The 144,179-nt window shown below is 41.3% G+C and overlaps 1 protein-coding gene across 1 annotated transcript; it reads right to left on the bottom strand.

The window, feature by feature from the left end:
- Window positions 1-27,117: 27,117 nt before the first annotated feature.
- Window positions 27,118-127,952, bottom strand: RNF150 (ring finger protein 150). The gene is made up of 7 exons (XM_062493934.1): window positions 127,487-127,952; window positions 65,764-66,014; window positions 59,737-59,808; window positions 59,238-59,320; window positions 52,956-53,052; window positions 47,453-47,663; window positions 27,118-27,236 (listed from the first exon to the last, which is right to left on the bottom strand). Exons 1-7 carry the CDS (start codon window positions 127,950-127,952, stop codon window positions 27,118-27,120), a joined length of 1,299 nt encoding a protein of 432 aa, XP_062349918.1.
- Window positions 127,953-144,179: the final 16,227 nt, after the last annotated feature.

Here is a 144,179-nt window from a genome sequence, read left to right as displayed (position 1 = left end):
CATCTGCCCATTACAGAGAAAAGGATAAGAGACATGCTATTCACTGAGGGAAAAGCAAACCAACCCACCAACAGCAGCAAAACCAATGTGACCTGGAGAGCATAAATAATGCAGAAATCGAAAGAGTCATTCAATAATAGTGGGAAAGTGTCTTGGTTTAGAAATAAGTTTAGGAGAAAAAGACTCTGGAATGAGTGTTTCTTCTAAAAACAAAAAAGGGGTTCCAACAGTGCCTTTCCTCCAATAAGAAATGAATAGTAGTGGATGAAAGTGAAAAAAGACCAAAACAAACAACAATTTTTGACCAACAGAGTGTCCACATGGCACAGTTAAAGGTCAATGAATGCTAGATACTGAACTATCAGACATTCCCCCCTCAAGCACGCACACACATAGCAGAACAAAACCCCAAAATTCCAGGGGAAGAATAGAAAACAGCTATGGTTTACCATGGGGTGGGGAGCAAATAGCAGTGTCTTGATTTGAAAGACAGGTGTCCACCAAAGAAGGCAGAATGAAAAATATGACCCTCTTCCCTCCAAATTGTTATAACTGAAACTGTGGGACTTGCAGGTGAAGATATGGGAACAGGAGCATGAAAAACTAGGTTCACTTTCCTGTAAATTTTAAAAGGTTTCATAAAAGACAGTAAGAGACAAACAATAAAGCAAAAGGTTATAACAGCTGGATGCTTGACATTCAGCTAAGGGCACTAACTCAGAAAACACTTTGTTAAATGCATTAGCATGTTGTGTATTCATAGAACTTCATTTATTATTCAAAATCATCCCACCCCCAACATGTAAATCAACTTTTTTTGTGGCTCCATCCGGTTGCCCATTCCCCGATCAATAAATTGCTTCCCTGGAGTTCTGGTGTTTGCCACCCCTGTCTTCATCCAGACAGGATAATCCAAGAATGTGAAGAATTTCCTGATTATCCTTTTACCATTCTCTGAGTTAGTTACATGAACAAAAGCTTTTTACATCACCATGTTATAGTCCAAGAAAAATAGATATATTTATCACCCTACAATTTCTAAGTTTTGTTAATAGCAGAACTAAAAGAAACTATAATCACACAGCAAAGTTTACCAAGATGATACATACAGCATTCATTTTAATATTTGCAAGAAGCCAATAATATAATATGTACTTATAACACTGAGAGGTGGGGCTGCAAGAGAACATCCCCTTGCCTTTCCCTCCAGTCTGATCTCAGACCAAAACCAAACTGCCCAGTTCACTTCAAAAATCCACTGAAGGATTGCTACTGCAGAGTCTCCAAATCCAGGGAAGGGGGAAAAAAAAAACCTTCTTGCTTAAGCTAACAAAAAAACAAACTAACCAAACAAAGAGGGAACCCCAGACTGCACACCATGCTGGACACCTGGAAAAGTGAGTCTTTGGAAAAGCCTCAAGGCTCCCCCCAGACCCACCTAGAAGCTACAACAACCATTTTTGGGCATAAGGCAGATAATCAGGGAATAAACTAATCATCATAAAGTCACCCCAGGACACAAAGGAATATGGATTGGGTGAGGGTTTAAGTATGACTGAACATGGTGGTGAGACACAAGAAGAACAAAGAATTAAAGGAATCATTCCAGAAAGGGTTTTGTATCAGAAGGGTCAAAAATACCTTTGGAAAGAAAAAACAGTTAAGGATTACAGAATAAATGAAAGATGACAGCAATGACAAATCAGAAAGGGAATAAAACATGCCTGTACCTATGATCAAAAGTGGAAGAATTTACTTAATTAATAAAGTCATTATCTCACAGCTAGTAAGTATATCAATGTGCACACCATGGCTGCCTTACTGGAATTAATTATTCTTGAAATCTCTATTTTGTCCTATAAAGAAAAAAGTAGGATGGATTGAGTGAGTCTGTCAAGAAATAGACATTTCAAGTAGTATTATATGCCCCACTAAAATACAAAAAAAAAAGCTGCTCTGTGGTTTGGGTTTTTTTTTTCCTGTACAGCATCCAGAAGCAGAGCTGTTAGTGGCACATAACCACAACAGGAAACCACTTTCAGCACTTTCATTAGTTTTTCTAGATATGACTAACTGTGAAATGGTTTCACAACAGGTAGGGCACCAGAGGAACTACTTAGTCTTTATCTATGCTGGGTAGTTAAGCATGCTTTTGAAAATGTAACACTATGCCATAAAATATTAGCTATGAATTATAGTCCATAAACACAGCAACATAAAAAAAACCCCCAAAAACAACAACAACAAAAAAAACCAAAAACAAACAAACAAAAACAAACAAACAAACAAAAACAAACAAAAACCCCTCTTTTCTACGTAACTTGTAGGATATCCTAAACTGATTCCAGGGTTGAAACAAGTTTAAGTACAAAACACTGAAATTTTCTATTAACAACAGCCAGTCTCTTAACAAGTGAACATTTTTACCAGTTGCAAACTCATTTCTGCTGGTTGGAAGCTCTGAAATTATTTTCAGTACTCTTCTAAAGGTTCCCCATGGATAAAACTCCATTAGTTTCTCTGTAGAATTCATTTATGATATATTCTTATATTGTATGCACATGCATTATCAGCAGCTTTGTAAACCCATACTAATGACTTTGGTTTGCCCCCTTCTAGAAGCTGACAAATGCCAAAGAAAAACCTGATGACCTGTGGGTTTTTTCTTCCCCATTCCGAAGCATTCATGGGCAGCAGCTATCTCAAAAGCCCACAGCTCATAGCTCTTTGCAAATCAGCTACTGCAGACAAGAGAAAATTAAGACTGAAAATAATGACCATAAAATATTGTACTTTGGGGCTTTTCCCCCCTATAGAAGCACAGATGGCTTTCACATAAAAACCAAAGTCTGTGTCACTGCATATTTTGTGGTGTGGGATGGAGGCTTAAGCATTCAATCTCTAACATTTTACAAGTAATTTAGGAGAAATAGCTATTTTATATCTCACAATTCAGCTTTTCTGGCAGCCTATCTATGCACAGAAGTGATATTTCTGTAGCCATGAAAACAAATTGTGGAAATTCAAGGTAGTTAATCAGGAAAGTTTAGGTTGAAAAGTTTTGAAGGCAATCTGGTACAATAATATTAGAAAAGAGTGGTTCAATTTTACATAAAATAATCACTAGCCCAAACATATTTCAAAATGCATGTACATGCACACACACACACATATATATAATGGAAAATATCAGAAATCAATTTGTTGACATCTGAGAGAAAAGCAGCCAGAAATATTTTTCATTCTCTGCACAGCTTCCTGACTTATTTCATTTGTGGCTTGCTCTGAAAAGATGAAGTGTAATTGCTCTCAAGGCAAGAAGAGACACAGAGCTTTTCAGAGATTGGAAAGTCATGTGTGTCTGGATCAGACTGAATTTTTTTTCATTTCCTAAAAAAAGCAAGGAGGGGGAAGGAAGCCAGCTCTCAATACAGAAAGAAATTGCTACAGAAATGAAGACAATCTCACACAAACACAAAGCCAGATATTAGAACTAGGTGATGTTTAAGCTCAGTTTCAACACAAACTGTTCCACAATTCTATTATTTTGGGTAAGACAATGCCCTGCTGTTGCTTGCATGTTTCAGCAAAGCAGTCACAGGTCTTCATGCCTATCTATGATTTTTAGTGCTTTCTTGCCATTCTAGTTGATTTCTGGTGTGTGTAAATATCTCAAAAGCGGGCGCCAAGTGGATGGTGCCAGACCCTTCAGTGGTGCCCAGTGACAGGACCAGAAGCAATGGCCATAAACTAAAACACAACAGGTTCCACCTCAAGATGAGGGTGGCAGAACACTGAAACAGGCTGCCCAGGGAGGTGCTGGAATCTCCCTCTCTGGGGACATTCCAAGCCCACCTGGACACATTCCTGTTTAACCTGCTGGGGAGGACCCTGCCTTGGCAGGGGGTTTGGATTAAGTGATGTCCAGAGGTCCCTACCAACCCAAAAGTCTTATGGAAGATGTAACCAGAAGTACGTATTCTATTATCACCTACCAAAACTGATAGAGGGACAACGTTCTTATCTTCTCTGTGTGTCAGCCCTGATAATTCCCTCTGCCACTTTAGCTAATTTATCTTGGCTAAAAGGGGCCATCAAGGTCTGGATATAATCTGAGACTTGGAACACCACGGGCAGCCTTATCCACTGAATCCCCAGAGGACAAGAGCTCCATAACCACCCCTGGACCTTCAGAGGAAGACCAGATCCTTCTACAGGATCACTGCTTCAACAGAACCACATCTCTCACTCCAGGAGGACTGCAGCCACCATTTAATCAAACTGCTACCACCACCCTGGCCAGCAGGGTGTCAGGCTGTATTCTGACTCTCTTAGGTTATGTATGTACTATTGCCTTAATTTTAATTTCCCTATTAAACTGTAGTTCTGATTTGGAATCTCCTACTGATTTGCTTTCAAACTAGTACACCTAGCAATTCTTTGATTCTGTGATTGTATTTGTAAAAAATGATCATGTAGTTGAAAATGTCTCTTGGAGCCAAACCTTCAAGTTTCAGCAGTTGCCTCTAAGATTTAGACCCCCATCCTCTGATTATGCCTGCAAAAGTATCTAACACCCTCTGCTCAAATCTGTGAGAGGCCTCAGTGTCCCCAGAAATACAAAGGAAACTTCTGACATCTTCAGACATCAAACACAACTTGGGGTAAGAACAGCACTGAAGGGATCCCTGAATCAGAGCCAGCCTTGGTAATCACCTGTAGTAGAGGACCATCAACAAGGTAAATTCTGTTTAAGCTTAGAGTTGTGTCTCACTTGGATAAAAATGAGGGAATGATGCCTTTCTACTGCAGAAGGACCTCTAGAGAGCGTTTCTCTGCAGACCGACATCAGAATATTGAGACAGTGATGTAGTCAGTCCATTACACTTAACATGTACAAAAAAATAGGAGGCCCAGTCACAGGTGGGTAATGTGCAAAAGAGTTACACATCTGTTTCCACCACAGTTCCTATTGAAAACCAAATAAAACCCCAACACAGACAATTTGTAGAGAGGAATTTACCTTCTGATCATTTTGCCAGTACTAGCTCCAGAAAGCAGGAAAAAGGAGTGCTATGGAAGCATTGTTCTGAGCTTGTAAGGATTTTATAGGCTAGCTGCCAGCTCTAGGTCAATCTCCCAGCATTTCCTGCCTGCTTCTTAGTAGCTGAGTATCAAAGTAATTGGAAAAGGAAGTGGAGAAAAAAGGTAGGAGGAAAAATGAATCAGTGGCATCTAAACATGTTCAAAGAAGAAAACTCCAGCATAATGGATTACCTGTGTAATCATTCCAAAATAACTCCTCAGACACGTTTAAGAACAAATGCAACTTCTTCAGCCTTAAGTCTGAAAGTGAATTATATTGATCTGGATTAAGTGGCTACTTTTTTCCTCTCAGAATAAGATTAGGAACCCTTCAGACACAAATATTGCATGCCTCCCATGACCTATGTTAATTTTCATGTGTAGACCTGTGTTTTGAAGACCTGTGTTTAAAATTATTGCTATTAAAACTATTTTCAAACTATACTTTAGCAGCTGCATCTTAGTTCATGAACATGGGAGCAGGAATAATTTCCAAGTTTAGGGATTTTCCTTTGATTACCAATCAGCAGACCCCAGACCAGGGTGAAAAGAGAGTGACACCACAGGGAAGAAGACACTGGCTTCCACCTTTTTTGGAGCAAATCAGCACACCAACAGATTCATGCTGGGGTATTTCAGATGTATCTCTGGACTACCATGATCTATATTTGAAATGTGGTATTTTGTGTCCACATGTGCCAATATGGACAATCTCCCTTTCTGCTAATGGCCATTGTAACCAGGGATGCCCACAGGTTTGTTTCCAGATATTTACCCACATGTTCACATGGAAGGTGGTCTGATAATGGCCAGAATAGTATAAAATATCTGTAGGATATTTTCATGGGGGAGATTTTCACCTGTGCCTCACTTTGCTTTATTGTCTGTGACCCTGAAATATTTATTCAATAAAGCTGCACTGCCTGCTTAACAAATTACATCTTTAAAACTTATTTATGAGTGTTGACAGATAAGACTACTGTGCAGGGGGACACTGATGGATGGTGGGAGCATATTATGACCCCAACATGGCATGAAAAATTATTCTTTGATTATTGAGAAGGAAGAAGCCTCTCCTAGCACAGATAAACTGAGATAAACTGGTGCACTCCCCTTTATCTGCTGCACCTCCATTGTCCTCAGTGCAAGAGGAAGGACTGACAAATCAGGGAAATATTATTGCTAATTTGCATTTAACCAGCTTCTAAAAATGCATGTACTAAAGCTCAGAGGTCATGAAAGAATACTTATTTACAAGGCACTTGGCAGAAATATTTTCTTTGTCATAGTGTACATTTCAGTGGCAAGCAGCATCAGAGAAAGATTGAAACACTTCATCCCTTGGAATCCTTAAACCTCTTTTTAAAAATTGCATTAGTTCAAAACAGCCAGATCACTTCCATGGGCTTTGCTGTGCTGCTTGTTCCACAGCCTTACCCTTGCTCCTTTAGATCTGGATTTCAGCGTGCATTAAGCCATCTCTACCCACCCCCACCTTTGTGAAGCACATTGCAGTTCTCCAACAGCACCTAGGCTTGGGTAGGAACTGGAAAAGGGGTGGGGGGGCACTCGACTTAGTATGAAAATATGCCTTTCTATAGGTATATAGAACCAGGGATACCCAAAGACAGGGTCAACCAAGCTGTGCCCTCTCCCCTCACTGAGGCACATAAAGCTTTTTTCACTGCACAGAGGAGGGGGGGGGTGCATTTGGAGAGGAGTTATCCTTCCTCTGCAAGAAACAGAAACCTTTGCCTGGCAAGGGAGGGATCCAGGAGAGCACATTGCACATCCTGGCTGTTCTGCATGCCAGCAGCTGAGCACCAGCCCCGGAGGCAGCGCTCACTCATCCGTGAGGCTCCGCAAGCTGACAGGAAGGGAGCTCCTCCATGGGTCAGTGACCTTAAATTTCAGAGGAGTGAGGCAGTGAGCTCACGAGGAGCAAGAACCTGTTCCTCCAAAGGCATCAGCCATTGGTCAGGACACCCCTGCAGCACCACTGTGTGTCAATGTGACCCCTTTTCTGCTGGGTGCCCCCCAGCCCTTCCAGCCACTGGCTCAGGCAATGCCATGGGTCAGTCTTTAAAGGATGAGCACAGGGAATGATGCCAGGATGTCGCAGCATCCCCATGAACATCTACTCAGCTGGATGTGGAGACACATCCAAGCCACGGATGCATCAGGACCTGTCACAGGGGGACCCCACTCCAGCACTGTTTCTTTTGTGTGATTTCACCTTGTGATGTGCAGGGAGAAGGTGATTACTTTTGAGGTGGAAAAGCTATTTGGAGGATGTACCTGCAGAGAGCATCCTGCTGTGCTGCATCAAGCATGATGAGGTCTGTCAAAGAACCACATTTCCTTCCTCTTTTAAAAGGAAAGCACCTCAGCAATATCATGCTAAAAGCTTTTCCCCTCTCTTCCTTGTCATTAATAGTAACTTTGTTTAGCTGCTAGCCCTAGCAAGACAGCCTTTCATACACACTGCCTGAAAGCATGCCTAGAAAAGCTTATTGGGTGACTCGAGGACTGTGTGCAGGAGCAGTGTGCTCATCCATACTTTTGCTGTTTTGGTTCTGACTCCCAGTATCCTGGGCACTGGTGAGGAGCTCACAAGGGGATGTGAAGAGACTGCCAAAGCTGCAGCAAAGCAGTGCTGCCTGCCTGGCACACAAAGCAGACCAATTTACTGGACAGGGTGTTGGCATGCCCACCCTTGTCCTTGCTGCTTCCAAGAGCTTGGCCACATTTGAGCATGCCCTTTCTTTTCCCTTGACCATACGAGTCGCAGCCTTTGGCTGAGTCCCATGTAAGAAATCAGAAACAAGGAGCAAAGACTTTTCCAGAATTAATTAATGGGAACAGGTAACTCTGCCAGCAAAGCATTATCTGGCAGTAGCTGCCAGGCAGCAGTGCCCAGTCTGCTCAGCATCTATTCATTCCCTTGCCTCTCCAGATGAGGTATTTCAGATCTGCCTCTACCATGCTTGGACCACAAATCATTTGGTGTGCCTGGCCCAAGGGACACGTGGCCACCACAGGCTGCTGCAGCAGTGGTTCAACACCTGCTCTGGCACCACATCTTTTAGAGAAATAAGATTAATTTTATTTATTTTCTGAGGCTCTTGATGGAGCTGTTGCCAGATGCTCTTCCAGGTACACCCTCAGCAGGTGCAGCAGACAGATGTTTGTGGCACTGGGGTGTTCTCCCCTGCCTCCATCAGCACCTCTGCCCCAGCTCCCCTGCCTAGCCACAGCTCAGAGATCAGCTGCTCATCCATTGCTTTGGATGACGCTGCACAAGTGGTGCTGGAGGGAGATTTTTAACAGCATCAGTCCTGGAAAAGCAGATCTGTCCTTCTGAGCAAGTGAAACTCCTCCCAGCAAGGGGCTTGCCATACTCCTCTGCCTGATAGGCTCCCACAGCCGGGCACAGGCACCATGGCTGATCCTCCCCCATGCCCCTGGGTTGTGGTTGTCCCCAGATCATTCCTACTTCCACACAGACCAGAGTCACAATACCACATCACCCTCAAGGACAAAACATTTGCTACATCCTTAGCCCTGACCAGTTTTTAATTTCTCATTCCTTTTGCATGGGGACGCACTGCATTTCCAGCCAGACAGTCCCTCTAGCCCTTTGCTAATTATATACTCTCCTGGGGAGGATAAAGAAATCTGTTTCTGCATTGCCTCTAAGAGTTTGAGTTCTTTTTTTTTTTTTAACTCACTACCTGTAATTTATTATATATTTATTTATTAAAAGCCCAGCTCCATAGTTAAGATCAGGAGCATATCTGGTAGAAATGTGGAACTTCCTTTTTAATCAGCCAATGACTTTGGCTGGGCTGACATTTATTTTCCTGGCTATTTTTAGAGTATGACTCAGACACTGCACTATGGAGCCGGCAGAAATCCCTGTGGGCTGATACCAGAGCCTCATTCAAAGCTGTGCTGAAGCATCACACAAGAGGGAAAGTGAGTCAAAATGGGCAAAGGATTTTTGTTCACCTTTGCCTTTGGGGCTCCCTTTCAAAAGGAGAGTAAATATGGGAAACAAGGTATTATGGCAACATAAGGGGTTATTAGGAACTGAAAGGGAAATTGTCTTACCTGGCCCTGGCAGGAATATTTCCATCACACATTTTTGGGCTGGTGGATAAAAACACAGAGCCTTAGGAGTACCTGCTCTTAGATGTGCAGCTGAAAATCCAGAAGGCAAATTTTAATGGGTTTTTTTTCCACAGCCAGTCCTATGAGTATTTAAATGAAGCCTGTTTCCCTGCCTGTGTGGAAATCTGTAGCACAAGTCTCAGCTCCCACCTGGCCTCCTGACCATTTGCTACTGGGAAGAGAAGACCCACAGAGCTGATTAATGACTGTTTGGTAAGAGCCAAGGGTACAGATGGATACTGGTGTTGGTGGAAGAAAGGCATCAGACTTTTGTGGACTGCCTTGTTCTCATTAATAACTGTTAGACATCACTTCACAGAAGGCTGATGGAATAACCTGGGGGCTTGTTTTTAAGTCCCTGTGTGGTCTCCAAGACCTGCCTGTTGAAGTGGCATATCACTGGAGAAGGAGCTATTCCTGTGAGCCAGGTATCTCTCATGAAGGATGATGCAACCTGAGTCCTCATCAATCAGCTTTAATGCAAGCTAAAGCAGTCAAACCTACCCATGAAAAGAATACCCTGGTTCCTCCAGTCACCAGATTTTATTTTTAATTTTTTTTCTAATAGCAGAAAATATATTTGGCCTGAAGTGTGAAGAACCTGACCCTCTCTTTCCACTGAAAAAGGAAGAAATAAAAGCTATTTTAGCAGAATCCTCAAAATAAGCTGTTCTAGTGCACAAAGCAATGGTGCTGAGAGAAAGGTCGAGCTGTTTCCTTACTATCACCTATCCCCCAGCTCTTACACAGAATCCATGTGTCACCTGGGTTTGCTGGGCCAGTGATTACAGCCATGTATTAACTTGGAATTCAGAAAAATGGTTTCCACTACAGGTCTGTAACAGACCATAATTAAAACAAATTATTTACTTATTGTCATGGTACTACTGATCACACCACACCTTCCCTGCTACCTTGTGCTATCCAAGTCTCAGCACCTTGTTCCCTGGCTTGCTTTGGGATGCCAGGCTGTTTTTCCCCCTAGCAGAAACAGGTTTTTTCTTAATTTCTCTCCCCCTTCTCTGGACATATTCTGATTTTATTTCATGTGTGACCTGCCTACTGGTGCTGGGGTGGGAAGGAGCTGGCTGAGCCCATGGCAGGGGCAGGTGGTTTTCAGAGTCAGCAGTACTACATCAGTTTCTGTCAGCCAAGGACCTGGCACTCAGCCTGCCCAGGGAAATGTTACCAGTGGCTCCAGAGTGAGACACAAAGCACTCATAGCACATATAACTGGGCATTGCAGTAATATACAGCAATAGCAGGAGCCCCTGGACCCCATCAGCCAACAAGTGAGAAGCAGAAAGCTGTAAGCCCTAAGGAGTTTTAGTCATGGCTTGTTTCCATCCTATAATTATTTTAATTCTGGTTAGTACAACTACAAACATTACTTGTGGCGCCATCATCTTAAGCAGTAGAAAATCCCACAGATCAATACGATATTGCATTAAGTTATTTCCTTTCACTGCTTTTAGGTCTCACAGCTTCCATGCCTTTATCTCAGGCAGAAGTAAATAACTACATGACTGTTTTCTGCAAGGGCATTTTTCACATGCCTTAAGCTTTCTCTACAAAACAAGCACCCATTTTCTTATCCATCTTTAATGGGGGTAGAACGTCTTAGTATCCTACAGTATTTATGACTCTCCAGGTGCTTCCTATAGGAGATACTGGTTTTCTGAGGACTGACTAGAAGTGCTCAAAGCAGACAGAACACTAGCTAACATGAAACACAGTGTGATTTCCAGCTCCATCCCAGAAACCAGCTCTGAAGGCAGTCATGGCTTCTCTGCACGAGGCAACTCTCCAAGATGAGCTGCAAAAAAATTCCCAGTCAAAAACCCCACCATACTTCCAATTCATTCATATACATCCTAGAGAACCATCTTTTTCTCCACCTTTTTTTTTTTTTTGTGATAGTCAAATACCAGGCCAGAGTTACCTGAGCACAGCCAGCACAAAAAGTTGTAGAAAATAGCTGCAGAAAATAGCTCTTCCTGTGTGATCAAAATATGAACAGCTGAGAACTTGCACTTCAAAGGAGAGAAGGAAAAATGCTCTGCAAAATACAGCAAAGCAGCCAGGCTGCCTTTGACCACCAATGTGCTGCCAGCTCGTGGCTAGGGTACCTCAGAGGGACACTGCAGGGAGGACTCCTGCTCTTATCCTTCATGGTCTAATTAAATGCTTTCATGAGACTGCTCCCTGAAAAAGAAAAAGGGACTGGAAAAGGCACTGGGAGCCCACACAGTGCCTGACACTCCCTTGTTGGCTTGGTTTAGATGATACTCATATTTACCTGATTTCTCAGAGGTGTGCAGCAGCAGGTCTGGCTGAAGGCTAGGAATTCTGTGCCAGGACAGCAGGAGGAAGATGAACATAACCTCAGGACCTGCATGGAGGTGTTGCACTTCTCTTCCAGCTTCAGTGGTTGCATCAGCAGCACCAACCCTGGGGCAAGTGGCACCCCTCCTCTGCAGTACAAGGAACAAGCCGGGCAACATCCTGGGATTGCTAGCACTGGCACAATAAAGCTGCAGCCATTCAGGCACATTTCCTACACTCCTTTCCCAGTTTTCTTTTCACGCCTGTTTTGTGAACACATGCACCCAGAATCACCCTGGAGTTCCTTGCATACACAAAGCCAAACACTTGTGATGAGCACAAGATGTGCTACTGCAGGCTGAGCCATCAGTGCCTGGCCCTCCTGCACTTCCCCCATCCAAGCCACTGCTCCTGACATATAGGATGCTCCTGACATCCTCTGCAGCCTCTTCTCCATGCCCTGTCTGTTCTTCTGCAACAACTTCATCTCACTGCCCATGCATGTCCTGCCCCTTCTTTCCTCCTCCTTGCCTCTGCTTTGCAGCTGGACTACATTGTGCCAGGTATCTTACACATATCAGGTTTTTCCAAATATCCTGCACCACTGTAGCTATTTTTAAGGGGCAATTCTTCAAAGCACATCTTCTGTTTTCATGTGATGATTTACCACATGACAAGCCAAAGTCAGGTAGGCACAAGGAAACACACCAGTAACTCAGAAAAGACAAGGAAGGAGGGAAAATACTCCTGAGCATCAAGGCTTCTGCAGAAGTGAACAATGAAAGAAATATAAGCATCACCCAAGGAACAGATTACCTGAGTGAGAGTGAGGAATAATTCCCATGGAATTAGAACAGCAAACTGGGACTGACGAAGAGGCTGCAGGCTGAAAACTCATAGAAAGGATTAGAAATTCAGAGGACGCCATCTATTATCATGTCCTACATATGTGGGAAACAAAGGTACCCAGCTGGTCTGCAGGCAGCTCACAGATCTAGCTCCTGCTCCTCATCCTTCACTGATCTTGAAATAACCTGTCCTGGGCAGTCTCTCCTGCCGAGATGCTGCCCCAGCCTGAGCTGCTGGTCTTCTCCTTTGACCACCAGCATCCCTTCAGCAAGAAAGTCCCAAACAGCCCCTCCCACACAGCCCTGCTCAGATTGTGCTCCCACAGCTCATAGCTGTGGTCCAGGACAATCAATTCCAAGTTCCAATGGTTTTCATTAAACCCCCCCCTCAAACACCTCTTCCTTAACTCACCCACCCACCGTGCTCAACATTGAATCCTCCCATCACCCAGCTTATCCCCTGAAATCCTCATTAAAAAAAAAGGGAAAGTATTTCAAGTTGTTGCTTTCAAAAGGTTTTTCTTCCTTCTTTCTTTCCTTTTTTTTTTTTTTTAAGAGGTCAGCAGTGTCACCTCATTCTGAACAGTAAAAATGGAAACATGGACTCTGTTTGAGCCTTAAACTTTAACACAAGCTCTACATCAAGTTCTGCAGCTCAATACCTGCACCTTCTGTACCCCCTGTTCAGTGTCAGAGAACAGTCCCAGTCCTTAAAAAGCGGGTAACAAATGCAGTAAGAAAGGAGAAACAGGGGTGACAACATTTACAGTAAAGTATTAAAAGTAAAGATTTAAAAAAAAAGAAAAAAGAAAGAAAAAGCTTTTAACTCTCTGGCTATCAGCAAGCACTATAAAAAAAAGGCAGAAGCAATCTCTGTTTCCATCCAAGTTCAAGGATAAACAAGACAGATAATGCTTCCTAACACCAGCAAGCATAGCCATATTTGGGAAAGTTTCTGCCATTACAATGAAGGGCAAACCAAAATGAGCTGACAATTCTTCTGCTGGAAAGTCAAAATCACATTTATGCTTTGCATGCAGTTTGTATTTAATGTGACACTTGTGTGGAGTCAGACTTCACATCCCTGAGAGGGTCAAATGCATTTCTGAACTGCTCTGATGAATATCTCCAAAGCCTGAGGAGTGAGACTAACTGCCATTGATTTGCCTTGCTCCTTCACTGGTGACGTTTCATCTCAAGGGACATGATCTCACTGCTGCACACAATTAACATCTTTAACAGAGGAGAGAGATAGAGAGAGAGAAATTCTCGTGGTCAGAATGAAGCTACTTTGCCACTGATGGAGCTTGGTGCTCAACAAAACACATGTACAGCACTCAGAAAATAACCATCACCCCCCCCAGCCATTCCTGTTTCCACACCCTTGGTTGGTACATTGGACACTGGCAGCAATTTGCCCACACTAAGCAGGACCCCAGCTCAGAGTAATGCTCCCCCTTCACCTTGACAAGGAGCCAAACTCAAGAGAATGCCTCACCCCAAGTTACCTTGGGTGAAAGATATATATATATATATATATATACACACACAGGTAAATAAAACTCCTTTTATTAAATAATAAGGAATGCAAAACAAACCCCAGGAAAGTGAAGAGTCCAGGTGGACTCAGGGTGCATTTAAAACCATGAGCTGGTGACATAGTTTAGTCCCAGCTCTCAATTAAGTATCACAAAACTGCTTGCTCACTCCTCCTCATACCCAGTGGGTAGGGGAACAGAATCAAGGAATAAAACAAAACAAAAAAACAAACAAACAAAAAACCAAACAAACAAAACCTTGCCCAAACCTTAGCGGATTAAGATAAGAACAGTTTAATAACAGAAACTAATTAAAATAATAATGAAAATACATTTTAAAAATTAAGAACAAATTTCTGATGCCTGATACAATTGCTCACGACCTACTGATCAATACTCATCTGATCCCTAAAGAGTGATTGACCCATTCCTGGGTAAATCCTCACAGTTTATATCCTGGGATGATTTCCTGTAGTAAGAACATCCTTTTGACCAGTTTGGCTCCCTCCAGGCTTTCTGTGCATCCCCTCACTGGCAGGGCATGGGATACTGCAGAGTCCTTTATTTAGGGTAAGCAGCACTGAACAAAAGCCAACGCACCAGTGTGGTACCAGTGTTATTCTCACACTAAATCCAGAACACAACATTGACCAGATGCTTGAAGGAAATTCGACTCCATCCCAGCTGAAACAAGTGCAGCTGGGCAGACTACTCCAATAAAGGACAACCAGCTTCAGGGAAAAAAAATACATTTTTCCTTACCAGTCAAAACACAGGCAAGTCCTTAACACTCTGAAGAACTGGCCCCAGCACTGCTCTGAGTCTTTTTCTTCTGTCAAAAAGAAGGTGAACAAAGCCGAAGAACAGCAGACAAAAGGCAAACAAGCAAGCAGCCCTCCCCTTTTACAGGTTCAGTGTGTCCATCCCACCAGCCCCAGAGGTCCTGCACAGGGCAGTGCCTTCCAGCCTGCAGAGCATCTCCTTCCCAGCACCAGGCTCGGCAGGAATAGCCCCAGCTGGTCACTGCCAACCTGCACCTGGGCAATTTGGGCAGCTGCTTGGATTTAAGACTTTGTTAAGCATGAGCAAAGAGAGAAGTAGTTGTTTTTTCTTTTTTCTTTTTTTTCCCCCCTCGACACTAATGATCCTTTTCAAAGCAATTTCACAGCTGAAAGCCAGTCAGAGTCAATTTTTGGTAGGAAAATCCCCTGCTCTATTGTCCTTTAGGACAATTAATTTTAAGCCACCACCCTCATTAAAGCAGCACTATAGCTAGCACACCTCGTGCAATTCTTCTCACCTGCTTTTTGGTATTTTCTGACTCTCACACTCAAGTCAGGCTAAAACCAAATCTCATCTCCTGCCTGCCTGGGTGTGAACAACCTCCCCTGCTCCCACGCAGCGGTGCTGACAGGAGGGAGCTGGTGCCAAGCACCTCTCTGCTGGTGAATGGATACACCCCAGGGCAGGGGGATGAAGTAATTCACACCCTGCAGCTGTACCACCAGCCTGTGTTGTACCTCGGGGACATGGGACAGCCTGGAGAGGAGGGGGTGATGGCTGAGCTGATGAATGGCACTGAATTGGTGGAATTGTGTCCACTACAGGTGTGTGTGTGCAGATGGAGGCCTCTCATGGCTGGGCTGAAATAGGACGTGGGATCCTACTGGGCATCATGTTCTAGTTTGGGATTTTACCTGCCCCAAACCCCCACTCCCATCTGAGTGCAATTCCCAACGCAGGGTGACTTTGGCAATTCACGTCTGAGCCTGTTCCTGCACAGTCTAATCCATAGTCCAAGACATGCAAAAATAACCTGCTTTTAAATGGTTTGAGTACATGCACAAACAGAAGTTTAACCAATTTACTTTAACGACACCTTTTAGTCAAACTATAGATGAAATGTGCCAGTTTCCTTCCCCCAGGGGATCAGGCAGTGGTGGGGACTGCAGTGCTGGTCCCCAGTCCCACTTTTGTCCCTTTCCTGCTGAAAGCCACTGTCACCACATAGCCTAGCTGGGTTTTGCTTGGTTTTCTCTGGCTATGACCCGGGGTAGCAGTTCTCCTCCCCTCCATCAAATCTGCTGGCTACTGACACAGCTTTCCTGGGCTTCCCTTCCAAAACATTTTGGGTGACCCGGGGGAATCTCACCGAGTGGCTGACAAGGGGTAACTGTATCCTGATAATTCAGTGACCTGCAGCCCACGCCCTAGGTGCTGCGCTGCTCTGGAATATGCAGCTACTCACGTCCCAAACCTGGATGCTTGGGTGGCTCCCTGCCCTTCCCCGCCGTGCGATGGGCACGGAGGGAGAGCAAGGGGGAAAGCTCCAGGGACAGCAGAGAAACCCCCCACAGCGGGATTTTTTCACTTGTTTAACGCGGTAAATAGCCACTGATTTGGCTCCATAAATAAAGCCAGACGCGGGTGGGACGCCCGAGATTGGCGAGGCGGGAGAGCCTCCTGCTGGAGAGACTGGGAGCGGGATGCGGGCAGCTGCCTCTGCCCGCTGTCCCCGCGAAGTGACAATCACCCTTCACCGCTCATTTTTGGAACCACTTTCTTCAGTCCTTGAGGCTGCAACCCTGTCTCCCTTCCATCTACTCCAGCGTTATTCCTTTGCCTCCAGGAGCTGAGGCTCTGCAACGCTGGAGGAGCCCCGGGATGTCCAGGTAGAGGGCACAGCTGATGCTCGGGGCTGGGGCATGAAGTGACATCCGAAACCCACGGGAGTGGGAAGTGTTTCCTGGTGTGATGCCGGGCAATAATCTTGGCTGTGCTACTGCCACGGGGTTTGTCTCCATCCTTCGTTCCTGACTTTGGGACTCAGTGCCATGCAGTTAAGGAAAGGGCTGTGGGGTCTGGAGAAAGGCAATAAGGACATAGAATCGTAGAGCTATGGAATTGTTAAGGCTGGAAGAGATCCCCAAGTCATTAAGTCCAACCATTAACCAGCATTGCCAATCCCACTGCTAAACCGTGTCCCTGACTGCCACATCTACATTTTTTGGAACCCTTCCAGGAATGATAATTCCACTGCTAACCTGGGCAGTCTATTCCAACACCTGACCACCCCTACAGCAAGGAATTTTCTCCTAAAGTCCAATCTAAATCCCTGCTGCAACTTGAGGCCATTTCCTCTGTCTTGTCACTTGTTGCCTGGGAGAAAAGACCAGATCCCACCGGGATACACCCTCCTTTCAAGGAGTTGTAGTGTGTGATAAGGTCTTCCCTGGGCCTCCTTTTCTCCATGATAACACCCCCCAGCTCCCTCAGCTGCTCCTCACAGGACTTGTGTTCCAGACCCTTCCCCAGCTTTGTTGCCCTTCTCTGGTCACATTCCAGCACCTGAGTGTCTTTCCTGCAGTGAGGAGCCCAAAACTAAACACATGTTGAAACCTAGAACAGCATCCCACAAAGTAAGGCTCTGAGCTCAGCCCCTGCAGCCAGGCAGCATTTAAATCTGTTTTAGCAGTTTAACTTGATGATCTTAGAGGTGTTTTTGAGCCTCAAGAATTCTGTCATTCCATAATACAGTAGACCTTTTTGAAACCAGGTGGAGTGTGAAGGCAGGTGACTTGTCCTGGTGTTACTCCTTTGCAGGTGTCTGCACCCAGCCCTGGTTGACCCAGACTAAATGGGCTGCTGGTTGGAGCCAGCATGGCTGCCCCAAGCAGGGGCAGAGGAACAATTTTATCTGAGCTCTGGGTTCCAAAAGATGAAAGCTGGGGCTCTGCCAACACATCTAAGGCATTACTGCTCCCAGATGGCTGCTGTACCCCTCTGCCAGGAGGGACATGCTTCCTAGCTGGAGCAGGAGGAGGGATGTCTTCCTGGGCTTCAGTCGCCAGGAACTGCTGCTGGCCTCCCTGTGCAAGCCTGCCTTTGCTCTCAGGTGAGAGGATGGACTGTAAACCCAAGCTGCAGATGTCCAGGAGGATGTCCAGAGGAGCCATGCAGCAGGGAGTGGCCCAGGCACGTGAAGGTGGCGACACTTTGCCCACTTCCACTGCTGCCAGGACTTGCCAGCAGCCAGTTTGCACAGAGATTGAAGCTGAGGAATGAGTGTTTTGCAAAATTATAGCCTCACCTATTAAGCTCTGATTTCCTACAGCTGAATTCTGATAAATGCAATGTCTCATTAGATTTCTTTCGGGCCATGAAATCCTATTCCCTCAGGGGTGTCCCCAAACCTGATCTCCCTGTGTTAGAGAATTGCATCCTCAGTGTTTTTTTCCAGAGTGGCTTCCAGTGCAGGTAAATGCATCTTCTTTTTGGGCAGCCTAAAAGTGCATTTTCTTTCTTAGCATGGTTTGGATATCCTGGGACCCTGCTTTGTACATACTGCTGTGCAGTGCAAACCTGGATAAACTCCCTTTGACTCTCACATCCTCTCCGTTGACTGTGATGCGTCTCAGCGTCACCTCCTTGAATCAGAGAAGCGACTACAATTTGCCTTATTCCTTCTGGAAAAACAAACCAAACCAAAACAAAAACCAAAACCAAGGAACCACAGAACAACAGAGCACAGAACAGCACAGCTTTATTTCCACATTTTGACCAGAAATTAATTCCGTGTCGAGCAGGGAGCCATGTAACATGAGCCCCGAGTAGGTGCTTACACCCTGGCCGCGCTGCCTCCAGCTGTGCTGTGTGTGCATCTCCCGCGGCAGCTGTGCACATCTGCCTGCCAAGGAAAGGAAACCCACCCCGCTCCCTCCCTCCCAGACAGCCGGGAAATGCACACAGGGAACAAAGCAGCTGGCAGGCAGGGAGATGCGTGGGGAAGAGCGAGAGGTAAATCTGTTGATGTGTGTTTCTGCTGTTGCCCAAGCTAATGGTTCGGTCCAAAACGATACCTTCCCACCCACCTCATCAATCTATCCTAAACTGTCAATCCTGCTTTGTGCCACCTTCCTGCTTGGAATTCCTCTTTGGAAATCCCCTAAAACTCCATGTCTCCTTAGTCCGTGTGACCCAGTTTTCCTCCCTAACTCTCCCATCGGACAATGCCTTTGTGAACCCCTACCCTTTACCCTTCTCCAGAATTTCTCCAGTTTGCTAAGAATTTCTACCTTCCCCTTGAACCTCCCCCATATATAAGTTGTTGCACCTTCGCCATTTTTGTCTTTTGCCCCCCAGATTCCCCAAAGTAATAAATCTTTTTTATCCCATGCAAAAGACCTCCCCCTCCTCCTTGCCTCCTTCGAACACAATTTGTCAGCCAAAAGGCCATGGAGCCATAGCTCCAGCCACACCTAAGGGCTCCTGTTCCCAGGCTGGAACTCACTCCCTGCACGGGACTGTAGGAGCAAAGCAAGCGCAGCTCTGGCCGATGTGACAGAAATAATGCTCCTTGCAAAAACAAGCTGGGGTTTGTTTTGGTGTGGAGAGCTTCAGCCCTTGGAGCAGGGCTGGTGGGGTGGGAGCTCCAGGCCGTGCTGCTGACAGGAGCAGAGAGAAAAGTCATTCCTGGCCTTGCTGATCAAGGCACGTTGAATCACACACGGTTCTCCTGCTCTGAGCCAGCTGCTGCCCCTCTGCCACTGACACAGCAAAGATGATCGGGGTGGGTGCCCAGGAGCAAGGAGGCACCAGGGTCTGAGCACCTGAGAGGGAACTGGAGCATAGCTGCTGCCTTCCCAGCTCCTGGGTGGAATCCAACCCAGGGCTCCAGCTGATCGGGCCTTCTGTCACCTCAAAGGCTGGGGCTGGAGAAGATGGAGAAGGTGCGTGTGCTGGCTGCAGCTGCCAGGAAGGAAAAAAGGTGGGACAGCACAGGGCAGGCTGGGAACCATGGCAGGACTGTGGCTTGAGCCAGGAGTTGGCTCCTTCAGGGATTGCTCTCTGCCTTCTTTTGCATCTACTGGAAAGCTTTTCTGTAAATATCTTAAATTACATTTAGGCAGGATTCTTACTGCGCCCCAAACCCCTTGCAAGCAGCATACTGATGCTGGGTGACACAACCACCCCTGGGCTCTCCTCCTCCACCTGCTCCCAGGGACGCTCAGTGATGTCTGATAAGGCAAGGGAAGAGCAGCTGGATGACCCCTCACAACAGTGGTGCAATTCTCACTGAGGCATGGCAGAGCAGTCATCTTTTAAAGCTGCTTTAAAACAGTGTCTGAGGCTGCAGCTCTCCCTTGAGGTAGCAGAAGCATTCACCTCTCACACTAGTGCTGCTTTGTTTAGAAGCAACTGAAGGGCAGGGGGGGACCAGAGCAATAAGGAGGTGAGATGTGTCACAAAGACCAGACTGTCACTTGGGTCCCTTCCCACTGTACCTTCTGCCTCCTATCAATGCCAAAGTTTGCAGTGGCTGAGTTCAGGAAGAAACAACTCACAAATTTCACACATCAGGAAATTCCAGGTTTACGTAGGCTGTCAGAAAATACATACAACACAATAATCAGATTTGTTTTATTAAAAAACTTGCAATAAAATTCCTTGGAATTCACCATCTTAACTTTGAGAGTTGCAATATTTTACTAGTACGTAATAACACAGTCTCACATATTTACATTATAATCCTCTATATAACAAAAATAGCCATGTTGGACTACTGAATAATGCTTCCAAGTATTAGCCTCAACATTTTGGTATTTCCCCCAGCTGAGTCACTGTCTATGCTCTTTAGCATTTACAGTATCTAACAAAAACAAAAAACACAAAATAATAAAAAGTATGTCTCATGATTTCAGGCAAATCCCTTTAAGATGGTAGTTCTCCGACTCCCACATTTTTCAAGAGAGATAAAGTGCATTGGAGAGGAAGATGTATACATTATAAAATGTCAGCAAAGAGTTAAAAGTTTATTTGCAAGACTGTACAGAAGGGAAAAAAGGCAAAAATAAAATTCTTCACAAACTGCTACTGCACGGTTTTGGCAGCACGTCACAGGTAGCAGGGAAAGGGAGGGAATGAAAAAGCCAGCTACAAGGAAAAGGATAGCCCACGCAAATGCCAGAGTGTGACTTTGCCATGGCCTTTTGGTAGGTGTTTCCCAAACCAAAGCTGCAGTGTAGCCAGAGCCACAGTGCAGGAGTTCAAGCCTGCATCCCCCCAGCTTGCTGAGGCTGGTGGCTCTGCCAGGCAGGGACAGAGAGCTGAAGCCTCCCAGTAAATCTGATCCTGCTATCCAGAGCAGGACTGATTACTTTGGAGCATTTCACTGGGACAGACCATTGTCTCTGAGCTTAACAAAGTTATTTCATTAAGCCGTGCACTGATCCATGTGGTATTTATTTCATTTGGGATTTTTATTCCCTTTATAACACTGGCATTTGGTGGTATGGCTCTGCTGCATGTGAGAAGAGACATGGCTGGAAAAAGCTTTGTAGCCATCACTGAAAACCAGGACTGCTGCTCTGTTCAGGAGCTGCATACAAATGGGACGCCGTTTTTTTCTTTTTTCTTTTTTTGTTTGCTTATAAACTACTCTAAATAGAAATAATTCTCTTCTGTAAATGGATGGAATGTATATTTTGACAAGTACAAAACTGCTTTAAATGTTCACTAAATACAAGGAACATCTTGGTATAAAAATAACAGGCCCTCCCACCCACTGTCCCCTCTTTACATATCTAATTATAAAATGGTACAGTCATTTCAGGTTCCCAACATGAAACAAGTATTGAGGATGGCATTACATACATATACAAAACATTTAGATATTTGACATCTGAAATAACTGTATACATTCAGAGCAAACAAGCATCTTGATCTGGCTATTGTGTTTAATGTTACTCAGGACTGAAGAATCAAGAAATAAACAAGAAAGGGACAACACTATTACTCCTTCTTTCCCTCTCATTTCTTTTTCTATTCACTACAGAAAGTAGGAACTTCCACCAATTCACAATTAAAATACTTGAGAGAGACAGGATTAATTTCAGATGGAAAAATCATCCGTTGGCTTTTCATTCAAAATCCATATCTTTCATTTCTTTATTTCTCCCTTTGAAATACAGCTCCTGCTTGGAAGGGTGTTTCCTTGAAATAGAAATGGGCAGATAAAGAGGCCAAGTGGGTGTCCAGCCCTGTGGGGTAGGCAGAGGGGCAGCCCCCACCCTTGCCCTCACTCTCAGTCCTACCCCGCAGCTGCCATCTGCTTCACAAACAAATTCTCCCTGAACAGTCCATCTGGCATTCCTCATTCTCTGGATCCATCAATTAGTTCAGGTAACAGCTTGGTAAAATGAAAGCAATGCTTATTTTGGATCAATTTCCTCTATTTAAGAAGCCAGCAACACCTCCAGCCTCGTTTTCCCTCCACCCTAAAACACACCACGTTGCATTTCCCACTCATGCTATCCCAAGTATTTGGGATTCACTGCCATCCTAAATACTGCCTGCCCCAAATACACCCGCACATTTTTGCATCTACAAAACAAACGAGTCCACATGGGCTCAGTGTTCAACAGAGTTCCAATCCCAGGGTCAGCACTAGCCATGAAGGAGCTTGGCTGTCCCAAAAACTGCTGAAAACCCATGGCCTGCTTTTCACCAAGCCCTGGAGGTGACCTTGGGCCAGCTCCTTTCCCCTCTCCAACCCGCCCCAAGAGATGCTGGTGGCACAGAACTCAGGAGAGGAAACAGCAATGTGCAAATCTGATCCCATGATCTCCTTCCCCTGCAACAAAGGCTCACCCTTGCACAAACACTTGTGAGATGGGCTGGGAAGGAACAGGCTGGATTTCTCTGCTATTTTAGTCCGGAAAAATAGATGCACCCCAACATTAATGCCCTTCTTGCAATGACTTCCTTGGGATTAGATCCAGGCATCATTAGTGACATCCAAGGGACCACTTATCATATGTGGTTTCAATAATTTATTTTTCCAAATTGCCTCTATAAAGCCTTTTTCTTTAGCGCCACAATCTCTCTCAAATAAAAGGCCTTAAAGTGCAACTGCTTCTGATTTCACAACAGCACAGTTTCCATACTCACCTGCATACCTGCATACATGTCAATGTAATTCTACAGAGTGCTTAAAGAATGAACTGCAGTGCTACGATGGTCCTGATCCTGGTTTTGAGGCTCTAAAGCAGCTTGAAAATGAAAAAAACCAAACCCTCAGTAAGTGCCAGATCTGTATCCCCACCAGAACAGGTGAGCTGCAGGGAGGGGATGTACACCTGGTGCCTTGCACATCTGCATGCACACATCAGGTCATCTGTGAGTGCAAAATTCTGCCTAACTTTCTATGCATCCTACCTATTGAGCAGACCTTTGGGAAGGCAGCTTAATGAAACCCAAGCATGCTCTGAGTGCAGTTTTTGTCTCACCAAGTTTTACCCTGCAACCCAGCCTGACTGACGATGAGCCTCACTAAGGCAAAATGCTTCTCCCACCTACCGCTTACTCATGGAAAAGTGTTTCAGATGGCAAGACAGGAATTGCTGGGAAAGGCACAGGATCAACTTAATGACCAGAGTACCTTTTCCTGGCAGCCACACAATTCCCTGGCCACTGCCCCCCTGCCCAGTCATGGTGCCAGCCTGCAGGATTGTATCGGTGAACACTTGCTCGTCAGAGGGCTCTAGAGGATTTTGTTCCTTCCTGGCTGCATGCTAAAGGCTGCTCTCCCTTCTGAACAGCCAGTCCTGCATCCCCAGCAGCTGAACCCCACCCACTTAATGCCCAAACTTAGTGGGCAGCAGTACCAAGGTGTGCACGGGCATGCAGATAAGCAGAATTAAGGCTTTTGTACGTGTTACAAACACACATCATGGGGTCTTCATGTTTATAAAGCACCTCAAATTCCCAAGGCAGTTCACAGATTACATATACAAAGAATATTGTCAGTTAGGTCAAGCATCAGGAAAAGATTTCCTTTTGACACAGGGGATTAATTATGCTTAATAATATGAAAAATAATGTGAAATACGGAAAATAATGTGATTTTGGTGCAAGTCCAAAACTATTCATAAGTGCTTTTTGAAGAACGAGGGAATAAAACATTTACTGAAGTGCTCTTCTAAATTCAGGCTTCAGTGATGTGTAATCTGGCTTTGCCCTCATCTTCACCTAACAGTGCTCAGAGCTGCAGAACACACCTGAGGACAGGGATGGAACATCTTCCCTGAGTGAACCTGCAGGCAGAACTGGGAAAACAAAAGCAGAAAGACTCCTGACCCAGATTTGCTAGGATGCCTCTTCCAAAAGGCTATCACTAATTGGTGGTATGTCAAAACCACTCACCCAGCCTGGCACCCTGCCTCTGCCAGTGGCCACCTGTGGACCCAGAGGGACCAGATCTAATATGGGATATTTATGAAAAGTGTGTACACAAATGTCAGACTCCTACAAGTTCCTCATTATCTCTCAGAAATTTGTGCAGGGTCTGAATTACCAAATCTGTGATGCCTTTTTGGGCACAGCTCCCTTCAATGATTTTGCTGGGCAAAGGACCCTGCTCAGTATCTGCTGGGAGCTTCCCCTCCTGCCTGGCTTTTCCACAGACTTTGCTTGTTCTGCTGTTCCATGGGTAGTTCTGCTATGGCAACAGCTAATTGGTCAATCTATCCATTGAGATCAACTTAATCCAGTTCAGGAAATAAAATGAAGTCTTTGTGACAGCTCCTCTGAAACCCAAGCAGTTTGGCCAGGAGCTCTCGTGTCTGCATGCTGAGCTGCAGTGTGCATATGTGAAAGGATCACTGACAACTCGGACATCCTGTTTGTGATGTTCCTGTGACACGCAGCACCCAGGCTCCAGTGCTGGAGAAGAAATGGTATCAGTGTGTGTGGACTTTCTATAAGGAGCCCTGACTGTACATAACCAGCCTCACTCCTTCTCCTGCAGTCGTTTGGAATGAATTTCATTCCTGGGTCAAAATTTGATGTAAGCACCACTTAAATCCCATTTCAGCATTATTTACAGAGCTTAAGTGGAGCTGATGCAGTACCTTGTGCAGAATCTCCTGTGTAGGGGTCAATTTCAACATTGATGTGTCGGGCCTTTCCCATAGCAGCAAGGGATAGAGAAGACATAAAAGAACAAGGAAAACAAGATTACAGAACCACAAATATTGTCAAGACTGACCTAGTGTACCCTCTGGAACACTCTGTAACTTTCTTTTAAACCAAGATTTCCACCTGCCTCTGTCTCTCAAATTGAAAAAAGATTTTCATTCTAACAGCTTCTAACGATGTAACAGCACATTTTCATAGAATCACAGAATGGCTTGGGTTGGAAGGGACCTTAAAGATCATCAAGTTCCAAACCTTCTGCCATGGCCAGTAACATCTCTCCCTAGACCAGGTTGCTCAGAGCTCCATCCAACCTGGCCTTGAACCCTTTCAGGGATGGGGCATCCACAACTTCTCTGGGCAACCTCTTCCAGTGCTTCACCATAGTAATAATTTATTTCAAATATTTCTATTATATCTGCCCTCTTTCTGTTTAAAACCTTTACCTCAGAATTGCCCTGCAATTTAGAGACTAAGAATATAAAATCAAACTAAATGTTTAATTAGTTCTAAATGGACAAAAGAGCATAGTTTTTTTTTTTTTTTTCCTTCTTTCTGTACAAAAGAAGCAAGACAGCCAAAATTTTAGCGATAGTTCTAAACACATTTGTTACTGAATAAAATCTGACAAATGCAAATTTTGGCTAGAAGCTGGTTTTCACATTTAACAAGTAAATCCACAAGGAGATTAAATGCTGTGAGCCCAAACAGTTGCATTTTGAGATGCTGCCATGACACTGCCAAGTCAAAATATTTGACCTCTGCATGAAATTTCAATGTAAGATGAATTGTTGATTCTGTGGACTGACTCAGGAGGCAGTAATGTGATTGAAATCATCTGACTCTCAGCAGAAACTATGTACTCTTGTGTAACAGCAAGCTTCTTCACAGTTGAGTATTTTGACTGAAAAACCAAATCACACACTGAACAATTAACAACGGGCTCTTACCTGGAAAGCAGAGCTCAGGATGAAATAAATTATTATGTCAGGTCATTATTATTTACATGTTTTGATTTATGTTAGTTCTTTTATTTTCAAATCCCTTCCCCAATATATTTTGGTATATGTATCTGTATACAAATTGCAAATATTCCATTATGCTTCTGACAACATTGACAGGGACTCTGGAGGGCAACAAACCACCTGAACTCTTGTTAGGTAACAAGCAGACAAAAACTGCTGTCAAAATGTAAGAAAGGAAACACACTGAGAAAAAAGACCCAAAGCAAACCAGGAATTAAACATTTCAAATGACTGTCTCTTGCTCCTTTAGCAATTTCTGACACTGATAGCAGCATCTCCAGATTAAGAAAATAAATTATGTTCTTTTTTTTCCAGCTACTGAATTGTCACTTGAAGGAAGGACACTAATGTACTGACACCTGTGAACAGCATAAAATACAGGACAGACCTACATGGACAGAGTGATGCTTTAAGCTTTTCTTTTTCTCCTTCACACTGCACAATACTTGTCTAGAACAGAGCTCTAAGTAAAAGACAAACTAATGCCATTTTAACCCAAATTTCTGCTAATTCAGAGCTCTCTTACAAATCAAAGCCTTCAGAATATACCATTTCCAAGCCTTCCACTTAATGAAAGCAGGTGTTACATTAATGCAGGGTGCTGGTGCATCATCCTTCTGAAGCCAGCCACATGTAATTCATGCAGAAACAACAAAGCAATGATAAATCCTGGTCAGATCATGAAGTGACCAGTGAAAGGGAATTCAGATTTCTGGACTGAGCTCTTGAAAAAGCTGGGGTCAGTCAACAAAAAGAGAGTGTCCATCCATAATAAACTATAAACCAACAAATAAAACAAACATATACCTTTTCAAAAAACCCAACAAAAATTTGATTGAACAAGTGTAGAAAACACTCAAGCCGACATTTCAGTTGCACGAGCCCCTGGAGAGTTCCATGACTGCTCTCAAGCACGTGGATGAACTGGAAGTGTCCATCTCCCATGTGAACCAAACGAAGGTGGGTAATGATGAAACAGCATCCAGGCAGACACAACAGCTGCTATTGCTTTTCATGACCATCCCAGTATGGAGTGTGCAGGAGTGACAGTGCTCTGGAGGCATGTGCATGACTGGTCCAAATCCTAGAAAGCTGGCTCTGTCCCTACCTGTGACCCTCCCCTGCAGTTTAGCGTTGGAGATCTGTTTTTCAGGATTTCACCTCTTCGCAGTCCTGATCAGTGGAAAGCTCCACATCAGACAGTCCAACCTCCATTGCCATAATCAATGAAATATCTGAATCACTGCTGACTGCTGGCTCCTGTTCATCTGTGAGGGTAGAAAAGACAGGAAAAGGTCATATCTTTCTGTTAAAGTATTAATAATTTTTAGTTCTGCAGGTTGAACCCAGAGGTCTCCTCTCCACCACTGAGATTGTGATTAGATTGCAAACTTTGCTTTTATTCAATATCTGTCAAAAAGACTAAAAAAAAAAATCCCAAAATTCAAGCCATTCATTTTGAAAACATAATTAAAAGGAGCCTTGATGCATAACATTTTCTTCCTTTAATCCTCCCAGGGCTTTTCATCCAGGTCCTTCATGAAATTCTTCCCACCACCTGAGAATTTCCCTCCCTGTCCCCTTTCACTTCCTCAACCTGGCATCATCCAACTCTGCCCACAAAGACAGCAAGTTAATGACAAAGCCACAGGCACCTGGTGGAGCAACTTGGTCATCAGGAAAACATTCCTAACAGGAAACAATCTGCCCAAACCCTCATAAAGTGATGGAATCTCATAGGACATTTTTAAGAGGACACTTGTCTAATGTAGGAACACGGGCATTGGACCTGGACAAAACAAATCCAGGACTTTGGAGCAGGCTACCTGGTCTCAAGTGGCTTCTCTCATCCTTTTCTAGTCTCTTTCAATTTACTTTTCCTCTGATTTAAAGATATCCTGCAAGTTCTTGATCCAGGCCAAAGGGATCTACCTTAATGCACCATGACCCCTAATACACTAAGAGTTGTCTTGTTGATTTTGCCAGACTGCAAATCCCATCACAGGAAGAGCAACTTGTTTTTGTTTTTGATTCCACAGCACTTACCATGTGTGTATATAGCAGCAAATAAAGCCAACAGATTTTAAAGGGCTAAAAGCTAATTTTCTTCCAAGAACAATCAGGAGAAGCAAAGCACACTAGGGAGATTTTCAAAGGCTCTTAGGTGGCTGAGCCCCTGAGAGAAAAATTTGATGGTTCATATTTTCAAGCTGTTTAATTACAAAGATAGTATTTATCCTGTAACAATACAATGTATTTAAATCTGTGGCAGTTTTTCCTTTCCATATTTTATTTTTCAGACAATAGAAGCAGAGCCTGATTGATGCTAATAAATTTTGAAGCTGAATATCTAAGAATTATTAAGTAAGAAACACGACAGAGTAGCCAGGAAAATAATAACTCCTCACAGTTTAATTATTCACTTGAAGCTAAGTGAGCACAATTAGTCACCTCTCAAGAGCAGCATGATTTCTAAATCTTTTATAGGAAAAACCCCCACATGTGTTTACTTGTGCTTGGGATTAGACGTCATGTTCTGAAGAGAAGGCTTGAATGAGATCTGCATTATTCAAACTGAAAGAGTCAGTGTTTTCCTTCACAGTTCTTCCCAATCTTCACCCTGGATTACTTTCACACTTTTCTGATTGCAAAATAAATAATTAATGCACACAACATCTTTATATCACTATGTCTTTTTTTTTTTTTGCCATTTCAATATGACATTAGTAAACATTTCAAGGCATTGCTTCTGACTATAAATGTTTCCACCAGAGGTGGAGGAAGTATTTACAAGCTGAATGATGCATCCTGCAGACTTCAGTGACATTGAACCTTCAGGTGAGCTTCTGGATCCCAGAGTACATCAGAGCACCTCATATACCTCCAACACCTAAAGCATCATCTCTAGTGCTAACAGCTCCCTGAGTCAGAATAATGTGGTTTCAGACCACTGGATTATTTATCATTCCTCTATAATTAATAGGATTCTGAAAAACAATGAAAATTATGCTTAAGATCAAGTTTGCATTTGCAAGACAGAACTCCTGAGGCTTAGCCAAGTTGAACAGCCACTTGGAACACTCTTGAGAGCCAAGGAGTTTTCTATCTGAACTAGCTGTGCAGAAGAAAAGGACTGGCTGAATAGTGACAGCCAGATACATGCTGAAGAGGCAGGCAGAGCTGCCAACACCAAATGTCAGAGCATCCAGCAAGCAGTGTTTAATAGTGCTGAAATGTTATTTCAAGAATTGCAGTTTCTTCCAGGGCTGCACAGCAAAAAAAAAAAAAAAAAAAAATCTCAGCTGAGTTCAAGACAGGCAGATAGAACAGGACCAGATTTTGCAGCTCACCTACCTGATGGAGGTACAGCAGCACACGCTCTCCAAACCAGCAAACTTGAGTTTTACTTTACAAATCCTATACAATTATTCAAATTCTTGGCTCCTATCTTTGCAAAGTGTGGGCTTGGTAGTTTGTCTTCTTTGGAACTGAAGGGCAAGTTGGCAGGAATAAGGAACGATCCTAAAAACAGCCCTGCTCATGCTCCGGCACTGCTTTTCCAGCACTGTGGTAGTGCCTAGAAACAGAAGCACTCCACCTTCCTTGCTTGCTACCAGTTCAAAATCCTAAAGCTACAGCTTTGGCAGAGCAGGGAGAACAACTTGGACATCACCATTCAGGGAAGCACTGACATTTCTTTGGAAGCTGTAGGCAACATAAGGAAATGAATGCATCCCTGAGCATTACCTGCTGGCTCCTGTGAACAGGAGTCCTGCTACTGACCCCAACACACACAGGATGCAACTGGGAGGCTGCAGAAGTCACACCAGACACGGGCCAGCTGTAGGTAACTCTGGCTGCAAGGGCTACAAACTGCCTCACCGTGGCTCCCCCACACAACACAGACTGTGCTGGTTCGTTTTGCTGGCTTTTTTTTTTTTTTTTATCTTTGGCTGGCTGCTCAATAACACAGGCCAGCACAGTTACTGTTATTTGCTAAAGGTAAGCAAACCTCAACTACACTGCAAGTGCCAGGAGCTTAGCCTGCGTTTTGCATCCCTGCCTTTCAGATCCTATTTACAATGACAAAGCTTATACAATCACACAGCTTCTAAGGAGGATGCCAGGCTCACTGTTAACCTTTATGACCCTTTTGAAAGATTTTTGTAGTTTGCTGTTTTTCTTAGAGCCCTGAAGTCAGATGAGGACCTCAGCTTCCAGTGAACATCTCAGCTTTCACTTCAAAATAAATGAAGCTTAAGAGGCAAAAAGGAAACAAAATGTTTTAAAAATGAAATCTCATTTTTCTAAACAGATTTTATGTTGGAATATCTTGCTGTGATTTTTAGTTACTCGAAATTAGCAACCCTGTCTAATCACACACACTATAATACTTCCACTGTGTTTTACAGCACTTCTTGCCACGGGCAGAAAGCCTTTTGCTTAATGAAGCAAAAGGCACATCCCAAGCTGCTTTCCAGCCAGAGTGTTGGTGCCTACAGCAGGGAACTGTAGACCTCCCTGCCACATTCCTCTCATGTCAGTGAAACATAATATACCAGAGCATGCTGCCTGTCCAGACAGACTTTTTCCACTCACTTGTATTTCCTGACACACATTTGTTTGAGAGGTGAAATTAAGCAAGCTCCTTCTCTAGCCAGTATTATTTTAAAACAATTACACTAGCAGGGGAAGAATATCACCACGTAGATTTGGAAAGGTGGAACAGCCTTTACTTATTGAAAAGGGCATCAAGGGATGCTTACACTTGAATATTACTGCAATCAAACAAGGATGAAAATAGCTAAATAGTCTGGTGCTTTGAAAACAGTAAGATTGCACACTAGTAATAGTTATCTACTGCTGCTGCTATTTGTAACCATCAATGTAAATCTGTAGGTGTTGTGCCCTAATAAATATTCCAAATGAAAGAGGCCAGACAATGGGTATCTAAGAATTTGATTCTGCTTGCAAGAGGCTTGGGAGGGAGCTAAACATTGAACAGTGAGCAAAAAGTGCATTTGCAAACCCATTCTTCTGCCAAGCATGCAGGCATGGGCACCAGCTGAGATGTACTTGCAATGACCCACTCAAGGGTGAGAAAAAGCTGATGAAACTCTGGTAGACTTGGCACTCATGGAGGTCTCACTCCTGTGAGTGCTCACCACTGTGCTCCTCCTGAGAAGGCCACATCCCACAGAGTCCTTTTATGTCCCTAGGATGTGGACAGTGCCATGGGGCTCTCCCAAAATTGCTCCAGCTTGCCTCACAGGCTGGGATTTTCCCCAGGCTCACCAAGCTGTAAAAGCCATAACTGGGCTCAAATGTCAATAAGCAATTTGCACCCAGGAAATCAGTAGAAAAATGAGACCACATTAAGATGTTAACAACAAAAGCTTCTTGGCATTAAATAAATATAAGGTTTGTCTAAGACGGCACTTTTTTCCTTCTCCAGACCTTTGGGTAACTCTCTGCTATGACACCCATTTGAGAATAAGCAGACAAGTATTGCCACTCACTTCACATTCTCACTGTGGTGAAATATACCTTATTTCAAAACTCTTCAGTCTGTGAAGACAAATTTAAACAAAACTATGAAATCCCTGGTGTTAGTTATACTCCCAGATCTAGACAAGTATGTAAAATGCATGCCTTACCATGAATCTTATTCCAGTCCAGGGCTCATTTCTAAGAAAACATTTAGTTGTGTCTAGAAGGATTTTGCTCCATAAGAAACCAGAAATGTCTCCTAGAGCTTTGAGGACCTGATCAGAAAATATATCCAGAGTGACAAGATGCATTGATATGGGATATTTATCAAAACACATTCTGCTCAGCTTGAAGCCATAGAAGAATGCCAGTGCTATTCAGATTTTGTTTCCAGTATAAGAACAACCAGGACACAATTCATGAACACTTGATTTATGAGAGAGACATATCTAGAGTCCTCTATTTTTCTTTGTCTGCCTAAGAATGCACTTAAACATTACAGAGTTTATTGTTACCTCCTCCTGTGGTCTTGCCATCCCTTTGCTGTTTACAGTCTAAGAGGAAGAGCATCTTATGAAATCATTAGCTCAAATTGCAACTCATTTCATGACAATATCAATTAAATTTATCACTTAGACCCCTTCTTTTAAAGATACTACCGATTGTTAAAATTATTCTTCAGTTATTCATCTCACACTTCTCCTTGGATCATTTTACAAGTCTCAAATTCCTTCCATATCATCTTGAGAATTTTAACACTTTAGAATGGTCCATAACTGCACTAACAGAACATAAAGTAAAATACATGTAAAAAAAAGGCTACAAAATCTCTAATGCAAAAGAAACAGTGGGGATATGTTTGAGGAGAAAGGGTTATAAAACCCCTTGTTACTAATGCAGTCCTTCTGTACACAGAGGCTAATAAAATGGATGAAGAAGTTTGGCTGGCTACAGTGGAGAACAGAGCACCGGGGAAACATTTTATTGCTGTTCCCTAGAATCAGAGGGAGATTTTTCTGAGCAGCAAGGGGAACAAGTACTTGAGTGTGGTAAGTGCTTCTGGAAGGAAAGGTTAGAGTCTTTTTTGTAAATAACAAGCCAGAGCTCTGTGAATGTACTAATGGCAACAGAGCTTCTCCCAGGAGGTAAAGCAGATTATGTCTGAAACATTTTGCAAAGAATACCCAGACACCACCACAAAGGGAATGATCTGGCAACATTAATTCAAGAGGACACTTCAAAAATATATTTACCTGCACCAAACCCCTAAATGGTTGAGAGACATGATAGATGGGCCTGGATATGGTGTAAAATACTAGAGGCTCTCCCAAAGTAAACTTGGGTTTTTTTGCTTACTAGTGAATAAAAAGGGCAACAAAATTTCTTCCCTTAATCTTTTTCTAGGATACATGGTTTGGGAGAGTAGACAGCATCTCTTAATGAAAAACAGCCAAACACATGGGTCCTTGTCTTTAAACATCCTGCAGTATGAAGGCTAACATCATCATCATCATCATCTGAAAATCACACCCCAGTATCTCAAGCCAAGGATCAAAATGGAGAATTTATTAGTAGTATAACTAATTTTCTGAAGCCTAAATTTGGAGGATGCTGTACTTAAGCAATAAACTTTAACACCAGTTACCTGAGAAGACATTTTGTGCTTTGGCAAGACCAATAAACTCATTTTCAGAGAGAGTGCAGAAACTATCGTCACCCAAATGCTTTCTCCAAAAGAAAGGAAAAAAAAAATCATCAGTCTAAATAAGGGAGCAGACAGCAAACACATCTGCAGAAAGCTAAGCAAAAAAAGGGCAGAACACATACCAGATGTTATTGTATGGAAGCAGTTGGGCCCAACTGGCTGGGAAAGTAAAACTTATTTTTTCCCATTGTATATATGTATGTATGTATGTATGTATGTATGTATGTATGTATGTATCTTTAATGAGCATATACTAAATCCTTGGGATTTTATCCAGGAATCAGAATGCTCAGCCTTTGAAATTCATAGCACATATTAACATTATTTTAGTAGTCAGCACTTTGGAGATCAGTCTCCCCTCTGTGAGAGACTGGTTGACATTTTAGAAATGTTCATCAGCTGTCTTAGTGGGGAGCTGCCAGCCATCTCCATGATACAGCAAACGTGCCTCAGGCAGGTATGACACAAGAAAATCTAATATTTTTGCTTTTAGCATAATTTCTTCTTTGTTCTTACTCTTATAGGTCATGCTCATCATGTTCCTGCCCTGGGACCAGCAGGGAAACTCCTTCTGTGGCCTAGATATTGCAACATCATTTTCTTTTTACGTGACTAGTCTTTCCTCTTTCGCAGTGGGAAACTCAAAATTTGGTCACAAAGATTACCAGAAGAGTCAATGGAGTCATCATACTGTCTCTTGCATTTTATGTTCTTGGATCATCTCATTCCCACATTCAAGGTCCTTCACAATTTATCTGCACATCTGGTCTTCACAGAATCATAGAGATACTTGGGTTGGAAGGAACCTTAAAGACCATCTAGATCCAGCCCCATGCCATGGGCAGGGATGCCACCTATTAGATTTTATTCTCCACAAAGTGTTTTTTATTCCATCTTTGACCCCATACCTCTGTCTTGTTTCACTGCCAGACAAGAAGCAGTCTACTTCCTTCAGAACAGGGCATCCACCCTCTTAAACCTTTGCAAAGCTGCTTTTCTTTTCTCCCCCCAGGCCTTCCCACTGTCTAGAAGGAGAGAGGGACAGTGGGATGCTGCTGCACACCCTCCTTTACTGTTCACCACTGGCCATCCTCAATGCCCAAATACTGCACCAGTTGCACCTCTGGTCAGGACATCATGTTCTTCTGATCCCATGGGAAGTTTCATAAGAGAACATGGTATTTCACTCAATGTACCGACTGCTACAAATTATTGTTATTTAGAACATGCAAAATTATTCATGTCCTTGATTGAAAATGACATCTTCCATAAGAAGGGAAAAGATTAAAAAAACACAGAAGAACAGGGCTGCAAGTACATGACAGTTTTGATTTCCAAGTACCTTAGCTGCCTTTGGTAATATATTATTGAGTTCAACCTCTGCAAGCTGGCCCTGCAGTAACCATGCTGTTGTACATCTAAAACAACAGGTGTGGCATGGGGACTATTTACCTGTTTTTTTATCAGCTGTTGAATGACCAGCCCTCCGTGGTGTTACTGCAAAACAATGGGCATGAAGTGATAAAGTTACAGAAAAAAAACACGCTTTGTCATGTAAATGGTGTGTAAGGGATCTTGCAAGGATTATCCCAGTGGCCAAGGTGAAACATGGAGGGACTAACAACCTTTGTGCAGTGAGCAAACACCTTTACTCACATTGCCAGCCATTCAAAAGAGTGTATGCTTAATTTCTAGTGCTTCCTGTTCAGATACACTGTTGGTAGGTACTCGTATCTGATCCTCCCTCATACACACACAGGACATCTCTGACCTTTACTGACCACTGATAGCACTTAAGATGAGGTACTACTGACTTCTGGAGCTGCCACAAATGTCTCATTTGAACTAATAAACCTCAAATACTTCACTGTTCTCAGATTTTTCTTGTCTGGAGCCTTACATGATGATGTTTTGAAACAAGAGCAGGAAAAAGGTCAGACAAGTGTAGAAGCCAGGCTGCAGAACAGTTCAGTGTAACAGTACCTTTAACACAGGCAGTATTACTCTGTGTTTGGAGTGGAAGCTGTGAGAGACCTGCTCTGGAAGGGATGTCCTGGGCAGCTGAGCCCACTCTGCACAATTGTAATGGCTGCATGACACAATCCCTTTCAGATTTGCTAGCAATTAGCATCATTCACTGCACCAGCTCCCCAGCTACTTCATTCATCTCTGTGCCAGTGCAGAACTGCAGATGGGTGGCAGCTCAAAGCCATAATACCCAGTTTTCAAAAGAGCCCTTCATGCAGCACCAAACCACAGAGATTGAACTTTTTTCCAACATCCTACAGTGACAGATGAGTTCAGCTGCTAACTCTTCCTTCTCTTAAACATCACAAGCCCATCAAACATTCCAGCACCTCTTATATTCCAGCAATTATGCAGCTTTTGAACAGCTTTATCCCAGATCTGATCTTCCCTGCAGCCTACTCAATAGTTTCACTATCAGTGATACATCTACAGCTGTGGCCAGTTCTCTGACTGAGAAGCAAATTTGATCAAGACCTCCAACAGCAAAATGTGAACCTTTACACCTAAAATTTTCCAGCTTCTCACTGTTTGGATAGCCCTTGTACGGGGAAGGTCTTTGTGTGCTACTAGGTCTGTGGGTCAGCCTTTTGCAGAGGGTGCAAATTACTCAAGACTGCTGGTGGCATTTATGGATTGGCAGGTGGGTGATGACACTGTCAGCTGCTAGGATCTATAAACTTCATATAAGAGAGGACAGAGTACCAGCGGGAAAAGTAGATTTCTGCAGTCTGAAACAGCCCACAGTTTCCATCAGGAACATCTCTACAAGGACTTCCTGAAAACTTAAGCAAAACCGCCCTATTTAATTGGTCCATGTTGTTTTTTTGAGAAACATGTCCCTTTTCCTTCATTTAGAAATAATAAAAAATACCTCAAACTCAGAGAATACAGTAAAACCCTTCATTTTGGAAAAGTAAACCTTTTTAGATTTACTTTTAGACGTCCTTTCCATCTTCTCTAGGTTGCTTTCATGGTTTACTTAGAGGATCAAGCAATATTTTTTACCTAATCAAAAGCTTTCCACAGAAAAATGAGCACGTTTATACCCCATCACTAGCATATGAAATGAGGATTAAAATAAGACTAGGAGGTGTACAGAACCACTGTTTGTTGGGAACAGAGATGTCCAAAATGTTACTTGTGTCTTGTGGTAGGGCTAGTGCGCCACATAAAATTCTAACAAGCTTGCTGGAGTACATTAATGCATTTAATGCACTCACATGAGAACACATGAGAACATCAATCAAGAAAAGCTCTCATAAAGGAAGAAATCAGCTGTTTATCTTGTATGTTAATTCTGGAAAATTTAAATCAGTTGATGCCAATCTCCTTTTAAGGGGAACATTCCTTTGACAATCCTGCCATAGCTCACCATTTTTTTTCCCCATTAAAAATAAATCTGATGTGCCAGGCCTGGCCTGCTACATTCAAATATTGTTAGAAAAAAATTATGAAAACAGATTTATGTAAAGAAGAAGAAAAAAAAATAAAACCAGCCTTTACAGCAACTGAAACCAAATAGACAATTTTGATTTAAAGAGTCCAAATAATTTAATGTGAGTCTCCTCCTGACCCTGTGTCTCCTTCCTGCCTCCCTTTCTGTCCAAAATGAGCCTGTATTAAAAAGAACACAGCTCAGTTTTTCATGACCTGAGCTGTGAAACTAGGAGTTTTGTCTCTCCAGCCTAAAGCAAGACTTCACCCATGTTCCCTCTTCATTTACCTACCTCCTTTTGTTTCCTTGCTCATTGTTCACACCAGTGACATGACAAAAAAGTGAGTTCCATTTACTGGACTGCAAAATTCTGACTGTGACAAAACCCAGATAGGGGCAATCAGGGCAATAAGGAGCAAAACTAACACTGAAGAGAGAACTCAGTCTCACCTAGAGGACACTAAAGGTGACTAAAGGGCAGCTGAGGATAATTTCTCACTTGCAAAGTGCCCTGGGAGCCTTGGGTCTGGCTGGTAGGAAATCCTGCAGGGACATCGACAGAAACTGGATTTAGATTATATAAATCTAGGGCCATTTAGCATTTCCTTTCAAATAAGCCTCCAGTCACAGTGCAGTTTCAACTGAACAGCTTCTGGCATCAGAAAATCCCCTCCAAAGCCCAGCTTTTATCAGGGATGCTTGCTGAAACGCTCATGGGAACGTGAGAAAGGCCAAACTCAAGACATCAGTTTTCTGAGTTTCTTCTTAGACCAGTGGATGGGAAAGGTCAATTTAAGTTTCAACAAATTGCAGCTGGAATTTTACCAGAAAATATGTTCATTAGGTCACTTGGCCACCACCACCAGCATCAAGTCCTCCCAAACATTCTACATGTGAAACTCAAATTGAAACAGAACGACTTATGACCACTTTTTCTCTGCATGAAAAAAACTTTGTCTCTGTTTCAATTTTTTAAGTTACTATCTAGTCCTGTTCCTCCTCCTTTTGTGTTCTGAGTATTCACACTCCTTGGAAAGGCAGAAGAAAGAGTTTTAACTCTATATAATGATACCTCCCTAGAAAAATACAATACAAATAACAAACAATAACACTCTAACCACCTGGAAACCAACCATGTAACTTCAAAAAACATAAATGCCTTTGCACTGTTCATTAGTATTTCCCTTGGGTACACTACTGTAAAGTAAGAGACAGAACTCTGATATTCAGTTTAAACCCCTTTTTCAATTCTTTTTTTATTCAAGTTTCTTAACTTTCCACTCCTCTCACTGAAAAGTGGTCATGTCCCAGAGGTTCCCAGGCAGTTCCAGAACAAGTTAGACCCCAGGAACCTTTAGAAAACAAAATACTAAAATACTGGTGTCTTTTATATCTAGTCTGGAAAAAGGGCTCTTAGAAGCTGAGTAGCAGTTTATAGCAGATTTTAAGTTTTTACAAGAAAAGTGTTCTTGCATCTTTCTGTCACAATCAAGTAAAAACTGAAGGATCCATTTAGGAAAGAAAGAGAGACAGAAAGAATTAATTACTGCAAACACATGTAATTGCTTCTGCCCTGTGGAATTTGCAGCTACAGTAGTTTACCAACTCACTTTTGAGAGTGGACAACTAAAAAAAAAAAATAAAAAAATAGACCTTTCTACCAAAGGTTTCCTCCAAAACTGTTTCCTTGGAAGTGCACTCTTAGGCTGCAGGTTTCTCCACAGCTGGAAGCATGTTCCATCTCCCAGTACAGGTTGGCAGAGGGTCAGTTTTCTAAAATTTCCTTCTTTAAGACTACTTTGGTCTTACAGACTGACAGCTATTCATGTGCATAAAGACAATTTGCTGGTGCCGCTACCTTTTCAAAATGCAATTACAGGGGAGTAATGAAGTTTAGCAACACCTTAGTTGAATTCAATATCCTGTGCACTCAGGGGCAAAATCTGAAGTCAGGTTTCTTCTGCATACATGACACACCACATTTGGTGGCTGTCTCCCAGAGAAACCTTAGTAGTTTAAAACATTGTTATTTAATTACCTGTGTGAGGAACTGGCAGATTTTTAACCCCCTTTGTGTGATTTTTTTTAACCCCCATTGAAATGCTACAATTTAATAAATTTATTAAAGCTATTTCAGCTAAGTGCTTTTCATATTCTGACTTTGTCAGTGGCACTGTTATTCTATAAATTTTCTGTGCACTTTTCCTGTAGGAGTATTTCTTTTCCTTTTTCTTGTAGCACTATGCTACCTAGAGAGCAGAAAATAGAGCAAAAATTCAGAGACCTCCAGGTAAGTTGTTTTGCACACTGTGTATATTAATACGTGGCTTAATTATTGCCACCCAACAGAGCACATGTTCTTGCCTACACCCTGTGTGCCTCAGATATGTTAACATGACTTACAATGAAAAGCACAGTCATATGTGTTGGCACTTGCAAAAGACAGTCACAATAAAAGGCCCATTTAGGTAGATATTCATTAATGCAACTCTGATGCTAGTGTGAACTGTGCTGAGTACAGCCTGAGTATATTCCCCAGGATATCAGCCTTGCCACTGGGGTGGCAAAGATGGCATCTAGCTGGGCAGGGATATATCCACGTGGGTCCTATTTTCAGCACTCCTAAATGGGAGGGCTTATTCAGCCCCTTCCCATTCCCAGGCTTAGAGACAGGAGAAAATCCTCTAACATGTGTGCCAGAAGTTGGATATTTCCTCTTGGATATCGGGTTGACCTGTTAACACATTCTCTTCCAATCATTCCCATTTCCTATGAACACCCATAAGCCAGTTTCTCCATCTGGCCCATCAGTCTCAAAGCATCAGTTTCAGGTGCTATCTTCACTTAAAACTGCCCACATCCAGAACAACAGAAGGTCCAGGTACTAAGAATTTAGTGAGAACTCTCACATAGGTACATGCACTTGCCCTCTTCCTTTTCACCTGATCTCTTCTAAATACAACTCTCTCATGTTTTTTGAGAAAGCAGAATTGCTGGTTGCACTTAAGAGCTACAGGTGTAAGCATGCACATGATCCCTTAAATTCTTGTGAGAAACCAGTCTGCTTCCTTGAGCAAATGGTTCTCTTGCACGTTCACAGGCTCACAGCCTGGATGAACAAAGAGAAAACCATTATGTACCAATGACTGGAAACATTTTATTAGCAGAGCTCTTGCCTGACTTCTTTCATTTGAGTTACCCTCACCAGGGAGCACTAAGGCGAATGCACACTCATGCAATGCAACCAGAACAAAATACATCCAAGCAGAGAGACTGCTGCAGAAATGCCACTACTTTCTGAGTGCCTCTTGCACCTCAGTTTTTACTCTCCAAGAGGCACAGCTGCCTTTTCACTGTCTTTCTCTACCCACTACATTTATGAGATCTGCTCTCACCTGTGAGGTTTCTGGAAGTGGATGCATACCTGTGTATGCACTGGCTGATTGAGCCTGACCCTGGTAGGGGTCTCTGAGGTGTGCACAGTACAGGTGAGCACTGCTTTTGCCTTGCCTATCTGAAATGACAGCAGCAACCAGAGGCACTGACCCTGGAATCCTCCCCTTTCTCTTGCCTGCCTTACTGCAGGACCACTGCTCTGCCATACTTCTTATTCTCAGGTGCTGATCCAAGCTGGATCCCTGTGTCTCCCATTTGGTTTTGTTTCTGGATTGATAAGAAAAAGATTCAGAATCAGAGTAGCACCTTGTATATTAGACAGCATTTGCTGATGATTTCAGTGGAGGATTTTGCATAAAAAACTGGTGAGAATAAAAACTCCACAGACAATACAAATGTGAATATGAGACCTAAATAATCAATTCAATTGTATGCAAGATACTGAACATCTCTGGCAAGGCTTTTGTTGTCAAGTATAAATCAAAGAGAATAACTAATATGAAGTAATCTGGTCTCTCTGCAGTTCAGATTTGTATTTTACTCTACCATTGACAATTTTGCATTAAAAGCTTTCTTGTTCAGTGTTTTATCCAGATATCTGCTAAAAACAGTGGAATATAAAGATACAAGCCATGTTATCAGTGGTGCCAGTCCTCAGGCCCCCATTTTCCTTTCTTCCCTGCACAATGACACATCTAAGGACACAATACTGTGCCAACACAGTGTGGTGCCTGGACTCTGACTGCACACCAAGAGCCCACCAAAATCACTCACTCTCTCTCCCCATCACTAGGGCAGGGCAGAGAAAAGACAACAAAAGGTAGGTGGGTTGAGCTAAGGACAGGAAGAGATCACTCAACAATTACCATGAGGCACAAAAGGGACTCGACTTAGAGTAAAAATAATTAACTTAATTTATTACCAATCAAATCAGAGTAAGGTAAGGAGAAATAAACCTTAAAACATCTTCCCTCAACCCTTCCCTTCTTTCTGGGCTTAACTTCACTCCCAAATGCTCTCCTTTCTTTCCCCCCCCAGAAGCACAGGGAGGTGGGATTGTGGTCAGTTCATCACATTTCCTCTGCTGCTCCTTCCTTGTCACAGAGAGGACTCCCCATACTCTTTTCCCTGCCCCAACATGGGGTCACTCCCATAGGAGACAGGCCTCCAAACTTCTCTGATCTAAGTCCTTCCCACAGGCACAGTTCTTCTTACCTGCTCCAGCATGGGTGCCTTCCACAGGGTGCAGTCCTGAAAACACAGGCTGCTCCAGTGTCCTGGAGCTAGCTGGCACTGGCTCCATTGGACAAAGAGGAAGTCTCTGGCAGCTTCTGACAGAAGCCACACATGTACCCACCCCATTACCAAAACCTTCTCAAGCAAACCAAACATCTACAGTCTTTACAGGAGCATTTTTCCTTCTTTAGTTTCATTGTCATAGACGATAAATCCCTTACGTCTCCTGCATTCACTGAACATTAATAAAACGCTTATATACTCAAATATGAGCATTCAAATGCCATTTGAAACTTCATCTTTCCTTTGCCTAGTAGTTCATTCTGATCTCTGGGCAAAACAGACAGATGTGTAGGGTCCAGTTGTGATGGAGATAGTGTGCTTGCTTTTGGGAATAGTGTTGTGAAAGCTGGCTTCTGTGCCCCTCTCTTCTCTTCTGCTCCTCATCTGTTTCCTCCTATTGTACTGACGCAACAACTTCTGGATAAGAAAACTGATCCAAATTAAACAAAACCACCAGGAAGAAACTGGTTGGCTTCTGGACCAGGTTTCCAAGGCAGCTACACAACATAAAAGCAACATGGGGGCAGGAATGTAATTTGGGACAGACAGAGGCAAGCCAGGGACTGTCACAGACTTCACAAATACAGGCAGACTTAAAAATGGAGCTTCCATTACTGAAGGTGAACACTTTCTTCTGTATCTCTTCCCAGACTCAAATATTAAGCAACCTTCATGGCATCTGCAGCCTTTTTGGGACCCTAGGTTAGTCCAGACTGCTGTGAGTGCTTACCATGCCCTCTGACTGAGCCATATTACAGCTCAGTGGGGACAAGGGACATTATTGATCTGATGTCTTCACCCTTGCTCTGTAGACAGTGTCAATGGACACAGAAGTTGCAAAACAGAAAACAAACAAATACATTAGAATTGAAATTTCCTCCTGGATTCACAGCAGTTTTGTACATCCCTTTCTGCAATTTGCTGTGCAGAAACGCTTTGTATTTCACTTCTCAACATATGGAAAGGAGTAGCAATTTTGTAAGAGAAAAAACTTCCCTGTCCATTCCCAGTCTGCCAGGAATCTCGTAGGTGTATGCAATAATACAGAGCACATTTTTAGTGCCAGCTACATTTCACTTGGTGACTCTTTCAAACCACCAGTGCTATGGTGGCATCAGTGTTAATCCCAAAACAATCTAGGAACTCAGCTCCTTGGAAGTTTCGGTCTATGACACTTATTTAGTGAACTATCCACATAAGATTTTAGCAGAGCTTATGTCACATGCCAGGCACATGGGACTCAATCTGCTCAGTCTTTAACTAGCTCCCATCAGTATTCTCTCTCTGGGACAGTACTAGGACTTGCTAATCCACGTGTTAATAACTTGCTGTATTAACTAGTATCCAGGGAGTTTTTCCACCTTTTCCTCCCCCTTTACATTCCGCCTATAAAACCCCACTATTAATAGCATGGAGGAACAGTCAAGTGGTTACAAGACAACAGTGGATCAGATTCTTATCATGCACTTTCATCCACTCCCAAAGGCTGACTATTCTTCACAAAGACATTTTAGATCAAAATAATTACCTGAAAAGTTATATTAATAGATTTAATGAAGAGCTATCAGAGAGATTTGAAAGGGTCCTAACAGTCACGATGTGCTGTAGGTTGGCAGGGTTTTATGGAAAGAACAAAATGAGAGGCAGAAAAGGAACTGCTGATATTGTCTAGACTGCCCACACTGTTCTACAGTGTGCCAAACTCTCTGGACTTTGCAGGTGATATGACACCTTGGGGGAAAGTTTGTGGACTTTCACACTTAAAGTCCTGCTCATGTGTGCAGTAGAATAATTTATGGCTCTTCCTCCAACTACAGAGATAGTACTAGTAGGATTTCTGAGGCCCTATGCAGTGGGATGAGACATCCCACTGAAAGGAATATAAAAGCTTGTCTAAATTGCAAAGCTGGAAGTATTTATGAAGAGAGGGAAAAGACAGTGCACATTATTTACTGCAGAAATTAGTAAGTGCTCAAGGGAGATAAATGACCACGGATGCTAAAAAAGAATAAAAAATTAATAACTACTTTTCACCTGCCAGTGGCACAATACCTTTAGAATATCTAGATGCTACTTTCCCAGAACACAACCTTATTTAACCATATCATTCAATCTCAGCTGAGCCTGACCCAAAGAATATTGAAATAGCCTCCTAAAATCTTGAATCCACCCTCTGAAGCTGGTGTAGCTCAGAGCTCCTTCAAGTTCAGATCTTAGCCAAGTCCAGCTCACACTCATATCATATATAGAGCAGAAAATTCCACCTGCACTGAGATTTCAAAAAATGTTAGCATTTTGCATAACTTGCTATGAAAAATTAGGCACCACAGACTGCTATGATGCATTATTATGGAAAAAGATCCTTAGGTTGTCTTCTTTTACATGCTCTGGAGAGCTGAAAAAGTCAGAGCAGTAAACTCACCTGAAGATAAACTCTTATGTATTTCACATTATTTTCCCCCATCCAAGCTCCCCTCACTATTTTTTTTTCAAAACTCCATTTTTTCACTTTTTCCATCAATACCTTTTCAGCAACCTGTTGCAGAAATATATTACAACATGCTATCCCAGGATCCTACACAATATCCCACCACAGAGAGCAGTCACTAACACTAAATACTGAACAGACTTTGGGCTGTGGATATGCCCAGGTGACTTGATGAAGGCTTGGATATTGCTAAAAGGCAACTGAGAGAAACTGCTGGTGCATTTTTAAGTGCTCAGTGCTACTAAACAGGAGATTCTTGGTTTTGCAAGGAACTCTAGGGCTTGGTCCCATCCAGACATTCATAGCACACTACATTTCTGAGAGTCCCATAGATATCAGGAGCATGGGGAACAAAAGGGAGAGGAGAAGGTGAGATGTCTGCTGAGCATACACACAGAAATAAGAAGAAAAGCACTGGCTGAGTTCCAGAAATTAAAATTTGGCCCCACTGAAGTCGGCAGGAGCTTTGCCACCATGGAGACAGAATTTTACCCAATGTGAACAGTATTCCGGGAGTACCCTCCCTCCAGACACACTGTGGGAGGTCTTCTGGCTCTGAATAATCATTGGAAACACAAAAAAGGGAAATTAAACCCAAACCAAGACAACAATACCAGAATGATTAATCTACAGACACTAAAGAACGTAACAACAATGAAGTGAAAAGTGTTGCAGAAGAGGGTGGAAAGAAGGTGGCAAGTCCTTTACCTCCTGGACCACTAAACTTTGTTAGGAACAAGGGAGGATGCAAGGACACAGTGGTGCTGGGTGCAGGAGGCCACGTCAAGGCTGCACTGAAGTCTTGGAGTCTGCACAGATTCACTAACAAGAAGGAAAACACTTGTAGTGCAGATTCAGCCTTGGAGCAGGCTCCCATCAGTAATGCTACATAAAGAAGCCAGAACCTAGCAACTTCAGCAAAGACTCCTAGGAGCAACCAGTGTCATCACTTACAAATTCCCAGGCAGGGTAGTTCACAGAAAGGGCACGCTCAGCAAGCTCTGCAGTTGTGTAACTGAGCATTCTGGATATGAGAAATACAATAAACAGACACAATGCCTATGAAGCTCCATCTACTCTGACAGCTATGACCCAGTTATTTAGCCTACAGTTGCCCTCTGATTTAGTTAGCATTTGGATTCGTACCACAGCTATATATAAGGTCCTGGATGTTCCCCTTTTACTGCCTCGAGAGTTCAGGTTGCCTAAAATGCCAGGTCTTACCTTTCAGACTGCCCGAACCCTTCCAAATTCACACAAAGCAACTAGAGAGTCAAATTCCCATAACTGCTGGAACTCAGCCCCTAACTCCCAACCCAAGACCTCTTCTTTGCTGCAGGTCTGCTGCAAAAAGGAACTAAGTGGCTTTTCTGGGAACTGCTGCAAAATGCACCACGCTGGATGTGGTGATGACAGCAGGGAAACTTGTACATCCATCAGTGACAAATACTCAAGTACTGAATTGCCCTTCAGATGAGAAATCCAGATGAAGATTCATGTCTACCCATCAATGATGAATGAATGACAGCAACTAACTAAGCATTAAACTAGATTTTCCCCGAGTGACTGTGTGAACACCACAGCATAGGCAGGCACACAAACTCCTTTTGGAAAGTCCCAAGGTGTTCTGAGCTTTCCTCAGAGATTTTCTCCATCCTCTCAAAACAACTGAAAGGTCTGATTCCCTACCCACACCTCTGTCAGCGTGAGGTTCACAACCTCCACAGAGCTTGGGCCACCTGCCAGTTTTCTCTCCCTGCTCTCTTCTTTTGCTCTCTCTGACATAACCAGGAAAAAAACATTTTCACAGTCCTTCCCTGGGCATGGCCAGTCTCTTCAGGTGATGAGGATTTCCTGATGCTCTGTAGTTTGCTGTCTGTGTCCCTGGTCTTGGGACAAGTTCCTTGACCATGGGCTTTGCTGTCAGCCCTCAGGACTGTCCAGTGTTCAGGTTCATTGTCCAATATTATCAAAGGTAAGGGGAAAAACGGAGGGTAAGGTGGAAAACAAAGTGCATCAAGGCAAAATCAAGCATCTTTGTAGGCCTTGCAGTGTTCTGCTGGCTCTGAGCAAGCTTTTCACCCAGTTACTTAACTTAGCTGTCAGCTTGGAAAATGAATTAAAAATGTGTTTGTTCCTTCTGCAAACTCTTGAAACAAATCTGGAGGGAAGAGAGTGCCTGGAGAGTTACTGAGCTCTTGTGCTCCCTGGCAGCCTCAACACCATTGTTACTCCTGCTGAGAAACCAGAAGAGCTGCTTCTCAGCCTGACAAGATCCTGGGATGAAAAGCACAGACTGCCCCTCGTGCTGGGCTTTGGACCAGGCTGCTGGCTTTTCCCAGCATGTGTCATGCAGCTGTGTGTGTAAGGGGCACCCCACAGCCCTCCTTCCCAGCCTTAACAGTGTGGATCCTGCAGAGAACTGTGGGGCAAGGACCATTATCTGTGAGAGGACCTACTTGCCTCTGGAGTGCTAAAGGGCAGAGCACAGACCAGCATTTAGCCCAGTCTTTATTACACTGTGGTGCCATCTTCCCTTTGTTTTTTAAATCAGCTTTCAATGCATTTAAAAACAATTACTGGAAGGAACAAAATCCCATCTTGCTCTGAATAGATCTTGCCAGCACTCAAGGAGACTTGAGAAAACAGGATGCCCCCAGCTGGCAGGCTGGCCACAGAAGAGGGCTGGGATTACAGCCTTGCTGCTTGCCCCTTGCTGGATCCAGAACTTGGACCATAAAAGGACCAAACCTGAAACCTGAAATCCACAAAACAGAATAAAAATCCTTTTCTGGGATCTCAGGTCACAAGTCCAGTGTTTCTAGAAGTTATTTCCACTTCCATGACACTGGCATAACAACATGAGAGATAATGGGATTACCAAGTCTCTCCACAGAGTAAGAAGAGTAATGTAAAGTCATTTCAGCCTAGTGCCATCATGTCTCTCCTACCTTTTACACATAATATTACTTGACTTCTCTTTCATGCCCAGGCCCATAGCAGTACCTAGAAAACACTGAAAATGTGTATTTTTCTCAGAACCTACACAAACTCTATACACAAAGCTGTAATTTATCACATTCTTCTACCTCTCTTCAAGTACATCTGATGATTTTCTATAATAGTCTTGTCAATACACCAACTGGTATCAAACAGATAGGTATTTTCTACTGATCTGCTATTTTACCTAAAAATGAGAATTTTAGACTAGCACAGTCCTCACTCAAAACACCTGACAACATTCCTTTCAAACTGTCAGAAGCAGATTTTCAACTGAGAACATAATTTTTAGGAACAGAGAGACATTTTGAGAATTACGTGCTCAAATGGTACTGCTTACACACCTTACACAACTGAAAAGTAAAACTGAAGACACGTAAAATTCTCCTTTAGTTTTTTGTACAAAACATCAGTGTTGTTTAATTGCACTCAGGCTCTCAAGTACAGGAACTCTGACCATCAGTCCATTGCAGCAGAACACGTGATAATTAAATTTACTTACCCTGTAGATTCCTGCTGGGCTGAAAATAAGGCCACTGCTCCAGCAAAAAGCCCTCAAAGGATGCTCACCAGAGATGGGCTTGTGGGCTGGGGTTTCTAGACATTTATTTCAGTGCAAATCCTGCCAGAAATCGGAACTTACTGCTTGTTGTGAAGTTTCCCTCTCCAGCCTGGGGGAAGGTGTCTACATCCTGGATGACCTGCAGCACTCCCACGCTCCGGGCTGGGGGATCCAGGGCCACCGAGCTCTCGTTCACGGTGATGTCACTGGCCCCCGTGATCTGGTTGGTGGGTGGTCCTCCTATGGATGCTTCCAAGTCCGGAGGTATATCATCCATGCAATCTGCATTTGGCTAATGGGAAGAAAAAAGGAGAAAAATCGAGCTCCTACCTGATAAAAATGTTGTTTGCTTCTTACCTCTTCTTCAGATTTTTTTTTTTTTTTGCTTCATTCTGTATTGAAAATGACAACGCACAATGAACAAACACACAGCTTGTCTTCATGGACTTTATACAATCTGTTGGAAGAGAGACCCAAAGTATGCCATGGAAATACTGAGTATTAAACTGTGTCACCTACAATTGCTAAACAATCTTATTTGTACTTTTAAGAGTTTGGGAATGTGCCTACTAAAAAAGTAACTCACTTATTGGTTTGATCTGCTCAACAGAGGCAGATTTCTGAATCAGATCGAAAATGTAAACAGAGACAGGAGCTGAAGTGGAATGATTATCCTCCAAAAATATACATTTCACAGAGCCAGTATCTGAGCTTACAGGAATAAGAATTCAGTAAAAACTGCCTGTGGGTGCATCTATGTGTGTGCTGCAAGACTAGAAGTTAAGCTGTTTAGAAGATAAGTTTCTAAACATCAGAAGATCATTTCCTTTGCTAATACTATATTTCCTACAAAATACAATTATGGGAAAAGAAACAGATAATAAAGGGAAACTGAAGAGCATTATTTGATTCAAAGTGTTTCTTGTTATGTGAAGCAAGACCAGTGACAGAGAGACAGAGCAAGACTGAGCTGCAATTTGTGGATGCCTTGCTAAGCTAGGAAATGTTAATGTAAGTTGTTCCCATTTATCTTTACTCTCCAGGAACCAGACAGCTAGTCTGGATCAGCCACCTAGGTTTCCTCTAACTTCAGGGGTTTGAGACATCTTTGCTCTGTGGTTCATCCCCTAGGTATGAATTGCTCCCTCTGCCTTCCCTCTGCTCACCACTAAGCAGAGACAGGCAGGGCTTAATCTGCTAGACTGGACACCCAACATTCAGGTGGCCAGTGTCAGGGGAGGTGCACTCTGTTTGGTGCATCTCATTTTCTCTTCCTATGTTTAGCTGTCCCACATGCCAAGGCACTTTGGAAAAATCTCACTACCCGGCTATCTCCAACAGCAGGCTCCAAGAAACTAAGCAAAATATGATACAGCAAAGGCTTAAAGAGATTTAACTTAAAGCACAAGAGAAATCCCCTTGAATTCAAGCACAGAAGGTTACCATATGTTTATTTTTTTTTTCCCCAGAATCAGCAACTTAGCATGTTTTCTCTTTTTCAACACATTACCTGTCTGACTGTTGTCACCTCTCAAGTATTTTTTTCACCAGTGTTCCTAATGGAAAAGACAGGCAATTTAAGCAGTCTTGTATCCACAAACTGAAGTTTGGAATGAAAACTAAAATTGTTGTCTGGCTCCAGTCTAATCCACAAGCAGCAAGAATGCCTCAGATTTGGGATAAAAAAGGCACATTCAACTATACCAGGTGTTAATGAAACTCACCGAATCTGTACTTTTCCAAGTGAAGCACCAATCACTTACCTCTAGGACAGCTATCCAAAACCACCCCTTACATCTACCACTCTTTCCCTGTCTCTTAACAATTATAAAACAATGTTTTCAGAATCTAATTTTTAATTTGCCTTTGATAGCAATATACATTAAAAACAAAAGGCCTATTTTTCCTTTCACCTATAGGAAAAATTATTTCACTTTTTCAGGGGATCAGTTGTCTGTCCTTTGCTCTGATTCCAGTTATTCCTAGAGTGGGGTTTTATGGCAAACTTTTAAACCTTTTAAAGAAGGGGATTATAACTGAAAGTCAAACCAAACATTAAAGATGCAAAAATAATATTGCTTGATATAATTAAACCCTTTACTCCTGAATCATTTTAATTAAAAAAAAAAACGCCCAAAACTAAGCAGCATGCTCTAAAACTAATTATATCAAATACTGATCAGACAAAACCCCCAAACCATTATGGCTTTGGCTGCCAGAGTGACCCAGATACAGTTGCTAAGTTTAATTATATTGGTTTCACTTGTACCCTGCCTGTAAGTGCTTTGAGAGCACAATTCCACTAAAGTCAAGGGAAAGCTTTGTACTGACTTCTGAGGGCTTGGCTAAGGCTCTTAGTGAATAGCTTCAAGTCATACAATCTGCTGCCAAAAATGCAGCTGCCTGCAGATCCAGCAGATGTTTGCAGAGAAGGGGGAGAAGCAGAGGGAAACTATTTTACATGATATGGTTGTCCCAGTAGTGGTGCAGCTCTTTGAAAGACACTTTCACTGGTAATCCATTCCAAATATTGCAGTGTAGTCTGAGCTGGATTTGCCAGCAAGAGTGGAAAAGGTCAGGCCAACCCTTTGCTGGTAGATAGTTGGTTAATAATCCTCTGAAGCTGCAGAGTGCTGTGGAGAAAAGTGGAGGTGTTGGGGTGCTCAGTGACTGTGAAAATGAGTGCAGGAGTTTTGGTGCCTCACAACTGCCTAGGGAATCTGAGCTTAGGGTAGATAATATTTCAAGTCTCTATCACAAAGTAAATGCAGAGTTTAGTTGTGAATTGAATGGAAACATTAAGATATTTGGGGTCTGACCAATCCTTTCCTGGAAAATCCGAAGTCTTCCTGCTAAATGAAGCACAATACATCCACGGACATTCAAGCCAGGTCTTTAATAACAACCACAGGACAAACATGCAGCTGGTGGGGAAAAAACCCCAGAGCCTGTCTATGGTAAGATTTCCTCCTTCTTCCCATTGTAAAAGCCTGCAAAAAGGATTTGGCAAATTTTTGCCCAAGTCTCCCATCAGAGGCTGATGCCTGCCTAAGGCTTTTTTTCCTCTTTTGTATGTGGAAATTTCAGCTAAGAGGGCTCAGCAAGACTCAAGAATGTGGTTAGGGAATGACATTTTGCTTTATCCACTCCACTGAGAAGCCCTAGAATTTTACAGGTTCTTTGAGGCCAACATCTTTTCCCACAGCATCCTATGGACATCTGGCTAAGTGATGAGTCTCAAAAAACACCAGTTCATGTGTTCTGGCAGCTTTTTTGGCTCATAGGAGCACCAGAAAGCACATCTTAGGAATGATGTACACCCCAGGCTACCCTCAGCTGGTGCTGGGTGGTGAGAAGGGTGTGGACAAGATAATTTCTGTGCAGGTGGAAAACAGGTCCTGTGAGCTGAGCAGGAGCTCAAAAAGATCCAGGTTGGACAGGAGGGATTAGGCAGAGGAGAAGCAGGAGAGAGCATAAGGCAGGAAAAGAATAAAGAGGAGTTGAGGTGTATTCTAGAAAGAGAAGGTAGAAAAAAGAGAGGAAGAGGAGCAACTGATAGCAGTAAAGGAATTTTTAACCCTCAAGCTACCAGACACTCTTACATCTCCACTTTCTTTGCTGTCAGCTAGAGGAAATCTGACACAAAGGCTACTATCTACTCCACTTTCCCATGGACAGCAGCTCCTACTGTAAGTCACTCTGAAGGATAAAGCTCTCCCTTCATGAACATATCCAACGATCCATGTATGCCAATATGCTTCCTCCAAGAGATGAAGAGGGCTTTTTTCAGCTTGTTGTCTCAGAACAACCTCCAGGATAGATCCCTGTTCCGTTGTGCTTTACAGAGAGGAAAGGGAGCTATGAGAAGGAAAATGGGTTGAGGAAATGGAATAGTGCTTCAATTATTCCTGGCAATTAGGTACTCCTACACCTGCCTCTACAGAGCTGTTCACAGGCAGTGAAATCCAGCCATGTAAACCATGAAACTTCTACACATAGCCTCTGGGCATGATTTTTTTGTTCCACTAGCTCAGCCCAGCCTCAAACAGCCTGTGGACATGCTTAGCCTTCAGCAGCAGCCAGTGAAGCCAGTGACAGCTGTGTTCTGAATGTAAATTTGAACAGCACTAAACTTTGTGGGATGCCTTTAACATCTCACTGCAGGCCTCCAGAAAGCGCTGGTCTGGTTTGCCTATAGCCCCTGATTATGAAGCTGGACAAAGAGCACATTAATGAAGCGCTTGGACAAAAGTATGAATGGGCCAGTGTAAGAGTAGAAATGGTAAGGTGCTGTCAAATGCACAAGGAAGCCATGGAACAATACACTGGCTAGGGAGAAGAGGTGTCACAGCCCTGTGTAACATAAAACCTGGGGAAATATTTCTGTATTTCAGCCTAGGTGCAGAGATGCTGAATGGCAGAGCTAGCCTTCATTCTGGCTTTTCATCTCAAGCACTGATTTAACAGTTGCATCACCTCTCAATACACTAAAGACAATACACACATTTAGCAGAAAAAGTAGCCAAACTGTTTTGATGCATTACCCTAGCTGTGATGCCCTGCTTCTTTTCCCCTTTGCATGTTTTTAGTTTGGATTATATTAGATTTATTAACACATCTGCCTACAACCTGCTTCCTAGTCTGCATGAAACTGGGTTCTCTGAGAATGGCTATACCAGCTCCCAGGTATGTTCATGTGAGCTGGTATTTTACTTTATATAGCTTTTTCAAAGGTGAACTGGTGCATCACTTGACTGCAACTCGGGGAGCTGTTTACAGCACCTGTTAATGCATCACCTGGAGGTGTTTCAGTATTGAACTTCTCAAGCCTTGTACAGTGGGGGAAAGTGACTCACTCCCTCCTGGTGAAGCCCCTGAGCTCCACGATAGCTCCAGTTGGGAAACTGTACAGCAGACAGGGTGTACACTATCTGAATGCAAACATGGGACTTGGAAAGATCAATTACTTTGGCAATTTCTAACCACATTTGAATGTTCCAAATTATGAAGAGCTTAACAATTTCTGGTATGTCATGTGCTCCACCACATGCTTAGTAACTGGTAGAAATGGCCCTTAGCTGGAATTAGGAGTACAGATCTTGCTTCAGATAGACTTTAAGAGAAACTTGACAGAAAAAGGTCTTGCTTCCCCCAGAATGAACAATTAGTTGTCCTTGATGAGTACAGGAGAGAACATTTTATTTGCAGACTTTCTGCTTTCAGATTTGAACTGAGGGCATGATTAAAAAAATAATTCCAGTCTTGAAATCTAGGTGACAGATTCTATAAATCCACTAAAACACCAGGGAACAACCTTCTGCTCCACCCAGCAGGCAGCCACAGACACACAAATCCCAACACCCAGCCAACCCCTGTGCACACACTCTTCCTTGCTAATACAAGTGGGGTGCAGGACAGAGGTAGAGTCAAACATTTCCAATTGCACTTCCCTTAATAAATAAATTAATTATTCAGTAATATGGCAAAAAGATTAAGATGGGAACAGACAGGCAAAGGTTAGGGACATACTCAGGAGGCTGGTGTTTCTCTTCTGCCCCGATGGGCTGCTCTGCAAAGTGCTTACCGGAATCCCTAGAGCTTTTAGAATATTCATTTTACACATCGGGCAGGTACGATGGTCTAGCAGCCAGGGGTCTACACAGGACTTGTGGAAAAGATGCCTGCAATGAAAACCAGGATATCTTAATTCAAATGCACCACAGCGCAATTTACCATTTATTACCAGACGATTCTGAATTCCTTTATTTCAACTGGTGTGGTGTGTGACCTCTGCAAGGACTGCAGAACTAGGTCCTATGCACACAAGGCCAGAACGATCCCTGCAGCAACTCAAGCACATGTGAACATTTCAATATGTTTGGAATAAAAGACATACATATTTAGAGACTTAGGGAAAATACACAAAATGCATTAGCAAACTCCATATCTTTAAATGTTAAAGGCTGTCAGTAAAAAAAAAAAGCTGCTTGCTGGTAAAGGTAAAATTCATGTTAGTGTTTCTCAATAGTTCTACAGACAAACATGATTACACACAATTTAAATGTGAAGCCATTGAGGGTCTAGTACTTTTCAGGATAAAGGTATAAAGAAATAAACTGAATTAGAAAAAAGAAAGGACACCTCATTTAAACAGAAAAAAACAGTACAATGCTTTAAAAAATATTCTGATTTCCCTGCTCTTTAGAAGCTGCCCGTCAGAGAGAGCTCCCACACAATTTCCTGAAGGAATTGTTGCTAATCCTGTTGTGAGTCTGAAGTGACCACCAAGCACCTACCTGAGCCCTGTAGCTGTTGGGCACCACTTTTCCTAGACATTAACCAGGCAGAGGAACTGAAAGTTTCTTGTTTAGCTTTGCCTTAAACAAACTGATAATGACTGTAGAGATCTTTAGTGGGTGTACCTGACTGGCAGACTGTATTCTTTCTTGGGAGCATATTCTGTTACCCGGAATACTAGGAAACATTTCTTCACCCAAAAAGGGTGGTCAGGCATTGGAACAGGCTGCCCAGGAAAGTGGTATCTGGAGGTATTTAAGACGTGTGGATGCGCCACTTGGGGACATGAGTTAGTGGTGGGCTTGGCAGTGCTGGGTCCATTGTTAGACTTGAAACACCTAAATATCTGTATGATCCTAAGGCTCTGCCTAGAGCATGGCACATCGCAGTCTCTACAAGGAAATGCAATCTTTGAGAAAGCCAGAGTCACCTAATGTACCAAAGTAACTCAAAATATTTAACTGCTGCTTATTCAGCTGAATGGGTCAGCAAAGGTATTGGGCCACTGCATGGCAAATTATTGCATTCCTGTGCTTTGTATCACTTCATACAACTATGGGAAAGGGCAAGAATATTCCTGGAGGTTGATCTAGTCTAATTATATCAGCTGGCTGAGGTATCAAACCTCATTTGATTCCATATGTCAACACAATTAATCAAATGAAGCATTGTGATATTTGAATTTAAGCCACTCCTTTACTAAGGCTACTAAAGTTCACAGCTGTCCATCCAAACAAGACCTGACCTAATGGATAACAACAAATGAACCAGGTTTTGGTCTCTGTCCTGCTTAACATTTCCTTCCTTCTATCTTAGGAGGGGCATACTCAGCACATCATCAGACAAGCATTCTGAATAGGTAAAAGCATAAAGATACAGTTCTTAGGCATGTGTAATTTTACATTTAAAAGTCTAACCAACAGATGTTCTTGAGTTTGTTAATTTACAGAGGGTACTGAAAATCTGTCTTGCCTTTCAGCTACACGAAATAATGATGAAATTCTTGTCAGTGATTGGTTTTCTTTAATTATATAATCAAATTCATAAATATGCTTATTGGCAAATATCAGAAGCACGTTTGTGCCAAAATAATCAGTCCATTTACAAAACCTGAGATATTTATTAACCTCTCAGAAAACAAAACATATTTCCAAAATCTGTTTTGAATAAAAGATATATAGTTTCCACCAGGACATTTTACCATAGACTAAAAAATCCCCTTTTGTTTTCAATTTCCATCTTCAAAAGCCTCTATCAATCTAGGGTTCATATTAGAGAATTTCATGATGTTTGTTCATCATCAAAAGCTTGGAACACTTTCATGCCTTAAAGACTTTAAAGTCTGAAGTTCAGTGTTTCCAAGTTGGCTTCAGAAACAATATTCTAAAATAAATCCTAACAATGCCAAGTAATTTAAATACATGACAGATCTTGTCACTTTGCACTTCTCAATACTAATTTAGTACAGTGTATTATAACTCCATTAATTTCACATTTAATATGTACTACAGAAGGAACTTGATTATTTGACAGAAATCCACAGAATAATGGAATGCTACTGAAAATCAGGTAAAGATTTGCCTTCTAAAACTTTTGTAGAGCATGACACAACTACAGCTATTATAATATCTGTTTCAAACATGTAAACATTTGTGCAGAAAAGCAAGGTGGCAGGCTTTGCAGATTTGGATTTGAAAGTTTGTTAGGTATAGCACTATGTACATGCTTAGGGCATTCAACAAATTGTCAGTTGTTTTATGTTCCAAATTCAAGCAAAAGAAGGGTCAGGATAAAGTAAGACAAGAGCAACTGCAGTATTTCAGTGTCACATGGTAAGACAAAGACATCAAAAGATGAAGTGCAACAAAAATCCCTCCCTTTGCAGTTCTGACTGGTGCAAGTCTTAAATGGAAGGAGAGGATAGAACCACCATGGATGATTTCAGAAGTAATGACCCATACAGGGAGACAGTAAGAGAAGTTTCAAGCTCAGCCTCAGGACATGGCTTTGACAATGAAAGTCAAAGCTAGAAAAAAAATACAGGGTTTTTTTTTTTTTTCCCCTGCTGTGTGCAACCACATCCATTGCAAAATGATGTTGATTTGGATGGGTTGAAAAGTTTCCCAAAAGAACTGCAATTGATTAGTTGACAGAGAGGAAGGCAAGGCGTTCTAACAACCTCATACAAAAAGATTTCCATAAGGGAAAGGAAACAATCACTCTCCACCTCTCCCAGGGATAAGAAGCACAATGACGTTGTTTAAACTGCAGCAAGTGAAATCCAGGTTACAGAATAAGAAAGGCTTTGCCACAGTCAAGGTAATGAAGCACTGCAATAAATTAGCAGGGGAATTTGCAGTCTTCATCCCAGGGGAGTGCAGAGTGTGTTGGAAAAAGCTGCCAAGAACGACACGTGCGTGCCAGTGCCCCTGTGCTGTTCCAGAGGTGGTGCCTCCTGGGATCCCTCTTGCACTCTCCTGGGCTGTGCAAAGCTCATAGAGCACAAAGCAAAAGAACCTCAAAGTCCCAGAGCATTCCACTTAGTATTATCTAAAGAGCACTTCACATTTTTTAACTAGACATTGCTTTTGTTTGAAATGTATTTATGTTTTCTTTAAAGATGAGATTTTAATCATGCAAGAAAAAAAAATCATGTTGGACTAGGCCCAAAATAGTAATAACAATTATTATTATTATTGTAGTACAAGTATTGTAAAGCATTCAGCTTGCCAGCAATTCTGGGAGGCTTTTCTTCCAGATGAAGAGTAATTGTTCTCCTCCCACCTTCCACTCCCAGTCTCACCTATGCAGAAAGAGAGGTACATCCCTGATAATCCTAAGTAAGAGCATCAGTTGCCTGGATTAGACACAGGGCTGAAGTAAAGGATTTAGAATTTCTGTGAGAGACTGAGAAGCACTGTAGTATCCAACAAGATGGTTTGAGATTTGGGGAGGCGCATGTACAATATTATTTACTCCTGAGGAGGACAAAAGAAGATGATGATGAGGGTGAGAGGAAGGAATCAAAAGGAAGAATGTGTGTGATGAAGTAACTTTCACAGGAAGCTAAGAAAAAGAGAAAGCATGAGTGAACACTCTCTGAAATCAGAATTGTTCATGGAGTGAAAGTTCAGGGGAAAAGAACGAGCTGGAGCAAGGTCAGAGAATGTGTTTATTGGTGAAAGAAACGAAACAGCAAAAAAAAAAAAAGAACCTATTAGTCACTCAGCAGAAATAAGGTTGAAAGAAATGTCATGCTTCTCTATAGAAGTTTAGTAAAGTCAGTAAAAGTTGAGTAAAAGGCACACACTGGGAGCAGCAGGATCAGCACCTTCTCCAAAGCTAGAGCAGAAAAGACAATGGTGTTTTGGAGATGGAAGACAAGCAGAAGGAAGTAGGGCTGTGACAAGAGATGTCACTCTGGGAACAATGAACTTGGTTACATTTGACCTTGTGTCAGTGCCCTTAAAGACAACTTCAGAGATGTTTGCTCCCATTAAACACAAAACCAGCTGCAAGTCAATGCTTTTTACTTTTACCAAGTGTCATTCCTTATTTGTTTAGTATACTCTGTAGAGTGAAGTTTATTACTACATCAGCTGTGGGAGCTGCTTGATGAAGTCAGAGAGGAAGAAACGCAAGTTCACTTGGAATTCTCCTCTGAGCCTTCCAGAGTAGGGTACATAAAAGCAACTATCCCAGTGCCAGCAGAAAGGAAAGGACATTTGGAAAACAGCCCAAGTCCTAGTAAACATGTATCTGTTTGATTTCAGAGCTCATCTCTGCTATACTGGAGGTTTAATGAGGCTCCCATGTTAGAAACTGCACGCAGCTTAACCAAGGATGTCGGAGCAGGAAAACTACAGAGTCTGTAGGTCTTTATCAAGATATAACACACTTCTACTCCCTTCACAGAAACAGAAATAAATCCACTTTCTTTTGTTTTGGATGAGGAGATGAGATTGAAAAGAGCAGAAAGAATCATGACTACCATTTCACGTTTCAGAAGTTCAAACCCATGCAAGCATGTAAAACACTGCCCTTGCAGTTTGTGCAGCAGGAAAGCCAGGGTTGGTGAAATAGCTGCTTGAGAAAGATCTTTGAGGTTTTAAAATTCCAGACTGCTAAGGCTCAAACTGTGGCTATTTTACAAGACAGTTGTGCTACTGCTACCCTTTCAGCATGAGTCATTTTCTGGGCGACCTTTTATGTCAGCCAAGAGCCAAACACCATCTCTTAACTCTGGGTTTCCTACTCACTTTGCTTGATGCAATGCCGTGCATGACAAAGGCTCATTGAATTATGAGGTGGGACACAAGTGGAAGCTAAAGCTTAGACGTGTATTTAAGCTGTTTTACATCTACCTCCAAATACTGCCTATCTCTATCATGCAAAATTTCCAAGCTTTATTCTGCTTCCGTGCAAACGGGCTCGATGCCAAACCAAGGTTCACATTTTCTGGTAATTTATCTTTTTTTTTTTTTTTCCCCCCTGTATTTCTGCTTCATGAAGTGATGTGTTTGTGTCTGCTTGTAGAAAAAAAAAGTTCACATGCAACTTTTAATGGGGGGGATTTACAGTAGGTCAAATTTATGACTAATCTGTTGCTCTGTGTTAGCCATTTAGTGATGGCAGTAAACAGACTTAATGAACCACATGAACCAACAGAAATGGACAGCTTGTAACATTCAAATATCTAACTAGGGTACAACACAGCAAGAAAATAAACAAGTATTTTGATTTCTCAAGCCAGTGAACATGACTCAGGAGAAGAAAGAAGTTCTATTGAAAAAAATAAAATCTCTGCTTTATATGTGCAGCACTTCAGATCTGTATTTCTAAGGAAACCAAACACTGTTGCTCTCCTAGGGGCAGCTGATCCTAGGAAACTTCCTAGGAGAAACCCTCCATTAGGTAACACTTCACAAATGCCAATACAGTAGCACAAAGATGAATACAGCTGTTAGGGGTGGCAAGAGGCTGCACTCCTGTGTCACATCACTGCAGGTGGGTGTGCTGCACAAGGCATCTTCACGAGAGGCATATACAGCACATGCCTCAGTACATCTCTTTCTATGGCTGGGGACTTATTTTATTTTTGACAAAATTCATCCTTTTCTCAGGCCCAGGACAGCAAAAGAGGCAGCTCAATGGAGAGGAGGAGCCTGCTCTATCCCTGGCTTCTGTGGCCAGGGCTCACCTTCAAGTCAGAGGCAAATTCTCCTAAGGCATTTATACTAATTAAAAAAAAAAAAACAGTGAGGAAAACAGATGAATCAAAACTTTAGTATAAAAATCCCACTGAAGACTTTGTTATAGGCCCAGGTCAGCCAAAATTTCTGACTACCATACTAAACCCTCAGGGTCTCTCTACCATCAACACCAGTTTCACTTCACATTGAATAAAGAGGCATTTCAGATATCTTTACCAACAGATTTTGAATAGGCCAAAATGATAAACACCCCCCCTCCCCCCACCAAGTTCTCAGGTAATCTCATCAGTATAAAACTAAGAGCAGAGACTGTCTTGAAGAAGAGATTATTAAATCTAAAAGCACCTTCAATTTACCTGCAAGGCAATATCCTGACAACATCATTGGGCTTGTAGCCTTCGATACAAACAGCACAGTTATCAAAGTCTGGCTCAGTCTCCTACAGGAAAGAGAATATTTATCATATTCATTTTTTATTTTGTTAGTTAATCTCTTTGCATAAGAGCCTATGTGACAAAGTAAAACAGTCACTGAAGCAGACTGCAAATCCAGTAATGCATTTCAAAACCAGCAAGTCAGATTTTCTGACATATTTCCAGCTGGAAACTTGCACTGGGAAGCATGCAGATTTAGTTAACATGTTTTAACTTTCAGAATTTTCTCCATCTTTAACCGAATCCCCCTCTCTCCCCACTCCATTCCATCTGTAACTTGCTTTCCAGCACTCCTCCTCCACCTAAAGGACACAGCAGCTAAATAAGCAATTGGCATTTCTGTTCTGCCTCATTGTCCCAGAGGTCTGAAGGAATCCTCAGCACAGCATTTCATTTAGTAACAAGCATTTTGAAAAATTACCTTGTCACCTTTCCTGATCGTCCTGACTTGCAGCTTGCTGATTGCTTTCTTCGCAGCATCTCCAAGCCGGCGCTGCAATACAAAATTTGCTCTTCAGAAAAGAGCATCTCTTCATGCAGAAACCAAAACTTTTTCTCCCTAGGCTTCTTAATAATTTTAAGTACATAGAATAGGATAGTGTATAAATATAAGCATAACAATTCCTAACAAGGGCACAGTAGGTGTGCTACACTGCAGCAGTGTGTACCAATGTAGGCAACAAGCCCATTTGGGTATTCCACTTCTTCCCTCTCTTCCTTTAATGACACTTGTTAAAAAAAAAAAAAACAAAACAACAAAGATTGGGTAGTTAGCATAGTGAACACTGAACTTCATTCTTACATTGTTCCATAACTAGCTCATGATCTTGAGCAGGATATGACTTCTGAAAGTGAGCTGTTAATTTTTTAACCAGAAAACCTCTGAATAACCTCACCTGCCTTTTTTCCTGCAATACAGAGTTGCCTACTTTATAAATATGAGGTGGAAGCATCGGCAATTTCTTACAGGTAGAGCACCATATAGTCCTGCAGTAACATCCTGTCCAAACATAACCACTTGCTCATTCTTTGCCTTTCCATCATTCCCTCCAGTGGACCATAAAGTGATTACCACGTGATGTTTCTGACTGTTCTCCCGTATTTCCAAAACACTGTTACTCTGCTGGCAGGGTCACAGCCACCAGGATTAAAGTATGTAATAACAGCCTGACACAAAACACCCTGTCCTCAGACACTGAAGATGGACAAGTCTGCTCCTTGCAAGAGGCTGGGAACATGGAGGGGCACCTCACACAACCACTGCTCAGCACCCTGTGCTGTGGAACTTGTTCCTCTATCAGTGCTCCAAGGATTTGGCTGCTCACTTGTGCTAATCCAGCAACAAGGCAGTCTGGAGACAGACTCACTGGCTGGAAAAGTCTTTGGGAGGTCATGTACTCCCACCCCCTGCTCAAGGCTGGGTCAACTTCAAAGTCAGAGCTGCGTTAGTCGAGTTCTGAGTATCTCCAGGAAAGGAGATTTCACAACCTCTGTGGATAATTTGTTCCAGTGCTTAACCAATCTCAGTCTTTTTTCCTTCTCTAAACATACTAATGGAATTTCCCTTGCTGGTAATTTGTGACAATTATCCTGTGTACTTCCAGGAAGAGGCTGATTCTGACTCCTCTCTGACCACCCTTTCTGCAGCTGGAAGCAGAGCCCTTCCTCCTCCTCTGCTCCCCACCCACCTTAGTATGCTCCTTCACCCCTCCTCAGATGACACGTGCTTCTGCCTCCAGACCATACTGGTCACCCTCCTTTGGGCATTCCCCATCTTTTCTATGCCTCTCTCACATGGTTTCATGCAGCAATGCCCATTCCAATATCTTCTTTATAACAGTTCATGTTCCAATTTACCACCAATAAATGACTTGAACTCTTTCCTTCACCTCCTCTCCCCAGCCACATTTCCAGCCATGGAGAGAGACTTTGGTGACTCAGAAGACATTCAACTTTCTGAGCTGGGAAACTCTTGTGCCAGAGTTCAGAGAAGCCTGTCAGCAGGAAGGGTTTCCAGCTGGAGGGGGTGAGAGCATGAGGCCAAAAACTGAAGGAAGCTCGAGATTAGTTTATAAGTTGAGACCTAATCACCACACTGATATGACCAGTAAATGACTACTTTGGTCTTCAGATTCAATTAAAATCACTGGATTAAATTTAGAGAGTAAGTTTATTGGATTGAAAAGGCTGACAAAACACATGCAATATTGAAAGCAGAGTGCAATGTCAGATCTGGCTAAGGAGGTGAAAACAATCTTGGCTATCAGGAGATTTACATATGAGCTTTCCAGCAACTTAATTATGGCATGTGAAGGAGTATCTTGTAGTTGTACAACATTTCTTTCTGTGGTCCATTTTTCTCACAGCCTCCCTTAAATAAAAGAATCAAACGAGAGTTGGAAGCATTTCTTGTCAGCTATTTGGTTAATGTAAATCAAAGACAGACTGATAACAGATAGCAAGACGAGAGCCATTATGTCATGCTTCAGAATGTGCTTGTGATCCCTTTTTATCATCATTAGTACTTTAATGAATGAAATGTCGCAGTTCTTTTTTGCACATTCTTGAAGGGGAAAGGACAAGATTAAAAACTCATGTACATCTTTGATCTGCTTGCTTTCATGTTTGCTTTCTCTTATCTATCATAAATAGATAAGTTCATAACTTACATGTAAATGAGAGTAATTTGGTTTTTGAAAGAACAGGAATTTCTTGGACTAAAGTCACACTTTCAAAGGATTCTCCCATTTGAATGCAAGACATGCTATTAATAACCAATGATTTTCCCTAAAAGATGAGAGGCATTACAGCAGTTTAAGGGTTTAAACTGAGGCTTAGAGATTTACAGTCATAAATCTCATAATCCCATTAGCAAGGCTGCAACATTCACTACTGGACTGGAAGGAGTTAAACATATCAGGTGCAGTGGTCTTGAGGAGATGGCAATGCTCCTTAAAAAGGAAGGACAGTCACATGGAAAGCACCACTTATGTGTTCCTGAGAAAGTAAATCACTTTAAATGCTGTGGAAGAGAAGTTACAGTAAGTGCTTCCCCCTTAATGGCCTTACTGAACTACCACCTCTGCAAGGAGACCACCTTGTGCAGAACGAGATGCTTCACCAGCACGAGGTATCGGGCACATCTATCCACAGACAACGTCTGCAGACTCCATCATGACAAGGAAACATCTTCCCAAGCTGCTTCAAAGATTGACATCTCTATTCAGTGGCCCAAAACTCTCATTCCAAGCCACAGCCACCAGTCTTCGCACTCAGATAAATGCTGCACATGCTGACGGTCACATCCTAAAGATTAACCCAGGACACGCAAAGATCCTCCTCAACTCCAGTGCAATCACTGCCTGCTTTGGCTTTCACTATCCTGCAAAACTTAAGGAGCCCAACCAGTTTCAAAATGACTTCATAGAAAACTTCCGCTGAACAAGAAGTCATTGGAAAGAAGGGACATGGAAGAAATGTGCTAAACGAGTCTGGCGCTGAAACATCATCCCCTCTTCATTTTTCCATCTCACAAACAATAAAAAGAGAACTCTACTATTACTGGTGAAATATGAAATCTGACACACTGACAGGGCTGGTTTGTTGTTGTAGTTGCTGTTTCTAAGTCTGTGCCCTGTTACAGGGCTGTAACATCAGGTCATATTTTGCTGAATTCACTCTGGAACTTGTCATGTAATTTGAAACTGCTTCTAATTAGCTCTGCAACGTGAAGTTCCTTGATTTAAACAATTTCCACTGCCTTTTACAAACTCTCTCAACTCTCTCATCTTCAGGAGCCCTCCAGGAATAAGCTGCTGAAGAAACAGATTTTCTTGCATAAATTTATCCTCTTCATGACAAAAGGATTCATCATCATGGCAACCACCTACTTCCTGGATATCTTATTACGTGGGAAAAAAAGGTTCAATCATGTGAATATTACTACCTATCTTCTACTTCCATATGTAATGTACAGTTGTTTTTGCTAGAGGTACTCTTAGAAATTAAATGTATTAAAATAAAATTTGATACCTCACCATGTTTGTAGCTGGCTGTAGGTGCACAAGCCCATAGTGGAAGACAATCCTGTGCTCTACTGCATTAATTCCCAGCCAAGCTGGGATGAATAGGCCCTGGCATTCAGCAAGAATCTTTGAAATCCTGATTGTCCACTCATCAAAATCAGGCACCTAATTGGGCTAAGCTGTGTCTCCTCCTTCTGGCACATTAACTTAGATTTTGTACACATGACAAAGAAGACTGGTGGCTGAAGATGTAGATGGACTATGTCCAGGCTTCATCTCACTGTGTCGTCACAGGAAATGATTCCAGGAGATTTTTCAGTCTTTCTAGCTGCCTCTCTCAATAGCTGGGCTCATTGCTTTCCTGGTGAATAACTAATTCAGTTTGTTTTGGATTTACTGCTTGCTCAGAAACTTACTCCCAGTGAAAGAAGGGAAGCGCACCTGGAAAGCAGAGTCACCAGATAAAGAAGGACTAGACAAAAGTGTTTATGAGGATTGACAAAAGGACATTATGATTTTAATCAGAGATTTGTGATCCCATCCTTGAGCTACAAGAAAACGTATCAAAGAAGAAAAACCCCAGAACTTGATGGAAAACAGAGAGGAACACCCATGGGAAGGGCAAGAGCAAGCTGAGCTCTTCTCCTGAGCTACCTACATCATTACATTACATAGGCAGGACTAAAAGAAACAAAACTAAAAAGCCACAGCAACCCGTTAATACAAATCACAGAGTTTTGTTTGTATATTTCATTTTTCATATGAAAAGAGCTAAAAAAGAGATTAGATGTCGGACAAAACTGTATGAAGAAAAATGCATGAAGACTTTCTAAGTTGCCCCCCATTATTGCCCAGTTTTGCCCCCCCCCCCCCCCAAATTAATAAGATACAATTACTTAGGAGGCATGCTTTCTAATACCCCTGAAGAACAGAACTAGTATAATAACCAAGTTATTAAAGCCCCTCCACAGGATAACTGCTAGTGTACATGATGGTCTCATTCACACTTTGGAAAGAAAATACTCTAAAGGAAATATGTTTGAATATATAAACACACCAGTTTCAAACTATAACATATTACCTGAATGAGCTTTTTATTTTGCTGAGTTTCATGTTTATGTATGTCTATTTACACTGTATAATTGCCTGTATAATTACTTGATTGAGAGCACACTTACTCACACACACAAATTAGGCACGCATGTGCTTTTGCAGACAAAGCATCTAAAAATTATCACAGCCATTGCAGTCACAGCGAATCTGCTGCCAATGATGTTCAAATTCCAGCTGGGATAGTCTCATTCTTGCTATCCAAATTTTTCAGACTGTATATTTAAAAGGAAAATATATCCTTTCTGTCTGTAAATACAGAACAGCTGCTCTATCTCAGAGGAAGCATGAATTTCAATGGGGGAAGGCGAGGGATTCCTACATGACAAGTATTAGTTACAGAGTGTGCAGCAGTCCTTTTCTCTACAAGATTATTATTCATAATCTAAGTTTTACCTTTTCTGCACAATAAGCAAGGCAACCGTCCTGGCCCTGACAGTAATTTATTGAGGGTTAAACCTCTCTGAGTTACAGTGCTTTTTTTTTTTCTGCAGTAGATGGTTAACTCTTCAGATTTCGTACCTAGATAACATTTTCTACTGTACCAATTGAATGAAATGTAGAATTCTGCTGAGACAGTTACATATGGACAAGAAAATATTAAATTTATTATTACTGTTGCTATTATTATTCACTGCTGAACTACCACGAAGATGGACAGTGCTTTATAAAACCTCTGGTGCTGACTTCAGCTCTATAGACTTTTTATTTCTTTCAAGGGGTTTGGACAAGATGCCAAAACCAATAGCAATGCTTTAATAACACTGGTGGCTATCACTACAGTCCTCTTCAGTGATCACCGTCAAACAAAGAGGGACATATTTGTCTTTCTAGCCCAAGATCCTTCTAAGGAAACATTAAAGTGAGATTATTTTTATTCCTTTTTTCACTTATCATGAACCATTGTTTCACACACACATAACTCACAGTGTTTTAAGCCAGCATTTTGATTTCAAGGGTCTTTAGTTATACACATTGCTGTGACATTTGGCTGTATGTACCAAAACAATCTTTTCATAAATAAACACCACCTTTCTGCCTATTTTTTTGTGTTTAGTGTAAGAAAAAAACCCCCATAATATACAGACACTCTTAGTTTCTTTTTTTTTTTCCTTGAACCCCATCTATATTGACAGACGTCTTGGCTTTTCCCAGCCAGAGTAATTTTTATATTCCTATTCTTATCACTTTCTTGGGTTTTCTTTTGGCTTTCTGTTTTTACGACACACTGACAATTTCTTTAACTTTTACTTCCATAGTAAATCGCGTGGTGATTTTTTGGAAGCACAGACAGTTATTCCAGCCCTGCTCACCTGATTTCTGTCTCTGGCATTTGCGTAGCGGAACCTCTGGATGTAGTAGAAGACCAGCCATGCCAGGGAGATGATCATCAGCACAATGAAGGAGATGGAGACGAACACCACCGAGGTGCGGCTGACGTACTTCTGCAGGTTGCGTGTCCCGATGGTTATGTACATCATCACAGTAATGTTCCTCTCCAGGAGGTTCACTATCTCCTTTCCTTTGGGTTCAGGAATCATTATTGCCACAACATCTTCTAAGCCTATTAGTCAGAGAGAGAAAAGGAACCTTAAGTAAAACAAGTGATCACCGAAAGGCAACCATAGAATCACAGAGTAACCTGAGGTGGAAGGGACTCACAAAGATCAGTGAAGTCCAACTCCTGGCCCTGTGCAGGACATGCCAAGAATTCCATCATGAGCCTGACACCTTTGTCCAAATGCTTCTTGAACTTTGTCAGGCTTGGGTCTCTGACCAGTTCCCTGGGGATCCTGTTCCAGTGTCCAACCACCCATTGGGTGAAAAATCTTTTTTCAATATCCATCCTAAACCTCCCCTGACACAGCTTCAGGCTGTTCCCTCTGGTCCCATCCCTGCTCACTGGAGAGAAGAGATCAGTGCCTGTCCTGCTGCTTCCCCTCCTGATGAAGTGATAACCACACTGAGGTCTCCCCTCAGTCTCCTCCAGGCTGGACAAACCAAGTGACCTCAGCCACTCCTCACAGCTTCCCCTCAAGGCCCTTCACCATCCTCACGGCCTCCTTTGGACCCTCTCTAATGGCTTCATGTCTTTTTTATATTGTGGCACCCCAAACTGCCCCCAGCACTGGAGGTGAGGCTGCCCCAGTGCAGAGCAGAGCAGGACAATCCCTCCCTTGCCCAGCTGGCCGTGCTGTCCCTGATGTCCCCAGGACAGGGTTGCCCTCCTGGCTGCCAGGGCACTGCTGACTCACATGGAACTTTCCATCGAGCAGGACCCCCAGGTCCCTTTGCACAGCGCTGCTCTCCAGCCTCTCCTTCCCCAGTCTGTCCGTACATCCAGGGTTGACCCATCCCAGGGGCAGAATATGGCTCTTCACTTGTTAAACTTCCTACAGCTGGAGATTCCTCAGCTCTCTGATTTGTCCAGCTTTGGCAAAACAGTAACAGGAAAGATGTGCTTTCTTCTGCCCTTCCCTCCTGTCTACCAAGAGGGAAGTCAGATGGATCTGGTGAATGTTTCAACTGAACCCACTCATACAGTGTGTTTCTACATACTAATCTTGGTGAGATACGTAAAATGTGCCCCATAGGTTGACATAAACACAGATTTCTAGCACTGCTGAGGCTTATCTGGATGATGTTGCTTTAAACACTGCAGAAAGGGAGGCACACTGCACCCAACACTCCATTTACATTTATCACAGTCTGTTTTGCAGGGTCATGAGTCTGTCAGAGAAGCCCCTCCAAACTCTGCATTCAGATGAGAAACACTTTCAATCACAGATTCCCACATGGCTTCATAACTGGAATGTGCCAAAGCATCACTGCTCTTGCACCAGGCTGGCAACCAAAAAGCAGTTCAACATGTTCCCAGTGGTTCCTCATTGCCCAAGCCCATACAGAAATTTGGGACTCTCTGCTGGGAGTTAGACTCTCCAACTGATAGAAGTTTAAAGTCAAAAGCGCTGTTTAATTCCACAAAAAAATTGCCTCTGCACCCTAGATCAGCCCCTGGCACAGTGTGCAGCATGGCCCTGCAAGTCAGCCCAACTGAGGCAGCAAAATCCCACTATGGGATGAAGCAGGGACTTCCTACAGTCCTGCCAAGCCTTCTGTACTGACCCTGTGAACTGGGCCCTCCACCAGTCTAGCTATCCTCAACTCCACACCAGTTTTCCTCTCTGCACAGCACTGTTTGGTGTTACTCGCATCACACATTGCTGAAACCATTTTCTTTTCAGTTTTATGTCCCCTGTGTATATAAAATATACGGTCTGAAATTATTTGGGATTCACCAGGTTGTTAAATGCCTTTTATGGCCTCACAAATAAACTATCACTGCTGTACAATTTAATATTAGGGATATTCTATTCTTTCACTTCATGAAACAAGCATGTAGGCTATTTTTACATCTAAACTGTGTTTTGTAATAAACAATTGTTCTAAGTAGCTAAGGACAGACAGGGTGTATTGCAATGTAAAAAATGTGCTAGGAACAACAGCAAATGAAATGATCACAAAGTGGTATTTACAAAGGTACAAACTGGGGGTGTCTGAACTCAAAGAGCTATGCTGGGGTGGGGCCTCAGAATTTCAGAGGACATCCCCAGGAAATTGGCTGACATGTTGCTAATCCCATGGCTATCTGTATTTTGACTGCAGCAGGAGGAGGAAGCACTGTGTTCATAGGGACATTCATGGAAGTGGGAAGGGAACACTCGGCCACAAACGGAGGCGTGGGAAGGTGACTTGCATATTCAGCAGCACCCCTCTCTCTCCAAGCTGGTATCCCATGTGAGCTCCACCAGTGCAGCACTGTATCCTGATCTTCAAAGTTCAGCTCAGACATTTCTTCACTAAAAAGCCCTGGGAGTCATAAACCAGGTATTCAAATGGATTTGGATGCTGAAGGCCACGAAGCAGGACTTTGGATGTACAGAGGGTGGTGGTGTTCAGCAGAAAACACTAATTGTGGTGGAAACTTGATAAATTCTGCTGGGTACCTGGATCTGCTGGAGGCACTGAAATAGCTGTGGCACACTGCAGCCACTCACAGAAACCTGCTGTGAAGCTGGGAACTGAGCCCTCCTCTCTCAAGTCTCAGAGCAGAAGTGCAAACACCACCCCTCTCCCTCCCATGAGGCTTTCCATCAGAACACTTCCCCGATTATGAACAGGTTTATTATGTCAATGAGCAGATGGGATCAACAATTTGGCCCAGTCAGGAGTTTTAGATATCCATGACTGGAAACTGAACCTTCCTGCTGATACTCTTCTATAAAGCATTATTGTTTTTTCCAGCTATTTCCCTTTATTTTTTTCCACCAACAGTCCACCATCAGCAGTCAAGATAAATCTAGCCTTGCAACTCTTCTGATATCTATTTAATACAAAAGGCTAATGCAAACATTACCCTAATGGCCTAGGGAGAATATGCCAAGTCTCAAAGTGGCTGAGAAGGGCACTGGTGCCATGCCAGTAATTTTTCTGCAGTCAAAAGAAAAATTTTTGGGAACAGAGTTTAGCTTAGTCCACATGGCTTCCTTTGTTCTTTTCCCCATCTTAAAACATAAAAAATAAAATTTTTAAATTCATTCTATGGGAAAACCAAAGCACCAATCTCATGCATAGCCAAAAAGAACCCACAGTGAAAAATTTCACAGCTTAAATCAGTAAATTTAATCAAATGCCCTCAAAAGCCACCACTCTGTCCAACTGACTTATCCAGTACTGACCTTCAACTATTTTGACATGCAAAGTAGAAGACACTGTTATTCCAAGAGGAAAGCAGCTGCTTTTATTTATTCAAACCCTTAATATATTAAAATTTCAGGCTACCTGGTTATTTTCTTGGAAAACATTACCACTTGTAATGAAGCATTGGTGGAAAAAATAACCAAAACAGTGACAAATAATAATCAGATAATTTTTATGTTTTACTGAGTTTATGATAATTTCTCCATGACATTATAGAGAATGTTATTTATCAATCATGTTATTAAGCCAAAATAGGTTCATATTAGGAAGAAAATAAATGAAAAAGAAAGTAATTTATTTATCTTTTCTCTCTTTTTAAACAAAATAGTTACACATTATTACTGTATTACCTCACTTTCACATAAGCTCCAACATACATAAAAAGTATGCAAATCAGAGAAGGGAAATAATGTAATGAGACATCAGTGTTAGAGGTGCATTTTTATGCCCAAGTACACATTTGTTCAATAGATTTAAAAAGAGAAAGGATCTAGTAACATGTACTGATGCTTCCCTGGCAAGTTAAATGTTACCACTGCCTTTCATTAAACACTCCCACAGTGGGAACTGCATTTTGTGGCACTCTTGCTCCCTAACACATTTCTTTTTCTGGCCAACATTAATGCAGAGTTTGACATGAATGTTTAAGTAGCTGTCAGGATGAATCAGAGATTCATAAATCAAAGGTATTCAGGCTTCAGTGAATGAATTTTATTTTTCCTATTTTTTTTATTTTTTGGCTAAGGAAACATTTAACATTATCAGTGTTCTCTCCTAATGAGCCAATAACCAAACAAGCAAGGTAGAATACAGGCATTTGGGATGATTTAAGTAATTTTAACTTGCTGAAGTGTATCTGCCCAATCAAATATTTCTGGGTGGAGAAAATACATGCTTTGGAAAAAGATCTGGAAGACCCTCTCCAAACCCACCCTCTCCATGCAGTACTTGGCTATGGAAATACATTTCAGCAGGTATGCCTGCATGCAAAACCTGCAAACTTCAAGGGTAACCATCTATTCACTAGTGACAGAGGGAATGAAAGACTTTAGTGCAGAAACAGTGGCTTTTGTAGAAGAAATGAACGGGTTTTACATCCAGAAGATGTACATAAATGCTACACCCTGGCTGCAGGCTGTGCTCAGAAGCTTGTGATATTCCTTGACTTTGCTCTGGGAGCTTCAGAGGTGACACTGAACACAGTCCTCTCTTCTCATTAGCAGTCAGGCCCAGCAGTGGTGGGGCTGCTCCTTTAATGCATTGTCAGTTTTTGATAGAGGCTCTAAAATGTGGTCTTTCTAACATTTTAGAATGGGCAGTGTAATTTTTCATGCTTGGCAGAAGCTAGAAGTCAGTCAGAGAAGTTAACTGAACTATTTGAATAGAATTTCACTTTGGGAGGCATATAGAGTCTTCTCTCCAAGACATCCTATCAAGATACAAATAGAAGGTTTGTCTCATATTGCAGATTAAAATCAAGTAGCAAAGTGCTTACTCTTACAGATTTTCTAAGTGAAAATGCAAACACTATTTTGAGTTCAGAAATTGCCCTGACAGTGTTCAATCCAGCTCAGAGCCCAGGAACAGAAACTTCACAGGAAGAGCCTAAGCAATTCTTTCTTACTTGAAGAGATTATTTCACTTTTAGGAATCCATTCCAGTAACCAGCAGCTATTGTACAGAAGCAAATCAGACACAAAAATCCAACCAATTCCACATCCCACCCAGCCCATGGTCCATGCCAGCCCCAGTCAGTGCCAGGGAGTTCAGTGGTGGTGGTGGTGCTTCCTGGGAGCTCAGCAGTGCTCCCTCTGCCTAAGGACTCACTGTGCTGCCAGCCACAGAGCTCTCCTACCACAGCTGGTGCTGCTGCCTACACCCCTGTGAATGGATTTTACTCTATGGTCTGGATGATGGGTTACATTTTAAAGCAAATTTGGAGCAAAGAACAGACATTTGTTTAAAAATACCGCTTTTTTTCTCTCTCCAGAACAGCAACTTGGCTGAAAAATTACTGCTGAAGAGAATGAAGAGGACTCCATGGTGATGATGCTGTGGTGAATGTCTAAGCTATAGCCAAGAAAGGTCTGTTTGGCCATCAGAAGATACTACCTTCTGTTGCAGATCTTGCTCTCTTCAAAAAGAGCATTACTTTATATTTGTGTTTGGTTTCTTTCCAGTGAAGTTAGATGAGAAATGGTATATATGTTAATGAGAGTGCCATGAAAATTGCTCTAATATAGAATCATAGAAAAGTTTGGGTTGGAAGGGATCTTCAAGATCACCCAGTTCCAACCTCCCTGCCATGGGCTAGAGATGCCACTCGTTAGATCAGGTTCCTCAGGGCCCCATCCAAGCTGGCCTTGAACTATCTCAGTTGCAGATAGTTGAACTACGATCTTCATAATTGCAACAAGGGTTCCAAGTCCTTAAGACTTTATCCACTGAGAGCTCAGTCTCAGTTCTTCTATTCTGTATGGTGCAATTATAAACTGATCATAATAACACCTGCTACCTGTTTTTCTCCTTAGAAAAACCCAACAACTTAGCCTTACATTATGTTTTTGTAAACTCAAAAAGTACATTTGAAAATCAAAGCAATATTTTCACAAACCTCATTTCTGAGTTTCACCCAATTTGGGGAAGAAGAAGCATAATGCTGTTTAAACAACATCCTAGACACTTACGTAGTGAGAAATACACTAAATGGGGAAAACATGAACTTTCTGGTAAGAAATCGAAGTGGGTAAAAGTGCTCCTCCCTGCAGGAACCTTTCCCTACTGGGCATTCAAGGCATTGGTCTCAAATTGAAGTATCAATAAATGATACTACAGGAAAAAAATTGGCAGGAGAAGAGCAATATACAGTAAGTGGCAGTAATACACAGTCAACACATCATGTGTCACAGGTGAATGACTACAGACTGTCATCTATAATCTCTTACATAAACTGTCTCAATGCCAGAGGACTAGAAAGGACATCAATTTCTAATGAGGTTTCATAACACATATGGGCAGCTGCAGATCACCTTGCCCCAAGTTATTCAGTGAGATTCCTCACCTAAGATTTTTAAGCCAAAAAGGTGATTCTGAATAAAATAGGAAGGGTTTCACATGAGAACATAAGGGGTTGAAGCACAGGATCTGGGTGGTCAAAACATACAAGAGCAACCTGGTACAAAAAACATCAAGGGACAACAAACTGCTGAAGGCTGGGAGAGCCATTCTGGAGAGGCAGAATTTAATGTTTATCCCGTGCTTTTTCTCTTCCCCAGGCAGCTGCTGTTCACCATTATGAGAAACAGCATCTGAGACAAGCAGACCTTTGGTCTCAAACCATAATTTTGTTTTCACACTAACTGGGAACTGAAAGTTTTGACTTCCTTAGAGAGAAGAAAGATTAATTCATGATATCAAAACAACAGGGCCAAAGTCAGAGGTGTGATCACACCAAGAAGTCTCTGGCTAAGCCAAAATAGGGAAACCGCACCTGTTTATCTGAGACCAGTGATGAACAAGGAAGGACTGGGGCTGAGGCAGTGGGTGCCTCTTGCTTCTCAAAGCCCCAGTGAGGGACTAACTCAAGGCAGAAGGGTGAATTTTTTTTTTTTTGGTGAAGGCAGGAGGGTGGGCTGGTGGCTCTGAGCTCTGCACCACGTATGTGAACACCAAAAGGTCCAGCTCCCCCCACAGGGGTATGAGCACAGCATAAAGCAGAGGGAAGCAGCAGCAACCCGTGAGGTGCCTGCATCCTCCATCAGCCCTCGTGCTGAACATCACACCCGGGTCCTGCAGACGGGCCTGGCCAGCTCTTCTCTCAGTGCCCATCCCAGAAAGGCATTCCTGTCACCAAGGGCAGGGGACTGGTGAGGTTTTAGGCAGGATTTCAGCCTGCAGAGCAGGACACAGAGGTCTTTGTCCACCCACTTGTGTGACCCACAGGCACTGCCATCCCCTAGGTACCCCCATGGAGCAGCCTCTCTGCCCTCACACCCTGTTGGGTGGAGGAGGAGAGATGCCAGCAGAGATTCCAGCAAAGCAGGAATGCTGCTGTTCTCTGCTCCCACTGCTGGAACTGAGACACACCAGGCAGGCAGAGTTATCGCCCTTCCAGGGTGTCCAGCCTGAGAAGAAAAAAAAATGCAGGGAAAGGCCAGAAGCAAAGACAGCCGAGCAGCACATAGCCCTGTTTTTGTGGGCATCAAGCTTCTGAAGTTATCAGAACACAAGGTTTCACCATTTAATACTTTTTTCATTTTTTACCACAGAGCCCTCACTTTGTGATAATGTAGGTGCTTTCATCTCCTCACACCCGCATTTCCAATTTGTTTTCTGTGTCTGTTATAAAGCAGAGAGATATTTCCCTCAACTTACCCTCTCACTAATTTCCTACTTCTTCTTGGCACTGCTACCACTCACCTTGGTCCTTTGCCCATCTTCCAAAACATTTAACTATAAACCAGGTTTCCTTTAAAAGGCAAATGCAGCAACCATGGCAAGAGCAGCAACACCTCTTCCCTACAGCCCTTCTCCCTTCTGCAAAAGAAGGAAATTAAGAAATTCTTTTACACAAACTATTTTTGTTCCTTAGACAATCTTATTGCTGTGAAACACTTGTCATTGCAGAAGCACGAGTATCTACTAGGATAATTAAGTAAAATGTAGAGAAAAAATAGGTACTGATGTAAATGACTGACTACAGCATTTAAGTAAGGGATATAAAAGTTTGCTATTCTGTTCTGAATTGGACAAAAACAACCTCCAGCAGAGCTGTTCTTGGTTCATTTCTTTTGATACTAAATCCAGGAGAGGCAAGATGCCTCTGACTGTGATCTTTACTGTGAAAAGCAGCTTCAGACACTTTATTACTGTTTAGGGACAAAGATTTCTGTTCATGTTTTTGTAATCAATGCTGATCTTGCTAAGGCTGTAAGAGCTCAGAATATATTGACTTTCTCTAAATTCTATGCAGCAAAGGAAAAAGAAGTAAACAGCTACAAAGGTCACAAAATCAAATTCAGCATGATACCTGCATTTTTCCTAGGCTTCTTTCCTTCTTTCTGAGTGTCAGCTCATCAATCTGCTGAACTAACCAATGCTAATGAACCAATGTAGTTGTTCTTTTTCATAATTACAGTAAACAGGCTGTGCATCAAGAGGTTTACTTAGATCTCAACCCAACCTAAGGCACAAATTATTGAGACAGTTATCTTAACCAGCATAGTACTTCATTATAATTGCTAAGCCTTTGTACTGAAGAGCTCCTAGAATTTTTCCTCAGCTTCTAAACCACATATATATACTGCTAATGGCATATGCCACTTGTTTTCTGTATTGGCATTTGCACTGGGATGCTTATGGGGTTTTTTTCTAATGTACCAGGGGGCCAGACAGACTCCTTCATGCAGGCATTACAGCTCAGCTGCACTCCAATTCAGACCAAAATATGCTGTAGGGATAATTTATTAGTAAAATACAACCTTTTCAGAGTTCTGGCAAAACACACCCACTGTCTAAGGCAGAAGATGCTTTGCTATTTTCAGTGGAATTGTGCCAAAAGAAAATATGCCTTAAATAGTATCTTATGTAGTCAGGGCAGAGTACAATACAAACACACACCATTTAACATGCCTAGTGCTCTCAGAAGGGTGTAAATATATATTCTCTACACAGACAAAATGCTACCATTATTATGGAGATTAATCATTATTACTACATGCATTATTACAAAGTTTTTAATCCAAACTTAAGACACAGATTTGGTGGGTTTTTTTTCATGTACTGACCAATCCTGCCCACTTACTTGTGATATGAGAGAAAGTATGAAAAAAATATTAGTGACATATACTAAATAAACAACACTTGCCCCTGGAAGGTAGAGACTCATTAGGAAATTTCCAAGCCATTAAAACAGGAAGAAAGGGAAGAAGGCATGTATGCAAAAATATAATTTCAACAAAAATGCCTGAGTTCCAGTCCCTGGTTCTCATCCAGTGAGAGATGAGAACATCACTGGTCCAAAGACTGGAACTGTACCAGTACCCAGTGCAAGGCCAACCAGTTTCAAAGGTGCTGTGGCACCTGCAGGCTGGTGAGGGCTCTCCTAGCACCTCCTAGGCACAGCAGGTCACCCCACCAGTTAGCAGAGCCACCTCAGCACTCCATTTATTGTGCAGGAACAGCTCAAAGTCTGCCCTGGCTTCCCTGCAATCTCCACTTCCACAGTGACTCAAGAATGGGACACCATGGGCTGCAGACTGGATATCAGGGAATTAGGGATGCTGTCTCCTCCTCAGAGAGGCAGGACTGTGCACACCTTCCTCCTCATCAAACCTGCCAGTCAGAGCAGCCTTGCAGGGCATGTGTTTTTCTCTTCCCTGAGGTTCAGACAGCTCTGATTGAAGCCACACACAGCTCTGATGGCTCTGTGTGGGCTGGAGTGGTTTGTGGTTCAAAAAGCACAGACTGAAAGAGTAAAGAGCTAGAAAAGAGCGTGGCGCATCTGCTGTGGCTTTAGGCAACGTGGCTGGGCATACTCCAGTTCAAGTGACCCTGAACTAACTGGACAAGAAATGGACTCAGAGCAACAATCTGGAGATTTCATAAAATTACTTCTGGGAATTTCCTCTTGCCGCACTCAGGGAAAACTTCCCCAGAGATGCAAAAACTGCTTTTACCAGTCTGTGATAAGAACAATGAATTACAATGGAGCAAAAAAAGAGAAAAGAGGGAAAAGGAATGGCAAAAAGCAAAATAAAAGGATAAGTAAGTCACATCTCAGGAAGAAGGTGAGGAACACATCAGCAGAGTGAAATAAGCCAAAGCTGAGGCAGCCTATCACCAGCACACTTCCAAAACCTCCAACATTGCTGAACATCCATCAGTGCCATTAGATTTGTACAAGAGTTTTCCAAACCTCAGCAATATGTGCCATTAGCTCTCTCTTTTCCAAGCTGAGTGATCCCTGTCTTACTGAGCCATTCCTCATATGGAAGCCATTCCATACTTTTGAACATACTTTTCCATATAGGGATTGGATAGCTTTGATTAATAGTGGCTCGTTTGCCAACATTTTTTTTTGTAGTTGTTCAGCTGTTCATGCTCAGCTGAAGTTGTTGCCACAAGCCTGATCCACCTTCTTTTCCACCTTCTGCTGGTGTCACAGGGGTGACAAGTTTTTGCACCTTCTGCAAAAGCAGCAGTTGAGTTTTCACATACTAAATAGCCCTCATCTGCTTTAAGCAGTGATAACAAAGTCATTCTGAAAAGTACAAAGAAATACTGGAATTATTTTTCAGTTCAAGCAACCCTTTCCTTTGTATCTTCCCAGCTCCTTGGAAAACTCCCAGGGTCCCTGGGACTCCTGTGGGTCCAGCAACAGGGGCCCTGTCTCAGCTCATTTTACCTCAGACATAAACACAAATAACAAAGTCTCTTTTGGTTTTTGTTGGAGCAATCTTGTTTGCTCAGGAACCTTGTTAGGGAAACCTTCAATTTTGAGGATGGGGCAGGGCTGCTCAATCTCTGGCCTTCATTTCCGGGCATCATGGTTAAAAGCTGATTAAAACTGGGGACCTATTTCATACACTGAAATAAAAAATGTAAAGTCAGCATAAATCAGACAAAAACCAGGGCAAAAGTATATTGTGTGGGTAATAAAAATTCATCTCCTTTGTCAAGAAATCAAGTTTTATTAGACTAACACTCTCAGTTTCGCAATTTTCCAGCTGTCCCTACAATTCCTTGGAGTAAGCAATCCTTAAAATGTCTAGTAAAAAAGAAAATCAAGCAGAAGATAAATATTAGGTCTTTCCTATATGATGAACACACTGACATAGTTAATTATCTACAAAAATGCATACAGATCTGAATAATTTTTTAAGAACTATGAGAGCTTTTAGAGTAAAATACAACTCTCATTATGTTACAGGGGTCTCTGTACATCATGGGGGGCAATAAACTCCTTTTTGACTATGGTGTCAGGGTTACCTACACACACAATTTAGCAAGTGGTTGGTTTATGTGATAAAAACAACACAGAGTAACACCAACAGAGGCATAATTAAGAACAATGAGGACAAAATTGAGAACAAGCCACCTAAAAACACTGCTTTGGGGTGGTGGAAGGTTCTCTTAATTATATTTTTGGTTTGTTTGGGGTTTCTTTCACCTGCATGAATCATCTTGGTTTTAGACAATATTCCTCTGATTGATTCAATTTTCAGCTCTATAGTAACTGTAATTAGATTTAACTTTGTCTGCTGCTCTTCAGTCTAACTAAATAACCAGGCTGAGCCCTGACTCCTATAGAAAAAGAATGGTGGAAGCAGCTACAATTGTCCCTGCACCATTCACAGCCCCTGAGCTCTCTCTGTGCCAGTCTTTAGCAGTACCAGCAAGCACTCCTACAAGCAAGGTGGTATTTCTAGGAACAAGGAAGTCAAAATGGGTAAACAAATCAGGGGATAAAAAAAAAAGACCAAAAAAAAACCCCAAAAAACCCAACCCAACCAACCAACCAACCAATCAAAAAAACCCAACAAAACAAAAACAAGCGGGGGAAAAAAAGGACTGAAAACTGGAAAGTCTGACAGAATAGCCAACCAAAATAAAATCTGCTAAATCAGGGTAGAGTTCAGAGGTAACCTAATGGTAAAGAAAAGTACAGTCTTGGCATTTATAAACAGGAAACAATGAGCAGAAGCAAAAAAGAACTGAGAGAAACAAAATAATGGAAATGCTTGTGGGTGTGGAAAGGGTCTTTTGGAGACACCTGAAGGATTTGGTCAGCTTTATTGAAAACAGGACCAGGAGATGACTCAATTACAGGTATACACATATAACGTGCATACAGATATATATCTATACTTACATATATGCATCTGCATATTTGATCTGAATAAGAGGGTCTTTGTCTGCATTGGAAAATGTATACCCTAAAGTATTAAGATAGTCTTTTTAAATCAGAACTGCATCAGAAATAAATTAAGGAGTTTTAAACTGTGAGAGTGATTAGACAGGGAAAGACGATTTTTTGGGACGAGCATGCCGACTGAAACTTGGATTATCCTTAGTAAACAGACCAGAAAAATGCAAAAACCCCTCTGCAATTTTTTAGATGTGTACCCTGGCTCCTCAGAGACTTTGAAACAGAGATGGTAAACTCCCCTGGTCTTATGTCAAGCACATTCAGCTGAGAAGAGAATTTTGCAAAATATGAACTTTTCTGTGTCTTTTTCCACACGGACAGAAGTCCAAACATGGGTTCAGCAAGGATGCACATGTGTATGAGAGTGTGTGTGTGTTTATTTGAGTCACCAATACTTTTCTTGGCAACTGTAACTCCCACTTGCATTTGGGCTTAAAGGAGCACGAGTGATGAAATGAGATTATTTGATGGGAAGTTTAGGAGCACCAGAGGCTGCTGTTCACACGTGACCCTCACTAGTGAATTCCCTAATGTTTATTATTGAGCTAGTCATCCGTGGCTCCAGGAGGGAGGCTGGAGAGGCACCACAACCTGCACATTACCAAACACACATGATCTTTCATAAGGTGATGTTCCAGCTTGAGCTCAAGAGCAGAAAGCCTAATTCAAAACAAGAAACAGAACAAACAAAAACATACTGGGAAAGGGAAAAAAAAAAAAAAAGAAAAAAAAAAGGAAAATAAAAACTCCACAAGCGAAACAGAGGAGAAGTGTTTTTTTCAGGCTTCAACGAGACGACTGAACCGTGTGAACCCAGAAATAGCTGGCAGTGCTCACCAAACCTCAAGCTCTTCAAGATACACCCACCCTAAGCTAAAACTACACATTGAGCCTGAAAATGTTTTGAATATGCAGGCCTTTTTACAGATGGGGAAAAAAAAAGAAAAGAAAAACAATCTTCAACACCATGTGAAAGTCTAAATGCCTTGGAGAAAAATATTTATATTTCTATAGAGGTACACTGTCTTTCTTGACTTCACAAGGAGAAAGTCACTGGAATGCTTTCTAATGCAATACAGAGGAACAACTATGCTCTGGAAACTTACAGTTATGCAATCTATGTGGAGCTTGGATACGTAGCTTCTCTTAAAAATCTTTTTAATACACACCTGGCTATGACAGCAATATCAACACCTCAAAAGTTCATTTATATCAAATGAAAAGCAAATGCCATACAAACCATATTTCCCCACCTTAATCCAAAAGGAAAAGTCTGTGCTTCCAGTCAGAAGTCACATACCTTTTCTTCTTAAAGCTAGTTCTCCCCACAATGAAATGAAAATGAAATGCCCCCACTGGATAAAACAATACAGAACTGGACATTTTGGACATAAAGTCAGCTGTGGAAGGGTTACTGAAGGGAAGAGAGAGCATCTACCACTGCTGAAAAAGCTGTCTGTTTTATTCATACACTGCTCTTTAGAAAACAGGTTTTAATAGACTGGCTCACGGGCCTTATTTTCCCAGCATAGGATATGAGCAATTCTTACTGATTATGTATGGAGGTTACAGACATCCTAGAGAAAGGAAACAGGACCCCAAATATTCTGGCAGGTATAAGAGCTAAATGTTTTCTTAAAATCCCAGCACTGTACAGATTGTCATTTTCAGCAAAACAGAGGTACAGACTTTATGAAACACCACTTTATGCAGCATCTGAATGAACTAATGCCAGATATATGCTTCAGCTAAAACAATTCCACAATTTCATTTCAGATATGCTGTTTCCAAATAATTAATTAATACCAGTTATACTTATTGAAGAATGTTCCCTTGCAGATAAAAAAAAAACCAAAAAAAAACCCCAAAAACCAACCAAACAAAAAACCAAAACAAAAAAACCCTAAAACAAAACAAAACAAAACAACAAAAAAATAGGGTTCTGTTCTGTTGTGCTGCTGCTGCTGGGGGTTTTGTTTTATATATTTATGTATTTATTTATATTCCAGTAAAGAACTGTCATTCCTTTTCCCAGGTGTGTGCCTGAAAGCCCCTTAATTTCCAAGTTATAATAATATGGAGGGTAGGGGGTTATGTTTTCCATTTCATGGGAGGTTCCCACCTTCCTTGGCAGGCACCTGTCTTCCAAACCACACCAAGGATTTTGTTTTTAATGAAAAGTTACTGCATTATGTACACATTTAACAATGATTATGCTGCTGTCTGTGTGCCTGGGTGTTTGAATCTCTTGCGTCATGACCTTTGGTCTTCGCTGCTAATTGTTCTGATTCTGGCTTTAAAACAGTTAAACTTCAGTTTCCTGATTCTTGTAGATGTTTTGGGGCTCCTATTATTAAAGGCAAAGCCTCTAAATACCACTTGCTTGCATGAATGTCAAGTTTGAATAAAGCTCTTACTTCCCTTTGTGTTTGTGGTCACCCAGTCTCAGAGCAATTCATAGGCAGGGGTTCAGCAAGGTCAGTGTTATTTATGACATGAAATGAAGGAACTTCAGAAATAAAAGAGGGAAATACCAAAGACTTAAAAGGAATTTAGTCAAAAAGCAACACACACTTCCCCAGAAGGTGAGCCTGGCAGTCTAAAAAGATTGGTACATTAAAAGTCAACACATAGAGGACTTCTATGCCAAAAATATCCTTTTTGACACTTAAACCCAGACAGTCACTTCCAGAAGGCAAATGAGAAAGAACAAAAGAAATGTCCTAAAATTGAATTAAATTCTTCTCTTATCCAGGATTTTGGTGGCGGCTCTTTCTATAAAGAGGCAGACAAAGTATATATCAAGAAAGATTTCAAGTTTGTTAGTGCATTCCTTTAGCACTTTGGTCTACAAAGCACTGTCTGGTTACTAACAATGTAAGATTCAGTACCATGCATATGGCACAGCCATTTCAGACAGTATTTATCCCACCTACAGACAAAATGTAATGATCTTAATAAAAGGTGGGCCTTATAAAGAACCCTGGAGCATTGTGGAAAACATTTAATTCAGTACAGAAACAGCAGAGTGAGTAAGAGCACTCAGGTTAACAAAGATGCAAACCAAAACTTTGTGCCTTGTAGCAACCATTGCTTTTAGTGTGAAGAGTAGAGCACTGGCCTAAATAATTCCTAACTTTATTTTGACACAATTCTCTCAGTTACTCGCTTGTAGCACTTAGATGCTGCATCATGGTGGCTCCTAAAGATATTTAGTAGAAATCTATATGCAAAAAAAAAAAAAAAAGAAAAAAAAAAGGAGGTTAAGAAAAGCCCCATTGAAACAATGATCGAGACGTTGCTGTGGACGAATTGTGAGCTTCACCTCAAAGTACGGTAAACTAAATGTTATAAGAAAGATAAGAAAAGAATCAAAGAAAAATTAAACCTAACATTTTGAACATGGGATGCCTAAGGCTCTTTCTACAGTCAAAAAAGGTGAGATACTCAACCTCTGCAGAAGCCTTGCTCTTTACAACAATAAATCGACCTTACCCGCCTCATTCAGACTTGTGCTCTCACTTTTGGTTAAAAAAAGCCAGGATGAATGCCTTCCAAAGCAATCCACCCACTGCCATTGGACAATGTCTGTGGGAGACCAAAGAACTCTATTCCACACTCTGAAGGCTGCCCCAGACCACAAAGCTGTTCATCTCAGTTTAATCTCAGTTGAAAAGTGGTTGGGGAGAGCCCGCAGGGAATAACAGCCACACAAACCAATACCTATTTGTTTACAACAAGCGAGAGAAAAGTCAAGGAATACTTTTTTTACTCTCCTGAACCAGAGGTCATAGCAGAAGCACACGTTGTTAAAAAGACAGGCTTTGCCAAGGATCCAAAAGGGAGGTCACTAGGCAATGAGTACAGCAGGCTGCACTGACCTAGAGGTTTGAAATCCGTCACTCTATGATATTCTCATTCCCCATGCGTGAGGGATGGACCATCCATAAACACATGGAAAAAAATAGCGTGCCAAAATAAAAGCTTCTCTCCAGTCTGATTTCTTCAGATTTCATATTAGCAGGAAATACTGTTTGCAGCTTTCAGATGAGTTCTCCCATGTTAGGCAGATTAGACAGCACAAAACCGAGCACGCAAAGACAAACAAAAGCTGACTTCCATCTAGCCTCAGAGAAACTGCAGTCATTCCAAGGCAGGGAGTACTGCTGCTGACTGGAACATGCAGCCTATGCAAGCTGGAGCTAGTCTGACCCAGAATGCTACCCAAAATGCTAAAGGGCAGTAGGATCCTTCAAGGAAAGAGACCACTTCAGCAATCCCTTTGAAGATAGACATCAGTGGTTTTTACTGGGATGAAAATTCCCATTTCAGATTTAATTGTGAAAAAACAAGTAGCATCTGGGTTAAATGATGCAAAGTGACTTTCGTGGATGAATGGCAACACTCTTTTCAACTCTGAGAAAATATTGGTTCACCCAAGATTTCATTACAAGTGTCAGGTTCTCAGGAAAAATGTTACCATAGAAGGAACTGAAGCTCTCATATCACTGAGATAGCTACAATACTGGTTGAAAATGAAGAAAATGCTGCCAGGTTGTATATTGGCAATGGCTTCAGTAGTTACCAACCCATAATACTGCTAAAGTGTAGCAATCACAGATGTTTGGTTCAGAAATCCCTGTATCACCACCCCTGACTGCAAAAGTGAATTCCCAAAAGTTTCAAAGGTTTGATAAATTTTTCTTGCGTTTTAAGAGAAGATAGCTGTATTGCTCTACTCTGCTTAACCACAGAGGTATTATCCTTTCACTAAGAAACACTTCAGTGTTAAAACCCATGTTTTTCACTTGGCTGCAAAGACCTGTATGCATTAAATAGATGTTTGGATTACAGCAAATGCTGCCCTTTTCAGTTTCCTTGTTATTAAATTGCTCAGCAGTTCATGTACATTATGTGAACTCTTCCTGGGGGACTCAGTTTTGAATTATACATGACAATTCATATTTCTAGTCAATAACAGAGTGCTTTTTGTCTTTCAGTAGTTATTTCATTTATTAACTCCCTGCAACCAAGCTGTTTACATTAAAAAGTATAACTTCTGCTGTTGCACCAGAGATACACCTGAGTTCACAGAAACAGCTAAAAAATACATTTTACATTAAGACACATAATTGAAAGGTGCATTCCCTGCATCATTCAACCTGTTTGGATGCAAGCTGTGGAGGAGGAGGCTTGGAGCTGAAGGTTGTCTAGTTCTTGTCTTGTCCCCTATGCTATTATTAGTTCAACCCTGTCTGTACCGGTTGAAATCTCATCTCTGTGATGTCAAAATATGTTCTTACATCATTTTCACAGAGTAAAGAAAAAATGCAGACCTGAAAAGACAAGATTATCTGTAGTTTTAGTGCCTATTACCAGGCTTTGACTGTTTTTCAGCATCCCCACTGCAACCTGTGGGAACTGCACATTTTCTTGATTTCATTAAGTTTTCACCTCCCAGCAAATGCTGCGTGCTAGCCAGCATAATTTGTTTTCCCCTGCGAAGAGGCTTTGTGACAGCTGGAGCTGCAGAGTCTGGGCTCACCCTGCATGAGCACACTGCAGTAATCTATACAGATAAAGCACTGGGGGTCTGCAGCAGGGTGCCCTTGGGGTACCACACTCTTTGGCTGTGGCAGTAATGAGCAAAGCCTCTGAGCAGCACGTACAAGACACAGATTCATTCACTCTAATTAGACTCATGTCCTCCCTGCCCCCCTGTGTGTCAGGGAAAGTGAGGAAGATGAACACAGGAGGCTTCACCACTCAGACCTGAGAGCTACCGAGCGCTATATAAACTGGAACTCAGCAGCCATAGCAAGAGCTACTGGACTTCATCAAAACAAGAAAAAATACACTGCAATAAACGTATCCCAATCCTCATCTGTCCTCCAGGTGAAAATAATAATATTCTGTCTATAAAGGAAGAAGGCTAACAGTAGCATAGATTGATTTCAGCTCATTTCAAGATTATTCTGTATGTGCTGGAAAAAAGATAATGGGACTGTGAATTTAACCATCCAGGATCCAGTCAGTATCAAGAAGTGCTGAAAAATGTAAGCACAGCCTTAGAAGCTGGTCAAGGGAGACTGATGGTGGAACTATGGCTCTATTTTTTTTCCCATAAGGGAAGTTGAAGAGGAAAGCCAATGTGATGAATGTGTTGGCTGTTAATGCCAGGTTCCATAGTCAACAGCCTGAAATTTAATCCTATGAATCACTAAAAGGAAAATGTTTGGTAGAAACAGCTTGCTCTCGGAAGAGTTCCCTCCCTCCTGCCCCGAGTCTGTTCGGAATGAGCTGCTGCTGTTCAGCACATCGACAAAACAGATTAACTGTTAGATAATCCGATTTGAGGGGGGAAGCTCCCCACTAGCCATGCCACACTCTGCTAAAAGCACAGGGCATAAAGAGCCACAAATATTAAGCAGCACATTCTGGTCTCTCTCTTGTCTTTGCACAGAGTTTGGAAGCATTTCTTCTCCAGTTAAAAAAAGGCAAAAAAGATTTCATGTGGTGACAGCCTACTCTTTGCTTAAAATGCCCACACAGGACATGGAAGCTGCTCTCTGAGTTAAGATATTTTTCTAGAACTATAAGAAATGCATATTATGAAAACATGCCTTTAAAATTACAAATAAACCTCGTCTAACAACACTATATTTCTAAGTGCATAAAATTGCATGTATGTTTTTTAAGGTTCCTAAATAGAGAGCAAAACCCCTGTAGTATGTCTTCCTTTCCTTTGCTTCCAGCAGCTTATTAGTCAGACCTATTCTCCTTTATCCTTGCAGTGATCCTTTTCAAATGGTTTTATTTCTTGCTGTCAAGTCAATGTAAATGGCTGTTGCTGAATTAGAGATCTGATTTTCTCCACCCAAAGAAGCGATTTAAATCATAAAGCACCTACCAGGAAAGAAGCAGGCAGCAAGGAACAGCAGCTGCTGCTTTTTTGAGCAGCTGGACAGCAGCAAGCTGGCAACATCCCAGCAATACTTGGGGATTTTTCAAAATTAGGACCTGGGTATTCTCTGCACTTTTTTTTTTTTTCAAATTTACACAGGTTCTAAGAATTTATTTTGTCCAGGTTTCAAAATCAATCCATTATTCTGTGCGACTTTAAGTGTTTTGCAAGTATTATACACTTATAAGGTAAGTAAAGTACACTGCTCACAGCAGAGAGGAAAGGAGATGTGCACAGAGGTACTATGAGGTACCTGGTTCTGAAAGTCACAACCCAGCCTTAATACTTGCTGGAACTTTCCCAAACCTTCAGGACAGCCTTGGACTAACCTGGTCCTTGGGGACTGTGCAGACAAGGGATTTTCACTCTGTAAGCTTGTTCAGTACCTTGAGGGCAAAGGCATGGCTTAGCACAGGCACCTCAGAAATCACTGCACCATGGCAGATTAGAGGAGCAAGATCTGCAATGGCTGGGCTGGGAAAGGCTACCTGAGCCCTAACTTCTGCAAATTTCTTTGCCAGACACAGACTGATTTGCAGAGCACCTCCTCCTTGAGCTCACTTCGCTGCAGAGGCATTAAATCCATCCAAAGCTAGAAAAGCAGCAATCCAGACACCACATTGCCAGTGCAAACTCTACTACCTTTGTTTAGGCTGCAGTGTTACGTGCTGGAGGGCATGGAAGGCATCTCAGAATTGCTGAAATTTTGAAGAATTGATAAATACTGACAAAAGAGTTGACAATGTTGTTTAATACAGAGCATTACGTACAAGAAGAGTTTTTAAGTGCAACTCAAGGGACCGATTGAGTGCATATGTGTAGGGCCAGTAGATCACATCTGAATAACATAATATTAATATTATACTATTAATAATAATGATGTGACCAGATGTGTGAAATAAAACAGAGCTGCAGGAAGTGACCTTCAAGTTACAGTGTAGACAAGCAGCCATCACCATGTCATCCATGCAACACACTTGTGGAGAGGGGAGAACAGGTGCACATTTGGCACTCATTAAGAATTAGTGCCTGCAATGAGAATCCTTGACCTTTAATCCCAGAAATTTCCATTTTTTGAAAGATGTTTAGTCATTTGGCCAGATGTTTCTTACACAGCCTTTAAAAGAAACTGCCCTACGTCGGTATCATAAATATTTGACTGTCTTAGTCACTTAACAATGGAAATTTATTTAGCCAACAGCTTATTAATCAAGACAAACAAACATAACTTCCTCTGTATGTTCTGATTCTTTGCCACACACAAACTACAGGCAACGTACAATGAAGCAATACAGTTTCAGATTTTTTTTTTTAGTAGGAAAGTCATGAAATTTATACTGTCATAAAATGAACTTTGAAATCAAAAAATATTCTTTTGAGTTCTAGCTTAAGTTGGGTAAATAATTTTCTGTGCAATGCCTTTAGTGATATAGAAATGAACTCTCAATTATGTCTGGCTACTAAATAACTCTTTAAAAATTAATCCCCACCCTGCTCAAAGTAGTACATGTATTTCTTCTAATGATGTCAGTAACAATTCTGACCAACTAAAAAAGATTCAGTAAGTGGAAGTAGTGATTATACTAAGTAGAAAAAAAAAAACTCTAATAATGACTCTCAGAGTTCAAAAATATGAGAGACTCGCTTCCAGTGTTGAAGGAAAAACAAACCAGATCCTATTCTTCTTGGAATGAAGAGGTAAAATCTTAACTTCAATGGAAACAAAGTTCCATGTGGGAACTTCTCTTCCACTGCTGTTTAACTAGAGGAAGCCTAGCTGAGTTCTTAAAAAGCTTATAGTTTAGTTCATGGCTGCAAAGAACCTGCACTTTTGCACCAATATGGGTTCTGAGCTAAATCCTTGAGTACACAACCAGACTCTGAGGATTAAGTCTTCAGCTAAGCAGAAAGGAGAGATACTACCTACAAGGACAAATTTCCAGAGATTCCCATTAATTGATTTTAAAAGCTAGTCCAAAATAGTAATTCTAATGATTAAATATCTTCTTTAGTCAAGATGTTCTCACATAATTTTAGACAAACCTGTAGACCTCCAAAGATTTTTGCTGGATCTGTAGTCCAGCATCTTCTCACCAAGAAACATTTTTTATGCTAATTTTAGTCTAAGCTCAGAGAAATCCTGGGCAAATTGGTGCCATGGCTCAGGCACAAGCCCTCAGACATTCTGCATTTGAAGATCCATTGCCATTGCCAAAAAGATCAAGTTGCCAACTTGGGTGTACGTGGCCATCGTGTTCTAGAATTGTTTTTAGCATGCACGTTCTCAGATACCTCAAATCTGCTTAAACTACATATAAACTATTCATAAAGTGATTAACCAGCCAAAGCACCCGCACTGAAATCAGGACCACCACAGGTAGAAAACCTGCCATCCTTCTCTCTTCTAAGATAGAGAGATTTATGAGGGTGGTGAGGCACTGGAAGAGGTTGCCCAGGGAAGCTGTGGATCCATCCTGGAAGTGTTCAAGGCCAGGTTGGATGGGGCTCTGAACAGCCTGGTCTAGTGGAAGGTGTCCCTGCCCATGGCAGAGGGGTTGAAACTCAAAGACCTTGGAAGGTCCCTTCCAACCCAAACCATTCTATGGTTCTATGATTCCATACAAAAGTTAAAGTTTCCTAAACCTTTTCAGTGTTGAGATTCCTTGTACATGGCAACAAGAAAAAGGGAGATTTAAAACCTAGTAAAAAAAGAAGCATTAATGAGTATTTGGGGAAAGTGTTTAAGTTCTTCACTCTCAGGGCCTTGGCTTGACAGAACAGAAAATTGGGGGCCACCTATCCAGCTTCTCAACCTCATCCTTCAGTTTGCTTTTCCTGCCTGAACACTGTAGTAGGAAAAGTGAGATAATTAGACTGCAAGCAGCTGGACTAACAAAGGACTGGAACCACACCTTGTACAAAATGCTTTAGGTTTTTGTCTTTAGTGGATCCCCTTTGTAATGCACTTCAAGAAAGGAAACGCATGAAGCAGGACAAAGAAACCCCAGAGGCTGTTGCTTCTGTGCCCACTACTGCCCCATACAAGTTTGACATCAATAAAGGAAGTTATGTTAAAGTCAGGAAATGGAAGGCTGTCAGTAGACCTGTTCCTCATAACCACATCGATATTTGGTGATGTTTTTAATTTGAATACCCTGTACTAAACTAATTATTCTCTCTCATAACAAACAGTTTTCAAGAAAGAGCTTTCAATGTAGGATGAAAATACCAGATGGATCATCCATCTAAACCATAATGTTGCAGCTAAAGAAAGCATAAGGGTGTCATTCAGATTTTGTGCCTAATCTTCCCCCTATTCTGTGCTCCAGGAGGAACCCAGCTAAATGAATAACTGTGGAGCAAGAGGCAGTAAAATATGATTTTTTATGACTAACAAGAATGAATATATTCTACCTTTGTGTTTCTCTGTTATGCTATGACTGACAGTTCTGTGCACATTTATTATCCTAGATTTACTAAACAACAGAAGTCAGCTTTCCAATGTCCAGTAAACAAGGAACCAAGAAAACTTTCAATTCTCATTTCTCTGCCTACTTTCATCCCACCATCCTGTTATTAGTAAGATGGACTTAAAAAGCCAGTTTTGCCTCTTGGGACAAAGCAAAAACCAAACATTTCTGCACCATCCAGATTTTTTTGTCTGTAGTCCATTTATAAACCAAGGCTTATTTCATCCATAAAGGAGTAAGAAAGAAAAGCATTACTTTGTGGGCATTATTACAGCAACAAAATGACAGCAAGCAACCTCTAATCCAGCTACTGGTACATATGGTACACATGTGGCAAATTACCTTAGATCAGCTTAAATTATATTAGAATCACATTCTGCAGTAATGTAAAATAGAACTATATTTTAGCAAAACCACCATTTTTTTTCCTCCTAAGCAGATTTCAAGTATCAGTATATTTCCTTCTCTTTGATGTCTACTCTCATTCTGCATTTAGAGATGAGTAACTCTGTTACATCTCATCCATATAATTGTTTAGAAATTTTATCATCATCATCGTAGTGTTTTTGCTCTGAACAGTATTCTTCTTTCTTCTCTAACTAAAAAGTGGCTAAAATATAACAGCAGAAACCACTCGTGTGAGGATTCATGGACCTGATGACAGATCAGACAACTAAAAATTTACTCCCTGTAGAACAAGTCATCCATGTCAGTATAGAATGAAAAAAAAAATTCAACATTTCGCTTATATTAAAAATATTAATAAATCAATGGTGGAGAATGTAAAACTACACTTTCTTCAATATTTTTCATGGAATGTTTTGCCATTTCCATACATCTTCCTATCAAAAAATCAATGTATACTGCTTTTTTTATGTATAAAAAGCCAGAAGTCAATTTTTTTTCCTATGTTCTAGATTAAAAGAACATTCATTCACCTCTTCTAAATCATTCAGCCTTCAATATAGGATGAAGCATAACATGGCCTTTTAACACGAGCTTAGCTGGGGCTTTTCAGAGTGCAGGACATGCAAACAAGGAGTGGGTCCAAAGAAAACCATTATGGGAATGTACTAGGATTCTAATGACAGATCACTAATCACAACGGGCACATATTATGAACACTATTAAATATACAAAGTAATATTCTAATGCTTCATCACATTATGCTCTAATGACAGAAGACCTCTCCCAAATCTTGAGGGTACTAACTGAAATACTCAGAATAGATGGAGCCAATAGAATTAATGAGATGAGAAAGAGAAAGTTTTTATTGCAAAATTACACTATGAAATAAACTTTCTGCACTGTCTAGTACCAATTCCAGTACAATAATTTTATACCTACTGCAGTGCACTTTTTCAGCAGGAAAAAAAGAAACCAGCCAGACGTGTAATTTGCAGTGGGATTCAAAAGCTACAGAACACCCCCTCAGATACTAGAAATTTTCTTCATGATCACCTTGAATAATAGTTAAGGGCCAAAAAACTGAAGAGGCCAAAGGTATCATTTATGAGCTGGGAGGATTTCACGGGTTTTGTGTGTCAGAAATAAATTTTTCCACACCTTTATTTTAATTTCTGAAGCACATTAAAGAATAAAAATATAAAAAGAAAGCAGGGTGGTTCAAGTGCTGACAATTGCCTAAACATCACATTTGAATCCTGCATCAAGACAAAAACTTTCTGATTTATTTTACTTTTATTTAGGACTTTACTGCCACAGTAGCTCTGTAGACTTGGAGAAGTCATGCTATCATCGGACATTTTAAAACAAGAGGAAACAAATCTTTAAATCTTTTTTTTCCCCCTCCAGATTGCATAATTTCCCTCTTTTAAGAAGGTCTTAGAACCACTAGTATAATGTGTGACACAATCAAGCATAAAGTCTGTAAAATACTTCTCCCATCATCAAGTGAGCTCTTCTGAAACTGATGCTGTATGAGAAATGTTGGTACCAGCAGGATCACAGAGATTTTTAAGTATGCAGAGTTGTCTTTCTCTCTATTACTGTCCATCCATTACATGATCACCTATTACAGGTTTCTACAAGCAAGCATGGAATGCTTTATTTCTACCACAAAGCAAGGAATAATGGGGGGGGGGGGGGGGGGGGGGGGGGGAGAAAGAGAAGGGAATAAATCAAGGGAAAATTATAAGTTTGCAAAAGTGAAGAACCCAGCTTCTTCTCACAGAATTGTCACTTTCGCATTCAGAATATAAGGCTTCAGCCAGGATGGTTATTACAAGTAGCTGTGTTTTTGAAATCTGAGGCCCCTGCGCTTAAAAACATCTGGATCTTCCCAGGATCACATATTATATATTCCACAGTGCCTTTCACAGATTTGGATATAGGTATCGCTTTGGCACTTCTTTACTGAAAAGCAGCACAAAATGAAAATCTCAGGGAATTCAGGTACTCTACTTCTTCATGCTTTGTCTTCTGAGACTTTTGTATGAATAATTCATTAATGGGGCAAGTGAAAAAAAAAAAAGGGAAAAAGGTATAAGAGCTTTCTTCTATCATGTACGAAGAGCAGAAGAGTGAGTTTTCAGAACAAAACCAGCTCCCCTTTCTAAGTACATGCATATTCATGACAGCACAAAGGGAAAAGACAAGGAACTGTACAGTTGGTATCTTACATTTCTGTGGGGATTCTGTAACAAGCACAGTTAATCTTAAGACCTGAAACCATACTGTGAAATGTAATGAAATTTTAAATGCACCCAGAAATTAATGTACTGGGCTTGATTAACTTCTCATAAACATAACAGGAAAACCTGACTGGGATGGAGGTTCTGATTTGGGCTGGAAAATTCATAGAAGCACTTGGAGAGGTGGTGGCTGTCCTTACTCCCCAGTGACTTTGCTATGTGCCTGTGCCTCCCACCTGCAAATGCCACAACAAAGCAGACTGGAGAACACACAGCTCTCCAAGTCTTTCCTGAAATAAAACCCCACCTGTTTAGGATCCTGCTGCAGCAGCTGCACATCCTCACACCTTGCTGAAGCTCTGGGCAGTCACAAAGCACTCAACAGCTGTGGGATGTTCCCAGTGTGGGATGCTCCAGCAACCTCTTAAAAGAGTGGAAGTGCTGGGCTTGTCCAGAAACACTGATGAGGATCAGAGGGTCCTCAGATAAAAACAGATCTGAATGTCTAGCAGGAGTACTAAGAAAATGAGAGGAAGAAAGAAAAAATAAGTAATTCTGCATGAACCTCACCTTTTCTTGTTTCTGGACCTCGTAGCTTTTTTGGGGAATAAAAATTAAAAATAGCCTTAAATAAATAATAAAAAAAAATAGATAGAAACTTACAATGACCACACTTTAGAGTCTCACATAGAAAAGTGACAAAGAAGAAACTTACAGCACTTTGTAGTCTCATTTTGAAAAACTGACTTGTGGAAAAACAGGTTAGAAAGAGGAACTATGGAAATTTGAACGACGAGGGTTAGAGGTCTACAATGAAATATGCGATGATGAACTACATCAGTGTAGGTAAAAAGAGTACTCTGAAATAGGATAAAATTCATAGCAGAAGACTGCAATATTCATGGTGGGAAAGGAAGAGAGAGGAACATTAAAAATATGGGTTTTTAACTTTTCTCCTTTTAATTTGACACACTTGCAGTTATTCTCCAGGCATAAGCAATACTACATAAAAAGAGTCATGAAAAATAAAAATCCTACTAATATTTAATTAATATTGCATCTCTTATACTTTATTTAAAGAAATTTAACTACACAGGAATCAGAGCTCTTAATATATTATAAGGAGTAATATATTATACTACTACTTCTTCCATTTTTGGGAGATGTTTTCAACACTCAAAAATTCAGAGGACAATTGCAAGTTTGGCCTCTGTAATACTGATAGTAGTTTCTTATGAAGTCCCCTTACAGCAGCTTCCCTTAGCAGTGCTGACAGTGAAAAAGGCTTCTGTAAAGCATTGAAATGGAAAGTTCAAAACAATAAGAAAATACAGTATTTTTAAAAACTGAACAAAAATTCCAACACATTAACTAGGAAAAAAAAAACAAAACAAAAAACACCTAAAAACCAAAATGTATGCCACTGCCAGTGGAAATGGAGAGCTCAACATTTAATTAACTCACTTTCATACCTGTCTACCATTTGTATTCATTGTTTGACTTGGGTATTTTTCTTCCCTACATTTAATTACAACATGAACCAGGCATATCTTTTTTTTCTGGCAGGTGGATCTCTGCCTCCTCCTTCCCGCTCAGAACAAGGTTGGTAAGAAAAACCTCTTAGTACATAGGATGTGTTGACAAATGAATGAATAATATTATAACAAACTGAAGGAAACAGTTTTCTTTTTCAAAAGTTATTACCTTAAGCAGATCTAGCTTTTATGACATATGTCACTGACTCACAAATCTTAGACTTCATCTAATATACCTGTTTGTCAAGAAATGACAGTACTCAATAATATCAAAGCTACCCTTGCAAGGAAGATCTAAAACTCAGTCATAGTGCCTTTATATTCCCAAGAAATATTCCCAATATTTTTTTCCTGTGATCTCAGGAAGTTTTGTTGTATAGCTATTTATGGACCATGACTGGATGCATATTTAATGTGTTAAGCAATCCATTTTATTAACTGCAGAAGTTTTAATCCACCTTTCTAATGGCAAAATCTTAATTATTCTTCAGCCATTGTACTTTGCTAATACCAGCCTTTGTCACACCTGTTGCAAGAATGTAACTGTGTCCCATCTACTTTGCCACTCAGAGCTAGGAAAAGAAAGAAAACTACCTCAGGACGTTGTACAAACACATACCGCACTGTCAGTGAAAATGTCAGATATTTTTGAATTGAAGACATTATTTTGTAGTTGATACTGCAGCTAAGAACTATGAAAGAGGCAAAGGAGACGCTAAGGGATATGGCAGTGCTAAAAGGGAAATTCCTGTTTAGAAGAAACACAACTTAAACAATATAATCGACTGTGTTCTTTCTTCACAAAGTTAAAAATAACAATCCAAATGTACTGACCACATGTTGTTGGCTAAGAGCTGGGCTCTTGATAAGTCATTAAGAGCAACAGTGAGTGTTTCACTGGGTAACTTGGAGGCAGCTCCAGGCTTAGACAGATCAGGCAGATTCCCGAGACATCTTTAGGTCAGGGCAGGACAGAGCCTGCCCAGCTGCTGGTGCCATGCCAGGACTCGGGCACGTGGCTCTGCAGCCACTCCAGAGGCACAGTCCCACAAACCATTCTCTCCAGGCTCCCTTCCTCTTGGTTTTCCCCTGCTCCCTCCTCACCTCTTCCTCTGGAGGCCCCGTGCCCAGGCTGGGCTGCCACAGAGCACGGGTTTGCCCAGCAGTGGTGGCTTGGAGCAGCTCCATCCTGAGCAGCGCTCCCAGCCAGCTCCGGGCCACCCGGCTGGCTCACTGCCAAGACAGTCTGTCTACAGCCAGATTTTTAAATGCATGAACTTTTTGTTTAAATTCATAAAACTGGCACTCCCGCGTGGCTTATTCAGATACTGCTTCCCGCTGCATCATCCACATTTCTTCCCATTCGGATTTTAAGTCTGGCCTAGTTAGTGATATCATTGCTAATGACTCTCCAGTTGTGGTTCTGCTGCATACATTTTCTTTGCCCCTATTTTTGGGCTTTCTACTTCCTTGAAAATATCTCCTCATGGCAAGACCAATCTACTTCAAAACAATTGTGAACCATCCTTTTGGTTCATATTAGTCACCTACAGTACTGACAAATAAGTGAATTTGCAGACTGTGAACCCTCCAGAAAGGAATTTTGTCAAGTCTAACCTAGAGAACATCAACGTATTTTATACATTAGAAGATCTATGGAAATACAAATCCAGCCTGAACTACTTTTCTGCTACAGCAGGAGGAAGTCACTAATGTGATTTTCTGTCAAGAAGCACATGCCAGTGTATAAAAAGCAGGCTCTTATATTTTAAGTCTCTTTAATTATCTGCCTGCTACAAAGAACCTACACTCTTTATATGCCTCGTTCACATCTCCCTTACCATGCGCTCTGGCTCTTCTTCCCCCGCTGCCCAATGCTCCTGGCATTTTTTCCAGTAGTTGTCTCAGACACTTCCTCCAGCCACCAAATTCCATGGCCTTAAGAGAGGTGTGCTGTGCCACTTTCTGCTCCTTAGGAAGCTGCCCAGGGCTGGCAGTTACAATGCAGGGCCTCTGGAGGCCCAGGATATGCTACAATACCTCCAAGGATACTGGAAATCTCTGTTTAGGTGATTAAATCCCACTCCAAAAGTCAGGTGTTTTTTTTTCAGACACACGTGACACCCTGGTGGCGTGCTTCCCATTTGAGGCTGTGTGCATAAATCCCATGTTTTCTGACAATATGATGGCCTTCAAATGGTTTGTCACCTGTTTTTTTCAAGATCTGTGCCTTTTCAAAGCTGAGGAATCACACCTTCAGTAAAGGTTTAAATGGCAACTTTGATGCATAAATAGCAAAGCCAAGCTGGGAAGAGCAGAAGAGCAGTTCCTTTTGGTTCAGGGAACAGCTGCTGTCCCATCTCATTGGGATCTCTTTTCCAGGTACATACTGCGCAATCACATGTGACTCTGGGATATACATCTGGAACTTCCGGGCTGTATCTTTAGTCTCCTTCATGCTTTTATCTAGAGCATACCAATAGCAAAACACTTCCAGGGGTTCTAAACTTGCCTATTAAAATGCAGTGTTTCCAGATCAGAAGCCTCCTCGTTTTCACTCGAGAACATATTACCACACAAATATACAGGGACTGAAGAGACAGATTGCTAGGAAATAGAAGTATGTTGGAGTCTTGCTACTAATTATTATTCTCTAAAGGAGTACAGAAAAAAGCCTCATCAAAACATGGCCATCTGCATTAAGCCCTGGGAGTGTGGTGGAGACACATGGAATAGGGGTCAGACACAGTCACTCATCAGCAGCCTCCTCTTCCTGCAACACCAATGTCTTCAGCAAAAGCAGTAACTCCAAGGAAAGAAATACTGGTCTGTGGGATTCTTTTTAGGGGACGAGAAATGGAAAGATGGAATACAGGCAGAGGAAGAGACAGAAACACTGAGGATCTCTCACCTTTATGCCCCTCTGAAAGAAAACAATGGAGCTTGGAAACTTATTTCTCAACACTGTGCATGCATGCATGTCTGTTACACAGCTCAAAGAAATGAGGATAATTCAGACAAAACCAAAAGAGAGGAAGGAAAAAAAAAACCAGTCTGATAATCTTGAAATTAAACAAAACAAAACAGTAAAATAAATTTTCACCCAGAATCATCTACCTGGTCCCAGATAATGCAATATTCAGCTTAGGCTCAGTTATTTTTCACAACACCAGTACTTTGGTGTGAAACAACAGCAAGACAACCTGATTCTTCCAGTCACACACTCATCAGCCTCATCCTTTTCCCTGACCTTCACAGAATTCATCAGCACATCAATCTGCCCACCAGATCAGTTTCTGCTTAAGCACAAGAATATGATTAATTAGCAAAGGAAGGGTCAAGGAGAACTCAGTCACAAAAGCAATCAGGAAAATACATCTAAATAAATGTGACTGCCGTGGGAAAGGAGAGGTGAATTGCTGTGTGCACTACATGATTCTAATTTTCTGTTTGTACCAACTCCCACGACCACCTCCACTTAGATGGGAAGTGGCAGAAAGTGTGACCCAGAAACCAGACAGACACAATGAATGTTACCTAGAAGGGCTGGGTTTCATTTCCAAAAGCCTGCAGGCATATTCCTCATAGAGCTGTACATGTGAAGAATACTACACAAGGAACAGAGACCAAATTTTGGGACTGAGACCCACCTCATTAGAGGAGCTATATAGCAAAGCACAGAAAAAGCAGTTTCATAGACAAGAACATCAATTATATAATGATCCTGCTGGCAGCAGTTCAGCCTCTTCTGCTTCCACTGTATTTATATTCAGTTTATGTAAAAACTTTCAGTACACATATGCATATTTCTCCATGCACTTCTTATTCATAATTGCTGTTTACTTTATGTTGCTAGCTTTTGCACTCACTTGCCTGTGACCTTTTTGTTATTTTAAAAAAATCAACAAGCAACAAACTCCACAAAAACACACTTGCAGTGTTCAAAGGAGAAGCATCTACTCAAGGAAGAGAGAAAACTACCGCATATGCAAAGCAGTGTGGTGACAAACACATGAAATTATTAGTATTCATATTCTGTCCTATAGTTCCCTTTGCATTTAGCTTTTGAAGAAGGGAAGCAAAATAGAAAGGTGATAATTCTAAAGATCACTCCTAACACAGAATAAAAATGAAACAAACCAGCTTTTGCAGGCAGATTTTTCAGATCAAATCCTTTTCTTCCACTAGCTTTGACACATCCCTCCTGAATGCACACATCTCAAAGACTCCAGGCAGAGGACACGAAGCCTCTCCCTGGTTCTCAGATTTAGGGAACAGTGATGAACTGGCAGCTCTCCTCTCTGCCCCTTCATTCCCACTGCACTGCATCTGAGCAGATCATTCTTCCAGCAGCTGTTTTTCAGGCACTCTTTCCCCACAATGATTTTTCCTGGCAGAGGCAGCGGTCGGCTCATCCAAGCGCCAGGAAAACAAACCAGCAGTTCAGCAAAAACGTGAGTGCAGCTGGCAGAGCAGCAGAAAAAGCAGGCTCATGGCATGCTGTTTGGAAGACAGTCCTCACAGCTTATGCTACTGTCATATTTAGATTAATGATGCATTTTATTTTCTAAACAAGCTAAAATCCCTCCCTTCTTCCCCTCTTGCTCATGCACATACAGATGCTCCCATCACACAAATCTCTCTCGTTATGTACAATTCAGCTACAGCTCGCTGCAAGCTGATCACGTTATCTTTGACAGTGAAATAGGAATTCAATCTGAAACAGGCTTTCAGAGAAAGGAATAGTATTGTTATAACTGACCAATCAATCTTTGCTTGTTAAGCAGTAATAAATAATCTCTCTTTAATTCCATCAGCTCAGATTAAACCCTCAGCCAACATGAAAGACTTTCCAAGGAATACAGAACTTGTTCTTTGGCCAAAATCATCTTCTTGAGAATTCAGACTTGATTAGAAAAACTTTTCCAGAAGAGAAGACAAAAAAACAAAAAAAAGTTGTTAAAGGATGCCTAATGAAGCATTCCAGTAACCCTATTTTTGAACTGCGGAATAGACAATGAAATTTAAACATTTCCCAACAGCACAAACACAGAGACAAACCATAGCCAGTATCCATGCCTACTGTCACAGTTGCACATCACAGTCTGCCAGGAAAGCCTTCTGATTGCACCAGAATCTTTGTGTATGTCCAGCTTCATAATGTTAAAAAGGTGCTACAAAACCAGTTATTAATATGCCAACATCAATTATTCCTGACCATCAATATATTGATATCCATCTCTTAACTAAGTTCTCTGTAGTAACTATGTCGAGACAGACTGGACTGACACCATCATCAGACCCTTTATTAAAAAAAATCCCACGCATTTTTTCAGTGGACTTCTTTCAGGCAACTCTGACTTCTTTTCTTACAGGCAGCTCCACACACCACTCCTTCTCTCCTCTCTGCAAGTTCCCTTCTTCCTTCTACATGACTGGCTAACCCCAAACTTGTCCCTTACCAGGCCACCTGACCCTGTCTGTCCCTCACACAACATATTCTTACCTTATCTATCCCTTGCACAACCACACGTCCCTTCCTCCTCACAGCACACTGCAGCCCAAACTGCAGCAGACTCTGGATCTCAAACTCCAGCTACAACTTGTTCTCCAGCAGCTGACCCACTCTTTTATAACACCCATCCTCACTGGGCAGGCAAGGCTGTCTCCACTTCTCTGCAATCAGTACAGCTGTAATTCATTGAGGAAAATTGCCTTCTGCACTATCCCTACAAACCATTATCCTATACAAAGGCATTCCACTGGAAACTCTCCAAAAAGAGATCGGTGAATACTGGGAAGGATCAGAAGCTCTTCACTGGGAAGGGAATGCAGGTCAGTTCAGCACGACTGCTATGATCTGACAAGTGTTCCTGGTACCCAGGCCTCCACACAAACGAGCCTTGCTGCATCTTAAGTAACAGCTCTCACAGACAGAATAGGCACTGCGCATTCCATGGACATGCTGAAGGATATCTGGTCAATATTAAAGAGAAAAGGACAACCCAAGGACTCAAAGAATCTATGACTTGGTGATTACAGAAACTTTTCCAATAATGACGTGCACCTAGTCAAGCTCATTTTCCAGCTTTCTACCCCCATTCTGGTCTACTGTTAACTGCACTGTTTTTAAAATTTTATTTTTAATTTAAGTAAACATAACCATCTTTTATCTGGTATCTTCAACTCTTGTTGGTATTTTTTTCTAGACGCTTCTGCAACGACAGAGGAAGAAAGTGAGTTTTGCTTATTTAGAGGTATCTGCATTCACCTCTGAGCAGGTGCTGGATTTTAATAAACTTCAGGTGATGCTTTCCAGGAGAAGGCAGCCTGTCCCCAGGAGTGGGGACAGGCTAGAGCATATTTCAGGGTCAAAATCATTCTGATTGTTGAAACACTCAAAACTACACCCTTAATTGTACACTTAATTTCCTCAGAGATAAACACCTGTGTTAATAGTTCTGAAATAACAAGAAATGGACTTTTGAGGATCAGGGCTATTCTCAGATTTGTAATGTCCCTTTCAAAGGTCCTGAGCAGTCACTGTTTCCACTAATAGAGGAGTTGGAGCTGCTTAGCATCCCTCAAACAAGAACCAAAGTTAAATCCCTGAAGGCCATTAACTACTTGCGACTTTTCATATAGAATGAAAATCAATATAAATTTTCAATATCTAATTTTAATATTGAATGAAAATTAGAGTTTTCATAATAAAGTAAATCTCACCAAAAAGGACACAACCTGGAACAGTGATATGCAACAAAACAAATTTACAGCATGGTTAAACTAAGCAAACAAAGATTTCCACCTATACAAAAAGACATGTGCTTAAAATGCAAAGTTTGTTGCATTTATATTTTTCTTTCAAACCAGCATTGATCAAATAGAGAAAAACCACCAAACTTTTAGCTGAACTTGGCCACAGCAAAACCAAAGTAATTCAGACCCCTCATTACTTGCTTCCAGTTCCATAGGACAGAGCAGCTCAGCAAAAGAGAGTGTTCTTGATGATTCAGTTCATCTGACCAGAAGTAACATTTATTATTAGCATAAGCAGTTCAGGCCCCAAAATGTGCCATTTCATCACCTGTGGTGATATGTGCTGTAGGCATCTTACTTCCCCTTCTAAGGGATCACCATTGGGAACAGCATGCCCTGTTCAACTATTCCCCTTCTCCCTAGGAGAGTCCATTTTTGCTTCCATGGGTTTTGGTGAGGAACAGAACGTACAAGAACCTACAGGGTAACTAGAAAACATACATTTATGTAATGAAATATAGGATACAGGTTTGGAAGGGTTTTGTTTGGTTTTTTTTTTTTTTCCACCTGAAGCTCTCTGTGCTGACATAACTCAGTGTTATGTAGCAGTTCCTAAAATACATCATCAGTAACTTTATGTGACACATTGTGCATTTGACTGGCTCTCTTTTTTATTATTTTTTGTTCAAATTCTTCAAGTACATTAATTTCTTGAAAGCCCCAGTCGGGGGTGGAAGAAGGATGGTAAATCTGAGGCAGGTTCTGCCCCAACTTCACTTGCATTTTTCCCAGTAATTTTAGACTGGGTGCCAGTGAAACAACACAGTCAAGTCAGGCACTGATTACTATGGGACATGTCAAAAACACTGATTTTGTGAAAAACATATCCTGCTCTCAAACTGATTTCTCTGTCAATAAAATACTATCTGTCACTAGATAAACAAAATGAAAAAAAAAAACCACCAGGTTCTCTGCCCCAAGCCCTGTTTCAAATGCCTAAAAGGACCATTTCTCAGAGACAGAAGTCACCATGCACTCCAAATTCTGACTGTACCAATCTGAAGCACTTATTTTTGTATCTCACTCCATCAGTGAGCATTTTCTCTACATTCTAGCAATCAACTAAAGTGAAGAGACAGACAGGATTTTTTTATGGCAAGGGAGCGAGTGCACTGGCATTCAGACAGCAAAGCTTAATCTGGAATTAAACTCTATGAGCATGCCTTAAATGCCACTTCCACTGCTCATTCACTTTATTTTCTCTAAAGGTTTTTCCTCTGAAGCAAATATAATATGATTTGGAATCATCTACCAGCATGTCAGAGCTAGAGTTAAGTGCAGTTGTTTTGCATCAGTTTTTTTGCTGCTGTTAAGATGTGTTCCGATCATTCCAGAGCTAACTAGTGAAACCATCCCAAAATAGCACTGTCAAGAGCTTACAAGGGCAGACAGTCATCTGGGCAATAAAAAAGGACTTGTACATGAGAATTTTGTGTTGAAACAGAATTCTCAATTTGTGCTACACAAAGCACTCAGTTTGCTTTGGAGCCACAGGTGCTTAGCACCTGAAAAAATTGTTCCAGTTAAACATATGGGGGAGGGAGGTAGCACGTCTTTCATTGCCAGATTAAATGGCACACAGGAAAAGATCAACAGTGCTGTCAGACAGCTGAACTTCATTTTAGTTCCTGATCAAAATATATCCGACTGTTATTTTTATCACAGAGCCCAGATATGGATTATTTTTTCAGGTCTGGATTTGATGAAATGTCTGATAAATAATACTCTTACATACTTTAATCTATTAGAGCTATGTAATATTTTGTAGCTATTACATCTCATGTATTTTTCAAAAAGATAGTAGATCAAAAGATGGAGATACATGGAATAAACTGTGTTGATTTAATCTATACATATTTTAAAATATTTTAAAATAGAAAGTGCTCAGCAAACCATATAGTTGCATGAACACAACAAGGCTGCAAAGCTATAGAAATGTATATGCCATAGGAGGCAGACAAGATTTCAAAACAAATTGCTTTTTTTTCCTATTACAATAGAAATATATGCTAATACTAATATTTTCAGCTGCAGTGGCCATTTTTTTTTCCTACAGAGAGCTTTATTCTTCAAGGAATTTCAGGAAAGAGAGAAAGATGACGCTTTAACTAGTTCTTTTCAATAACTTGCACATCCAATTTTCTTAATCTGTAAGCAAAATTCTGTGTGATGCTGAGTGTGATGCCACATTCAGCAAACAAGCAAATGAACGAGGTGAGCTCTGTTCTAGCTGGCAAGTCTTGGGGCACCTCCAGTTTTCTCTCATGTTCACACAAGGCTTCAAAGGACAACTGTTCACTGCCACAGTAACAGACACAGGCTTTAGCACACAGGCAGCCACAAGTGAACTTATTACTGAGAGACAGCCAACATCTGTGTCAGCTTTTCAGATCCTTGCAGAAAACCACAACAGGCATGACTTAATTTGACTGTATACAGGGAAGATGTAATTAGTAGAAGATATAGCAGCAGAGCAGCTTCACACAATAGAGACTTCCTCTAAAAAGCAAATTAAATACTTCCCCTGCCTATCTCTGACAGCAAACCATGCACTCCAGGCAATGGTGTGTTTCTGGGACTGAGCCACAGTTTGTAAAACTCAGGACTATGATTAAATGGAGACAGAAACTTAGCATATTTAAATGCACAGCTTTCAAGATAAGAACTTTATATCCTAAAATTGCATATATTTGAGAGTAATAAATTAGCCCATCTGGCTAAAAATGCAAAGCTTTTGCACAAGTAATACAGGAAGTTGCATGAGGTCATCAATTGTGATTCCAAAATATTACAACAGGGAATTATAACGGAAACACTTTCTTTTTATAAACTATATTGCTTAAAATATTTTAGCTGTGTTTTTATCTCAATACTGAAACAGATATATAAGACCTGGCAACTTTTTTTTTTTTAACTTCAAGGCATGAACATTCTCTTTTGAGGACCTATTTGCAAAACAGATTTTTTTCAGGGTTGCATATACAAGGTAGAAAACTTTACTGACTTTACCACCAGTTACATGATTTTTCCAGCACAGTAATTGCTTTCAGAAGTACAAGAAAAATGCCAACTGAAATTTTATTCCTACAGTTAGGGCTGGCTACCACAATTCTTCCATGATACTCAGTACTCTGATCTCATGTATTTCAGAAATGTTAATACGTGGAACAAGATTATTTTTCTTTAGCTAATCATAGACCATCGTTTCTAAACAACCATAGAGCTCTTAATTAGCCAGGTGGGACTTTCCCTCACTATCAAGAGAAATTAAGTCCTTGACTGAGAGTAAGAGTGATAAGTTGAAGCTTAAAAGACACATTTTAAAAAGGTACAAAAAACAAATACAGGGGGATGAAGGGAAGTTCCTTGCCCACCCTGTTGAACAAGCAGCACAGTGTTGCAACTAGCACTATAATTCCAGGCAACGTGCAAAGAACTTTTGTGCCACAGGCTGAATTGATGTTAAACACATCCACTCAGAGTACAGTAACTGGAATTGTAAGAGGTTATAACTGGAGTTCTCGGTCATCTAAAATTGAAACCTACTTCACCCTATTGATATCTGACAGTATGACATCTGCATGTACAGGGAGGCTGACAGCTGTAATTCAGAACACATCTCAGAGCCCTCCTCCTCTGCACTGCTGTGTCACGGCCACCTTTTCATATTTCACAGGGAAATTCAGTCTCATTTTCCTCTTACTAACAAGTGTGTGATGTTATATTTACAAGCACTGCAGAAAATGAGGTGTTTGAGATTTCCCTACTCTGATATTTTACAAAGAGGAGCTGCTATTCAGGATTCTGCTTTCACTTTGTGGAAATGCAACTTGCAGCATTTTTCTCCCTTGCCTGCCTTCCAAAGGTTTCTTTGTGAGGAGCTGACTGCACCACAGTCCTCAGTGAAGACTTCAGCAGGAGCTAGACAAGATTCTCCTGAGGTATGAGTTGCACTACCTGCGTTACCCCTCTGCTTTCCAGGTGAGAATTCCTTAAACTGGACTGTGGGAGGAAGCTCAGCCCTGATTTGTCACTGTGTATTGATTATACCAAAGTTTACATCTGCCCAAACAGATCAGATTCGTTCCACAGATCCTGGGAATGAATAGGTATTTTCAAAATATTGATAAAAATTCCACTTAAAATACTTGTAGCAAATACTTAGCACAAATTATATTTCAGCTACTCTAGACCATCAGCTCTCCTTTCCTACTGGGCATCATCAAACGTTATCACACATTATAATGAGATAGTCCTATACGAGGCCATAAACCTATGCTATTTTTGCTAGATCACAAGCAAAAAAATGAGAATGAAGACTATCAAATAAAAAAGTAAACTAGTAAAATCACACTATCAAATAAAATCAAATTATCAAACCACGGTGAAACAGAAAAGACCTTAGGAAATACCATAATCTACTCAGGGTCTGGTGATGATTCTTGTCTTGACAAACATTTCAAGGTTTTCCCTTCACAAGGTTTTCTACCACATCACACGTTCCTGTATTTCTCATCCACTTCTTCTTCCTGTTATGTGTTCTTTCTTTGGCAGCTCCTGCACTAGTCTTCTGGCTCTCCAAACATCTGTAGGTTTTTTGTAATTTCTGTTTCTATTTCCTCTTTTGCAGCACTCATCCTGTTTGGAGCTCTGAATAGCTCCAGAACATGCACGCCTGCCTTTCCATGAGATTGTTCTCCCGGCATTAACAGATGAAGCACAATGTTGGCAACCAGCCTGTGATGAGTCAATGAAACTGTGTGAAATGATGGCACAGCACATGTAATTCTGAGACAATGTGCTACACAATAAGGAAACCTGGAAACTTGTTATTAACCTCCTGCAGAAGGCTTCTTGTCAAAGTCCCTCGTGCAGCAGTGCACTTGCATCAGTGGCCAGCCTGACTTGTCTTATGCCCAGCCTTAGAAACAAGTTGTCTTTGACTTGAGGCAGGACAATTTCAATCCTGTGCCACAGAAAGACATCCCAAGCCAAGGTATGTGTACTGGACAGTCAACTGCGCTCCTCGTTAAGTTTAAGCAAACCAAATAAACATAAAGCTTAAACATACACTGTTCTCTGACAGGTAGATAGCAGAGCTGTAAGTGATGCCTTTGATACATATGGCACTCAGAAAACTAATGCTGACAGCAGAGTAAGATCACAGAAAACCATTTAATTTTGTTTGTCTCTTTGATATTAATGTGGTAACTATTTGTTTTTCTTCTAGAGACACAAAGAATGCACTTTTCTTGCTTTAAGATAAAATAACTGCAGACTATGTTTCCTGCAAACTGCTTCCTAACAAGATTCTGTGATAGTTTTTTTACTAACACTGCTTTCCAGCTGGTGATGGAGAGCCTCACAATAAGCCTATATTGATACTAGAAGCCTAGTACAGCTTTCTAACTCCTCATCCATCTCCACTGACCTAAGAGGCATCTGATCCCACACTGTAACATGTATTAAAAGCAGTATTTAATGAAGGTGGCTGCTATTCTCTGTTGTCCATCACAGACCTTTGTTTAAGTTTTCCTAATATAAAAAGGCTCCTTCTTAAATGCAAAGTGAGTACAGATTTTAAACGTGAAGCATGTACAAGACTCTTGTGGGAGACCCCAACAGCCGAAAAAATAACAATCCATGTTTATGTAATACTAAGACCAAGTACTCTGATGCTACACAGATCTTCTAGTTTGCTTGATGACTATTCAAACGAGAAGTGGAAGCATACTAAGTTCCATTTTTAGCATATTTCATCTCACATCTACAAAATAAAATAAAAACCTTTTCATTTGTCGAGAAAAACACTTTTCCATTCTTACTGCAGTCAGTGAATACCTCCACATTTTATCTCTCAAATGCTGCAATCTCTACCTTTGCCAAGTCTGCTACAAATAATTAACTATAAATGAATTACAATATATCTCTGATAGGGAGACAGCACAGGATTAAAAATACCCAGAATCCTAACCACAGTCTTATTCAAAGAAAAGTCACCAAGTCTTATTCAAAGAAGTCAAATTCAAAGTTGCACAACTACTTTAGGTTTGATTTCCTATTTGTTTGTAATGATTTAATTTCAGTTCTGTTAAGTCACAAGAAAACACAGAGAAATGTGAAAAATGATAAAGAGAAGATGCTGTCCACGGCCTAGACAATGGGACAGAGATAAAAACTTAATTAGCTAATTCATTGTCATTGAGAGATGTGCAGCTGTGTACTCATGAACTAGACTGATCAGATACAACTCCGTAAAACAAGATCTACTTTGATTTTAGAAACTGAACTATACCAATTCGGGTCTTTGCAGAAGAGAAAGCCAACAACTCCAGGTTACAATGAACCTGGACTTTGATTTTCAGGTCTTCACAATCTTGACATGATTTGCAATGTTCAGTTTCTGCTATTGGGTCTGAAGAGCATCTGATGATCTGAGAGGCTTTTGACTCTAGGAGGGTAGAGCAGAAAAGCATAATGGTTCTTTGATGCTACAGTGGCCAAGTAGATCACTATGTACACAAAAGAAATGTTGAAAAAGCCTGTTTCTAATTTTTCATTGAAGTCATAAAGGGCAGAAAGGAGATGCATAGAGAGAAAGATGCAGCTCCTAGCCTTGATGTTAAAAACTTCCTTGAGAAGAGTTGCACTTCCAGCTCCTTTACACCTGACATGAGATGAGCAGTCATGCAGCAGTCGCATGAAGAATGAGCATGAGTTTTGTATGTGCTCCTGAGAATTATGGACATCCTCACCACCACAAAAACACCACATGCAGATTTACCCAGCATGTGTTCACAGATTTTTCAGCGTAAGTAATTGCTCTTCCCTGACCTCAGCTCTTTCTTTGAGAATCTTCCCCTGCCCCTTAAAACATCATTTGGATAGAAAGACAGACATTCTACATTTAGTTCCACTACATGTTGGAATATCACAGCAGTTTCAAGGAGATGTGGCTACTGAAACTATGCAAGAAGACCACAGACCACCCTCAGGAAAACCACTAATTAAACATGATCAGGCAAGCACATGGCTAAGAAAGAGAAAATGCATGCCCTGGAACAGCGTGGCTGTTCACAGCCAACAGAGAGAGGAAAGAGGCAAAGTGAGAGCAAACTGCTAATGGGATAGGTCCTCAAGGCTGTGATAGCTGCTCTACAAAAGATATAACTGCAGGAACAGGGAATATCACTGAGCCAGCCAACCCACACGGCATGCCAAGACCTGGAGAGTAGGAAGCTGCAGCTGATGTGACAGAAATGCTGTCAAAAACCAGTATGAACAGCCTAAGGATGTATGGGAGGAAAGGACTGTGTCAACAGTCTGAGGCTGGAAAGCTGAGGCACACACATTACACAGACTGTCCCACTCTCATGGAAGTTATTTACACTAATTCCAGGCACTTGGTCCTCTAGCAAAGATATCCATTGGTTTTCTGTAGCCCAAACCATTCCAAACAACTGGAAGTTGAATCCAGGAATGCGAATCCTTTCTCAGCTGACCTCAGATTAGGAAGACGCTAAGGGGCTTTTGAGCTTTGCCTGCACACTACCTGCTCTGTTTTGCAGATAGTGTAATAAAAACAGCTGCACTTGATGCTCAACATAGGACGTAATCCATATGCAGTCCCAGCCTGTGCTTTTTTTTTTTTTTTTGTTTTTATTTTTTTGTTTTTTGGGAACAAGGCCATTTTACAGAGTTATGGCCCTCCTCACCACGGGCTGCCATTCCTGCCACAGCACTGGCACTCACCAAGCCTTTCAGCTGGGCCAGCATGGAACTCAGGGACTGCAGGGTGAATTAGGTCTGACAGGGTCCAGAATATAAAACAAGACTAGTTTCTTTTTTAATTTATATTTAAAAAAGGAAGTCTTTTTGAAGCCAAACACATTTTGGAAGAGCTAAAAGTGAAACAAACAGCAGTATGGGAGTGGGAAACAAGTAAAAGAAAGAAAGGAAGAGAGAAAAGGAAGAAGACAAGGAAGGAAGAGAACAAGAGAGAATGGGGCACAATTCCCTTCTTAACTGCTTTTCTGTAGAGCCTCTAAAGTTAGAATCATTAGCTTAAAATTGACAATCAGCACCTCACAGCACCTGGCTCCTTAGAGAGGGAAGTTTTATGGAGTGCACAAGAGGCTGTTTTAGAACCCAAGGTGGTTTCATTCATGTTACAGAAATATACTAATCTCCCCTCCTTAAACTCAACGTGCTGAGTAGTTCTGATCAGGAAGCAGATTTGTAATGCTAATAATCCTGCAGTTCCTTTGATGTATCCCAATCTAGTAATTGAACCTGTTAAAAGTCACAGAAAATACTTGGCAATCATTGAGCTCAATTAAACCATTGCATTTGTATTTTCAAATGCTTTTAAAGTAACTAACTGCACAAGGGAAGCCTGCTGCCTGACACATGCTGCAGAGGAAAACAAAACAAAATCAAATAAAAAACCTCCTGTACTTTTAACCTGGACCCACTGAGCTTTCATTTATAACTCTCCCAGGGAGAGCTGCAGGAATCCTCACACCCACTCAAGGTCTCTGTCCCAGCAAGCTTTAAAATCAGCCACCCTGGGTGAGTTAATGTGTACCAGATACACTGCACAAGTATCAGGGTATCAGCAGATGAAACACCATTCAGTGGATGGGAATGTAAAAAAAAAAAAAAAAAAAAAAAATTGTTTTATTCAAATATTGTATTTAACATGAAATCTATTATTTCAGTAGGAGGGGAGGGGCATGGGAAAGAGAGTTGGTCCAACTATAGTTTGATGTAAGCATGTTTAATGTAATTGCCTGGAATATTTCCCCCCTTTACAGGTATGTTCTATTTTTTTTAATTTTTTTTATTTTAGATTTACAAAACTACAAATTGGTAGCTTAAAGCAGAATTTCAGAGTGTAAATAAAAATGATAACATTTTAAAAATGAAACTACAAGAATTACTTATGAAAGAAATCAATACGAATAGACTCCAGTTGAAAATGGAGGAAAATGTCAGTCTTACTAGAAAAAAAAAGCAAACCAGTCTAGGTGGGAGCTCAGGTCTATGGAAAGAGTAAACATATGGAACCAAAACTAGCAGATAGGAAGCTTGGAGAAGCAAGGTGCTGTAGGGATGGGAATGATGTATCAATACAGAGTGAAGAAATGCTGGAAGGTTGGAATCCACTCCTGGCACACTCCATGGTTTGGTTATTCCACCCCTTTTGTGTGTTTCTCCATTCTCCAAATTGAATGTTTTTTATTTATCCTTGTAAAGAAAATCATCCAAACCATAAACAAGATAGTAATTACTAGCCATTTTGAAAGTTAGAAATCCTTCTTGGAGAGAGACACCATAAAAAGGTCATAAGTATTGTATTAATTAATTGTGAATGTCTGCTTAATTAAGTCTATTTGTTTGCTACCTGGACTCTTGTTCTGCACTGTGATCTTCAGTGTGAGCTTCTGCTCATATACACAGTCCAGTGAAATTTAAGGAGCACCATCTGGGTAAAAACATACACAGAGTAAAGCTATAAATAGATCAAGCAAGTTCATTACATCCATGGTACGTGCCCTCATGAGTATTTTCAGCATGAGGGCCTAGACTGCAAAACTAATCTCTCATTTTCCTACAAGGAACCTTGTCTTTTTAGCTAAGGACTTCACCTAAGCATCTAAAATGCTTATAACAGGATTTTTAAATTTCATATCTGAGCTTACCAGGGAGGACACATGTCCAGAAGGAGAAGAACACAGAGATCACTCTCTGACTCATTCCTAATCAAGCAGTTGGAACAATATGGGAACAACATTTATCTTGTTTTTGTTCTCAGAAACTTAGAAGCTCTTCTCCAGATGGAATCTCCTGCTTTCAGTATTCTGAAAAGCTGACAGATAGAAGGCAAATTCCTGTCCCCACTCTGTTACACCTGTGCTTATACAAGCTGCAGGACTGAATTATGAGCTGTCTGCATCAAACATTTCATTTACATTTCAAGACGACACATTTTATTTGCATTATAATACCTGAAAGGTTAAGGACTCAATTGTCTGAGACAATTTTTCTTCCTCCCTCTCTCCCGAGTCCCTCCAAATCAGAAAAGTGCACAGAAGAGGGGTTTCTTAGAACTGTCTAAACATTTTTAAAAGCTCTATTTTTTTCTTTTTTTTAAAAAATCCCATGTACTGCAGAACTGCAATTGAAATGAACCCCAAATCAAACCAGCAAAAGTACCACCACCATGCCATGTGTGCTCAAAAACAGGGCTGTTTGTGTCTGCATAGATCATTCACTGGCCAAATAATGATATGGGGGGGGTCTCTACATCCTTGGCTCTTCTGTGAGTTCCATAAGAGCTGTGGGTTACCTGCTGTAGCTGATCTCCCTGGAGGCAGTCACCATTTTTTAGGTGCATGTATGTGAATAAGGACACACAGGCATGCACACATCTGTACCCACAAGCAAAGGATTCATGCTACCTATCCCTAAATAAAGGTATGTAGACACCCACATGGGAGTGGATACGCATAAATGGGTCCAAATCTGCTTTAAACAGCCAGTCCTTCCTCTGTACAAGAATGTGGCAATGCAGAAATACATTCAGAACTAAATTCCTCTTCAGTCAAAAATACATTCCTCTTAGCACACATTCCTCAGGCAAATTCATGATGCTCTGCTGATGCTCAGCGTGCGTTGCACACGCTCACATTTCTACAACAAAGCTTTTGTCAGAGTTACCTGACAATACTTTCAGGCTTCACTGAAGAGTACATTTTTGCCCACACTACATTTTGTACAGCTTTGACTGATTTTGTATGGTTGATTATATGGTGTTCCTCATTTTTCTCTGAGATTTAGGCATGCTTTGAGGATGATGAAAACAAAAAGCACTTAACATAATGCTGATACCACATTACATTGCTAATTAGATTCTTGTTTTTTAATGCTCAAATGAATACCCATGCAGATCTTTTTACTGTACCTGCTGATTATAAGAGTTTTCCATGCTGGATCTATCTCAAATAGATAAGGCAAAGCATAGGATATATTTCCCTATTGAAATCTCATTATCTGAACATGTACTGAAGCCAGAAGGTTCAGAGTTTGAAGTGAATTTCATAACTCTTTAAATGAATTGAAACAAGAATTGTATATGAAACATTTCAGATTGAAGATGTTCAGAAACTAAATCTTGCCCCAGATTTAGCAAATTTTAGTACACAAGAAAGAGCTGAAGATGTCAAGGGATGTACTTAAGTTGCACAGTTGATTCCCAAGCAAGGTTTGTTTCAAACAAATCTTCAGTGGTAGCTTCTAGTTATTCCCTGAATATGCAACTCAGATCTTGTATCATGCATTTTCAGATACTTACGTGTTATTTCACACGCCTGCTTCCTCTCCCCTTAAAAAAAACAAACCAAACCAACCAAAAAGCAAAACCAACAAACCAAACAAAAACAAAAAGCCAAAACCAACAAACCAAACCTAACAAAACCCTCAACCAACAAAAAACAACCAAACAAAAAAAAACCCAAACAAAAAAAAAAAACCAAAAAAACAAACAACAACAAACTCAAACAAACAAACAAAAATAAACAAAACACACCCTAGGTCCCAGGCAGGAATGCTAGTCATAACTATTGAAAATTTTCCTCTGCTGGTAATATTAGTGTTGCTCCTGTATTTCTGTGTTTGGATTGCATCAGAAAGGGATTCAGCCCGTAGAGAGAGGACATAAAAGGCAGGTAATTCTATTTACCTTGGTTCTTGTATGACAGCTTGTGTTCTCCTCATTTACTTTTCTGCCTTGGATGACTCAGAGTCTACGTACGAGCAGATCACAACTACAAGCTGAAATCATGAACTTCAGCTACCCTGTTATTTCCCGGCTCAAGAACCTATCTGAATCCCTCCTTTGATTTCTCACACTTTTATGTAACCGTAACATTTCTGTTAAGCATTGCTGTGCATTTGATATTTCTGTCTGAATTTAGTCTCCTACAATTAATCTGGATCAAGGAGATCAAAAGGCAAGATGTCTTTAGGAAACAGCAGTACCTCTACTGAGTGAGAGACAGAGATTCTCTCATTAGCAGCCACCTTGATTAGCAGAGAATTTCACTGTAATATGGCATGCTGCAAACTCACAGAGAGGTTAAAGAGTTACAGATTTCCAAAAACTGAAAACAGACCATTTGCAGAATAAAACATCATTCAGTATCTTGTAATCAGACTCTGAAAAAGAGACAGTGATCTGAAGTATGTCAGAGAACCCAAATGAGATTAACATAGCAGTGGTTTTGAAAATCCCACAAGTTCTCAAAACAGATCGGCGTCACTCAAAACGCAATATGCATGTCAGGATGAAGGCACTGAAATCACCATGTGGTATTGCCTACACTGGTCTCTTCAGCTGAATGGTATTTCTGGAAAACTTCTGGAAAAAAAAAAAAAAGGGGAAAAAAACCCAAAAGCCAGCCATGTATTCCAAGATCTAATAACTAATCCTCTGTCTGGAACAAATTCAGCCCATATTAAATGCCAGCTTAACTTGGTTAAACAGGAAGCAGTTTAGAAATGACCTCTGCTAGGCTTAATGTGGATAGACATCTCTGTAACTATTTCTATGACAACTGTCCACATTTTTTGGGTATATAGATGGAGGGCATAAAACACAGATTCCACTCCTTCACTGGAGACTGTGAATGCTAATTTTGAGCATTCTCTTAACAACCACCACTGAAGCACTCCCCTCGTGATGAGGCTGTCGTCATTGCTATTCCTTCTTAGTATACTGGTTAGTGAAGAAAGGTGTGAAAACCATATTGCTCTTGCTCTCCAAATTTAGAGCAGGTATTTTTGCAGTGCATCCAGCCAGTACCTGCTTGAGATTCTGGAGATTTTCTCTCAACTGTGACTTTTGTCAGGCAGCACCCTCTCTCCCTGACCTTGGAGACAAGCTAGCAAGGATGAGCATCTTGTACACCAAGCTCCTCAGCCCCTTCCAAACACAGCTCTAACAGTACCACACCACCCAATTCCTTTCACGTCACACAAAAGCCATAAGCCTTGCAGGAACCAAATTTTAGCTGTCAGGAGACTTCAGAAAAAAATGTTTTGAAGCCCACTGTCAGAAATACATGACCTACTCAAACTCTTCAAAAGGTCATAAAATTAACTTTTACCTATATCATAAATGCAACGATGGCTACATATTTTATACATCCACTTGAGGCCAGGTGGACCCTTTGTTAAATGCACTGGAGAACTCATGCCAGTGAATATTTACAGGTTCAAGGCACACACAGGCTGACCCATCATTTGATGCAATTACAGAATTACCTTAATGAATCTCTGGTGTTTCTGATGTTTTGCTTGAATCCAACAGATGCGTACAATTAATATGAAATGATGACTGCTGATACATCATTACCAATGCTGGTGAAAGCCTAGTATTAGGTTTCTTGGCACTTCTGTACTTGACAAAGTGTTAAATACTATGAGGGCAGCAGAAGATATGAGTTCAGGTATTTGTTTTCCTGATTTAACTATCTGGCAATGAAATCCTTAGGAAGGTTTGCCATTGACTTCTCCATGGTTAGGATTTCAGAAGTCAGGTTACAAATTAGAGGCAAAGGCAAGTGCATTTCTGGAAATCAGCAATCCCAGAATGCTTTTTCTAGAGGAAAGATTTAGGAGCTGGAATTTACAGGACAGCTATTGGAATTCTTTTCATAACATGTGAAAATGTAATTAAATAAATGAGAACTCTGGAGACCCTTAAAAAGTGGCTAACCTGAAAGTTCAGAAATCAGCACCTGAACTGGTCTGAAAGCAGTGTGCATATGGAAAGTATGGCCTGTGAAAAGCCAGCTTAGAGCCTAGACTAATCCCAATACTCCATGCATGAACAACTGAGATCAGAATATTGCTGCTGGAGAAGTTTCTCTTTCCTGTGAACTCCTTGTGACTTTTCCACAATGACATTTCTGTGCTTCTTCAAAGTAGCTAGAAAAGTGGACCTAAAATTCACCCACCTGTTTAAAACTTCACACATTCTTTCAGTTTTCATGCTACCAAGTCTGCACAGAGCACCACCCTTTCCCAAAAAAAGGGTACAATCTCTTCACTGCTAGAGCCTGGAGGTGCTTGCATGCTGTGAATATTATCAATTTCAATGATAGGGACATGGTCATTATTAAAAATGGAAACCAAAATGAAATTGTAATTACTTTTTTTAAAGTTGACTTAATATCATATCACTTTATGAATAAAGACTTAATGCATTCTCAGATCCTGAAACTCTTGCCAGCAAGTGGAGACAACTGTTGGATAACAGCATGAACATCGGGTTTATATATAAATTAATCAAACCTGCAGTAATTCACCGATGGAAGGATTCCAATTCTGTTTTACTAAACAAGGAGACACAGGAGAAGGCAAAGTAGGGCCCAGGCTTGTGAAGAGCACAGCACTCACAAACAGACACTAATCACCTCCACTCCCACAGCAGGCCATTCACATTGTGGATTATGGAACATCTGTGAGGCTTGTGGTGATAAATACAGATTTGCAAAGTACTCAAGACACTATGGAGTCAGCTCAGGTATTCATTAGTGCCTGTGTATCCTACACTAATATTTGCCTGGTCTGGCAAGTCTTTCTGTGAAGTTAACACAGTTGTTGTGGGGCAACGGTAGGTACTTAAAGGTTATTAGAAGTTATAATTGCATTATTTCCAGGCAGAGCCTTTAACTATATATGGCAGCTAGCTCCTTAGGAATGCCTAAAAGAGGAACATCTGTTAATTTTACACTTCCCTTCTCCTTGGTTAGTGTTTCCCATCATCTCAACATAACCCAAACAACTGTCTAAATGGCTAAAAGTTCTATGCAAAACTGATATGTACCTCTGGGAACGGTAAGGAAACCTGTCCTGAGCTTCTCAAAGCAAAATGAAGCTGACAGACTGATAAGGCCACAAGGGAGGACGCCAAATTTTATCTACTGGAACCAAAACTGCAAAACATTACAATAAGTTGTTCCCAAACTGGAATGGGTGTAAGATAAGGAGCTGCTGTGTATAAGTTTGTCCTTAGATATACATGTATTTCCAAATTAGGCAACTCCCTGATTAGCAAAGAAATGCTGTGTGGCTATTCTAAATTACATTAACTCCTCTATCTCACCTAGCAAGTACAAATGACTGGTTGATGCACATCTTTAAGCCATCTGTAAATAACTAAAAAGCTGTCCATGCTTCCCACAGCTGTGATTATTCCTCGGCATGCAAGGGTGACAAACATCAAAGGAAACACAGCAGAGAACAGACAGCAGCTGGGTTTCAAAGGGTTTGGGTAGCCAGCTTTTCCACAGATGGAAGGGGCACAGTGTTCACTGGAAGTTGAGAGGCACCTTTGCTTTTTATTGTGATGCAGACATGGCTGATAACCCAGAAAGCACAAGCTAAACTATGTGGAGAAAGGAAAAATAACTAAATAATCTCTTTTGATCAGTATTTATTAAGCACCTCTTTAATGAGACACATAAAGTATATGTATCTTATTTTTACAACTCCAAATAAAGTTCTTATTGTAAGGATCTTGAGTATTCACAGTGCTGTGGAAGGGCATAAGTTTTACCCAAGATGACCACACCAACATTCTTAGTAATAAGCCTCTGAGCTATGTCAGATACTGCTGCATCTTTCACAGATGACATTTCATTTCTCACAGAACCACTTTCAGCGACATTTAGTCCAGGTGCTCAACTTCTGGTTCATTCTCAGCAAGAACTAAATGTGAGCTTAACTATAAACATTTGTGCAAACATTTTTCTCAACTGGGCCATTAAGTGTTCTCCAAATTAAGTTAATGTAATGCAAGAACTAGAAATCATTTAAAAATACCTACTACCGAGTTTTATGATAACCAAATCACTAGCTTAGTAAAGTGAAAAGTGGTTTTTAAATATTGGTCTCATTTGCAAGGGAGAGATTTTAGGAGTTGCTGTATTAGTCCAGGTGAGAGCCCATTAAAATTTCCTCCCTGCTATCATTACTACCAAAGAGACTACTGCTTTACATATAAACAGTAGCTTCTGTCTTGTGGGCTAATCCACAACACATTTGGCTAGTGAGAGCCAAAGATAACAGCTTTGTGATAGAATTTGCAGAGTTGTCTTTGCATTGGCGAAAAAATATTCCTGGTCAGTGGCCAGAAAATGAAAAGACAACAGTAATCATTAAGCTAATTCAACACAGCATTGGTTAAGAACTAAGAACAGATTCTACACATCAAATGTACAAGTACTCAACAGGAGATATTTTCACTAAAAATCCAGTGCTTGCTTTGTTATTTTCTGTAAGGATAATAGCAGAAAGATGGTTGCATAAATTACTTAATGGGAACGAAGCTCTTAATTATTTCAGAAAGAAATGATGTCATGCATGTTTAGCAACCAGATAACATCAATCTCTGGCACCAAAAATTTGTTTGCACTAACAACCATTAGAAGTCATAATTTTGGAAATAAATAGTTGTGCAGTGATATTTTTGTTTTAAAAATTGTCTGTGGACTCTCATAACTTGCATGTCAATAAGTTCTGGTTATTAGACTAGGATAGGGAAGAAAAAAAAAGGAGAAAAAAGGCTGTCTGGGTATTTAATAAAGAAAAGAGAATGTTTCTAGATGGGGAAAAAACCCTCAAACTCCCACTAACACTGAAAAAAGAAATTTTCCTGTGTATCTTCTTAAGCAGGGGGTGAAGATGACAGATGAGCTCCCTGAAGAATCCATGTCCCCTAGAGGATCCCAGCTGCCTTAGACAGAGCTCCTGGCTTTCCCAGGCAGTTAAGCTGTTTGGTGGCTTTGCCTAATTCACCTGTGGATCCAGTTGGGCAGCACTCTGGGAGCAATTCAACCCACCATTCCCAAACATGCAAAACTGCTGAATGCAATGAGAGAGAAACATAGAAGCACAAACTGGAGCTGACCAAGAACCTCATCATCTCAAGGAACGATCCCACCACCTGTAAAGGCAGCAAGGAAGGACTGGGACAAACAGCAGTGAGGCAGCAAACAAGAAAATGTCAAAGATCATGACAGTGGGTGCCAATCAGAAATAAGAGTCAGTGCAGAACTGAAATGAGGCTTAAAATACATGGATTAGTCAAAGACATTCATAGTCTCCAAGAGGAAGACTTCCCACTTAATGGGGAAACCACAGGGATCACCACCTATTTTGATGGCTTTTATTTTCTCATCAACATGAATTCAGCTCTCCAGGAGTCAGGTTCATCCATGTGACTTTTTTTCCAATGGCTTTTTCAGCTGCTTCTCTGGCAAAGTGAATGATGGCACCATCATGTTTTGAACTATTTCATCTTCACCTGTGATAGCTTTGCTGCTCTAGGTTGCATCCCATCACAATATTGACTCGTGCTGGAATTCAACAGTTAAATAAAAGTTTTAGAGGAAAAAGGCTTTCACATCTCTCATGCTGCAAGATAAGCTTCAGCAAATGATAAGCTTCACCAACCTTTGGTTGGTGAAGGCTTATAGACAACTCTCTGCATTTCCTAGCTATCTTCAGACACAAAAATAGAAGTGGTTCAGACTGTTTTTATTGCAAGCGCCTTTTCTTGCAGTTTCCTCCCTATGAGCAACAGTCACAAAGAAATATCAAGCTGATATTGGTTCATCACTGTCACCCAGCTGAGGGTTTTGCAGAGATCCTGTTGTGAAAAGCTCATGCCTCACTGCATAGGCTTTATCTCTGCCCGTCGTGCAAGGGCAGTTTTGAGTCTCCAAGTGTGGAAGAAAGCTGGGTGGTAGTTCCACAGAAGTAACCTAAAACCACAAGAATTACTATGAACACCTTGTCTAAACTTCCTTGTACAAACATCACCATAATCTCCTCAGAAAATGGGGTATTTTTACCAGGATTTGATGTTTAGAGAACTATCTAGTCCCATACAAATAACATTAAGGTATGGGCAACCATTTAGGAAATTGCATCATACTACAAGCCTGAATTTATTTCACTTTCACTGACAGCTACTGATCCCTGTTATGCCTTTGTCTGTGAGAGCAATCTTTACCTCACACTGAGCATCATTCCCATGTGTATCTAGACACAGTGCTGAAATCTGCTAGTAAAGACATGCAGCAAGGGCTAAAGACCTTAGCTTCCCTCAGCTTAGGGACTGCACTGGGGGAAGAGACACAGCTTCTGTCACACATCCACAGGGAAAAGAAATTGAGCGCTGCAAACCTGAGGTCAGTATCTTTAAATAATACTGTTGATGATCAGATTCATACATCGATTCCCAGAGAAAAGTGAGTTGGGAAAAAGTCAGGTCTGTGCTCTGGAAGGGAATTAGTATCTAAAGCTGGTGGAAGCTAATTAAAATGTAATATATCATCCAAAAAAAAAAGGAAAAGGGAAACCAAATGGCTTTTGAAACTGAAATTTAGAAACATAAAATATTTACTAAAATAAATTTTTTATTCAAACAAGACCTGTAAGATCTTTTCCAGAGAGCAAAAACTTTCCAAAACAGTTCTCTGTTGAAAATCCATTTCACTACCTAAGAAAACCAGTTCTGATAGAAAAAGTTCCTATCAGTTTTTCTAGCATTCAGTGTGGGGGGAAACTTGATCTTTTTCCATAAAAGTATGAAAGAGAGGAGACTATAATTTAGACTTTTAAGAATTCATGAAAACTACTTAGGAGTGTTCAGCACAAACCCCTTCTATGCACAACAAATGTGCTGTGCCTGTCACTCTTCTGATGACTTCCCAATTGCTGGTGTCCCACTCCTTTGAGCCCACCCTGAGCAGCAGACAACAGATGCTCTTTAAACCCAGAGTCAGCTGCAAAGGAAAAGCCACCAAAAGAACATAATCCTGCTCTGCTTCCTCTTACAGTCAATGCTTATGCAAAGCAAATAGCCTTTGGCTCCTTCTGTCAACCTGGTAAGGAGTGGGCAGAAAGGAAAAAAAAAAAAAAAAAAGTCAAAATAGTAGAGATGAAAAACAGGTGCAGAACACAGAAGGGGAAAGGGAAGAAGGTGAGGTAAAAGAAAGGGTGAGAAGTCCAAGGAAAAGATTTACTGGAAGCAGGGACAATAAAGAAAAAAGACACAACAAACCAAAGGAGAGAAAAAATTAGGTAGAAAATAAAGAGGGTATAGGATTGAAGGAAAGATAAGGCAAGGCAAATACATCAAAGACAGCATTATAAAAAAACATAATGCATTTTACTCAGACAGCTCCTCATTTTCCAGCATGAGAAATTTTGTTAAAGTGTTTAGTAAAGGTATGGATTTGATGGACAACCAGATGGTACTTCAAACACATGGACACATAAAGTACAATAAGAGACCAGGCACAGAGATTACACAATCTTGCAAAAGCTGCCTGTGTCAAGGAACATGATAGTGGCAGATGAAACTAGGAGACAATAGGAATATAATAAAAGCTTAAAAAGGCACAAGAAGGGAAAGCATACTCTGTGCAAGTATAAGAAAAAATCATGAATGAGACTGCAGCATCAGACTGCCCTGTTTTAAAGACTGATTTATTTTTGAGTACAAACACAGACATGTACTAGAAATATGGCCAAAGATTTAAGATTCTCTAACACAGATTTTTGGAAGTGCAAAGGAAAAGCAGAAATAATTTCTGTCTTCTAACGGATACTATTGAAATGAAAAGGGAAGAAGAATAGGGACATTTTAGCTAGCATCACAGGATGCAAAACCAGAGAGATCTTTATCGGATACTGAGAGAGAACCTCTGGATAACTAGAAAATGCAAGAAATCTTTTATAGAGAAACTTGTTAGACACCCAGAGCTTTGATCCTGAGGATCTAGAAATGCTCTCTGCTATGAGAATAACAATTAGGTGCAAAAGCTTCTCAAGTGCTTCACAAATCAATTTAACCAAAACAATAAAACTGTGGAGCTTATTGTGCTGGGTCTGAACCCAGGCAACCCACAAGACATGTTCAACTAATGCTGACACATTTTACAGCGATCTTAAGATTAGGCATATATGTTAATTAAAGATGAAACTACCCACTAGGCTCAGGAGTCCATTCTTAACATACCTGTGTAGTATCAGGCACACTCAATGTAACATAACAGTGACCGTGCCAAAAAGAATAATAATTTTTGACAAGGACTCTAAAATGAAACAACAAATAGAGAAGCACAATTTAATGATGTGTGATTTATAAAGCTGGAAGCCAGAGATTAATGTGATGTATAATTCCCTTAATAACATAATACACATATTATCTGGTGAGATATTCTTACAATGACTTGCAAAAAAAAGAGCTGGCTTGTAAGAAGCAGACCAAAGAGCATACAAGAAGGGAGGAAGGATAGGATATTGAACAAATTACAAGGAAGAATAAAATCCTATATCATTAAGTCCATTTCAGTGACAAATGATGATGGTGCATAGACAAATATATCAGTAGTAAGGGGCTGTCTTGGCAGAAAACCATACAAAAGGAGCTGCTTTGTTATGGAGCACCCCACTGCTAAGGTCCTCTCTCATGATAAAGGTTCACAACACTATGGAATACAAATTAATTTTAAAAAGCCATGTCTCATTAAGTGTGTAGCACAAGGGAGCACTTGCCAAGCCACCCTATTCTGGGTATCCCTGGAGGAGCTGCATTCCTGTGCAGATGTAATGTTTCTATCTATGTTGAAGAAGTATACAAGACATATTCAAGCCAGGACTCTATGGAGTTACATAGCTGCAATTTTTGTTTCTGGGGTTTGGGAACTAAAAAGATAAACACTTCTTTCCTTCCAATTTTTGTCTCAAACTGCAAATACCTTCCCAATTTACAGCAGGACTATCCTGTACATAAACACAGGTAAACACATCAAATGAGAGACCAAAACTCTGACAGACCCTTAGTTCCAGCAGTATAATTGAATATCACCATGATTATACTGTCAGAGGCAAATGAACAGGCACTTCACTTTATTGACATTATTTATTGGCCACTCTTGAGAGTGAAAAGAAATGAAAAATTATTCTAAAAAGCTATTATCTTTAAGTAGCACAGAATAAAGTATGCTAACTTTTCATATTTCAGTGTGGAATAGCAATAAAACAAACAGTTTAATTTTTTTTGGTCTCCTTCATTTCTCCTCAGTTCAGTTTTCTAAGGTTCATTTCAAATAATTTATTGAAGAGGAGACAAAGTCAAGAATGCCCTTGTTAGGTCTCTCCTGTCAAACACAGCTGCATCGTATTGATTTTTTCATAAGCAAACAATATTTACAACCTATCTGTTAGAACTGGTGAAAGAAAGTAGAGGTATTTCTCCCCATGTGTTTTGGAACTAAAACACATTGTTTCCAGCAGTTGGTAAAAACCTACCTCCGTAATTTTCAGCTGGTTGAAGAATTACTTATACTAATGTGGCCAGTGCATCAGATAGTAGATACACAGCTGGTAGATTTAATACGGTGAATTTTTAAAGTTAAGGTTTATTCTAAGACGTTTGGGTTTTCTTCTCCAGGTAACAGAAATTGTAGTTCTCAAAAGAATCACATTCTGAGATACTACATCCAAATGCACTCATGAAAAGCAGGATACTCTGAGTGGTCCTTGACCCCTGCTCATCCACATTCAGGAACAGGTCAAACTGTGCAGTGCCTGACCTGAGGCTGAACCATTCAGATTTCTTTTCCAGAGAAACTGAAACACTAAGGAGTGAAATGAGGAGAGCGCTGGTCATGAACAAAGTCCGGGATCACATCCCACTGCAGAATAAAGACACAGCACAGAAAAGCCTGCTTGCACACAACCAGCTGCAAAATATTTTGCCACTTCCTTTTTCTCACAATTGCCATATAACTCCCCTAGACTGTGACATACAAAGGACACATTTGGCTTTTAACCTTATCTTTAGCTGCTGTGCCTTTTTGGAAGTTACATGAATTTAATATTACTGCAATGTATAGTATTACTAGTTAACATCTTCGTACATTTTGTATCTCTTGCATTAGAACCATTCTCCTTACACAGACTGCATGTTTCTGAAGCACCCCAAAATCCTTTCCTTTGCAAGATGCTAAACAAAAAGCACTGTGATGGTAGTGGATGGTGACACTGTAGGAACCAGCCCTGCATTAGTAAGGTGGCAGATTACATGGACTACTCAATCTTTTCCATATCTGATTTCTATGAGTCAATGACTGTATTGTTCACTCCCTTCTGCACCGAAGGAGTCATCAGGTGACTGTTACTCAAATGTAGCTGAAAGGGCAGAAGTGGGGCTTGTCTTGAAATGAATGCTGTTTCTGTGCAGGTTGGCTATGCAGAAATTATTGGGAAGTGGAGAAATTGTTGGGCTATCCCTTCATAAAGATCTAACTCTCCATCAGCCTGGCTTGTGGTGTACAGAGGCAGACATCACTTGAAACTCAGTCATCTCACATGACAAAGCACCATGAGCTCCATCAAACAAGTGCTGCACAATAATGGGTACTTTTAGGCTTTTGCTTAAATGAGAAAAGTAAAAAGTGTCCTCTTCTCTCACCAGGAAAAGACTCTTAAGAGTGCCAACACTGAACTAGTTAGTTTTCTCTCCCCTTTTGCTGAAAATGTTCCTGTCCTCTGTGATGTGAAGGGAGGTAGCACAGAAATATATCTGCAGCAATTAGTGAGCTACACTAAGCCACAGACTGCCACAATATCCTAATAACCCAAGCTAAAATAAACCATTTTAAAGACAAAATATCAATGAGACTAGGACGAACCATTGCTTTCTCAAAAGCAAGCCATTCTCCTAAGGACTGTATACCAAAATGAGGTGCTCCAGATCACCAGTCAGCAGTTAGTGTGGATATGGATACAGTTTTGCTCCTGAGGAAGATTTGCTTCTTGCTATGTCACTTCCTACTGCAGAGATCAGAAGACAGCAGTTGTATGAATGTTACTGTGTACAAATGTTGCCAATAACCAAAGCAGAAATCTAACTGCTTTTGCAATCAATAAGCTTGGAAGATCAATGAAATCTTCAATGAATCAATACCTCATCACTTTGTAGGGAAAGCTGTACCTTATGACTTGATCCAAAGCTCAATGGACTCTGTTTCCTTCCACTGTCTTTCTTCCCACTGAAGAAGCTCTGAAGGAGTGAGCTGTGAGGTTGATGCAAGACTCAACAAGGTAAGAAGTGTCTCATCTAACAACAAAACTCAGTGCCCCAGCTGAAGTGGCTGTTCCAAGCAGTGCCAGGGACTAGTATTATTTTGTTGTGCTAGTCCTTGAAGGCCAAATTAATTCCTTTCAATTCAGTTCAACCTGAGCTAGTTACCTTGTGCCCCCTCCACCTGGCACAGCTGAACACATGGCAGTAAAGCAGTCTGGAACCTCTTCAGAACTAGCAACAGAAGCGTGACTCGCCAGGGAATGCAGTGGGACAGCCTGGCAGCTGGAAATCTCGAATTTTGATAAACAGAAAGAACTAGATTTTCAAACACTGCAGAAAGCTAGGCTTGCATGATGGATCCAGGAGTTCTGAGTCCTTAAGGATGGCAGTACATCCTAGCAATGCCTCAATGGATAGGGTTCAGAGATGCACTCATCTCCATCTCCCTCCCCCACTGAGTTTCTATTAGGAATCAGTCTTGGGTGCCTGGAAAAGAAAAAAATTATGGCAGACTCTGGAAGGCTGAAATCTCTAGCCCTCTGTTAATTCACACTTGTCTGTATGTAAATTCAGTGTGGATGCTCTCAGCACATTTTCCTCATTAGAATTCCACAAAAGTTTAGGAAAACTATTGCTTTAATAAGGAAACAAATGTAGCTACAGTACTGATTGAAGTCTGTAAAGAGAGAAATCTTCAACTTCTGTGTTTAATTTGCACATCAGTACAAATTGACAGGGCAGTCCAAAGCCCAAACTATTACCAGCACATCTTAAAATATGTAAAAGGTAAGACTAGTCATTGATCAAGGAACAAAAATCTGAGTACAAAGGAAGAGACTGTTATTGAGCTGAATACTCCCAGGGGTTGAGTCTGGCCCCCTCTGCAGCACGTGAGATAATCTGTGAACCTCAGAATTCCAACTGGATCTTAGAAACTCTGTAGAATAGTATAGACTTGATTTTTACCCACATATGAGTTGTGTACAGTCACAGTTAACACTCCTCCCTTACCCCAAGCACCTGACAGGTTCCCAAGTTAGAAATGGTCCATGTAGGCTCCCTCAAATATAAACTGTAGGGAAGGAAGTTCTAACCTTGAATCACCTTCTGGAAAACTCTCTTACTGTCTCTATTCAGAGCTCAGAGGAAATGTGCTACAACAGGTAGTAAGACTACTGCAACTTAATACTAAATTATTAAATGTAGACACAATGGATGGGGCAAAAAACCCCACCCATTTTCAAACTGAGATAATGACTAATTTGGTCTGAGTAAGAAAAAACTTCAATGAGAAACCCCAGCCAACACCACGGATTATTCTTGTTGAGGAAAAAGAACACCCTCTATATTATTAGAGAACATTTCAGGACAGTTGATCCAGGAGAAATGCAAAGTACCTGAAATAATTCTAGATGCTTTTTTTCCTTTTCTGGTTGGAGCCTACTTAGTCAAAAAGCAAGCAAAGTCATACTTACAGCTCCTATGCCATCCTTCAAGACAATAAAAATAAAGATGCCAGAATGCACAGGCTGTAGCAGATGATATACAAGCTAAGGACATCCTAGCAGGAGAATCCCAGAGCTCCACATTGCCTGTGCATGCAGATGTCAAAACTCCACCTCACCCTTCTGGGTGTGCAAGCAGTGACCTCAGCACAAGTTCCCTGAAAGCAAAGGCCTTCCATCGGGTGATGGAACTGGCTCAGATTGCACACTTTGTGATGTATGCTCTATAAATAAATCCTAGAGAGCCACAGTTGAAGATTTCCACAACAAACTTTGATATAATACTGCCCTGGTTTTGATTTGGGGGTGGTGGGAGGAAGGTCCATGAACCCTCTTTTAACTTCACACACAGTATCTTGCTACACTTGCCTATAGATTTCAAAATCAGGAGGCACCACATGAGCAAAGGGTCACTGACATGCACTGTAGCAGAAAACAGGAAATATAATTAAACATAGAGCCATGAGGTAAGTTCTTTGGCAAGAGAAAGTGTCTTGGAAATAAAGTGGCAAGGGCAAAGCACTATGAAGTGGCAAAGTAATGTGGTTAAGGCAGGGAACAAAGCATGGGGGTAGAGACGAATAAACAAGGGTGAGAGGAGAAGAAAAAGAACAAAGAGGTAAAGTGACAATAAGAGAAAAAAGGCAAAACATACAGGAGAGAATAATGTATGCAAGGGAAAAAAAACAACTCATAGGAGTAGTATGAGTAAAAGTTATTTAGTAAGGGAAGAAGCCACATGGTTGTGCAACAGGATACGCTTTTCTGTATGGGAAGAGTTTGTTTAAGCATCTATGAAACATCAAAAAAATCTGTGAGAGGAAAATAGAAAATAAAAAGGGAGTAACATCATATTTCTTTTGACTTTTAAATTGCTTTTTAGGTCATATTTTACCCTTCCCTCTCAACCTCCAAGTATTTTCCAGAATGGAATTTTCTTCTTCCCACTCCAGGATTTTGCGTGGGCAGAGCACTGCAGATGCTGCTGAACTCAGAAACCAAGAAACTGATTCATTTTTTCCTTGTATCTTGTGCTATCATTTAGATGGGGAACAAGCAAATGTCAAAGGCTGCAAGTTTCAACAATTTCACACAGCCTGACCATTCACTTAGTCCCAGAGTAACAGTGGTACTAGAGGGAGAGTAAAGTTCTGAATCCCTGCTTGATTGCCAAATATCGAAGAATAATTAGTTTTTCTTCTGTTCCATCAGGCATGTGCTCTAAAACTCCTCTGAGTTTTGACCACGAGGATAGTTTTTCTCTAAGGTAAGCCCAACAACCATTATTCAACTTTGCTGAACAAAAATCCTTGGAATGAAGACAACCTCATCAAATCAATGAGCAAAGTCCTTCAGTTTCACTGATCACGTTCCACGAATCCAGATTAATTTCTGGAAGTTTCTTTTTGTTTCAGTCTCTGGTGCTGTACAAACCCACTGCTGGGTACCAACTCAGTAGACAAAAAGGATTCTCAGAACAAATCCTATAGAATCATGACATGAAAGAAGCTGCTCCCAGGATAATTGATACTATGTCCATATTTTTAAAATCTGAGGCCACTTTCAGTTAAGAAAGTTTCCTTTCCTACCTCATCTTAGACCTTAAAACAAACCAAAGCTCAAACATTTTAAAAGGTTCGACACATTTTTTACTCCCACCGTTTCTCAATTAAACACCATTTGTGTGGGCAAACAGCTTAGTGCATACTTTAAACACAGGCAAACCATTAATTAATCCAACATGTTGGCAGTTCTAGGGAAACTTAGTAGAGAAGAACAAACTATGCTGCATCTTAAGTTTTAAAACAGCCTGAGCTTTACTTCTAGGGTGCATAAATACGCCAAGCTCCTACTGCTTTATACTTCTTAGTATATAATCTGAGATACCTAAAGTAGCAAGAAGTGTAATCTGAACAGCTGCTAAACCATGGGCAGGTTATAAAACACAGTTTTAGGAAGCTCAAGAGGTTAGGAGTTGCTTGTCTCACAAAACCAAAGGAAAACACCAGAAAAAGCCCCATCTTCCACCAACCCCCAACAAAGACACACTAATTTACCCAATACAAATGGGTAATCTCTGAAACAGGCTGGACACACAAAATAGCTGCTTTTGCATCAGCAGTACTTTAGCACTATGGTCAGGCAACAAATTGCTTCTCAGCACATCCACGCTAGCTAGTTTACTGTGGAAATTTAACATGTCATTAGAATAACATCCTGTTTTGCAGCATTTCTGTGTTTCAATTTACCCCAACTCTACCAAGATCCAACTGGCATGAAACAGCTGGGCATGATTAGTTACTGGATGGAAACCAAACTGAGATTTCACAATAGGTGGCATTTTATCTCCATGGCATAGGCAGGCAGTATAAAAGACAAGTGACCCCTGGCAGAAAACATTGTCCCTAAATATAAATCTGGTGAACTGTTTTTTAGACATTATTTCAGATCAAGCACTGGTACAGAAACAGCGGGGGGGGGGGGGGGGGGGGAGGTGGTTTGTGGGCACAAGACAGGGTTTAGGTCATTTCGAATGACTGGATTTTTGACTGGGTTCTACTTGACAAGCACATGTTTGGAGCCGACCACCCATGTGCTGACACGCAAGCACAAACTCCACCAGAACATTCACCTGGGTGAGTGAACTCCCCCCTTCCCAGTCCTGGACATCATATCTCATGTTCTCACCAAATCAGATACTCGACATTCCTACACAATCTCGCAGCTTTTACACTATCGCAGCCAAGACTGTGGACACCGTGTTCTCTACTGCACCTCCTGATAAGCCTGCACCACAACACTTCAACTTCTCCTCTTCCGAAGCTCTCAGTCACACTCGGTCTCACACAGCACCTGCAGAGGACTCGCAGGACACAACCAAACACCGGTGTCCCACAGTGGGACCCACAGAGCATCCCACTCCTCTGACTAGACCCAAACTTTGCACGTCCCAAACTTTTCATCCCTGGGGCACCGGCGTGCATTGCTATGGATATGGTAGCTGCACATCCATCCTTTGCCACGGCAGCACGGAGAGGAGCTCCACGGCCCCCACGACGGGCACCCAGCACCCAGCGACGCCCGCAGCCCATCCTGCTCCCCGTCAAGAGGTGCGAGGGGACCTTCCCGCAGAAGCTCCCAGCCCAAGGATGCGGGACGGCAGAGCGGGCTGGAAAAGGGGGTCCATCCTCCTGGGCACACCCCGGGGGTGGCGCGGCTCGCTCACCTGCGTGGGGCATGGTGATGGTCTCGTTGGCGTTGCTGGAGCCCATGTTATAGATGACGACGGCGGAGGCGTTCTGGGCGGCGGCGTGGCGGATCTTGTCCTTGTAGGTGCAGTTTCCCCGTGGGATCAGGGCCACCCAGCTCTTGCCCGGCGCCGGGGTGTTGAAGCGGGTACCGGGGTCGCAGGCGTCGCGCTCGGCGGGCGAGGCGGAGAGGGCCACCAGCCCGCGGGCGTCCTGCTTGGGCGACTGCTCGCCGTAGCGCCCGCACTCGCTCTTCTCGCTGCGGAGCTCGGCGCTGCCGGCCGCCGGGTCGGCGTAGGTGATGTTGACGAAGGCCGTGTACCACTCCTCCTTCTCGGCCACGGTGAAGTCCAGGCACAGCAGATGCACGAAACAAAAGGACAGCAGCCATGTTGAGAGCGCCAGGCTGCGGCACGCTTGGATCACAGACATTGCCATCTTCATCTGCCGGCCCCCCCGCCCGCCCGGTCGCCGCCGGTCCGTGTGTGCGTGCGCGCCCCGAGCCGCGCTCCGAGCGGGGCGGCGCTGACTCCCGCCGGCGCCGTGCGGGGACCAGCGAGAGAGAGAAAGAGAGAGAACGAGAGAGCGAGCGGGGGAGGGGGCCCTCCCCTCTGCAGCCGCTGCCTAATTCATGTCGGGGCCGTTTGATTTCCTCGGGCTGGCCCCGTCTCCGCCTTCCCTCCTCCCTTCCTCCCTCCTGCCCCTTCCTCCCCTCCCTCGCCCTGCCCGCGCAGCTGCCTCCCCCGCTGCTGGCAGCGCGGCCGGAGAGCAGCGCGGAGGGGGCGGCGCGGCGCGGGGAGCTCCAGACCCGCACACGGCGGCGCGGATCCCGGCCCCACGGAGGGGCCCCTGGCAAAGGGGGCTCCTGGTGGAGGGGTTCGCTGGCAGAGGGGGTTCCCGGCATTAGGGGTTCCCTGGCATAGGGGCTCCCGGGAAGCGCCGGCGGCGCGGCGCCGCCACCTGGCGGCAGCGCGGGAGCGGGGGCCGGTCCCAGGGATCATCTCCCTGGAGCGCTGCCCGGCACCTCCGAGCGCCCGCTTCAACTTCAGCTTTGCTCTGGTTTTCCCATTTTTCCTGACTGCTGCAGGAGACGCTAAGAAATTTGCAAGTGTCGGTGTTGCAGCGAAACAGCTCAGAGGGGTGGTCCCTTGTACAGAGGTTTTAAAATACTCTCCCCATAAGTTTCCGACTGTACTCTCTGGAATGGGAAGGACTGTCGCGTTTACTAAAATCAGGTGTCACAGGAGCACAGAAAGCCTCTAAGAACGATGGAGCTGCTCTCTGGAGGCAGTTAAACGATGTGTTTAATTTTGGTTCGGTGAAAGCCCAGACTTGAGGATTTTTAGTGTATGAAACACCCCAAAAGAATTTTGGCCATGACTGACGCCTTTCTAAAGGATCAAAACACAGCTGGACTCTGTCTGTCTATGCTGGTGCAAACGATGGCAAATATTCCAGTTTCCTATCACTATGTTTAGTAGCAAAAGAATGTCTTACAAGGTTTATAGGTAATGCCTGTTGGAGCCCCTGTTAGTAAAACCTGCTGCTGGAAATACCATTCACTTTCATTCGATGAGTGCCTGAGTATCTCGTATCAATATTTACCTCTTTCCAGATTGTTTGCAGCTGCCCATCGTCCAAGCTAACAAGCCTTAACCATGTTTTACACACACACACACACACATCCTGCTTCAAAAAAAAAGTTAACTCCCTAAAGCTGAAAAAAAATGCATTTGGAAGAAAAATGTTAATAGGGGAATATAATAGAGAAGTTTACAGGGAAATATGGTGATTTACCAAGAAGTCTACCATTAAACAAGAGGAAAACTTTCCTTGAAATCCCATTCTTGAAAAAGCAAAGTCAGAAAATGAGAAGAAAAAATTCCCATGTAGAAACTAACACTGAAATGCAAAAGATGGCAATCAACATTAATTAGAAAGTGTTTCATCAGGGAAGCACAAGGCCTAAGGGGAAAAATCCATGACTGGAAGGTCTATGGGCAGTAAAGCATTTGTATCTTTAGAAGCATAAGGATTGTTATTAGAAGAGGAGGCAAAAAAAAGATATATATTATTAATAAATACTCCAGGATTGTATTTGGAAAGAAAGGGAGGACAGGTTTGCTAGATTGTGGACTTAAAAGAGAAGAAGCATTTTCTAAGAACATATGAAAAACAGCAGACCTTGAAAAATAGCATGTACCAATAAAATACCAAAAGAATGGAGCACTAAGAAAGTGCTCAGTATCTTTCACTTTATTTGTCAATATCCTTATGACACTACTTCAAGTAAATCTTGGCGTAACAGGAAAATCTTGAAAGATTTAGTGTTCAGTTTCCTGGTAAGGTCCAAAAGAAACCAAAACTAATTATGATGACCAGTTAGTTCCAGGCTGATTAGGCTGACATTAACCAACTTGAAGAAAAACAAGGGAGAAAAGAAATCTAATGTATGGACAAAGTGTTTTTATGGGAAGTGGCCTGCCAAACAAATGTGATTCATGTTTTTGTGAGGAAGTTACTGGTGTTGTTAGTAAAGTTACACAGCCAGGTCCATAACAGGTTTTTGACAAGTGTGCTATTCAATGATACATGACATTCTCATTACACTGTAACCTATTAGAGACCAGATAAGATGAACTTAGTTGAAACAGAATGTGGTTTAATAGAGCTTAATGTAAAAACACATTTCCAGGTGACATAGCACCAGCCACTCTGGAGCAGTGTGTGGTTTACTCTGCATGCAGGGAAGGGTGTGGGGGTCAGAGTAGCAAAGAATTGTCCTATATTCCTAGGGGAAAGGGGGCTAAAGAGGATACAGCTATCCCTGGGTGTTTCAGAGGAGCTATAAGTAGGAAATAGTAGATTTTTGCTCTGCTTGAAACACCAATGAGACAAATGTTGAAAGTTGTCCAGTTTTGGTATCTGCATTTTGAAAAAAGATATTGAGAACCTTGAGAAGGTTAAGGAACCCTAAAATAATTCGAAGTAGTTCCTCTCCAGGGAGAGAATTCAGGTGCCCAATTTATTCAGCTTTTCAAGAAAAGATGTGATGTGATTACATTGTGTAAGTACCATCACAGTGATATAACAGCAGGTACTAATAGGCTCTTTAAGCTAGAGGATAAAACATAACAGGAAGTTTTAACTAGACAGTGCAGCTCAGGGCAAAAGTAGCTGATTAACAGTACCTGTCTACTGGAGAAAATTCAGAAGTGATGTGGTCCTAGGAAGTGAAAGACAATCTGCTCTTACATTCAAATTAAACAAACACCAATCAAAAGTATGCTTCAAGTGCAAGATGTGAAGTTCTTCACAATTAATTTGTACTCTAGTGGTCACTTCTCACCTTGAAAATACTCCTGAATAAAGAAAACAGAAAACTTGGTTACTTTTGTTGTTGAAAGCTGAATTACAATTAACTAGGCTAATACTTTGACTTACAATCACCCGGTGTGGTGTCATATTTGATGGTGGTTCTTCTTTTGTTGTTTCTGTTCACAGAAATACCTTCCCCTGAGCTCAGTTCTGGTCCTGGCACAAGAACACCATGCTTTCAAGAACATCTGTGAATGTTTCTCCTCAGGTTAGTGAGACATTTGCCACCACCCTACCCTACCCTATGTTCTCTCCTTCAAAAAAACCCGAAACCCATAGAAGCAGACAAGGCATTGTCACAAATCTCATTGCCAGATTTATAGTGAAAAGCACAATCTGTACTTTTATATGGTACTGAAAGTAATTTTACAGTATCAGTAGTATTGGGATGAGGGATGTATCTCTGGATTTTGAGTGTTATGTATGACTTTAACAACATGTTACAAATTCTCCTCCCTGTTTTCCATGTTTCTGTAGTGACAATAATTCCATTGGAACTATACATTGCAGAAACCTACAAGACCATCATATTCAAACTTGAGTGTGTGAAATAGGGTGAATAAGTAGAAGAGAATTAGCATGTGGGGAACTCCAGCTCCAGATTCTTGATATATAGAAACTCAGAGGCTGGACTTAGGCAACAGCTGGTAATGAGCAAAGGACACATTGAAATTCACTGTGTGACTACCTCTGGGATATGACACAACACTTGGTCCTTTCTTGAGGTAAAACTTATTAGTTGATACACTTTTTGGTTTAAAAGGTAATTGCTGTGCTTACATTGTGCTGGATTGTGTGTCTGTATCAAAACCCAAATGATCTCAAAGGAAATAGCAGAAATTTCTTTAGTTAAAGGTGAGGAATCTCCACCAGGTTACCAAAGCCCTCTGTTACAGAATCCCACACTGCTTTATGGACCTCTATCTGGACACTCATTGCCAAGAGGTAAAATGGCAAAAGGTTAAAAAATAAGACTTTAAAATACTAGGCTGCCTAAATTCTGCTGAAGTGGGGATTTAGCTGGAATTTAGGAATCTTTATCCAGAAGAACACTGAAGGTACATTGTGGAATATTGAAAAAAACCAGTATTAGGAGCACTGGCTCCCTTTATCACTAGAAGGAAGATCATCCAGGAAGCAACACAGATTGTGCAAACTAGATGCCTTAATGTATATAGGACCTCAATAGTCCTAAAGGTCAGGTCAGTCGTGCTCTGTTGAGCTGGGCACAGGCAAAAGCAAACTTACAGAAAATACACACCACAGAGTAGGTGAGAAATCCTTCCTCTCCCTCCTCTCAGGAGGTTCTGGTCAGCTCCCTCTGACTGGCCCCATGAGGTTAGGGCCCTGGCATGTGTGACTGGGAGAGGCTTGGGGTTAGTGCTAACTTCAGTGCAGTCTGAAGGTTTCTTGATGCTGATGGACAGCAGGAAAGCTGACTGAAATCTGATCTCTCTGCGGGTGCTCAGGAAAATAAGTTCTTTTGTCTTCCCTGGCTATGAGACTGAAATTGATTTTTTTCTACAGCTGGAGAAGAGCAGAAGAGATGTTAACAGTGGGAGACCATACAAAGGATAAAGCAATACCATCCTCTCACCCATCTGCTGCCAATAGTGTGCTTTGAATTACAAACCCCACTGTGTCGGTTCATTTCGAGAGTTAATTGAGCAATACATCTTTTCTTGTCCTGAGTGACATTGATAATACTCCATCCATCTTCCTATTCATATACTAATAGCTATATTACCTGTCACTTTATTCCAGAATCCTACCTTAGATTGGGACACTGCTTCATTCTAATGTAACATTCTCTGAATTACTACAATTGCCACTGTAGTTCTGGTTTCATTTACTTAGGTAAATTTGAAATGGTCTTGAGAATACTTTGACACTCCACAGAAAGTTTCTGAGTAAAGTCCCAGACACAAAAAGGATATGTGTTACGGCCAAAATAAACTGCTCACCGGAGCTATAGGAAAAGTTCAATAGAATTTATAGGGAAAGTGATATTTTAATTTAAAAACTATGAAGAGAATTCAAAGGAGCCTTACCTTCTTTGATCTCTATTAAGTTTTCATAATGAGATAGTGCTCCCTGTATTCCAAAGGCAAAACAGGCCATGTTTCATCATATATGTTAAGTGTCTGCTTTCACAAGAGATTTTTGGCGTTTTTTGTAAAGTACAACACCCTGGGAGGTGGCTACTAATGAACCCCTCTCTGCCTGTTTCTTATACTATTATAGCTTCCTAAAAATATGTTGAAAGAAACAGTCACCTTTCTGCAATTTCTTTTTCTTTGTAATAGCTCATTCAGCTCCATTAAACTTTCAGCATTTTCCAGATTTATCATTAATCTCATCTAGAGGCTTATCCAGCCTTTAGTCAAAATATTGTCTTTTCCTTTGCAAGTAAAAAATATAAAAACGTTAGTTTTCTCCTGTTTTTATTTCCCTTGCTCTCCTATAAAGGAGGGTACTTAAATGTCTCATTTATTTATTTGTGAACAGGCAAATCCCAGCCCCAGGTCTGTGGGGCAGCCAAGGTGGCACTTCCTGCCATCCTGGCCAAGTGGTTTCTCCTACAGGACACCAGGAACTGGATTATATATTCTCACCTTATGTACTGCTCCTTTCCTACTTGTCTCCCTCTAAGGCAGACCATGTGTAATCAAAAATATCAAAGGTTGAGCAGGACCCCCCCAAGCTCCTGTTATTAACATTTTCCACAGTTGACAGCATGAGTGAAAATGAGGGAACTGCTGTGATGAGCATCTCCCTTAAACAGCGACCCTGACCAACTGGATACAGCACAGCTTAACTGTGGAATGGTGCTCAAATTTATATTTCTGCATCTGTGCTTGCTGCTCTGGTGCTGACAGACATTCAGAGAGTGAAGCACAGTCCTACTGAGGCAGAATATCTTAACACACAGGTCCAAAATGGTGTCGTTTTTTTAGTGTTTTAATTATCTTTCAGGGAAAATGTTGTGAAGAACCTAAACCAAACTGTAAACAATAAAAAGAGATTCTTTCTTAAAAACCAGACAAATTGGAAATGTATTAATCAAGACTGTGTTGTGAATAGAACATGCTGCAGAAGCTGCAGAGAAATGTGTGATTAGAGATGATCATGCTGTAAGTTCATGTGATCTGGAGCAAAGAGAATCATGCTAAGTGCTTGTTAGGTGGCTCATAACATCTGTGGTACAAAGATAAATCTTGGAAGCAGCGGTTTCCAGCTTCATGCCATTTTTTAATGCCTAAAACAAATACAGAGTTGAGTCTCTGTGCAGGAAAAAGCCTGTCTGTTGTGGAAAATATGAATAAACATTACTGCAGTTTTCAAATTAGTGGCAGAATCATGCTTGGCATTGTTTTAGTTGAAGCATGTCCGTGAATATGCTGTAGAACAGAGAGTAGTCACACAGACATCTTGCATTTTGCTCCTTAAGTAATCACCAAGAAGCCTCTGAATGAAATAATGAAAAATAGATGTATCCAGTATAATGGTGGGAAGGGTTTCTTGGGGCAATTCAAATATATGCATAGATTCCTGGTCTTGCTTCAGAGACAGGAAGCATATACCTAAATTAATTGTACATTCTGTACTAGTACACCTTTCTAATGACCTTAAACAGAGGATTTAAACAGTGTCACATATGCTTGGCCAAATGGAAGACAGTAATATGTTCTCCTGAAAACAGATGGGTGAGGTTACAAAAAGAGATTTCCCAAGAGAGATTACTGGGATTGATCACTGTTAACAGGATCATAAATGACCGCTGTGCATACAAGCAAAATGGGAAATTAATTGACAACATAAAATAAGGTGCCATTGGCAATAGAGAGAAAGGCACGTATGGAATACAGGAAAACCTTATTGATCCAACTGAGAGAGATGTGATGAAATTCAATAGTGCATAATGCCAGGTCATGAATTTACAGATTGAAAACACGTATTTCTGCTCTTAACTGGAAGCTTCTTGTTTGGGATACTGGTTCATGAAGACAACAATGTCACAAAGATCCCATTAACTCCCCCTTCCCCTTCAAATATGGCCTTAAAATGCATTAGCAGACAGGATCAGCAGTGATGGGTGCATACAAACCTTTTCATGTGAGGCCTCAAGAAAACCCACCTGGAGCTGCCTTTGTACAAGATGCAGAAAAGGGCATCTAGGAGACTGAGGGAGTAAAGAATTATTTATAAGAAAGTTAAAAGCTTGGCAGCAAGGGGAAAACCAAATAGGATTTGATGGTCCGTGTTGGTATATCAGGAAAGCTAAATGCAGTGGAAGGAAAACAGCAATTTAGGATTTGGCCCTTAAGAAGAAGACTGCAAGTTGATCATATATAAATGCATACAAAAGAAAATAAAAAGAGGAAAGCTTCTAATTAACAGAACTGTGAAATTTTCTCATTACCTAACTGGAATTAAAGAAGACATGATAAACTGATGTGAAGGAACTATTAAATGATGGCATGCAATAGCAAGCTTTGGACTAGATGATCCAGGAAATCCCCTTTGTCTATACCCAAATTTAACTTTAAAGATTGTAAGGATATTTCTTTCCTTCCCCTAAAAATAGCATAAATAGCATTATTGGAAGACACCAGACAGTGCTGTCACAGAGAGTTTTACAAGCTCTGTACTTCCAGACTTTCAGATCTGTAGATAATGGCCAAAATGTTATTGCACATTAAGCATAGCTTATGATGTTCCTGCATATGCTACTTAAGATTGTTTGCTGCTCAAAGCTGTGACCGAGCAGGTTCTTGGAAGCAGTGCTACTGCTCAAGGGAAGCACTTTCATATGTAGATATTAAAATTAAAATGGTATTTTTGCCACCAGTTTGGATGACAATTGCACTGAATCCTAGGAATTCCAAACCCATGGAAAAAAATTACAACCTAGGATTTTGCTGTCTTATTTTCTTATTTCCGTCCTTGAATCTTTCTTGAATTAAGTGGAAGGGTATTTGTTACCTGGACTGCAGCTCAGACTACAGCCTATGGAGAATTTGAACTGAGTTAAAGGAAAAGGTATGCAGAGTGCTTACTTGAAAAATTGATAGAGTTCAGATTTTTAGTTTTGGGCTATTACCACTTCTCATCCTCTTTGTGCTTTAGATTTCTGTCCTCCTGTAAGGCTAGTTTTCAAAAGTAAGTATTCTGAACTCATCTCTCAAATACTTCAGCCATTGCATTTAGGGTTTAGTTAATAGCCCTATCCTTTGTATTGCATCATCTTACTTCATACATTTATAAACTGTTTATCACTACAGTTACAGTGACAGAGAAACAGCCCATGCAGGGGAAGAACTGATGAATGATTTATAAGTACACTTTTAGCAAAAAAAGTAATTTGAGGAATTTTGTTCATCAAGTTCTAGTTCCAATCTCTGATGCTGACCTTTTTTCTTTTATAAAAGATTGAGCACAGCAGTTTGCAATCACATTGCTAATTTTTTTTTTTTTGACAGAGTTAAATTGCTGAAATCCCTTTATTACATTACACCTTTATTTGGCAAATGCCTTAGTCAATATCTTGTCTAAAAGCTGCTTTTTGCAAAGAGACTAAAAGTTTTGTTGTCATACAAGTCAATGTAATGGTTCATTATAACATCATCTTGGGAGAAGAAAAGGCTTCTCTGGAGTCAGTAAGGGTTTGTTTGTTTTTGCTACAGATAGTAAAGACTAATTAGGGTTCCTGTAAGCGAGTCCATTATGATCACCTATTCTGACATCCTACAACACTAATGATGCTCTTAACATTTTAACTGTTAACTGATGTTTTTAACATCAGGTACCATTCCTAGCTCCATGTTTTATGAAACATTAGGAAAAAGGAAGGTAAATTTTCAACTTGTGTGCATTTCAATAATGTATATAGATGTTTATATTTCATTATGCTTCTCAAACTTTACAAACTAATATTTTGATCTTCAAAGTAAGTTTGTAGAAATTTATTAGTTGACTTCTAAAGCCAGCCATGAACACAGAGAAATTTACTTCCACTATAAATCACTTTCATCCTGCTATCCACACCATCAGTAAAAACTAGCAAAATATTTCAGTAAGTAGCAAAGCTGCCCTGCCTGTACTGTGATGACAAGAAGTACACATGCATGAAAAACATGCATTTAGTAAAAATAGAATGTTCTTTTCTCTAGGCACAGTATAGCCTTGTTCTGGTTTCCTTACTTTGAATACTTCAATTCCAGAATGCTTGGTTTAGTACTAGTGGCTACTACCTGTCCTGCCACATGTAAGCCAATAAGAAGTTTTCTCCCTAAATGCCCTGTTGGTCCCAAATAGTCCAGAGAGAACTAAGAGAAATATTCTGCCATATTTATCAAATGTCAAGCCTTCTGGCTTTTAGAAAATCAACCTTTAGGCAAGTTTTTGAAGACAAAAGGCTGGAATTATTTTTCATTAAGCCCTCACTCACCCCTTGAACTTGTTAGGACATCCAGAGAAGTCAGAGAAAGGACAGGGACTTTCTCTCCACCTTGAGGCAGGAGAAGCGTCCAGCATCCTCTCCTCACCACGTGGGGGCAAATCAGGGTTCCACAGTACAGAAAGGAAGGCAGGCTGTGCCTGACAAACAGCACTTTCCACTCTTGAGAGTGGTGGAAGATCCTGTGATTGGAAATATGTGTGTGTGCAAGCAATTTTTACAGAGATTGAGATATATACTTGTGGTTTTCTGCTAATGTTCTGTTTTTAATAATAATAATAATAATAATAATAATAATAATAATAATAATAATAATAATAATAACAATAGCTATTATTATTATTATCTTTGAAAAATGGGAGATTAACTGGGCACCTTTCAAATTGCTGAAAGTTCCTCTAGATAAGTGGCCTCTCTTGGAATTTGCCTGGAATTTGGCCAGTGTCAAACCATGACAGTAACCCCTGAGCACAAGGAAGCACTTGATTTGTCCTCCCATCACTGCCTGCAGCTCATACTACACTTCCTGCCAGAAAGGACTGGCTTAGATACCAAAGCACAAGATCTTTGCTTGGTGCTAACATCACCCATCAGAAAAACACAGCCTGAAACATCTCACACTGCAGTCTCTGACTTTTCTAACAATCTCAGTTACAGTGACATCTCATGGGAAGTCTCTCTGTGTCTAATCAAGCCTTTCTTCCCAAGGTTATTGAGAAGTTTAGATGTGCTCCTTCGCTGATATACTTATATTAGATTTTTTTTTTTATTTACTTCCCAATCTTCAAGATACAGATTTTACAATAATTTTGGCCATGCATACCCAAAGAGAGCAACTATACCCACATTAGGTCTGCCACAGGCACTGAGGGCTTCTTGCACGTCACATTTTACAGCATTCTGCACTACCTAGCAGAGGCACAAAGGAGGTCTAGCAAAGATTTTGATGTTCGACAACAGACAACTTGTTTCCTCTCTCAAACACACAAGTAGGTCAGTCAATAGATTTTGAATTTCCAGATCATGGTTAAACATAAACAATGCAATCTTAAATAGTCCAAATTTTTACATGACTAGAGATAGTGGTAACTTCAAAAGAACACTGTAAGCACAAAATATTAAAAACACCATCCAGTGTGAGAGCAAATTAGATTACTTATAAGCTAAACATTTTATAAATACATATTTGTCCAGCTGATGCAGGATATTTATTCTCTACCTCAGCTAACATAAACAGTGAAAATATGGTAATTTCCAATATACCTGCACAGTGCCACAACTTCTGGGTTGTACCTATTTAGACTGATAGGAACATTTACCTGGAAGGCTTTAATCACACAAAGTTTATTTGCTTTTTTGTTTCACTTCCATGGATTATTAATAATAAAAAAAGCCATTTCAGCTTGGAACATTAACCTCGACACGAGTGAAGTTCCAGCAAAGAGGCAAAATCAACCTCTCTGACAGTATGTTCATACTCCCTACTTAAATAACGGATTGCTATAGGAATAGATGTGCATGTTGTGACTCTCCCTCTTTTAATAAATACCCCAACTCTTCTAGACGTGGGCCAAGCCTGAAACTCTACCAGAGAACCAACCACAAGAGGTCATCCTTGCTCCATGAGAACCCTTTCTCCGCAGTCTAGGAGGAAAACTGACTTCACAAGTGTACTGGATTAACTCAGTATTTCCGGGAGTTACAGAACTGAAAGCAAAAATGACACAACTGATAATTTTTTGCTTTCTTAATTAAAAAAAAAAAGTTTTTTTGGTAAATTCAAAGCGCTTTTTAAAAATATGTACCTTTAATACACCTTTTCTCACTTTCCTAAAATTTCTTTCTTGAACCTTTCCGCATGCTCATAGTTCAACTTTAACACAAGGATCAAAGAAGGTGATATAATTTGTGACATTTTTCTTGCTAGGAGAAACAGCTACCTATCAGTCCAAAAGAAGAGATTGTAAAAATCACAGCTCACATCCCTCCTTCAGAGATCTTTTGACCTTCAACAACCAATCTTGTCCATTGTCCTGTTCTCAGCTTTAAAAAAACAGTTGAAATATTACAAAAATGCTTCTTTTCTATTGTTCCAAGACTTTCTTACTGGAATAAGGAAGTAGAAATGTTTGGTTTTGTACTCCACATGGTTTTATGCTCCAAAGACTCTCTTACTCTGATTACTTCTAAATCTTGCTATTTCTTTTCACATAATCTCTTGAAAATTATAGACTTCTCTAACTACACTTGCACGTTAAAAGTCTTGTCTAGGAACCCATCTCATGTCATAACAGGAAAACTTTGCCCATCTCATGCAACTTCCTTCACCCATCTCACCAGCTTCCTTTTGTCTTGTCCCAGCATTTGCCATTTTTAGGGCAATTCAGAGTACTGTTAACATGAGATCATCATCTTATCTTTGCCGTTTTATTCCCTTTTAAAATATTAATTTATATGTGGAAAGAAAATATTTATTCATTTATATAATATAAAATATATTATATATATTGATATATGTATTTATATGCATCCTTCCTTCTCAGCTCCTCCTTTTTGCTCACGCCATACGTTTGCCTCCAGCTTTCCTTAAAATGGGCACTGCAATCCCTCTCAAGTTTGCCACTGCTGCATCCTCGCCCACAGTGCCACCCTCTGCCCACTCAGTTCCCAAAAAGCACTGCCACACTTTCTTCCACCTGCTTCACACACAAAAGCAAATCCTTTTGTCTTTCTTCAAAAGCCTCCTTAAAACCAGTGTCAATTATTCAGCTGGCAACATATCAATCTCAATGTAGCCAGGCAACTGATTTGCTTTGATCACTGCTAATTCTCCTTTCCTCCTTCTTTCCCAGTCTTTCTCAGAAGCCCATCCATATCCAGATGCAAGCTTTTTGAAAGAAAACCATCTTCTGTGCTTTCATGATCCCTTATGCCATATCATCCCGCTCCATTGGAAGGGCTTCCATGCAACGGAATCAAATTATCCCAGAGGGCTTAAGCTGTGAGGGAAATGGTTTGCACAACTTATTTAATGTGGAGACATGGTTAGTCTGGGAATGGGTTTGAATGCCAGCAAGTTCCACTCGGTTTCAAGTAACACAATGAACAGTTTAAACCAGAGGTATTGACTACAGACTGCCTTCACTTGAGACTAGTATGATTCCAGAGCAGTCTCCAGACTCAGTCACAATGGAGACAACACCAAATTCACTGAAGTCAACAGCATACTCCTACTGATTTTCAGCCAAGCTGGGATGTCATCCTCAGCTAGATGGGCACTTGAGAGTCACATCAACACAGAGAAATTGTTGTAGAGGCCATAGAATCATCTGCAGATATTGCCATGGAAACCTCATCACAGATCAAACCTAACAATCCAGGAACATTCAATTAGCACCAGTGGCAGGCTATCCTCATAAGCAGCTACAGTTTCTTGAAATACTAAAAGCTTGCAGGACAAATACTGCAAAAGGAAAGAAACCCAATTCAATGATTTCATGGACATATTTATATGCCAATTTTCTAGCTATAGAGTATATTTGTCACTGTACTGTATATTAATTTTAAAATAAAGAATCCCACAATTAATATTTATTTTACATTTTATTCATGACTGTCCTCATCACACTTGTTCTTACCAGCATTGCTTTTAATTAATATCAGAGAAACAGACAGTCAAACTGAAAAAAGAATTATGTTGGGGGAATAAAATCAAAATACATTAAATATTCTTAATAATTGCATGCACATACTGTATAAGGAAATCACTGTAGTGTGGCTTACACTTGGACACTGCAATATACTGTACATTTTATATTGGCTCTACCAAATAGATGACTTTCTGCTCCTGTAGAAAGTTGGTTTTTTTAGTACTACGTGAATCACAGTCCAACGTTCAAATACTCTGAATATTTGAACTATATTACTAGGCCTGACAAAATCCATTTTATGTTGTGCCTAGAGGAAAGTGATAAAAATATACCATCTAAAATTTTTGAACTTATTATGGCTACTTTCTGTAGAGTACAAAAAGCCCAACTCTCTTTTACATCTCGATTGTATTTCTCATGAAAATGGCAACATACTTTATTCAGGCAAAATTCTATTAATTCTTATACCAAATATTAGCCTTAATGTAAGATTTCATATGAACTTTGTCTGCTAAATAATATTATGCATATACCCAGGTATTCTATTAATTAATGCCCACAGGTTACACCAGTATGTCAGCTTTCATTGGTCTGCTAAATCAGTTATTTTATAGCCAGACAGATGAATCCACCACAACTGGGCAATCAGTAGCAAATTCAGGCCCTTTTAGGAAGCCCAAAGTTCAACATGCCCTGCAACTTTCATGAAATGAATAAAAATTTATGACAGAATTTTCACTTCTTTTTATACAAAAACTTCATACAAAAAAACCCCAACCAACCAACCAACCAAACAAACAAACAAAAAAAAAACCCAAAAAAATCTTGATTCCATCTGTGTTCATGGGAATCTCCTTTTTCAAAATTTCTCTGCTCATGGTTCCAACCCAGCATTTCAGCCCAAACATATTCTTCCCAAAGTCACTGTCTGTCTTGTAGCTGCATGTAGAAATTCTTTGTGATATCTTCTCTCAGCTTATCTGTTCTGACTGCTGATTCCCTGCAGATGGTCAGATATAAGGAGTCAAAAATCATAGCTGGGGTTCTCTCTTCAAACTATATAAGTTTTCCCTGCACTATACAGTTTTACAGGTGTAACTACACCAGGGAATGTGTTACAGCCATACTGCATTAAAACACCTAGAATATTCCTGGGACTTCCTTCTCTCCCCTCCTGCTCCCCCCCCCCCCCCCCCCTTTCACAGTTTTATTTTGCTCACTTTTGTTGAACAAGATCCTATTTCAAAGCAAAATAATACTGAGATATGTAGCAATTTGAATTTCTGGCATAATAAGGACTGCAATTTTACTTTTTCTCCAGTTTGTAGGAAGCAGCCCTTAAATCAGCATGAAAGGTATGAAGAACTGCAACAGCAAAGGCAAGTGCCAAAAACATAGAAAAATGGTTAGTTGTGCAGGCCAACAAGTCTGACCAACAAGGGATCAGGGACTACTACTCTGTGATAGGTGGGCTGAGAAGGGATTGAAGTGCTGACCTTAAGCTGTGCAACCAATCTTGGCTCATCTCAAGGTCCTTGTCCACTTGTTAGGACGAGGGCTGGAGCAAGGATGTATCTCTGAAGACCAGAAGCAAGGTAATAGTCAAGCCTCACAAGCTCAGGACAGACACCAGGATGTGGGCCAAGAAACATGTCACAGCCACCACCAGCTCCAGCATCTGCCCAGCCAGAACACCCCTACAGCCTGCCCTCTAAGAGCCAGACACAGGGGGAAGCACTCCAGGATTAACCAGGGTTGGCCAAGAGGCTTTGCATATCCATCAATTGCCAAAAGCCTCCACCAGGGAAAACCTCGCAGCCTTTCTCATCCCTGATTGAGTAGGCAGCAAGGATGTTCTCTTTCAGTTCATAATGAACAAAAGATTTTCAGGGCTACTAATGTGTATGAGACTATGGGACGTGCCATCCTCTGTCACGGGATGGAAGTGGAAAGTCTGTGTCAGCAAAATTCCCCAAAGGAAAGGCAATAAGAACTGTGAAGAAACCCGTTTACAAGCTGAATAATTGTATTTCATGTTTGCCTGCATTTATCTCTGCATCCTTCTTTCCCAAGGATTTATGTAGTATTCCCACTTCCTATTTATGAGCTGCAACTGCTCCACAAGAGATGTAGCTGCACAACAGAGATAGGGAAACAAACTCTCTGAGGATAATATTTGACTAGCTTTCAATAACTGCTTTTATTTTAGCACCTTGGCTCCAGCTCTGTTCTTAGATGGGCTGTGTCACATTGCATTTGTTGCATGCTTCTGGTGGGCATCGCTACATAGCAAGGATAAAATATCAGCAATTAAAAAAACACTCCAAACTTCACATCCACTTCACCTTAGATGCAAACAGTGCTATCTGCTGGATATCCATCCATTTGAATGAGATCAGCACCAGGCTGAAGAGCAACTGCTGAAGCTGGATCCAAGGAAGTCTGATGTAACAGCACATTGGGTTAATCAGAGGGAAGATTGTGTAATTTCTCCAGCTTTCTTTCAGAGCACCTTTCCAGTGCTTCCACTGCTCTTTAAGAGATGCAGGGCACAGATATTCCCTGAGACTCCTTATGCTTGTGACTGTCCAACTGTGAAATGAAGAAATTGCACCACTCCCTGACAAGGACCATTGCCTCATTCTCTTCAAAACCTTCACAAGGTCAAATTCAGTCTCACTCATTGACTTGGTGGTGAAAAAAATAGCTTTCTAGAAAAGCTCTGATGACGCCATAGCATTCCTGGAATGTGTTTATATCCACCCACAGAAGGGCCCACTCACCTCATTCACCTTGCTTTGTGCCTCACTGTGGTGGGGGGGGGCATGGTGGCATCTGAGAGACTGAGATGAAAGGACAGACCTGCAAGTGGGGGAGGCTGTGGCACAAATGTTCCCTCGGGTGCCAGCACGGGGCAGAGGTAGGGTGAGGCCAAGGTGACACTGGGGGCAGTGGCACTCAAGGGCAGCCCAGGTGAGGGTCTTGCTCAAAGTGCCAGACTCAGCAGGTCCACGTGAAAATGTGTAACTTTACCTTATGCTCAGTGACAGAAATTCTCTCCCTTGCCTTCTCCCAGCACCTTCAGCAAGTATTTTCAGGCTGCCTTTCCCATATTACACGCTCTCTCCTTGTTGCCAAGTACCTTCAATCCCCAGCTCACTGATGGATGAATGCTGCAGTCAA

The sequence above is a fragment of the Cinclus cinclus genome, chromosome 5, assembly GCF_963662255.1.
Source record: "Cinclus cinclus chromosome 5, bCinCin1.1, whole genome shotgun sequence".
Taxonomy (NCBI): domain Eukaryota; kingdom Metazoa; phylum Chordata; class Aves; order Passeriformes; family Cinclidae; genus Cinclus; species Cinclus cinclus.
The sequence above is the reverse complement of the archived record's forward strand: the minus strand, read 5'-3'. Positions and strand labels throughout refer to the sequence as shown.

Bases quoted from the DNA above. Each gene is read 5' to 3' on its own strand.
- RNF150 (XM_062493934.1), bottom strand. From the start codon at position 127,952: ATGAAGATGGCAATGTCTGTGATCCAAGCGTGCCGCAGCCTGGCGCTC. The intron at 59,321-59,736 runs GTAATTTTTCAA...TCTTTCCTGTAG, and splicing joins CGATCAGGAAAGGTGACAAG to GAGACTGAGCCAGACTTTGA. The intron at 53,053-59,237 runs GTAAATTGAAGG...TTTTCATTGCAG, and splicing joins GTCAGGATATTGCCTTGCAG to GCATCTTTTCCACAAGTCCT.